Source organism: Ascaphus truei, chromosome 5, assembly GCF_040206685.1.
Source record: "Ascaphus truei isolate aAscTru1 chromosome 5, aAscTru1.hap1, whole genome shotgun sequence".
Lineage (NCBI taxonomy): Eukaryota > Metazoa > Chordata > Amphibia > Anura > Ascaphidae > Ascaphus > Ascaphus truei.
The window spans coordinates 139,092,002-139,227,106 of record NC_134487.1 but is presented as its reverse complement, the minus strand read 5'-3'; the positions used below and the strand labels follow the sequence as shown (position 1 = coordinate 139,227,106).

The window sequence follows — 135,105 nt, the reverse complement described above, 5'->3', positions numbered from 1 at the left end:
ATTTTACCCTTATAGTTAGTTTTATTAAGGGGCTTGAGTTAACCTTATATATTATGTGTTGAGCAACTTCTCCTTTTGTGTGTTCTATATATATATATATATATATATATATATATATATATATATATATATATATATATATATATATATATAAAAGCACCAATACATATAATATCAAATAAAATGAACGCTGAGAATTAAATGACATTCAATTATCAACCAATTACTGAATCAGTGTACACTAAATAACACTTGACAAATGACTAAGAATAATACATATAAATACATTTTAATCAACCATCTAAATTATATAAAAATGACAAATTAAAACTGAGGAAGGAGAAAAACAGAAGATAAGGAGCACACTACCCAAAGGAGAGCTTTCCAAAAATATATATGTCAAAATTAATAGTATAAAAAAAGAAGATTGGCTTAATTCCTAAATTATAGTTCATGAATGCCTCACATCCTTACATATAAAATTGTAATAAACCACTAAGTGGTGACTCAATGTATTCTTCATCTCTCCTAATTCAATATAAAAACGTTTATTTAACAATTAACTGAAAGAACATTCTGAGATCCACTAAAAAACTTGAATATAGCTAGCTCTTTCATAAAAAAAAAACTTAAGAAACTTTATGACCAATAGACTTAAATAGAGAATTTCTATCAAACGTAATACTTGATTCAAGTTTTAGATTAAACTATATATTTCAAATGCAACCTATAAAAAATGGGCAAGATATTTTTTCATTAAAAGTATATACGAACTTTCATTTTTGTCTTGAACCGCCAAACAAATGCTCGTTATTTTAACATACTAAACATTAAGCTAATCAACTTAAAAATAGCTGAGATCGATGTCAACATTTAGTCCAAAGGGATTCAAAGTTCCCAGCCTGTACATCCAGAATGTTTCCTTTTGAGATGTCCCTGATTCTGTTCCCATCGCTCCAATTTATAGGAACCCAATTGATCCCTCTATAAACTAATACTTAGGGTCCGAATTGAGTAATTTTTTAACATGTAATGAAACACTACAGTATGTGCTTCTAAACCGTTTACAATATTCATAATATGTTCTAATATTCGGGTTCTGAGGGGTCTTACTGTCCGGCCTACATATTGAAGGCTGATGCATGGGTATTCCAATAAGTAGATGACAAAATTAATTCTACAATTGATAAAAAATGGAATTTTAAAATGCTCTCCAGGTTTTTCTGGAAATGAAATGGTCAACTCTGTGAATTCCATAACTGCATGCCTTACAGTTAAGACACCCGAAAAAACCTTTTAGGCTATCAGGTAGCCAATTACATTGGTCTATTTGAACTGTTTGTTCTTTAATCTTTGATCTTTCCGTCTGAACATTCAACTCTGTCCCAGGTTCGGTTCAATAACTGTGGGTCATACTTTTGTTCTAAGACAGTAACTTGTCCGTGATAGATTTCGTCTGATGTGCAATTTCTTTTCAACGTCCTCAATTGGCCATAAGGAATATTATTGAGCCAGTTTCTGTGATGACAACTCCTTATGTGTACATAATTGTTACTATTTACCGGCTTAAAGTGGGTCTTGCATTGAATTATATTATCAAAATATAATACCAAATCTAAAAACTGAATCTCTAGCTTATTAAAACTGATAGAAAAATGCAAAATGATATCATTATGATTAATATATTCAATAAAATTGTGCAAACTACTTTCTTCACCCTGCCAGATAAAAATAATTTCATCAATATATCTACGCCAGAGGATCAGGTTATTGTTAAATATAAACCCTCTTCCCACACACCCATGAAAAGATTTGTGTAATCTGGCCCCATGGCTGTACCACAAATTTGGAGAAATGAAACGTTCACTGAACCAGAAGCATTTGTGTTGGAGGATAGGCTAAGTCCCCGGTGGTCATGGCGGCGGGCGCTACGGCCTGCGCGCCGCACCACTGCACAGCCCTCCTATCGGCCAGGCCCCAGTGGCTGTGTGTGGGTGAGCAAAGCGCTGTGACGGGTACGCTGGCAGGGAAGACAAGAATGTTGTCTTCACGTGCCGTGATGAGGTTACGTGGCTGCGCGCAGCCAATGGCAGGTCAAATATGCCCCGTCATGGCCGTGCCCCATTATGGCCCCGCCCTTCCTCCCCCCCCCCACTCCTAGATCTCCCCTACAAGCCGCAGATTGCGACTGTAGTCTTTGCTCGCACCGCCAGGCGCGCGTGAAGCAGGGAGGACTGGAGCCAGAGCCATATACTTGATGCAGATAATTATAAAGTCTACTTTTTCTTGTTCCATTTACTTATACTCAGTCAAACCCCTTTCAATTGCTCTGCACCACTAGAAATGGCCTACAGTATACTGGTATACAGTGATGCAACATTACAGTAAGTGTTACACAAATAAAGATTTCCTTCTGTGTCATCTGATCCAATAGATTTATTATCTGTGTAGTTTCTTTGAGGTATGCTGGCAAATTTGTGACATATTGTTGTAAATAGTAATCTATATATTGTGGTACATTTGATGAAATGTAATTAATACCTGAAATTATAGGTCTCCCTGGTGGTGCTTCCAAATGTTTGTACATTTTAGGGATAAAATAGAAATCCTGTATTCTAGGATATCTGTTATATAAAAATGTTAACTGATTCATTAATAATACTTTGTGATTTAACCTCTAAAAACATAAATTCAAGATCTTTCAAAAAAACTCCTTTGTTGGATCTTTAGCCAACATTTTATATGTATTAATATACATATTGGGTGGGATGTTGTTTTTCTTCCTGCTTCATGGAGTATGTCTTATTCCCAGGACTGTTGGGTTATCTCAAGCAAACTGCTTCGTGGCTCCTGAAATGTTTTTCTAATACTGCTCCCTACAACTTTACTGGAACTCTCTTCTCCCTATCTTATAAGCTCCTTCTCGTCCCATCTGCAATTATCACCTGAGTTGAGTCACCTCCACAATGAAGCATTACATAGTCCTAAAGTGACTTCATGAACCACTGCATACACGCGTACCTTCTTGACCTTGCCCTATAAAATAGGCACTGCTATGTATTCCTTCCTTTTGTCTTTGTATGTCTCGAAACACACCACTTAGCCCCACATCGCCGGCAACATTATGAGCACAGATCGCTTGTACTAAAGCAGCGCTGCACGGATAGAGCTCGCACTCTCGCAAGCAAGTGGAGTGTATGAGTTTAGCCTTAGGCCGATCTCACGGTGGCACGCTTCCATGCGTGTCCCCACGTATACTCCTGCAGCCCCAGCGATGCGTGCGCTACCTGCAGGAGATGGGTCGCGGGATTGGGGGCGGGGCAGATGCGACAAAGAGCTGGTTCGCCCTCATTGGCTGAACCAGCTCACGTGACGCTGACGTCACGCGACTGCAGCCCGCAATTTTAATTTCTGTTCTGGTGGCAAAATGTAGCTGCGTCGGCACATGCAGCGCCGTGGGCAATTGAGGAACTACCTTAGGCCTTGACCCCGCTGCCTACTACAGCGTCCGCTGTGTCGGACACTGCACGGACGAGAGCCCTCCCCTAAATGGCGCCGGGCCCGCTGCGAGGGGGGGCCGCAGCGCTGGGCGAGAGCTGCTCCTGCTCTCAATAGAATTGAGAGCAGGACTTGCGTCGAGCGATACGGCACGCCCCCCGGCGGTTCAGCCAATGAGGGCGAACCTGCCGGGTGATGTCATGGCCGCGCCCTGTCACTCCCCCGCCACGCCCCCCCGGTCTCTCTTCCTGCAGTGAGCTGCAGACCAGGGAATCGGCTGCACGCACAGCCTATCTCGCGGGCACGCCTTGCAACGGAGATACCGGGGCCTTAGCCTTAGGCTTGTAATATAGTGCGCGTGCGTGCGCTTCAATGATAATTGCAGGGTGTGAGCCAGCAGTTGCTATACTTGACACACACGCGCGCACGGCTGTGAGTGTTCATGTGGCAGATCTGTGAAAATACAAGAATACAGCGAGCTAATCACAGCGCGGCCTAATGCTGTGATGTCAGAGCCACGCCCCCTAGCTGCGAGTGTCAACACTTGCGCTATAGCAACTAAATGCGCACGCCACGCACACACTGGGCGCGCCCGCACACGCACCAGTGCATACTATATAACAAGCCTTTTACAAACAAGTAAGAGTCCTTGAAGTGCGTGCGGATGCGTGCGCACGCACGCCGCAATGCCGTCACCTTGTAATTGTAAGGGGAAGGAACTCCTATACCCAATGTTTGCTTTTAAGTATTATGAACTTAATTGTAATTCTCTTCCCTTGATTATGTATTGTATAGTTTTGTCTGTAAAGTGCTGGGCGCATAGTTGTCACTATATAAATAAAAAAATACAAATGCTTTGTAATCTCTTTGCTTGTGGAGAGGCCAGCAGCTTATGACTGAGTGATTGTGGCAGGCTTTCCAGCAGTGAAGAGGTTAGGAAGCATTAGAATTGTAATGAGATTAGCTCTAGGCTGTTATGCTGCAAGTTGTACTGTAGGTTCCGTCACCTTATTTGACTCGCATTTAAGATTGCAGTGCTTTACAGGCATACCCCACATTAACGTACGCAATGGGACCGGAGCATGTATGTAAAGTGAAAATGTACTTAAAGTGAAGCAATACCTTTTCCCCACTTATCGATGCATGTACTGTACTGCAATCGTCATATACGTGCATAACTGATGTAAATAACACGTGTGTAACAGGCTCTATAGTCTCCCCGCTTGCGCACAGCTTCGGTACAGGTAGGGAGCAGGTATTGCTGTTCAGGACGTGCTGACAGGCGCATGCGTGAGCTGCCGTTTGCCTATTGGGCGATATGTACTTACTCGCGAGTGTACTTAAAGTGAGTGTACTTAAAGCGGGTATGCCTATATTGAAAAAGTGGGAGGAAGGGGTGTAATTTAATTATATTGCGTCCTGATACCAAATAAAGCTGCATTCACACTGTAGTTTAAATTAGGGCATGATAATTATGCAATGATGTGGGGAGAATCAGGGCAGGCTTTCAGGGTTCTTATTCTCTGTTGGCAGTGCCTCCAGTCAGCGAGGATCCTGTGTCTGCAAGATGGTCCATTAATAAAAATAAACTGGCGCCAAAAGAAATGATCTGACCAAATGTAGTCCAATTCAAAGGGTTGGGATGAGTTCCATGGAAGTGTCCTCAATGCAATCTCAAACAAACAAACATATAAGACCACAACATAAAAGAGAAGAAAAAAAGAGAAAAAAAATCATAGTGCAACTAAATACAAACAACAGATCACTGATATAGTGTACAAATATAAACAGTAATTGAATATATAATTAAAAAATACACATAAAAACAACAAACAATTGCTTGTTGGGCAGGGAACACACTAATAAAGTGATGGCATCCAGTAGGGCTAAAACTGAAACCCTACTTACAGCAATGCTGAATGGTATAAGCCTGTATAGCAATCACACGACCCTCCGTGGCCCGGGTAGAGAAAGGGGAATTCACCACACCGTCAAAGTGCTGCTGCACCGCAGGGAAGCGCCTCTCCCGTGATATCACACCGCCAGCTACCTCACTAGTCCTCCGACGTGCAGGCTCATAGATGGAGGAGCACCAGAGCTCAAAACCGCCGAGGCCTCACTGGGACAGTCACGCGGACCTCGGATCTCGCGATACCATGTGACGTCACCGCTGTGGGCCGGGACAAGGGAGGGAAGCTCGCAAGTGCCAGGCACTGAAACAGCCAAAGCTGCTGAGGGAGTGACTGACGAAGTGACTGACGTCACGAAACGCGTAGGGTGGACTATTACTTTTGGCAGGGACTATCTGGCTTCCATCTCCTGTCTAATTGCCTTCCCTCCCTCAGCAGCTTTGGCTGTTTCAGTGCCTGGCACTTGCGAGCTTCCCTCCCTTGTCCCGGCCCACAGCAGTGACGTCACGTGATATCGCGAGATCCGAGGTCAGCGTGACTGTCCCAGTGAGGCCTCGGCGGTTTTGAGCTCTGGTGCTCCTCCATCTATGAGCCTGCACGTCGGAGGACTAGTGAGGTAGCTGGCGGTGTGATATCACGGGAGAGGCGCTTCCCTGCGGTGCAGCAGCACTTTGACGGTGTGGTGAATTCCCCTTTCTCTACCCGGGCCACGGAGGGTCGTGTGATTGCTATACAGGCTTATACCATTCAGCATTGCTGTAAGTAGGGTTTCAGTTTTAGCCCTACTGGATGCCATCACTTTATTAGTGTGTTCCCTGCCCAACAAGCAATTGTTTGTTGTTTTTATGTGTATTTTTTAATTATATATTAAATTACTGTTTATATTTGAACACTATATCAGTGATCTGTTGTTTGTATTTAGTTGCACTATGATTTTTTTTCTCTTTTTTTCTTCTCTTTTATGTTGTGGTCTTATACTGTATGTTTGTTTGTTTGAGATTGCATTGAGGACACTTCCATGGAACTCATCCCAACCCTTTGAATTGGACTACATTTGGTCAGATCATTTCTTTTGGCGCCGGTTTATTTTTATTAATTTTTTTTTTTTTTTGGTTTGTGTCACCTAATGTTCCTGGCAGCCTTTGCCTAATATTTTAGGAGTATATACAGTATATATTTATTAGTTGTTTAATTGACACTAATTTTTGTAATTTTAGCAATAGCGCTGTTCCCACTGCCCTTTCCCTTTACCAAGATGGTCCATGCTGACACCTCTCTTATCACAAGGCAGTGAATCACACAAGCTTAGATGGTTCAAAGAATGTTTATTCATTGTCCCAGAACTCACAGCAGTCCTCATTCCCTGGAAGGTTACCTTAAGGCTTGAGGCCCATCTAGGTTCCGTTCTGGTGCGCCTCCTGTATCCCCTAGTGGGATACAGGGTAGATGTTATAACTCCACATGGGGAGGAAAGAGACACAGACTTCTGAGAGAGTGCCAGTGTATACCGTGGGGGTTGGGCTTGTAACCCTGCCCCATAACAAGGAAGGTCTGATACTGATAGGCATCATACATTTGCATATGACCCATCCAGTATCCTCCCCCAGGCTGACACTCTGAGGTTGCTGCTAGGCCCGCCCTTGGATACAGCCAGTGTATCCAGGCTGCAACAACAAGCTAGGCCTGCATGAGAGAATCTAACCCCTCACTCACATTGCCTGTACTTACCAGGGCTTACACTGTGGGGGCTCCAACAAAAGAGTAGCGGCCGGACGCTATGCTACATATGGATACTGTATTGTGTTGAGATTATGTGCTGTCCATGCATACTGTATGTTCAGTATACTGTATAATGTAAATAACTTGGCATATAGTACAGCAGCGGTGCGCAAACTGTGGGGTGCGACCCCCAGGGGGGGCGCGACACTGCCGACGGGGGGCGCGGGGTTTACAGAGGCCCCGCGCGCTTCCCGAAGGCACTTAAATTAAGTGCCGGGTGAGCTGCAGGGCCTCTGTAAACTTAACTTACCGTGGCTCCGGCGGCTTCCTCCCTGCGGCGCCATGGCAACGCGGCGTCAAAATGACGCTGCGAGGTCATGTGACGTCACGTTGCTATGGCAACGTGACGTCATTACGCCGGAGCGCGGGTAAGTTGGGGTTGGGGGGGCGCGGGAGTGAGGGGACAGCCGTCAGGGGGGCACAGGGAAAAAAGTTTGCGCCCCCCTGTAGTACAGTACAGTATGTTGTATTTAATTGCCAACTCTTAGTACAGGAAGAGGGAGAGGGATGAATACACACAGAGCTTTAGAAATTCCAGAATACTTTTACATAACACATTTCACAGCATTTCAGACCGATTTAGTGGTTTAAACCACAAGTAATTGATTTGTCATGTTTCTGTCTCTCCTCCTGCTTTTTCTACTTGTTACAGTTATTTTCTTCTATTACTATCTCCACTTACAAGTTCCTTTTCTGATACATGTGCGAAAAAACAAGCAGACAGAAGACAGAGAGAATTTCCAGATGTCTTTTTTCAAAGTTAGAAAGTAACTGGTGCTTCTGTTTTTTAGAGTGATTTTATGAGGCAAGTGGATAAAGGTTCAACCCACACTTAGGGGGAGATTCAATAAGGATCGTTAACACACAGGCCCAAATCCATAAAGCTCCCTCATTGACTTATTGAGGCGTTAACACATTAAAGAGCCGGCTTTAGGCAGGTGCTACCGGTGCGGCTGCACAGGGCCTCATGCCTTGGGGGCCCCCAGGCCCAGGGCCGGTGGTACCTGCCTGTGCTGCTTTGTTGCCCTCCCATTTTCAGTGGGAGGAAAACCACAGCCTTCTAGTTACGCCCCGCGGCCAATGATGGAAGTTGGGTTCAACTTCCACATCATGTCCGCGGGGTCTGCCCCCAGCTCCACTCTGTCTCCGGGCCTGTCCCAACGTAAGGGGGAGAGAGAGACTAGACAGAGATAGAGACAAGGGGTTGAGTGAGAAAAAGAAGGGGGAGAATGAGAGGGAGAATGAGAGGGAGAATGAGAGGGAGAATGAGAGGGAGAATGAGAATGAGAGGGAGAATGAGAGGGAGAATGAGAATGAGAGGGAGAATGAGAGGGAGAATGAGAGGGAGAATGAGAATGAGAGGGAGAATGAGAGGGAGAATGAGAGGGAGAATGAGAATGAGAGGGAGAATGAGAGGGAGAATGAGAATGAGAGGGAGAATGAGAGGGAGAATGAGAGGGAGAATGAGAATGAGAGGGAGAATGAGAGGGAGAATGAGAATGAGAGGGAGAATGAGAGGGAGAATGAGAGGGAGAATGAGAATGAGAGGGAGAATGAGAGGGAGAATGAGAGGGAGAATGAGAGGGAGAATGAGAGGGAGAATGAGAATGAGAGGGAGAATGAGAGGGAGAATGAGAATGAGAGGGAGAATGAGAGGGAGAATGAGAGGGAGAATGAGAATGAGAGGGAGAATGAGAGGGAGAATGAGAGGGAGAATGAGAATGAGAGGGAGAATGAGAGGGAGAATGAGAATGAGAGGGAGAATGAGAGGGAGAATGAGAGGGAGAATGAGAATGAGAGGGAGAATGAGAGGGAGAATGAGAGGGAGAATGAGAATGAGAGGGAGAATGAGAGGGAGAATGAGAGGGAGAATGAGAATGAGAGGGAGAATGAGAGGGAGAATGAGAATGAGAGGGAGAATGAGAGGGAGAATGAGAGGGAAAGAGAGAGAGATAGAGAGAGGGATAGAGAGAGGGATAGAGAGAGGATTGAGAGAGAGAATTGAGAGAGCGGGACAGAGAGAGGATGAAAGAGAGAGAGAGGGGGGATGAGCGAGACAAGGGGACAGAGTCACAGAGAGGGTTGAGAGAGAAAAGGGGATGAGAGAAGGAGGCTGAGTGACAGAGGGGGCTGAGAGAGAGGAGAGAGAAAGGAAGAGAGGGGAGAAAGAAAGGAAGAGAGGGGAGAGAGAAAGGAAGAGAGGGGAGAGAAGGAATCAGTTGCAGGGATCCCACTGTAAAAACAAAAATAATATTCATTTTCAAACAAAGAAGAAAAGTGGCATTTGCACATTAAGAGTAAATGCATGTGTTTGAGGAAGCTAATTCAAATGGTAACTTGTTTACAATTTTTGTACGCTAAGTGTGACTGCATATTTAACAAAAAGCTGAAAAAACAAGCATGGAAAAGAAAATCCCAGACAGTTGTATTGTGTGTTCTAGTGCACAGTTCTATAGTCCCCGCTGTACACATCAAAGAGTATTCAGAGATAATCTGATGTCTGTATAGTCTCAGACATTAAAGCCAGGCTGCATACTACAGTAGCACAACTTTTGTTGTGGCCTTCCTGAGCATACTGCTTCTTTATGACCAAGGAGGCGCGAGCTTCCTCCCCTCTCCCTTTAACACTATCGACATATAACGTTATGAATAACCAGAGGACACGGTCTGGAGGTATAAAGGCCGCGGCTTTATTAATAATAAATGGAGATAGCGTACCGCCAGTCCGTGACAGAATGCTCGGTGATGGGTAACATGAAGGGAGCACCTGGAAGTATGTCCCGGTGACTGCCCCCTCACTTCAACCCCCAGCTTTAGCAGCCCTGAGCCCCTTCTGGCAGGACAGGCACCTACCCCCCCCCCCCCCAACTGCCGCCGCAACAAAGCAAATTGGCCAAACATGACCCCTCCTTCAGGATCTTTCCGTCCTTGTTTGTTTTCACCCAATTATCTTGTGTGTCTGCAAAACTAAGTGATGTTAACAATTCCGTTCAAACTCCGTTACTACTCTAAAACCTAGGGGTGGGTGGGAAACCGCTGCTAGCCAGGACCAAGTGACCAATGCTTGTTCCTGCCTGCAGGTTCGGTCCATGAGGCCCCTCCCCCGGCTGCTTCTGCGGCCAAACAGGTTCGGGGAGGCCGCACCCCCTGGTCACCGGCTTTTGCCGCCCATTCAGGCTAGGCCAACTTCATTCTGATGGTTTTTGCACATGGTAAAACTAAAACAGGCTAAAATAATCTTACATCACCTGGAGAAAGGATTTGTGAGGTATCAAAAGATAACTTTCATCTTAGTCCATTCAAGAGTATCGCCTACTGCAAAAAACTGGAAAAAAATTGTATGTTAAAGCTATTATTTTATGCATATAGTCTGATTGAAACATTGACACATATGGTATCCATGGTAAGCAGTTTATAGAATGGTATGTCATTGAAAATTGAGTTATTAGCATGAAACATTGAGATGTTATCAACAGCATTGTGTTCTATGTTATGATTGAGAATATTGTGTAAGCATACGAGCCAGATTCAAAAAGCAAATCACGATAGAGGATGTAGGGGGTCAACTGCAAGACGTCTGTTTAATGACTTCAGGGTTAACAAGGAAACTGGGCACCCTCTTTTTATACAAGTACAGTGTCCAACAATTCTGGAATGGTTTAGCCGTGTCTTTCAAAATTCCTTCTGCCTCAATACATTAATTGTAGACAGATATGGCATAAACATGTGCATAACAGTTTGTTATTGAATGTCTTTACCTCTGTATCGAGCCCCAAGGCATGTTTGAAAATGGGTGTGTGCAGTTTAACTGTAAAAGATAGTGTGTATTGTGTTTGTGTTTTGTTTGCTTCTGTCGTCTCTCACACCAACCACAGGTTTAGAAGCCACATGGGTACCACTTGTGTACAGTACAAGTATCGCCTTGTGTTCTATCAGTATCTACCACAGGTGTCATACCCCTGCTATAAAGAGAAATGATTACCATTATGCCGTGTTGTATGTGCCTTTCAGGGTCCTAATATTCCAAGTATCATGAACTGCTCCATTAATGAGGCCCATGACATTGTAAGCTCTTTGGAGCAGGGATTTCCTCATCCTTTTAGTAACTAAGTTCATCAATAGTGCTCAAATGACTATAGAGAAAATGGTTATTATAATGTCCATATAGACTTTCTTGATTGAAGATAGAATAATGCAGGCATCTAATGTAAAGGTGAGTGATTGGTATATAGGTGAGCGTTATGTATAGGACATATATATTGAAGTCCTAGGGGTGCTGTGAATGGAGAATGATTAGCTCCACCACATCACTCCTAATGAGGACAATGTCACACACGCTTGCAACCACCTTGTGGAGTATACCTTCCAATATAAAATAAAGGATAAACCTCACATGAGAAAAGCCTGTCTTCTTCTTGTTGGTGGCGTGCATCCGAGATAGCAGTAGATAGATGAGAATTCTGCAGGAGGCAGTGTGTCAGGCCACAGCCATGAATGATCAGGATAACAGCTTGCAGTTAAAAAGTATTCTTTATTCGGACACCATGGTGCAGACAAAAAAATGGAGGGTAGCTCTTACGCGTTTCACGCCTAAATGGCGCTTCGTCAGAGAGTGATAATGTTATGCTGGGACCCCCTTAATATAGTGCTTCTGATTGCGTTTCAAATTAATCACAGCCGCGGCTCTAATAGCCGGAAATGACGAAACCGGAAGTTGAAAACCGGAAATGACGCGACGGACTCCATGCAGTGGGTAATTGTTTACAAGCCATACTTGTAGTCATGGAGACCGCAGCGTCATCCCTCGGTGTCAATGAGGGAAATCTGACTCACAAGCGGGACCCAGCATAATCACCCCACCATACAGAAAAAATACATAAACAACGGTGGTGGTTTTAAAAACAACAACTAAAGCATATCAAAATATGCATGAACTAAAGGACTCTGTAGCTAATAGATTAATATTGCCCATAATATGTGATTATGATGATGTTTTTAAAGCTTTTTAGAAGCTTTTTTAGCAATTATTGCAGATATATAAGGGAGTCATATGATAATGACAAAACCTTAAGTATTGTATTAAATTTGTATATGCAATGTTGCAATCATATATAATGGGTTCACATATTTGTAAAAAACATTATGCCAATTTTGCATGAATATGTACATTTAAAACAGTTGCACAGATCTATTTAATGTTTTACCAGTGGTGAGAAAAGACCTAATATTTAGTAATGGCAGTTAATTAAATCAATGGATTCTACATATTTTTACAGTTGCTTTCAATTATACTTAAGGACAAATAATCAATATCTAAGAGAGCACGCATGATAATCAATGTGCATTTTTTGATATTCTCAAATAATCTAATAGTATATTACAAATACGTATATTGGTTTTGTATACACAACAATGAGAGGAATAATATTGATTTTACTGTAAACGAGTGGATTATTGACTGAAGGTATAAAGAGAATACATTTCACAAAAAGTGCTTTAGCTCCCAGTCAGTATTTATACCCCCGGGTGCCAAGGACCCGAGGGTATAGATCCAGAACATTTCTCTCTGGTTCAGTATGTTCTCTCTATTACCTCCTCTTATGTGTCTAGGAATATGCTCTAAAGCACTGAATGTAAAGGTATCACTAGAGCCTTTTGGACAATTGGAAAAGTGTTTAGACACTGGTAAATTAAGATCTTTCTTTTTTATAGAGCGTAAGTGCTCTGAGATTCTCACTTTTAGAGGTCTGATTGTCCTCCCAATATAGGTAATACCACAGGCACAGTTGAGTTTATATACCACGTAATTTGTAGAACATGTCATAAAATGTTTTCGTTTATATTTTTGACTGGTATGTTTACTGGTAACTGAAGACAGTGGTGTTGCATATTTACGGTATGTACATTTGCCACATTTGTAAAAACCTTTTGGGAGTCTGTCTTGAGATGTGTTTTTGTCCTACAGAAAATAAACTTGGTGATAGATGATATCCTATGGTTTTTGCCTTTTTATATACAAATTTCGGTAAATTGTTTGTGACTGATTTCAGCCCTCTATCTAACTGCAGTACCCTCCAATGTTTTTCTATAATGTTTCTTATGTTGCTGGCTTGATTGCTAAAGGTGGTAATAAAGAGCGGGGTCTCAGATTCAGATTCGGCGGTCCTACTCTTCGTTGTTTTTTTCTTCTGTGTTGTATTTTTTAGTAAATCTAAGCGATTTGATTGCAATGCATGTATGAAAGCTGAGTGGATATCTTGTTCCAGATAGCCTCTGTTTCTGAACCTCTCATTCAATATCTCCGACTGTTGTATGAAGGCTTCTTCAGTAGAACAAAGTCTTCTCAGTCGGAGATATTGACCTTTGGGTATGCCACGTAGCAGGGGTCTCGGATGACTACTATTTGCTCTTAGCAGAGAGTTGCGGGCATTCGTTTTGCGAAATAAATTAGTTTGAATTGTACAGTTCACATCTATGAATAATTTTATATCCAAAAAGTCTATATGATTGATGTTAACTGATGAGGTGAATTTTAGATTAAAGGTATTATCGTTTAAATAGTTAATGAAGGCCCCCAGTGTGTCGTGGTCCCCCTCCCATATCAGAATAAGATCGTCTATGTAGCGACGGTAAAAAATAATGTTCTTACGAAAAGGATTGGTGTCACCGAAAATGTGTTTGTTTTCCCAGAAGCCCATAAAAAGATTTGCGTAAGAAGGAGTGAAAGAAGTACCCATAGCGGTGCCCTGTTTTTGGAGATAGAAGTGTTGGTCAAAGAGAAAATAGTTGTGCTATATGGAAGAAAGGACCAAGGCTACCCACCCTTCTTTTCTCATTCTTTAATTACTTTCATGTTATATGCTCTTACTCCTGTACTGTATATGCATGTATATTAAATATGTAGTTTTTTGTATTGTAAAGTATACTGTATGTAATGTAAGTATTTTAACTAGAGATGTGTGGATACATTGTACTGTATTGTATATGTAAGTATTTTAAGTAGAGATGTGTGGATACATTCTACTGTATTGTATATCTAAGTATTTTAGCTAGAGATGTGTGGATACATTGTACTGTATTGTATATCTAAGTATTTTAGCTAGAGATGTGTGGATACATTGTACTGTATGTAATGTAAATATTTTAACTAGAGATGTGTGGATACATTGTACTGTATTGTATATCTAAGTATTTTAAGTAGAGATGTGTGGATACATTGTACTGTATGTAATGTAAGTATTTTAACTAGCGATGTGTGGATACATTGTACTGTATGTAATGTAAGTATTTTAACTAGAGATGTGTGGACACATTGTACTGTATTGTATATCTAAGCATTTTAGCTAGAGATGTGTGGATACATTGTACTGTATTGTATATCTAAGTATTTTAGCTAGAGATGTGTGGATACATTGTACTGTATTGTGTATCTAAGTATTTTAACTAGAGATGTGTGGATGTCTTCAAAAGTGTTTCACAAATGCTATGGAAATGTGTTTTTCACAAAATTTCCATAAAGGAGCACATTGCTGGAAAATGAGCAAAATATCATACATTTTCCCATTTTTGTACAGCAATGTCACAATTTCATCACTTTTGCCAGAATGTCATCAAATTTCAAGAAAATGGCAGTAAATAAAGGACTAATGCATCCTGACTTTAAATACGTGGTGAATTTTGGTGAAGGTTGACAATTTATGGCAAACATTTTGCAAAAACAAAAGGGCGAATTTTACTTGGTTTTCAAACTTTTGCACATTTTTAATTGCAACCCTTTTGCTGGCCTCTGTGAGAGTGAAAGGGTTACATTCTCCATTCTACTAAAAAGTACTACCCCTGCATGGTTGGTGCTGTGTAAAAAAAGAATGATATATAATAATGTATAAATGAACCATAATAGAATATAGCAAGATATAATGCGGAAAAGCACTGTATGCTAAGATATAATGCGGAAAAGCATTTTATGCTAAGATATAATGCGGAAAAGCATTTTATGCTAAGATATAATGCGAAAAAGCATTTTATGCTAAGATATAAGCGGAAAAGCATTTTATGCTGAGATATAATGCGGAAAAGCATTTTATGCTAAGATATAATGCGGAAAAGCATTTTATGCTAAGATATAATGCGGAAAAGCATTGTATGCTAAGATATAATGCGGAAAAGCATTGTATGCTAAGAGATCATGGGAAAAGCATTGTATGCTAAGAGATCATGGGAAAAGCAGAGTTGCAGACCTGTTTGAGACATGTCAATCTGCTCACAAGTGGTATTTATATTTGCTGTACACTGTACGGTAGAGGGTCTGTGCCCCTTTTTTACCCACCATAACTTATATAATGTGTTATTGAGACAGAAAATTCTGCCATGTTCTTTTGTCATTACCTGTTGTATCCCAGGTTCCTTTAAAAACAGCTATTTCCCCTAAAATAATTTTGTTGCAATTCTATAACCCAAACATCCCTAGTTCAGGTCTAGATTGGCAAGGTGCTGGTATAAATGTATTTATTATTTATTTATTCACCCACAAATCCTCTGTTCACACCCTATCTCTATCTACTCCTTCCTGCTGCTGGGGATATCTCTCCTGATCCTGGACATAGCAATATACACCCCTGCTCTCACCCATGCCTCCTGCCACCTCTCTCCCTGCTAATGGCGTTAACCTATCTGATTTAATACCGACTAACCTTAAAACTCGCCTCACAAATCAAGCATCCCAATCGCCTGCACTCAAGGCTACTGTGCCACACCCACAGTTGCTCCTACCAACTATTGTGGCCAACCACTGCCATCTACTGCACTTATCCCCTCACCTGCTATCTCTGTAAGTCTCCCATCATACCACTTAGATTGTAAGCTCTCCAGGGCAGGGATTTCCTTTCCTGATTGTATTATTATCATTTCCTACACTGTATTCTTTGTGAAGCGCTGAGTACACTTTTGGCGCTATATAAATAAAGATATACATACATACGTACAAAAATTGGGAATGCCCATTTCTGCCAATCAGTAAGGGGAAAACTGCTCTACATAGTAACACTGCTCTTCATTGCTTGCAGCAAGTTTAATTTTGTCAGGGGTGCCCTATAATCTAACCTCTATTCCTGCTGAATCAGGAGGTAAGAGCAATAGGCAATAGGCTATATTTACTAAGCAGTGCTATGCCATAAGACACCTTTCCCCCGGAAGGCACCTTATGATGCAATCACTTGAGTGGGCTGAAAGGGTCTTGTGGAATAGCACCACTTAGTAAATATGGGCCAATGGGCCATGTTCTATGGGGGTCGCTTATTCAGAGGAGGGAGATAAAAGATGCATTGGAGCAAAGAGGACTGATGTTTCATACTTGGGGAAGGTAGAAAAAAAACTAAACAAACACATTGAAAAATGGTTGTCCTACAAGGTCATGCTGGGATACAGCAAGTGTCCAAAGTAGCACAGATGCCTTTTTCTACAGGTACGAATGGTGATAAATGATGGACATTGCCAGTCTGGAGTAACTGATTTTTAGGGGGGAAATGTATTTAATGTTAAAGCGGTTTTAAAGGCAGACTATACACCAGTTAAGAAAAACGTTACTTTATTGGGTCTATGTACCGATGCAGGGAAACGTGTGTTTTGACGCATTGCTCCATTTTTTGATTTGGATTGTGCTGGCTGCTCACGATAACGATAAGATATTTATCGTAATAATGATATTTATCGCAATAAAGATCTGTTCAATACAAAAAAAAAACGACTATTTTTTTTTTTTAAATTCATGTGAACAAAATTATTTGGAAGGTATTTTGTTCTAACATTTATTACAAGTTAAAGGTGTCTATAAATAAATGATATGTTAAAATATATCAAATATCCTTACTGCCCATCACTGAACGTCAGAGAGGGAAATAAAAGGCACACCGATGCTTCGGGGAAAGAGGGTGCTTTTGTTTGAGGGCAGGAGAGTGAAGGATAAATTCTGCGATCCCCTTAACATTAGCAGATCTCCCTTCTATGAGGCTGCCGTGTCTTCAATTGCATGTCACTAAGGCCCAGAACAAACCAGGTCTAATGTTGATTTAACGAGGTGCAAAAACCTAAGTGAAGCGTTAATGCGTATCTTCAAAGCTCACTGATTTCAGGTGCAGTCACATTTTCATCTGGGAAGGGTATTGCATTAATGCTTCTCTCCTCCTGTCTCTCTCTCACCAGTAAAACCAATATTTCACAGTCTTCATGGGGGTAGCGCCACCTTTAGGGAAGATACGCCATGTTATTTGAAGTTAGCGCAAGGCCTTTTCTAATGAGATGTACAACGGCCGTTGCTTTTGCAATTAATTAGCTTGGAGGACATCACTAAAAGATTTTGATACTACGCATGTGTTGGCAAGTTGTTTGTGAGTGCAGAAGTCGATACAGTACTTTGAGTTTCTGCAATGTTACTCGGAACAGCAGGTCACGGGTTTTCTCCTCCTTGCACCATTTGATGATTGTTCCAGAGAAAGGATATCTGAAGACGGATCTGGATTGTGCCTGAAATACGTGGGTTTGGGATTGGGGACATGTGTTGACCTCATTCCGTTACTGATTTTGATAACTGCTTGTTATTAGCCCATAGTTTCCGGACCTCTGTAGATCTGCCCCAAAGTGTCAGTAGAAAAGTCAATCACCCCCCCCGCCCCCCACACTATAATAGAAAAATGTTTTTTATCACAATGTTACTGTCAAATTTCTATATTAAAATACCATCAGTTAGTTAATTTTATTAGAAACTTCCATATCATTTACAAAAACCATATCATTTACAAAGCTGAAACATCAGGAGGAAACGCAAATTCTTTTTGAAATAAATAAAATATTGATATTTTAAAAGAATGGGTAACAACTGTGACAATGTTTTTTTTTTGGGGGGGGGGGTTTGTTTTAGTGTAGTCATTGCAAACTTTTAACTTGATTCAGATCAATTCTTATTTGCCTCATTTAATAAAATTATAATTTGGGATAATTTGAAAAACTGACCACTTTTTCCATTTATTGGGGGCTATATTTATTATCTAACAGCTGTATAACTTTGGCAGTACTAATGCAAAAAATAGTACCATATTTACCAAAGAAAAAATCCTAATACCTGTACTTTCTAATGGATTTTAACCTTTAATACATTTTATGCGGTCTTTGCACCTTTTGGAGATTTTGATGCATTGCTCCCATTCTGTGCACCGTTTTTAGTCTTCCTATTCATTCAGCACCCTAATCACTGTACAATACATTCTTTTTTAGATTACAGTAATTAGTCTGAGGAAATCCTCTTTTATATATATTTCATTAAATATAATCTGATTATGAAATGTGCTATTTTAGTTATACTGTAGGCACAAGCCACGAGGTTTTGGGCTGCCACCCAGCTTCATATACTGTAGCAAGAACAGAATCCAGATATTTCAAACAGGAGAGGTTTAAAAGTCTCAACTGCAGCATCTCCATAGGGTTCAAGATGGGTTGGACCCGTTCAGACAACCTAGCTCCCCTACCCTTTACTACCCATAGGGACAAACAGTAATTATAGTAGACCTGTAGGACATAAGACAGGAATGGGGGGTTTTCAGCTTTGTTTATTAAATAACGATATTGTAAAGTCAATCTTAGTGGACCAAATATCAATTTCTACATTTCAGTGCTTGTGAGGTCTTCAATGCACAACTGCTTTCAATTATAAATAAGTAATATGTATATAATGTATGTGTTTTATAAAAGTGCTTTGACGTTATTACATGTTACAAATACATTCCTTAAGAGACAAGCAGCTGTTTGCATTGCATGTATCCTGCCACAGTGCTTCTTTGCTGGCTGCCTCAGACAACTCATATGAGACGAGTGTAATCTGAAGGTTCTGAGCACAAAAGTAACATTGCCTGCACAATGTTTTGCAAACCTCTCTGGCACTTTGTGGGTTATTAACTTTAACTCCTTCATTCCTGAGACGCTATCAGACTGCAAGAGCCTTGTGCAATGACACTTCATCCTTCATGGAGCTGTCCTGTAGCTGTCCACTAGCTACACGCAGTAAAATGGGAATACTGTGGTTTCGAGATCCCACTTTGTCCTTGGCGGTTTTGCACCTTGAAAATGAGGTGCATTCTGCCCAGCTTCAAGTACACTCGTGGTTACTGCTAAGTTGTACAGTTTGCTGCATGAATACGTCAGCCTGCTCCTCGTCATTCAGAGATTTCCCATACACATTCGCCAGCTTGGTGCGGAGTTCCAGCTGATGTTCCTTGTTCCCAACTTCAATAGCAGCTGCCAGTGCCAGCAGGAGGTATGTGGCTGCATCGTCCGCATCCTATAAACAGGTACAAGATGGTTACTTCTTAATGGCTGGACTGGTGCCTACTCTTTGTTGTAGCATAACGTTTTCTTTGGCTATATTGCTCTGATCATATACATTTTTGGAAATCCTCCCGTTGTCATCATATGTGACGAAAAAGCAAAAATAACAACCCAGTTTATTTTATCGTGGTATTTTCTATATACTGTTGCATTGATTATTACATAGAATGCAAAACATGGCCATGCTGCATCGGTTTAGTGAATAAATCACCTTGATGGTATCTTCACCTGCTGTACAAATCAAAGTTTCTGAATGTCTCTCTGCTATATCATCCTGGATGGCCCTCCGCCGCCTTAAACTCCACATGGCTAAAACAGAGCTCCTCATACTTCCTCCCAAACCTGGCCCTACTACCTCCTTCCACATTACTGTTGGAACTACGATCATTCACCCAGTAGCCCAAGCACGCTGCCTAGGGGTCACACTCGACTCCTCTCTCACATTCGCCCCTCACATTCAAAACATTTCTAAAACCTGTCGCTTTTTCCTCCGCAATATAACAAAGATACGCCCTTTCCTCTGTTGCTCGACTGCTAAAACTCTGACTCAGGCCCTCATTCTCTCCAGTCTTGATTACTGCAACCTCCTGCTGTCCGGCCTTCCTGCCTCTCATCTGTCTCCCTACAATCTATCCTAAACGCTGCTGCCAGAGTCACGCTACTCTTTCCTAAATCTGTCTCAGCATCTCCCCTCATGAAATCCCTCTCCTGGCTTCCGATCAAATCCCGCATCTCACACTCCATTCTTCTCCTCACTTTTAAAGCTTTACACTCTTCTGCCCCTCCTTACATCTCAGCCCTAATTTCTCGCTATGCACCATCCCGACTCTTGCGTTCTGCTCAAGGATGTCTTCTTTCTACCCCCTTTTTATCTAAAGCCCTCTCCCGCCTTAAACCTTTTTCACTGACTGCCCCACACCTCTGGAATGCCCTTCCCCTCAGTACTCGACTAACACCCTCTCTATCCACCTTTAAGACCCAACTTAAGACACACTTGCTTAATGAAGCATATGAATAGCACTGTGGATATTCTGAACACATGGCACATAAAGCTTGGCCCCCTGCAGATGCACTTACCAGAACTCCCTCCTACTGTCTCTGTACGTTCTCCCTACCTACCAATTAGACTGTAAGCTCCTCGGTGCAGGGACTCCTCTTCCTTATTGTTACTTTTATGTCTAAAGCACTTATTCCCATGATCTGTTATTTATATTATCTGTTATTTATTTGATTACCATGTGTATTACTACTTTCCTTGAGAAAGTGCCACTGACGGCGTGAAACGCGTGGGAGGAGGAGCTAGGTTCTCCATGTGGATGTTCACATTTTTTATGTAGTCTAATAAAGTTTTTTTATTCAATTTTTGGCTGGTGAGTTCCATCGTTTGTTCAGGTCTGGATGTCATACCGATCCTCTTCCGTAGCTCTGCCCTACCAACATTCAAATCCTTCATGATCCTCTATTGTAAACCCCGATAGCACCAGAGGCAAAAACACACAGAACCGATTCATCGGGGGACAATGCGCAGATAGTTCTGACAGCAAGTACGTTACCTTCCTTTTCAGTAGGGCAATATCTCCCAGGCGCCAGTAAACCTTTAAGTAGTACCCAGCCTCCGCAACATGCTGCATGGGTGACGAACATAACGACAGTGCCTTCAGATAACAGTACTCAGCAACCTCATAGACCTGCAGGGAATGGTACACCCCGGCCAGCCGATGGAATGCAACCAGCTCATGCAGTGGATCCTCTGTATGAAAAAAACGAGACTGAGACATCAGTAAGGGAGGGTGGTGGGGGGAATTGTGTTCACTGTGGGCTATTATCACTCAAAGTTAAAACCCGTAATCAAAGTGCACTAAAAATCATTGGTACTGTACGTGATTGAAACAATAGACCAAAATTATTTACATACTACTTTTTACATGGAATATTTATGTTGGGTTTATGCAATATATATGTTAACAGAAGGGAAATTGATTATCTCAAAGACCAAAAAAGTAAATTGGAGGTTTACTTTAGTAAATAAGCAAAATATGTGGTCATCATTACCACAGCACTTTGTTATAATCAGACAATAGAAGGTATGCCAAAGGTATTTCCATGGTTTATGGAGCTGAATTTTAAAAATCCAATAGGTCTGGAGCATAAAGACAATTAGGTTAGAGACCGACACTGATGTATGATTAGTTGACGTGCAGTGTTTATTGTGTATTCGCACCATATCAATGTTTAAATCACCAGAGGGTGTAACATGTTTATGTGAAATAAATACACAGTAAACAAGCAATCAATTCATAAATCAGGACTGTAACCTTAACCCAAATTCTCTTTTTCCCTTTTCATATGTGTCCTGTACAAATGTAATTACTATCACATTTTGTCTTTGATTTGTTTTTTAACAAAGCCATAATTTATTATAAGCTAATGCAGTGTTTGACTTGCTTATGGAAAACCCTGATGATCACAATGGATTAGCATCGTTTCATACTGTACTTCTAGAAATGTTAGCTGTAATACTTGCTTAATGCACTCAAGATCCTGAAGTGAGAAGAAGCACAAAGTCACAGGAAGCATTAGCATTAAATAAAGTTAAAAAACATAAGGAAATACAAAGTAGATTATAGGCACCAGGGCACCCACCCACAAGTGTGCTGTGTCGGACGGCCATGGTAGCAAATTCCAGGGACTTCTTATAATTTCCCTGGCTAATTAGCAGCTGAGTGAGTTTGTGGAAAAGACGTAGCTCTGTTTGAATGTCGTGAATTTTCTTTGCTAGTGGGAGAGCTCCTTCCTGAAACCAGAGAGCGAGGAAAGGTAAATTAGTTACTATAGTTGGAAATGACCATCTCCCAAAGCCCTGACAAATCTCACCATGTGACGTGTCCTTACTCCCATTATCTCATTTTATATATACGGTTTGTTTATTTTGGGCCAAAAAAATGTAAACGAGTGTGAGAGGTAGGTACCAAAAGGAACAGAAGGTGAACAAACAAAACAGTATTCCTTAGTAAGTTGGCATCACTACACATAATTACAAGCATATAATATATCATATGGGGAAAATCACTGATGATTAACTCTGAGAAATTCCCCCCGCCCCACAAAGACAAGTTCATAGGGCCAGAAATACAAAAAGTTTCCACCTGGTTAAGGTAGGGCATAATTAGATTGTTGCCAGGGAATCGAGACACCCCAAAAGTTCTGAAGGAGTTAATAAAAATATATGTGAAATTTACATTCCCATGATAGGGTGCATTCTGCATAAAATACAAAAAAAAGAACTTTCACTGACCCTGGGTTAATAATTGTAACTGGTCCAGTACCTTCCCCACAGGTACAATACACATACATAGAAACATTTAGCTCAGACCAGCACTCATACAAATCAAAACTTGCTCACTCATTAGTTGAAAAAATTAATTACAAATAAGTACATTTACAAAAATCAATATAATCCAGGCAAATAACTTCACAAAAAGTCTAATAGCAAGTTTAAAAGTAACAGGTACATATTCACCACACAGATCTCCAAAGTAACACTAGTGTTTCAAGGCTTCCTTGCCCGTTCCTCCGGCTTCAGTGTGTATTCTGTGAACTACAAAGTCAAGTGGGGGTGGTTCCACCTGTCGGATATGAATACCTGGTTCTTAACAATAATTCATCAATTGCTTATTTGAATCCAATCCACTAGCTCCTATCCACACCACCTGCTCCTATCCACACCACCTGCTCCTATCCACACCACCTGCTCCTATCCACACCCCCTGCTCCTATCCACACCCCCTGCTCCTATCCACACCCCCTGCTCCTATCCACACCACCTGCTCCTATCCACACCACCTGCTCCTATCCACACCACCTGCTCCTATCCACACCACCTGCTCCTATCCACACCACTTGCTCCTATCCACACCACCTGCTCCTATCCACAGCACCTGCTCCTATCCACAGCACCTGCTCCTATCCACACCACCTGCTCCTATCCACACCACCTGCTCCTATCCACAGCACCTGCTCCTATCCACAGCACCTGCTCCTATCCACACCACCTGCTCCTATCCACACCACCTGCTCCTATCCACACCACCTGCTCCTATCCACAGCACCTGCTCCTATCCACAGCACCTGCTCCTATCCACAGCACCTGCTCCTATCCACACCACCAGCTCCTATCCACACCACCAGCTCCTATCCACACCACCTGCTCCTATCCACACCACCTGCTCCTATCCACACCAAATGCTCCTATCCACAGCACCTGCTCCTATCCACACCACCTGCTCCTATCCACACCACCTGCTCCTATCCACAGCACCTGCTCCTATCCACAGCACCTGCTCCTATCCACACCACCTGCTCCTATCCACAGCACCTGCTCCAATCCACACCACCTGCTCCTATCCACAGCACCTGCTCCTACCCACACCACCTGCTCCTATCCACAGCACCTGCTCCTATCCACACCACCTGCTCCTATCCACAGCACCTGCTCCTATCCACACCACCTGCTCCTATCCACAGCACCTGCTCCTACCCACACCACCTGCTCCTATCCACACCACCTGCTCCTATCCACAGCACCTGCTCCAATCCACACCACCTGCTCCTATCCACAGCACCTGCTCCTACCCACACCACCTGCTCCTATCCACAGCACCTGCTCCTACCCACACCACCTGCTCCTATCCACAGCACCTGCTCCTATCCGCACCACCTGCTCCTATCCACAGCACCTGCTCCTATCCACACCACCTGCTCCTATCCACAGCACCTGCTCCTATCCACAGCACCTGCTCCTATCCACACCACCTGCTCCTATCCACAGCACCTGCTCCAATCCACACCACCTGCTCCTATCCACAGCACCTGCTCCTACCCACACCACCTGCTCCTATCCACAGCACCTGCTCCTACCCACACCACCTACTCCTATCCACAGCACCTGCTCCTATCCGCACCACCTGCTCCTATCCACAGCACCTGTTCCTATCCACACCACCTGCTTCAAAAAGGTTGCTTTTGCAACTTGAATATGGGTGTCAAGACGCTACCTTTTTTAGGGATTCCTGGAATGGGTTTATTTAAGAGGGATCCCAGTTTATATTCATTTTAAGAAATTCCTGAATAAGAGAGAACATTTGAGTCCCTGTGCTAGTGATTCTAGTGCAGGATCACCAAACACAAATCATAGATCTCGGCTGACCACAGTTTCTCCAACACCACTTGTACCCTTAGGGGGACATTTTACGGAAATGTACTAAATACTAGCAAAATAGTCGTTTATACCATTTAACGTTAGTGCCTATTGATAGGTTGGTAACTTTCCAATTCACATAACAGCAATGTGACATCCATCTCCTTTTCCCAGGTACTGTAATTATATACAGTAACATAACATCCAGGTATGTATATAATGTATACCCTGCTCATTTATGTAACTGTATTTGTAACCATGTATTATTTGTCTTAACTCTGTGCCCAGGACATACTTGAAAACGAGAGGTAACTCTCAATGTATTACTTCCTGGTAAAATATTTTATAAATAAATAATATCACAAAGAGATTTATATAGACAGGACACTATCCCCTTTCTCTGTGACTATCTGCTACAAAAGGTTTCAGACTGCACATTCTTTTAACTTACTATCTGGGAAATGTAAAGAAGACGCAAAGGGGTAAATGCTATATACACCTGTAAGCCTCTTTATGTCTATCATTTTTAGACAAACATTCAATTAGAGATTGGCATTGAAGAGATGATGTGGTTCTCCAATCACTTGGAATTAGCTTGTGAATTCCAGTCTAGAATGTGATTAAGCGCAATATAGTAAAGATGCAGGTTATCTGAGGCAAAGTCATCCATCTGAATAGATATCTGAAGAATAGAATTGGAAATTCTAGGTCTTTTCCCCCATCCATACAAATATATTTATTTGTTTTTAAATGTTTTCAAGGATTGTTGGGGAATGGTAAGAGGTAGTGTCTGAAAAATGATCACAAACAGGAAACTCATTTTAATGGAGGCTACATGTCGCATCCAGGAAATATCAAAAGTATACAAGGATTCAAATCCTTTTGAAGAGCATTAAAGAGGGATGAATAGTTGTCCTTAAATAGGAACTACTAGAATTGTTCACTTGCAGATATCTAATGGCAGATTTCTTCCACCTGTAGTCAACACTGGCTCATTATCCTACAGTATATCCTACAGTATATTCAATGCCTCTGATTTTGCTGTGTTCATTTTAAAGTCTGAAGCCTCTCCACAGTTCATAACAGTTTTTCCAAAGTTGATAAAAAATACTATTGGATTAGTGACTGTTAGTCAGCAAAGGAACTTAATGTATCATTCTCCTTCCACACTTGATTCCCCAGTGATTATACTTCTTGCAAAGACTAAATGGAGATAAGGGGCACCCTTGGTGAGTACCATAATATCTCCTTTGTAACTATATAACTCGCAAAAGAGGGATTTCCCTCTTACAGGTACATTAAATTTAAAGGATTGGAGATTTGACATTGAATTTGGGATGTAAAGAACCCTTTTTATGGGAAGTAAAAAAAAAGTGACAAAAAAACCTCAATGTAGTGGTCATTTAGCAACACAATATACAGAATGCAAGTCAACAGCCCCTTGTAGCAATATGCTAACATTTGCAGAGCCGGAATAACGAGAATGCGCCCAAACGTTTGGCATAAAGCACATCAGGACTGAGATCAAATACTATATGGCTTGCAACTATTGTTTTAAGTGATTGTTAGGATTTTGTGTATGCTTGAGGTAACATTGGTTTGTGATTGCTGCACCTTGATACTGGAGTTCCTTGCTGGCTCTGAAGGAACAAGGTACAGAGACGGGTCCTGTACCACAATGAATGGACATTGGAAAAAACAAATAGGTAGCGCTATATCCCACAGTGAGCTGGCAGCCGGTGATATAACCCTGACCCCTAGTCAGGCTATAGAAGTGGAAAAGAAGTTATATCAGTGGCGCTCAACACTGTAATGATCAAAGCAATTCTAATAGATATTATAAAATATATATTATAAAATATACAACCAGAGCCACGGAAATCGCCCGTCCGATTGGATGCTCCACGTGGTAAGGGTAAACATGTAAATATACAAAGAAATCAAATCATAGCATAATACTGTAAAACATACACCTACATAAACAAACAACACTTAACAAACGCTGAGAACAACAGGTAACTACTCACAATGGCATTTAATATGGCATATCATTAATATCATAAAATACACTTATTACACATAAAATAGTACATAAAAACATATATTAGGTTCAGGCAAGATTCTCCAACTCGGGTGGGGGTACCTGCTTACCGAAAACAGGATGTAATCAGGCAATGGATAATTCAAAGAGTATCCCCTCTTATGGATAGCTGCTGCTGCTGCTGCTGTTAACACCTGGGCTCAGACGAGGAGTCTATTATGGGCAGGGACAGGTTTTTCCAGCTAGCTGCGTCTGCCTCAGTCCTCTCCCAGCACTGCAGAAGCTCCAGGACCACACACAGAGATACTTCCTGGTCTGCCCGCACCACGTGCACCAAACACAGCAATGCTGAAATGTTGGATATTCCTACGCCAGCATGTGCTTTCCCACAGCTCACAGCTCACAGCTCCCAGCTTCGGAAGGGTACAGCACTCACACCCGAGTAGTAGGGACCTCACAGAACCACCCTACGCGTTTCGAAAGTCTTGCTTTCTTCCTCAGGGGTTAAAAGTAAAACTATATATTGCCACTATATATTAAATGCCATTGTGAGTAGTTACCTGTTGTTCTCAGCGTTTGTTAAGTGTTGTTTGTTTATGTAGGTGTATGTTTTACAGTATTATGCTACGATTTGATTTCTTTGTATATTTACATGTTTACCCTTACCACGTGGAGCATCCAATCGGACGAGCGATTTCCGTGGCTCTGGTTGTATATTTTATAATATATATTTTATAATATCTATTAGAATTGCTTTGATCATTACAGTGTTGAGCGCCACTGATATAACTTCTTTTCCACAATGAATGGACATGCTGTATTAGTATTTACATTACTCCAGAGATGTGCTGTGAAAGGTTATAATTTAACATGTTTCTCACTTAATGGCCAGTTTAATGTAACTGGTCTAGTGCTAGGGTGCCCACAATGCATGGTGGAGAAGCACACTGGAGAATTAAAACACAACAGAATTCAAACAAAAAAGCCAATGGATTAAAGCAGCAGTCTGCGCTAATCATAACCTTTTTTAAATTATAATTTATTAACGATTATTCATTCAGGAGATAAGCATTTGAAATATGATGTGTCCAGGAGGTCAAAATTGATGTCTCACAGTGCAATCTAAAAGTTACCATGGTTACCTCAGATGCTAGAGATTAGGAGAATCATGATTTTTAACAGTAACAAAACATTAAAAACTTAGGGCATACGCAGGGGATAAATGACTAAAATTATATGTTAAACTTATATAGGCTGCTGGTGGGCATTGCTGCTTTAAAGGTTTAATTAACCTACTGGGAGCCTGGATCACACCTGCCATCCAAAAAGCTGTGCACTAAGCATTACAACATATTGATAACCATATTGTCAAATTTAAGCATTGATTACCTTGTAAAAAGGCAATGCCCTCTCTCTCTTCCTCAATCCGTGGAAAAACACATCCCCAGTTGCTTCATACAGATGCAATATTGTGGCGAGGTGCTCTGACTTCCGTGATGCCAAGATGGCAGCCTATGATGAAAAGAGCAAAGCTGTAAATTCCGTATAACAGATCCCATAAACAAGTGGTAAATACGGAAAATGTACAACTTAGCTGCAAATCCTGTCTTTCTGAACAAAAGTGCTGTATGGGAGCAGATAGGACCGGAACAACTGGGGAACACATGGGTGGAAGCCTGGAGTGTGTTCATCCCACCACATACGGCCTTACCTTCAGTACAGTTGCTCACATACTTTCACTGACTTCATTATGGGTTGTGCTTTCCTCAGCAATTATGGGGTGTAACAGGGGCAATCCTGTTTACAACAGCTATTGCTGTTGGGTGTCGGCCAGGCAGTGATTAATCCCTTTCTGGAAGAAGGCAGGACTACCAAGGGGCCTAGCTGAGTCTAGCAAGAGGTTCAAAAGGCAGGAAATACAGACAACACGTACTGTGCCATTGACCCCCAAGGGACACATGGGCATGCAGGCCATATTCCCGTGTCGTTGATGCCAAGGAACAACCAGATCTATATAGACATCTATAGACATATAGGGACTTTCATATGCTGGGGAAACTGAACTTTTGGCTAGGGAAACCCTATCCTTTATATCGCTGCTCTGTTTTTTGCTGCACCTTGGCTGAGCAAAAGCCTGTATTTTTTGTTCTATTGCATTTTGGTAAAACAAAAGCCTACATTTATTTTCCAAAAGGAAGTCCCCTGTTTTCACCTCTGCACACATCTCTTACATGGAGAAGTCATCTCACATATTGAGAAACAAACCTCCAGCACCATGTTGGTGCACAGTTCTCATAACTGGTCCTGGAGAAGTGCAAACTTGTTGCACGCTTGGATAGCTTACACGCCTGGTCCGAGGACAGCGTAAGGTGGAGTGTCCTGTTGCAGTACTTACATGGAAGTAAATCTCTACCAGCTCATCCTCTTGCAGCAGATAGTAAAGTCTCCCAGCCTGGAGCCAACTTTCGGCTGCTTTGTCATGCTGACCCAGATCAATGGAAATCCTTAGGCTTTGCTTGGTATAGTCAAGGGCTTTCCGGAAGCACCTGGAATTAATGCAGAAACTTAATTACACTTGAAAGATGTGCAAATGTCTTCAAATTAGCTTTACCATTTTGGAGGAATTCCCCCCCCCCCCGTAATGCTGTATTTTCATATTTGTTTTGCTAAAGTTCACACATGCTCAGGAATGGACAAACATGTCAACAAAAAAGTGTCATCCGACCCATTAGTGAGATTATCTTCAAATGTGCTTCATAAAAGTTATCACAAATGTTTTTTTGCAAATGTTCCCTTAGGCATATAATATAGTAAGCGCAGGCGCGTGCATGGCATTGCGCGTGCATGTGGCGCGTGCGTTTAGTGCCTATAGGCCAAACGGTGATACGCGCAGCTAGCAGGCGTGGCCATGACATCGCAACGGTAGGCCGCACTGTGATTGGCTCACAGTGTCACGTGGCACGGCAGCAGCTCGAAAATACAAATTTCTTTGTATTTCCACACAGCTGCTGCGCCAACGCTGTCTGCCGTGCGCGCGCACGTCGGCACTGGATAAACTATCGTAGGGAGACATGTATTTATCATTGTCTCGCACGCGCGCCAGCGCTTGGTAAAATACCAGCCTTATTCTCGATCTCCGGTTACAAACCTAGACATATCCTTGTGCTGTGGGATCTATCATGTTTAAAGGAGGACTTGTTTTTTTTTTTAGCTCCCATGTTTTTTACAGGGTGGGAACCTGAGCCAAACGCCACTTTTTTCAGCCCCGGGAACCCCTGGTTTCCAAAATGCTTGCTGGTGGAATGTACCAGGTTTAAATCTCCCTCAGTGATAACAAAATGGCTGCCAAATCTCAGGTAAATAGGAAGCTGCAACATCATCTCTTGTGGCTTCCTCTTGATGTATATTAAAATCCCTTTTAGAAAAGTAATTAGTACCAGTAACTTGACCAGTAAGTATCTCAGGAACCGGGTGATCCCCGAAGCTAAATATTATGGGGTTTCAGCTATGGGGTACCCGCTGCTAACAATCCTATTAAAAATGAATCTTTTTAGGGTGAATTGCTCCTTTAAAATGCTAGTTATTCCATACAGTACATAGTTTGTTGTGTTACTTTATTTGCAGATTATACATCAACACAATGTAACGTATGGCGGCTGGTGTTTCTTGTATGTTTTGCTCCCTTTGAAAGAGGAGTCGCCCTTTTTGTTCTTTTTGCAGTTTATTTTGGCACTCGTGTCTTGTTGTGATTCATGCTACATTCGTGTGTCCAGTCAAAGCTGATTTTTTTTCTTCAGCTCTTTCTTTCACAAATAATTACAGTTTACTAAACTTAATTTTGTTTAAAGAATCAAGGACAATTGGGAGATTTCAGCTGATAATGGAAGTGCTCTACTGAGGACAAGCAACATGAACGTTCTCTTGGCCTCCTGAAAAGCCTTTTAATGTTTATTCGTGGGTATCAAATAAAGTTGTTTCTTTGTATAATGGTATGGAATAAATAAATATTGTAAATATAAGAAAAACAGGGCACATATTTTGATGAAAAAACTGAAAGGTCCATGTATCAAGTTCTAAATTATTGCCTTTAATTTGTATTGTATTGTATGTCTTTATTTATATAGCGCCATTAATGTACATAGCGCTTCACAGTAGTAATACATGTGGTAATCGACTTTAATGTGACTTTAATGACTTTAATGTGACTAAGTGACTTATTCTATATCAGCCAGAATGTCCAATCAGGCTGTTTTGGGACAAAATTCTCTATTGAAGTCAGGGGGGGAATTTTGGTTGAAAATGCTGCTTTAGCCGATATACTGTACTATAAGACCCTGAGTATCTTCCCAGTGCTTGAGGAGTTCAGCTACAGTCAAATGAAAATATTCCCAACAACGGAAGCAGATTTAAAGTACATTGAGGAAGGGCATACAAAATACAGTGTTTGCCATGTGTCGATGTACTGTATATTGAAGTCTTGTGACTCGGGGAGTGTCAGTAGGCGGTGTTCAGAAGTTGACTGAAGTCTGTATGACTTCATCACTTTTTGATATTTGGTAGCGTAAAAAACTCTGGACTGTTGAGAATAATGTAAATATCTGAATACATTTTCCACTACATACCTGCAGCTAACCCTCACTGATTAAATAAGACATGTATAAGTTACTGATAAAAAAAGTTACTGAAAAAAAGAATATTTGCATGAGACCTGTACATGAAATTCACAGAATCTATTATTGATAAATATTGTGTTCTTAACTCCTTCACATCAGGAAAACCTTTCTTTAACGATATGTGCCTACTGTATAATGGCAGCCGTATATTTTTACGTTTTTAGCAAGTCACATGTAATTATAATTCGTACAATGCACATTCTGTATTTCAAGTTCGTAATGTGTACAAATACACAGGGACAATAAGGTAGAACCCCAATGACTAAAGGTTGTGAAAGTGCTTACTTGGCTGTGTTCAGGGTCTGATAAAGCTGGCTGAGGGTGTTCAGTAGTTCTCCTTCCTTTTGTCTGTCCTTCAGTAGCTGCACAAGGCGGACCCCGTGTTCACAATAGGTTATATGGGCTCCAGTGGCAGGGGACACTTTGCTGTAGAAATGGCACAATTCCTCAGTGATCTTGAGCTGACCTGCATGATAAACGCAGGGTGGGCACACAGCATAATAATTGGTTGTCTTTGGTATGACTGAGATTTCAGCCTAGTAATAGGACAACTACTGTACGGTGGGGCCATGTTTAGCCCTTGTTACAGGATGGACCTGCAAAAACATGGGGTTTACATTCTAAGCCAGTGGTCAAATGGGCTTCAATAAAGTAGTGGTCATGTGTCTAATTTAAAAGAGATCTGGCAAAAAACGACTTTGCAACTGTGAAATATTATATTATGCAAGTCATTGACCAATTATCTCAAGAATGTACGGTTTACAGCAACCGGGTCTCCATGAGGACTCCCTGGTTCCTGAGATGTTTAATTTTTACATTCTCTTACAAGAAACGATATGACCCTTAGGGTTCTCTGGTGCCCAATAGAAAGCCATGACATCATTGTGAGATGACAAGGAGGCTTCCAATTAAGTGACCCCGCATCCATCTTTGTGTATCTTTGCAAGAACTGGCAAATGTAAACATTTAAAAAAATAATCTCAGCAATAAAGGGGTCCCGCAAAAGAGATAATTGAAAAAATACCTGATTTGGGGGACTGCTGTTCTAAAGCTAACTGGAAGCAGATATGAGCCCTCTGGATGATAAGGCCCTATTAGTCCCTAAAGATTTGTCGATCAGTTCAAGGTATAGATTTACATAAAAATATGATTTACATAGAATTAACTTTGCCCCTACAAGCTTGCACCAGATGGGCCATAAGCGAGATGCACTTTCTGACACAGTAAATGCAGAATTCAAAAAAGGTACTTTCTTTAATACGGTGTGGCAGTGCCATAAAATACAAATATTCTGGAATGCAGAGCTATTGTTTCATGTCAGAAATTGTCTCTTAGCAAAGTGAAAGGGAGGATGATGCTCAGATTTAAGATTCTGGATTAACTCTGTTAATCAAGACTTGCCTCATCACTAATTGACATGTACAGTATTCACAGAGGTTGTCCCGATAAATTTGAAGATATATAGATAATATTGGTACAGAATCCTTTTAACAAGCTAACCCGGATATTAAGAATCTATGCTGCTATGCCTTTGTAAGGCTTATGGGTCTGTGTCTGTTTTCCATAGCTGACTATTTGGTTTATTTGTCCAACTCTTTTTTGCTTTGTACTTCAGTTTTTTTTTCTTTCTTTTCTTTAGATCATTACTATTATGTATTAACTAAATTATATTTCCAGCACTCAGTAATGACTAGTAGATACCGGAATAAGTCAAAAATGATTCCATATGTAAATTAGAACAACACAAGGTCAAAGACCCCAAGGGGGATAGTGAAAAATGATCATCCAATAAGTGTAGTGAATGACAAAGGGAGAAACAGGGGAAGGGGAAGGAAAGGGGAAGGAAAGAAAAGGAAAGGGATAACGCCGGGGAAAACCAGGGGAAACAAAAAGGGGAGGAGGGTGTGATGCAGGGGAAGGAGGGCAACGTTTCAGGGATGAGCCCCTTCTTCAAGCCCGTTCCCAAAGGTCAAGGATGACTGTGGTACTTTCCTTGTGCCTTGTTACAAAACTCCCTAAAACCAGTAAACTTAACAAGAGATACAGTGTTATAAAAACACACCTTAAGACTGTAGATAATTTAAATCCAAAATGGGAAATATAAGTAAATAGGTACAGCACCTAAAGTATTATACTGGAGGATAGTGGGCTCCTTAATCCATGTCCCATGAAGCCTATCGAGGCAAAATATGGAGCTGACCTATCCAAAGTGAAAAAGCACCCCACTGACAAGATAAATCTAGCAGGTGCAGAGATAGAGCGAGACCTGACAGAACACTGAATACAAGTCCCCAGAACAGTTCAATACAGACCAGGCTGAAGTGTGCAGCGTAGGGAGAAAAAGATAGCACTGGTGTGGGGAGACAGTTACTGGCGTCCCTCTGTCTAAATCTCATGTGTGGAGGTTGTTGGTATTTTTTTTTTTATAAGGAACACTTAATAAACTAAAAAATTTAATTATGAAGGATATGTTGGATTAATGGCAATCACAACTAACAGTTTGCCACTACATGGAAATTCATGCAATATTTACTCACTTTTCAAGTTGTTGGACTTCAAGGCAAACAGCAGGGCCAACTCATAACAAACTTTTCCATATTCATACTTGTTTTCTTCAACCATAATTTGCCCCAGCCACTGCAGAACCTGTACCAGTTCCCGCTCTGCTTCATCGCTGCCCTGCACTTCTATGTATAACTGGACAGACTTGAGGAAATATCTCTCTGCCATACTGAGTGCTTGGCAGAACACTGCCACTCTCCCAAAGTTGGCAAGGGCTATGGCTTGGTTTCTCCTGTTGCCAGTTTCAGTGGCCATTTTAAGTGCTTTGGAGTACCCTCTTGATGCCTGAAGTACCTTATTTCCCATCTTTTGAGCATTTGAGAGAAGGTTATGCACAACACCACACTGTGTGATGCTGTCAGTTTCCTGCATGGACTCTAGCAGAGACCTCAGGATCTGAGAAGCGTGTTCCAAGTGACCGTCTAAGATATACATCCATCCCAAAAACAGAGAAGACTCAAAGGTCTCCTCCTCACTAGTCCACCTACCCAATTCAACAGCCCTCTTTGAGTAGCAAATGGCACCTGGCAGAACGCCATACTGGAGGTATAATTTGGATAAAATAAGGCATAAAGTTCTTTGTGCTTTCACATCGCCACTCTCATAAGAGCAGGACAGTGCATGTTTGAGGTAAGGAGCAGCTTGGGCAGGGACTCGTCTACTTTTCAATGTACAACCTATTATTTTGTATATGTTTTCAATAACTACCCCGACTTTCCACAGAGGTGATGGCACCAGGCTCACACTAGAGGTATTGCACAGTCTGGCTGATGCCAAGGCAATGTGAGGGAGATATTTTTTATCATATAGGGAACTTAAAATCGGCATCACACCTATAGTGGAATATAATGTCCGAGAGCATGATGCATTGAGAAGAAACTGCAGGCGTTCCACAAAAGGCAAAGCCTCATCATATCTTCCCAGCTGATGAAGGAATCTGAACATGAGAAAGCAGATCCGGGCTTCAAAAGAGGTATTGTTAACAACGATGGCTTTCCTGAAAATATATTTTAGCACCTCAAGTTCATTCTCAGAACTAAAATGATGCTGTGGCAAGCAGGCTAGAAGCGTGGCTGCCTTATCCAGCAATATCTCTTGCTTGTCTTTCAGTTTCTGCTTCAAGTAAATAGCGGAGAGGTTCCCATACAGGGCAGCCAAAAGATGCAGATCAAGAAATCCCTGGCTCATGGCACTTAAGGCTTCTTCAAAATAAACCCTGGCCTGGGACAGCTTCATTCGTTTGGCACAAATCCGTCCTAGAAGAAAACAACACCGAATGTGAGCCCAGGACATGTGACTTCTCTTAGCCCAGTTTCGAGATGTTTCCAGATAAATCACCAGATTCTCCTCCTCTGAGAACCCATAGAATGTGGAGCTTAGAAAAGACATGGAGATGTCATACAAGGGCTGAAAGTGGGCTTCGAAACCTTCTTTATTGAGGAATGTCAAGATTGGATCAAAGACCTCTGAATCCTCCATATCCCCAGCGTTTAAATCAACAAAGAACTTTGGGTCATCAATATCGTCCTGATCTTGCACGAGGAAACCCTCTACCCCGCACTGCCAATCTGACTCTGGGCTTGACTTTTCAGAGGCGCTACATTTGGATGACCCACTGACCACTTCATACTCCTCCCAGCTTTCAGAAATGTGACTCAAACCAAAGTGTTCACTTATCCCTGGAAGAAGATGAAGAACAAACATAAAATCGTCAAATAAGCCTTTCAGCCTTCTGTGTTCCCATTCAAAAAAAGTTTTAAAATAATATTCAGGAAAAGCAGCATTTCCGCTTGGGGAGTTTAAAAATAATTGCTCTAAGTGTGAAGCCTGGGGGTCTCACAATAGCTAAACTGCGATAATTTCGCATGTGGGGACCCCTTGCTTCCCAACATACATACATCTGAAGGGGCTGCCAGTAGCAGCCCAAGCTGGGCATGCAATATGGCCATTTAAAGGTCCCATGGCCAGTGGGGATAAAGGAAGACACAGCATCCTCATCCTTTTGACTTCCTATTGGCCCTTGTGATGCAAAATGTCTAAACAGGATTGATATACTGGCAGCACCTTTAGAGGCATGTATTTCGGGACGAGCAGGGGGTCCCCAGAAATTAAATTAGCGCTTTTCAGCCCTGGAGACCTTCTGCTTCCCACTCGGGGGTTCATTGTTGCAGATTTTTAAATGAAATTGTTATGTAATATATCTGTACCTATGCTGAAAAGGTGGTCATTTAAAGTTCAATACACGCATACATCAGAAAAAAGCAGAAATTCACTAAAACACAAAGTGTGTGTGTGTATATATATGTGTACATGTGTGTGTATATATATATATATATATATATATATATATATATATATATATATATCATAATATTTGGCACATAGTGTGTCCATGCAGGGATCTTTATTGAAGTTACTATGTTATTTGTCCTATGGTGTTTAGATCATTAAGTATCTGTGCAGAGCTCTTGTCCTCTTGTCTTGATATATGAGCACACAAGGATGGGAGGAAAGAAATATGGATTTGTTATTGAACAACAAATTGTTGCTTTTTTTTTATACAGGTATTTCTTGTATACACATACCATAAAGGTTTAGCATTATAATGAGGATAACAGACATACACGTTTTGTTCAGTTAGCAAAGCAGCCCTACTGTGCTTTTTAAATTAAGAAACAGAAACAATCTGTATTGGAAAATATGTGAAAAGGAAAGCACATACTGTACACTGTATACCAAATTCCTACAATAACATTATAGCGAGGAGTCTTGGTATTGGCCTATAGGTGAGACATGGTTGTTGACTAGATGCAGCTGAATGAAAAGGCAATAAACAAGAAGTTTGTTCATGACTCACCGGTGGAGACTTTGAGAGACATTTCCATGGGTTCAAGGCCATCTGCAAAACATTCAGACAACACAAAGAATAAAAAAAATATGTCACCATCATCTGGTTTTGTGGAAACATACTGATCTTTTAGAGCAAGTCCCCCCCAAAACAATGTGAAAAAAAATAACCAAACGTTCTCGAACCAGAAAATAATGTATCCACTCGTAGCTGGCATTCGAGCCAATGGCAGTTACCACCAGACATAGGGTGTGAGAGTCCGCATCGTGCTTTTATGAGTCTTCGCCGTAGTCTCCTGAGCTATTACAGTTTTAAGAATTTAATATCCAAGGTCCTAAGTCCCTAAACTCTTTCCAGCACATTTACTGTGGTATACGCTCACCATTACATGTCATTATCATCTTAATCACGGAGAAGGTCACCTTCAAAACTACCAATATATTAAACTTACACACCGGTTCCCAACACTTTTAAACTGAGCTCCCTATTCTGTATTCGGTTAACAAAGATTTTCCAAGATTTGGGGAGTGGGACACAGTACTAAAGAGGTAGTCCAACGTAACTGGGGGAAAAACACAATAAACTACTGTACTTATCCATCTAACCAGCTGCCTTAAAACAAATATAATCAATAGGAAAGTAACTTTTACTTAAGTAATAATCCCCTCAGGGCAGGGCATTACTGGCCAATAATGCCCTGGCTGGAAGAGTTGAAGGCCCGAGGTGAAGCCGAGGAGAGATGTGGGGAGTATTACTATTATAGGCTAAATGTAGGCATATTTTTTTTAATTACATTTTTCATAGAAAATATACACTTTTGTAGTCATTGATTTTTATCAGCATGAGTGTCTACATTATTTTGCTTTTACTGCAAGTTTATTAAAAGGAAATTGTACATACACACAGCCCCCTCTTTATACACACACACACACACACACACTCTGCAGCCCCCCCCCCCCCCACCTGTACACACAAACACTCTGCAACACCTCCCCTCTATGTAAAACACACTCTGCAGCCCCCCTACACACTCTGCAGCCCCCCTCCTCTACACCCACAAAACACTCTGCAGCCCCTGTAAACCCACAAAACTGCAGACAAACACACTGCAGTCTGCAGCCCTCCTCCACCCTCTACACCCACACACACACACACACACACACACACACCAACACATTGCAGCCCCCTCTTCATCCACAAAACGCACACATCAACAAAACAGACAGCTGCCCCCCTCTACATCCAGCAAACCCACACCAGCAGCTCCCCTCTACTCCCACTGCAGCCCCCTGTAAACCCACACACTGCAGACACATACAAATGATCTGCAACCTCCACCCACAAAACACACACACTGCAGCCCCCCCTTTACACCCACAAAGCACAAACTGCAGACACACACACACAAAACAGACTCTTCAGCCTCTACATCCACAAAACACACACTGCAGCCCCCCCTCTGCACCCACAAAACACACACTGCAGACACTGCAGACACTGCAGACACTGCAGACACTGCAGACACACACAAACCAACAAAACAGACTCTTCCACCTCTACATCCACAAAACACACACCAGCAGCCCCCCTGTAAACCCACACACTGCAGACACAGACACCAACAAAACACTGCACCCCTCCTCCATCCACAAAACACACACAACAGACATACACCAACAAAACAGACTCTGCTGACCCTCTACACCCACAAAACACACACCAACAGAAGACACACACCAATAAAACACTCTGCTGGCCCCTTAACACCCACAAAACACACACACAGACCTTTCCCCTCACTTTCCTATGCGGAGCTCTCTGCAGGCAGGGTGGGGGAGGAGTCAGTGCCTTGCTGCTGCCTCCTGTCCAATCACCTCCCCTGTGTGAGAGCTGCTCTCACTCTTTGTGAATGAGAACTGAAAGCTGATTGGCTACAAAACTTGGCAGGGTGCAAAACTTCCGGGCCCTTACTGATTGGATAATGCCAGGAATTTTAACCAATCAGAGAGCAGGGATTTCAATAATGCCTGGAATTTTAACAGCGCTTTAGCCTATAATTAAAGTTATTAACCTATAATAGTTCTCTGAATTGATGTTAATAATTATTAGACTAAGAAAAGAGATTATTAAATATATAACTGTAGTTTCTGAGGCTCAAAAACGATCTCATCATAAGAGATTAGATGAAAATTGTAAAAACATTCCAAAGCATGGGGTTGCCATGAAGATACTAAAAGGTTAAGAAAACATTTAAACATACTTGTATGCGCATGATTCTGTCCGTCACCTAGTAAACATGTCACGGAAAGAAGTTCACTTTGGTCCTAGAAGTGACTGAACTTTTGACATGCCAAATCCAGGTGATAAAAGTGAGCCAACACCATTTGGATCCCCTTCAAGTGTAGGAAAGTAAACCCGCACTGATTTTCAGCCTGTATGGCAGGGTTTCCAGTTATTTTATTTCACATCTGTGATTTTATTTCATCGCACCCTCAGTTCAGAAATGGGAAAAATAGACAACAACCAAGATCCTCCGAGGAAGAGGATTGTTTCTTTACCATGTTGGTTTAGTTTTATGCTAAGCATTTACCTCATATATCCCTAACACTCACCCAGCCTGTACACTGAGCTGATATCTGTCTGGGAGAGGTTGCTTAGCAGCTCCACACAACCCCGCTGAGTGTCTTCATCTAGAGAGTTGAGGGATAATGTCTCCTCCTCACTTAGAAAGAGTAAGTGCGTGTCACTGCAAACAAAACAACAAGTTAAGTGACGCCCGTCACTCTTTTCCGTAAATTAGAACAGTCATGTGGACATTTTACTTTACATGTCACTCGGCACTGCGTGGGTTTACCAACAGTAAACAAGATATAAAGCGCGAAATTCACACCATAGTAATCAGTGTATGTAAACTCTATAGTAAACTGCATGGGTTTAGTTAGTACCAGGCTCAGTGATGCAGTTGGTACCCAAGAAATGCCAAGCATCAACCAGGAAATCTTTGGTACACTCGGAAGGACTGAGTTTCTTATTGCAGTCTGTCTGTAAGTGCAGCAGCAGGGAGTCATTCTGCTCTGTGTCTATCACTGTACGTATGTGTCCATCTGTTTCAGTTTGCTCTCGATCTATTAAATGTATATGTGTATGTACGGATACTGTAAGTATGAAACCTAGAGTGCATGCAAATATGAGTGTAATGTACAAGTAAATGCATATACAGCAGTTTCCACATATGTGTGCCCTACTTTTTCTCTGCTGTGGCCCTCCCCTGGAGCTTAGTAAATGTACCCTTCAGTTCACATAAAACTACCCAGGATTGTTATAAGTTGTGATACTTTTACTGGAACAAGAGAATAAGTCTTTATAGAAGAAATAGAGTGTGCAGATCTTCTGAAATCTCATAGGTCTCCTCTTCATGTAAACTATCAAATGTATCTTCTTCATGAGTACTGTCCCTACAGATGAAGAAGAGACCCGTGATGCTTTGAAAGCTTCTTGTGCCCTGTTGATTTAAAAAAAAAAAAAAAAAAACTTCCCTAGTTGATCTGTTCAGAGATCACAGCTGGGAATGACGCTACTATTCTTCAGGACCACACTGCTACTGGAACTTTGCTCTCTTTTATTTGACTGCTGTGTAGAGATATGCAAAAGAGTCCAAACGGTGAGCATTTTTGCTAAACATTTAACCAAGCCTCACAGGGCTTAAATCTGGAACAATTAGTGTTAGATACTGGAGGAATTGCAAACATTTCGCAAGACTAAGAAACACAGTCACGGAAGTATGGTTTTTACTGGAGGGTGAGTGTGGGGGGAGAGAGAAATAAGTGAATTTAAATATTCAAATAAGCCTATAAACATGCAAATAGGTTTATTTCTCAGGTGTGTTCACAGGTTTCTCTCAACATGGGTTATTAGTGACTATGGCCCAGATCCACAAAAGGGTGCTAAGGTTTAGCACGTCTTTACGCCCATTCATATGAAGCTTGGCACTCCTTTTGTGGATCTGTGCCTGTGTAGATATATAATCCAATGGTCTCTGTCTCTCACTCAGAGGAGGGGGGAGAATCAGCATGTGTGTGTGTGTGTGCGTGCGTGCGTGTGTTGCAAAGCAACAACCAGCACCCTGTAGCAATGAAAAATCCAGATGCTAATCCCATAGGTAAGAATAATGGAGTTATTACCAGATTGGAGTCCAGCAATGAGGAGACAGCACACCAGGAATGATATACAAAATGATTCTGTATTGTAGAAAAATACAGGAACCCCAGATTCTACAATACAGAATCATTTTCAATATCATTCCTGGTGTGTGTGTGTATATATATATATATATATATATATATATATATATATATATATATATATATATATATATATATAATATATATAATATATATATATATATATATATATATATATATATATATATATATATGATATATATATATATATAACACACACACACACACATAGTAATATTAGCAGAAACAAATGAACAGGGGAAAAAGTCTCTAAGAAGAGATGCAAAGCTTTTAGTATGAGCTAAATAAAAGAAGAAATGTTTGTTTTAAATCATGTATCACAGAGTGTACCACTGAATTGTGGGGTTTGGCAGATCGGTGTGAGAGACTCAGCAGGGGATATTGCTTTGTAATTAGCAAATATCGCATTAGCTTTCATTGTTTGTATATTTACAGTCAATGTTCTTTTTATACTTGGTTACAGCTAACTAAGAAAAAAAGTATACTAATCGCCAAGCTGATCCTTTCATCATTTATTCTTAGAATGTGGTCAGTATATCCCTGGGCATATATACAATAACTATTTAACCACTGTGCTGCCAGAGACAGTAGGAGGGAGCGCATTGCATAGAGAAGTTAATTATAACAACTGGAGATCACAGAGACTCATATTTACAAAGATCCCATATGGCATGGGACACTTTCTTGTGAATGGGCCATAAGATGTCTTCCATCACTGGACAGTGACATAGCGCCATTTACTAAATACGGGCCATAATAATCTTTCCTTGGATTACGAACAGTAGTGGCAGAGGCAGATCCTGAACCCATCTCAATAGCTCTATTTATCAGTCTCCCATATGCAAAAATTAAGCAAAAACAGAGCAAAAACAAAGTACACAAAATGTATCAAAGTCCCACTACTTTACTTTGTGCATTATTTGATAGGTGGTGCTTTTGTTTCAGATTCACAGCCAATAGACTTTTAGAAACAGCCCCAAATGTGTTATACTTATCTGTCCTCTAATAAATACTCCTATTGCATTATTAAAGCAATACAAATAAAATGTGTATTTCAGTCAACCTAATAATATACCAGATAACATAGAGGTATACATTCATTAAACGTCTTAAATTGTAGTGGTAACAGTCAGTCATGCCATTTTACAGGCTGTTTCATGATTTTTTAGGTAATGTTTAAAAGCTTTAGCAATTTAGGCACTGCAGTTGTGATCAAAAAAAGCATTTTACTGAAAAAATATTGATTTGCATTAGTGAGATCACACAGGCTAGAAATCTATTGGACTCACTAAAAATCTTGTCTTTATAACACCTTATGTGCAGTATAATACATCCAGCTTCTGTTAGGGGCTCATATCTAACAAACCAAAATTTTCAACAACTTCAAAAGTTGCAGGCATCGGGTAAATTATAAATTCGTTTTGAGAAAATCTGGTAGCAATTAGGTCAAATTGGTGACTTGATGGGTCAAATCTATGTTATCTGCGATCAACGGACACATGTCTTTGATAAAATGTAAATGGTGGCCAATTTTATCAGACCATAAAAAACAGTAAATAATATGCACAAAGATCTGAACAGCCAAGTGCGACTTCTACATTACAGGAAGTCTTTCTACAATGGCATCATTGGAACAACAGCGACACCCAGTGACCAAATCTAGAATTACAGAGGCTTAAAATTTGTCTCACTAACATTTTTGGGGTCCTTAACTCTTTGCATGCCAAAGGGCATAGAGACTACATTATGAGGTCTGGCACTCCAAAGGCCCAATGAGGTAATGGCTATGTCATTCATGCCTGTTTTCTAGGGGAGATCGCAACCTGTGCTCCTATGGAGTGAAGAACGTGATCAGAAGAGGACTCTTCCTCTTCTGTTTCCAAATTAAGTGACACCACAATCAGGTGCCCGCTTTGAGGAGCGGTCACATGATCTCTAATTGCTGGCGCCCAAAGGGTTACATTTTGCTTTATCTAAAAAATGTCAAAGTTTATATGGCTCCGGAATTTGCAAACATTGGCTAAAAGGCATCTTTTTAGCCAGACTGCCACACAATTTGGCAACAATTGCAGTATATAAAGGGCCGTGGGCCATTTGGTTGTATTTTGGAATTTGTGGAGATTCCGCACGAAGCAGTGTATCAGAGCACAGCCATGTAATGATCATGGATGACAGCTTTGAAGTAAAAAGTTTTTCTTTATTTGGACACCATGGTGCAGACAGAAATGGAGGGTAGCTCTTACGCGTTTCACGCCTATGTGGCGCTTCGTCAGAGAGTAAAAATGATATGCTGGGTCCCCCCTGATATAGCACATATGATTGCAATCGAAATTGTCCACAGCCGCGGCTCTAATAACCGGAAATGACGAAACCGGAAGTGGGAAACCGGAAGTGACGCAACGGGCTCCATGCGATGTGCAGATGTTTACATGCCCATCTAGTCGTCATGGATACCGCAGCGTCATGCCTCTAAGTTAATGGGAGAAGTTACACTCGCAGGCGGGACCCAGCACAACAACCCCACAATACAGGAAATATATAAATAACGGTGGTGGTTTAAAAACAACATATAGACATATCGAAATGTACATAAGCTGAGGAACTCTGTAGGTAATGGGTTAATATGGCCCATTGTGTATATGATTTTAATAATTCATAAGGACACTTAAGGCTTTTCTAGAGCAATTGTTACGGGTGTATAAAGGAATCGCTACAATAATAAAGAAACCTTTAACTCTATATTCTGGATTCAATTTTTTCTGTTCTTATGTTCTGATCATATACAAAAGGTTCACATTATTATAGAATACGTATAGCCAATCTTTGCATGAATATGCACATTAATAGCAACTGTACAGATACTGTATATATAATAATGATGAATAAGACCTAACATTAGTGATGACAATATTAGATGTATAGCATTAATACATTCGACCCGTTGTCCACAACAGCTGACGAAAATATATAATGCTAACTACATGAGAGAGCACACACATATAACAACATTCATTATTAATAATCTCGGATAATGTGATAATGTATTGGAAATACATATACTGGCTTTGTATGCATGACAATAAATGCAATAGTATTGTTCTTACTGCATGAAGGCATCTGAGGATATATTAGTGGACTAGTGACAGAAAGTGCATAAAAAGAATACATTATCACAAGAAATGTTTTAGCTCCCAATCAGTATTTATACCCCCGGGTGCCAGAGACCCGAGGGTATAGATCCAGAACATTTCTCTCTGGTTCAGCATGTTCTCTCTATTTCCTCCTCTTATGTCTAGGAATATGCTCTAAAGCACTGAATGTGAATGTGTCACTAGAGCCTTTTGGACAGTTGAAAAAATGTTTAGACAGGTAAGTTGAGATCTTTCTTTTTAATAGAGCGTAGATGCTCTGAGATTCTCACTTTCAGAGGTCTAATCGTCCTCCCAATATAAGTACTGCCACAGGCACAGTAAAGTTTGTTTACCACGTAGTTTGTTGAGCATGTCATAAAGTGTTTTAGTTTATATTTTTGCCCAGTATGTTTACTAGTAGCTGAGGACAATGGTGTTGCGTATCTACAGTAGGTACACTTGCCGCATTTATGAAAACCTATTGGGAGTCTGTCATGAGATGTATTTTGTCCTACAGAAAATAAACTTGGTGATAAATGATATCCTATGGTTTTTGCTTTTTTGTATACAAATTTTGGGAGATTACTTGTAACTGTTGTCAACCCTCTATCCAGCTGTAATATCCTCCAATGTTTCTCTATAATAGTTCTTATATGACTAGCTTGATTGCTAAAGGTGGTAATAAAGAGGGGGGTCTCTGATTCGGGTTCAGCAATCCTGCTATTTGTTGTTTTTTTCTTATGTGTTGTATTTTTCAGTAATTCTGAGCGGTTTGATTGCAATGCATGCATGAAAGCAGAGTGGATATCCTGTTCCAGATAACCTCTGTTTCTGAACCTCTCGTTCAATATTTCCGACTGTTGTATGAAGGCTTCTTCAGTGGAACAAAGTCTTCTCAGTCGGAGATATTGTCCTTTGGGTACCACGTAGCAGGGGTCTGGGATGACTGCTATTTGCTCTCAGCAGAGAGTTGCGGGCATTTGTTTTACGAAATATATTCGTCTGAATCGTGCAGTTCACATCTATAAATAAGTTTATGTCTAGAAAATCAATGATCTCTAATTGCTGGCGCCCAAAGGGTTACATTTTGCTTTATCTAAAAAATGTCAAAGTTTATATGGCTCCGGAATTTGCAAACATTGGCTAAAAGGCATCTTTTTAGCCAGACTGCCACACAATTTGGCAACAATTGCAGTATATAAAGGGCCGTGGGCCATTTGGTTGTATTTTGGAATTTGCCATGTGCATTGACTTTTAATGCTTTTGCAAAGTTTGCTATTTTTGCTAAGTTTTTAAAACAATACTGGCAAATTTCACCTGATTTGTGAGGTTCTGCAAAAAAAAATTAAATGCATGTTTCCACTCCCAAAAATATTTTTATGCCTAAATATGGTTCAAATTCAGACTTTCAATTTTTTTTTATGTTTTTTTTCAGATTTTGAATCCAATTTACATTTTCTAAGTGGGGATTTTAGTTTATTGACTTTGTGTCAAAAATAGACGGGTTTTTTTTCCGGTGCAATAAGTTTCCTATTCTTAGGCTGTGGTCCCAGTGACTGCCACAGCGCACGCCGGGCGTATAAGCACCGCCCCTCAATGGCCAATGAGGGCGAACCAGCACCGTGAGGTCATGGACACGCCCTCGCAAACTCTCGACCACGCCCCCTCCCGTCGCAATCTCCCTCTCTCCCCTCAGACCGCGGTTAGCGATGTGCACGCAAACCCCCCCCAAACCCCCTCGCCGGGCGCGCGTGTCACAGTGATCACTGGGACCGCAGCCTTATAGTGCATTTCTTGCAGTATGTTCTCAGTTCTGCATTCATCCACATATTGCTATGTAATACAGGAAAACCCTATATTTTGAGTTTAGTGGGAATATATACAGGGAAATTACAGTACGCAAGTATAGGGAGATGCTGGAAACCTATACATTGTTACAAGTCTCAAAATAGTCATAAGTTCTATCTCAATGAGTCGTATATTTCAACTCATTGAGCCATAAATAAGAAGCAGTTTCAAGATGCAATCCAAGCAGCTTAAAAATATATATATATTTTTTTTTAATATATGCAGCATTTGATTACCTTTATTGAAAACTAATTACCTAAACTGCCGATCGATTAATTCTCCAGTGATCGATCAATAAAAGTCCTGCTCCCCAGGGTTTACTAAATATGTATATATTTGTATTTTTATATGTATTGAGGAGGGGGGGGTGCGGTGTATGACCGAAACGCGTTGTGGTAGATGTGTACATTTCACCTGTTTCTTTTGCCCCTTGTTGTGCTTTACGTGTGGTGTAGGCGGTGTGTGTGGTGCCGGTCGGGATACCCTTAGAGATTGTCTAGTGTGGGTTGCCGGATTATTGAATACTATCTCCAGCCACTCCATACGGATACGCGGCCTTGCGCAAACCCGGAAGCGGCTGTGAGGGCTTGCAAATCATGCGACGTGAGGTCTCAGCTGTTCCCAGCGCGCGGGATCACAAACCTCTGTCAGCAGATCACCGCCAAGCCATACACCAACGGAGCGGGGCAACAGGGAGATTTAACCGCATCAGATGTCTTGGACAGCAGATTTCTAATGTGTACAGTAAGTCACTATATACATTTGTCTGACTGTTGATTATATATCTTTCTCCATCGGTGCGCCTTGTGTTTTCTTTTCTTTGCTATCGGTCCACCTTGGATTTTTCCTCCGGTGGACACATGTGGAGGAGGGGAAAACCTCCACGTACAAGTGCTGCAAGACGGTGAGAGCTGACCATCGTCAAGGTCTTTCCTGGAAGCAAGAGCGCGGATCAAAGATTGCACAGTTGGTATTTTTATATATATTGGGGAGGGAGTGTATTTTTATTATGTATTGGGGGGTTCGGTGTATTTTTTATTATGTATTGGGGGGTTCTGTGTATTTTTTATTATGTATTGGGGGGTTCGGTGTATCTTTTATTATGTATTGGGGGGTTCGGTGTATTTTTTATTATGTATTGGGGGGTTTGGTGTATTTTTTATTATGTATTTGGGAGTGGCTTGGGGTAATTTTTATTATGTATTGTATTTTATTTTTTATTATGTATTGGGGTGTGTATTTTTATATGTATTGGGGGAAATTATATGTATTTGGGTTTTTTTCTGGTAAGTATTTAGGGGGTGGAGTTTTTTGGTATGTATTTTGTGGGGGGGGATTGAGTGAGAGTGGAGTAATTGACGGAATCCGGTGGGGGTGAGTGAGAGGAGAGAGGGGGTGTAAGAGAGGGGGTGAGGAAAAGTGGGACGCAGGGGAGATACATGCGAGGCGTGGGGAATTAAGTGAGAGTTGGGTCATTGATGGGGGTTGGGAATGTGAGAGGGGGTGAGTGAGGAAGAAGGAGTAGGACGGAGGGAAGAGAAATACATGGGAAGAGAGGGGAAATAGAGGAGGCTCGTGAGGTGTGAAATGGAGGGGCTCGCAAGACCGCCAACATGGGGGAGGGGCGTGACGGGGAGGGGGCCCGGATGTAACTCTAGTCCTGGGCCCTGGGAAATCTGTCTGCTGCCCTGGCTGTAAGAGTTTAATTGTTGACATCAATGATAAATCACCTATTGTTTTGTTATTATTTCTAACATTAGAACTTGGGGGTGTCCTTATGCATGATCACTTTGTACTTCCTCTCTAGGAATACCCTGGTTCTAGAGACAATACAAAGTAATCTTTCCCCTTCACAGTAATCTCTTCCCTGCAAGTGAGACCATCAGTTGGAAGGCCTCGGTGGAACACACATACAGGCAGTCCTCGGTTATCCGACACAATGCGTTACTCAAAATGGCGTTGGATAGCGAAACATTGTAAAGTGAAACACGTTTTCCCATAGGAACACCGTTTAAATGAAAGGTTCCGTTCCTGAAGGCATTTTTAATGCTAAAATACACAAAATAATTTACGCAGACAATAAGATATGCAGCATACACATAAATTATATAGTGTATATACTGTATAACATAATATATAATATAATATAAAAATACAATATATTATATAGTATAATATAGTATAATATATATATTATATACACATAAACAACTTTGCAAAGCGTTGTAAGAGCATTGGATAAGCTGTTTTAGCGTTGTAAAAATGAACATAGGTATGCATTGCATAGCGTTGGATAAGCCATTCGTTGTAAAGCGAAGCGTTGTAAAACGAGGACTGCCAGTACTCAACATTACCACTGGTTACCTTGACAACTAATACTCATGATTTTGTTGGGGTTTGAATAAAACGTTAACCTTAAATATAGAGAAACAGGCAATTGGATCTCTAATCAGACGAATGTGGACGACCTGTTTACCAGATATGCAAAGAACGTTCATATTTTTGGTTGATTTCAGGTAGAGATACTTACAGGGCTTTCAAGCACTTTGGGTCCACATGCTTTGTTTGGACAAAACCAGTAGCTCCACTAGAAGGACATCTTCCCACAAACCACATCAGTCCAGGTACAAAGTAGCCAACCACTTCAATGGTGTCTCCTCTGCAGTAGCTGAGCTCATCCCATCCTGCAGCTGTGTGGTGTTCCCTGGCTGTGCACAGACCCTGCCCTGTAGCACAAGAAGAGGGAAGGGAGATTGACAAAAATCAAGTCCCATTTAGCCACAACTAAAGGCAAAGTTTTAAAGAGGTAATATAAAGATAGTATTCCTGTATTAGGCTTGCACGTACACTATTATAATGTATTTACTATGACTGTATTGTATTCATTGGTAGTGCATTCACAGGGAGGGGGGAGCCACACAAAAGGGTGTGGCCGACTGTGGAAGTCAGGGCCCAACATTCTTCAGACAGGCTCCTCCTCACGACTGTATAAATGGACCCAGCCAGGTGAGATCCATCAGCACCAGGCCACCCATCCTATCCCCCACACCATGATCGAGTCCTGGGCCCAAGGAAACCTAATCGCAGGCCTGGGTATTCATATATGTGACTTTCAAACAGATAAATGGTACAGTATACCAGTACCAATATTAGCAGTACTGTCGACCACATGCTGCCACTCTCTCCAGCTTTAAACTGTTGAGTATTAAACTGTGAAATTGGGAGCATTTTAATAACCCGACCACTGGAAGCACCATTCACCCCCATGCACCAATACCACCCATGCTGTGCACTTATTTCCTATAAAATGTACAGTTATTCCTATCATCAAAAAAAATCTCATAAAAGACTGAGAAAATGTCGATATATACAGAACCCATATGTTAAGAACGATCACAATTCATTACAAACTATATTAACATGAATACATGCTGTAATAAATTGTGATTTTTAACCTGCGAGTACCATCTATGTGAATACAAAAAAAATGTTTATTACCATGCAAAAACTATCCATACAGTATCAATACCCAAGTGGTTCACTATTAACTATGAGGCATCTTTGTGGGTACAGGGTGTCAACACCTTTAGTGAGAACTATAATTTATTTTCTAACAAAAATAGAAAGGCCAGCACAACATACAAAATGACACAACATATAGTACAATACTTCAGTGCTTATCTTATTTATTTTCTTTTTGCTATGTTTTCCTATTGTCTCTGCATTCCTTACATATTATCAGATACAATCTAACATTCTTTTCTCCCACTGTTAACTTATGCTCTTATCAAAGTTTTGTATCATACATTTTAGGACTTTAGATGTTAAAAGCATCAAATACTGCGGGTTATTTGATGGTATATTGGAGTAAAATAATTAATAGACAGTACCGTATAAAGAATCCCATATAGGGCATCTTGAGGCCCAGACTTGTCCACAGAACATGGAAAAAATAAAACATCTAATGATCTGTTCTATTGAAATAAATTATTGATTTGTCGTCTGCATACTTTTCGCATAATGGAAATTTGTTACTATTTTTATAATCAATAAGTCAGTCATTTATTTACATCAACTAGAATTCCAGGTATTCTCTCCTTAGACTTACTTCTATAGCACCAAGATGTTCTGCGGGCCATACAAAGGGAGATTGTGCTTCAGTAATTGTTGTACAGCAGATAATGGCAACTGTGCTTTACCTAAATCCTTTACATGTTTGTTTAACAATGCAGGTTTATGTCACACCGGAAAGAAACAAGTGAATAGCTGGAAAATGTTACATACCTATTGACTGAGATGTGACGTGTCGGCTGTTCTGCTCCGAGAGGGTACAGGACAATGGGTATGTTTTTAGAAACCATCTGAAACGTAGGTGTAACACAGCCAGCTTAGTAAGGATCGCTGCACTCTACTACCTGTTTGCTTGTATCCCCCCAGTTTCAATCTCATGCAATGTGTTTGTTATGTTGTAGAAGCTGTGTGTAATGCAGCACTACTAGTATGCATGAACTAGACAACAGTAATAGCAAATTAATAAGAAGTAATTTGACAGTCTTTTACAGTAAAGCAGGTTTTTTCGTGTAACCCATGTGCCTGTTTTATCTGCTCAGATTCCATCACAGGCTGACCTCTCATATGGGATTCAATAGTAATTCACTTGTGGTAATCCTGGGGGCATTATATAGCAAGCTGACAGATTTGTCATTTTGCAATATATTGACATTAAGCAGATTATGTATAACGGTGATTTGTCTTTGATAGGCAATTTCATCCAGCGTCTTTCAGCATCTCTATATCTAGAGACCGTATTTTCCACTTTGTGCCGGTTGCTTCGCGTAACGATTTGGAGAAAGTCTACAGCAGGCCTGCACAACATGCGGCCCGTCTGGCCTCTCTGTGCGGCCCGCGATGACTCTGGCCGGGCGCCAGTTAAATAAATTAAAAAAAAAAAAAGTTTTAAAAAATGGCGGTGATTCATCCCTCCTCCCTCCCTCTCCCTCCCAGCCCCCTCCCTCTCCCTCCCAGCCCCCTCCCTCTCCCTCCCAGCCCCCTCCCTCTCCCTCCCAGCCCCCTCCCTCCCAGCCCCCTCCCTCTCCCTCCCAGCCCCCGGGTTTTGCGGTGCGCGGGGGCAGCAGCAGCATGAGGATGCGTCAGCCGTGTTTTTTTTTCTTCAATAGCAGGATGCCGGGAGCGGGGCTTAGTACCGGGGAGAGAGGATGTGCTGAGCTGATCTAAGAGAGGTGTGGTGGTGTGTGTGGTGTGTGGTGTGTGTGAGAAAAACGGCCTGGTGGGGAGGGTGGGTGTGAAAAACGGGCTGGTGGGGGTGGGCTGCTGACATGTGAGGGGGGGGTCGGCTGCTGACATGTGAGGGGGGGGTGGGCTGCTGACATGTGAGGGGGTGGGCTGCTGACATGTGAGGGGGGGGCTGCTGACATGTGAGGGGGGAGCTGCTGACATGTGAGGGGGGGCTGGGCTGCTGACATGTGAGGGGCAGGGGGGTGGAAGTGATGTGAAGTGCAGGGGGGGGAGAGAGTGATGTGAGGTGCAGGGGGGGAGAGAGTGATGTGAGGTGCAGGGGGGGAGATACTGGTGTGAGTTGCAGGGGGAGGGTGAGAGTGATGTGAGTTGCAGGGTGAGGGTGTGGTGTGAGTTGCAGGGGGGGGAGAGAGTGTCATATTGAGGGGAGGGGGAAAGAGTGTCATATTGAGGGGAGGGGGAGAGTGTCATATTGAGGGGAGGGGGAAAGAGTGTCATATTGAGGGGAGGGGGAGAGTGTCATATTGAGGGGGGGGATAGTGTCATATTGAGGGGAGGGGGAGAGTGTCATATTGAGGGGAGGGGGAGAGTGTGTCATATTGAGGGGAGGGGGAGAGTGTCATATTGAGGGGAGGGGGAGAGAGTGTCATTAAGGGGATGGGGAGAGAGTGTCATATTGAGGGAAGAGAGACAGAGACATGGGGGGGATGCTGACTTGTGGGGGGGAATGCTGACATGGAATGGGCTGGGGGGGATGTGGAGGGGGGTATTGTATGTTTGATGTGGAGGGCGGTATTGTGTGTTTGATATGGAGGGGGGTATTGTGTGTTTGATGTGGAGGGGGGTATTGTGTGTTTGATGTGGAGGGGGGTAGTGTGTGGGTGAGGGGGAGAGATGGGGGTATGAGAGATAGATGGGGAGTATCGTAAAGATTGATAGTGAGGGGTTCTGGGGGAATTATGATGATGATGATGATGATGATGATGATGATGATGATGATGATGATGATGAGAGGTGCTGGAGGAGAGATGATGATGATGATGATTTAACCCGTGCGGCCCAATTTTTTTTTCCTTGGAGCAGTTCGGCCCTTCTCACTTTACGAGTTGGGCAGGCCTGATCTACAGTATAGTAGGAGTTAAGGAAAAGCTAGACAATGCACGTGTTATAATAGGATGTTTGGCCTTCTTTTGCCCCGTCTATCATGCTTTTCCCTTTCCTTGCCACCCAAACCCCGTGCCAAGTTTGAGGCGGCATAACGTTCAAGACTTACAATCTCTCCGAAAAATACAAAACATGATTAACAAGCTCCTTACTCTGTACATCGTCGTACGCAGATAATTAAAAAAAAACATTTGTGTCAAAGTGCACTTTTGTCTACTGTGACCTTTAGCCTTTTAGAGTCATTGGCGGTCAGGACTCCCTCACTTGTCTGCCCTTGAACAAGACAGACACAGTCACTGTATGGAGCGAGGAATAGGTCAAGTTGGAAACCAACTTCTGATCACTGATACATAGGAATGTCATCGTGATTTAGAGCTTAAATCGATGACTGTGGGTGCCCCTTAGCCTTGTGCAGCCTTCCTTTATAAATGTATAGTTTGTTCCAGTGACATCATAAGAAGTGCCGGATTACTCATCAAGTTATCTATTTTGACCTCTTGGATGCTTAAGATTTCAGCTGCTCATATTCATATCTCCCCAATGGAGAGGCGGATTACAAAAAACCTCCTTGGTATGGTCAAGAGGAGATTTTGTAAAGTAAATGTTAAAAAATATACATTCAAAAAATACGGTGAACAGAGCAGACTGCTTCCTTAATAGAGTAGTTTGAACCAATTGTGCTATGTTTTACTATAATCTCGTGACGGTCTTTTTTTACCTACGTTTTGTTTACTTGACAACAGTGTGGCTATTCCTCTGCAGAGAGTTACGTTGTTTTGCTACATGTTTAAAGTATATTCTTTAGCAGAGCTTGTCTGATTATTTGGAAAGTTTTGCACCAGATCTATAGTGAAATGCTCCCTAGAATATCACTGACATTAGGCTGTCCTAAAATATATCATTGTCCCTTTTATCCATATGCTATTTAAAACAGAGATTCATACCATGGATTATTCCTCACAATAACTACTTATATTAAGGGGGCAATTCATTATATTCCGAAGTGGCCTGTCGCAGAATAGGGGTACTCGGACGTTGGAGGTGCTTTTATGAAATAAGAGGTACATTTAGCTTGTTTTTAGAAGGTTGTGCAGATGCTAGATTAAGACATTTATACATGCATCTTTGTTTAGAAACAATGATAATGTCATCACACAATGTAACTAATATGCACAATTCTACTAAAATGAGAAAGGCATGCTAAATAAATTAGAAAGGTCTGCTAAATAAATTAAAGCATTTGTAATATTATGCAGATCTCATCACTTTAGTGAGTGTCACTCATGAAAACATGGGTTGCCATGTGCCTAATTTTACATCTGCATTGTCTCAAATTCTCCCTGCTGTTACAGTTTTTCAGTTTAGAAAGTTACCTATTTAAATCCAAGTGTTAAGATAACATACGCATTGTCCCCACCCAACATTAGCAAATATCCCCCCTGAGTGAGGTGCACCTTGGTAGGTACTTCCAATACTGCTTACTGGTAGAATGGATGTGGCAAAGGTTCCACTGCGATGATGGGCAACAAGCCACGTTCTCCTGTGCTTAACGACTGGCCTTCCCATGATGACTCATCACCAATGTCCTTTACTTGCACCACCTCATTGTAGGAGACCTTCAGGACCTCCGGTTTCCCATCCTCCACCTCTGAACCTCCACAGTCATGGACTACAACTCTGGCATAGAAGGTCCCTGCAGACCCGAGGTGAGTACAGACATTGACTTAGACTTAATACCCTCCATTAACATAAAGACAATTCCACATAGCTAACAAAATAATGTAGGTCATTCCTTTGCAGTCCATTATGTTTATTGCAATATGACACTTGGGGAGTTGGTTTACCATCGGTTAACGCACACTGAGGAGCCTCACATATTAGCTTACGGTACTATTTAGTGCCTCTGGCTACTGTAACAATGAATCCACTTAATTATGTGCTTCATTTCAACAGTGGCATCTGCTAATGTTATCATAAAGTTAAAGGGACAGTATTAAATATACACACATTCAATGGCAATACATTTCTATGATGGATTCATGACTTTATACTAAAGTGACAAGGAACTTAATAGGTTCAACCAAGTTGTTCGGGGGTCTGGCTAGTACAGTATTTTGCTCAGTTTCAAACATTTGTTACAGAGGTCGAGAGATCGAGAGGTAGAGAACTAGAATACATAGGCCCTTATTCTGTAAGGTGAGATAGAGCAGGTGATGCGCATTAAAAGTGTCATTGACTTTAATGGGGCTTTTTATGCAATAGTACGTCATCTGTGCTTATCACACTTTACAGAATAAGGGCCATAGAGGTTTCTTTTGGATTACATTATATTCAAATACTTAAAGCTGCAGTTCAAGCTCCCGTTTTTTTTTTTTTTAGTTTTTTTTTTACTTCAATAGTTTTATGTGGGCAATCTCTACTTACCTAAAGAACAGTATAGCTGCCGGTTAATTCGTTCTCAGTCTATTGATCGACAAAGTTTGGCGACATCTTTAGATATGGGGAATGTAGGAAAAATAGGCCAAAGCGCTCCAATGCCAGGAATAAAAGAATAATGCAAGCCAAACCACTAATCCAAGGTATAAGAAATGAGTAATGGTATTAGTACATAATAACCACTAGTATGGGTACTATCCTCCTGAAGACAGGTGGTTGATGGTACAAGTCCACCCACCATCAGTCTCATTGGCAGGTTCCCCTGAAATATAAACAATACTCACAAATCCTAGGAGTGGTAGGCAGGCTGTGTAGCTTCCAATATGTAGTAAACAGGAATAAATGGAGAACAAAGCGCACAAGCAAAAATGGAGCAGGAAGGACCCAGAATCAAAAATAAAATAAAAGGGCATTTTAATGTGACAAAAAACCCATCCAACGCGTTTCGAACATCACAGCGTTCTTTTTCAAGGATAAAACACAGTGTAATAACATCCATTAAATACCCTCTTACCTGCAAGCAGTTTCGCGCCAAAAACGGAAGCACGATGACGTCATGACGCAATGCGCGTCATCGAGCATGCGCAGAACAATCTGGCGCCGTCTAAGGGCAAAACTGTCCATACAGGCAGTGTGGTACATAATAGTATGGGCAATGCATAGGACAACATAGTGATTCAAATAGTACAACAAGCAGACAATGCATATCCAAAACGGATAACGATGACGTCATGACGCAATGCGTGTCATTGCGCATGCGCAGAACGTCACGGCACCGTCAAAGGGCAAAGTAATCACTATATAGGATTGAAGCAATACAAGTGAGGGCAATAGTACGGAACCCATAAAGGGACAAAAAGTACATATCAAAGGACAAAACAATGAGCAGACCACTACATCTCCTCAGCTAATCAAAAAGCAATCAGAAAAAATATATTTAAAAATGCATATAGCCACAAAATATATTAAAATACAAAAAAATAAAGTAATTAAAAACCAAAACAACCAATAATTGAAATAAAGAACGAAAGTAATATTGAATGGTAATGAAATAACAGGGAAATAATAATAATACTAATAGTAAAATAAATGATAATACCAATATGCATATATATGTGGAATGAACACAAAGAAATAAACTGTAAACAACATAAAGGGAAATCAAGTATATAATATAACCAAATAATAATAATTTGATAAACCAAATTTTTTATAACTATAAAAGAAAAATAATGATATTATCTTACAGAAAATGGGCTAATTGCCAATCAATATTCAAACCCATAGGGAAGAGTGTTTGGAGAATAAAAATCCAATACACTTCCCTACGGTTCAATAGATTGATTCGATCACCTCCTCTAGGTCTATTATTAACTAATTCAATGCCCAGGAAGGAGAAATTCCTGGTACCTCCCTGACCACATTCGGAGAAGTGTTTGAAAACAGGATGATTAGTGTCTTTCAATCTTATGAGTCTTAAATGCTCTAAGGTCTAAGGTCTAATATCCTGACCTTAGAGCATTTAAGACTCATAAGATTGAAAGACACTAATCATCCTGTTTTCAAACACTTCTCCGAATGTGGTCAGGGAGGTACCAGGAATTTCTCCTTCCTGGGCATTGAATTAGTTAATAATAGACCTAGAGGAGGTGATCGAATCAATCTATTGAACCGTAGGGAAGTGTATTGGATTTTTATTCTCCAAACACTCTTCCCTATGGGTTTGAATATTGATTGGCAATTAGCCCATTTTCTGTAAGATAATATCATTATTTTTCTTTTATAGTTATTAAAAATTTGGTTTATCAAATTATTATTATTTGGTTATATTATATACTTGATTTCCCTTTATGTTGTTTACAGTTTATTTCTTTGTGTTCATTCCACATATATATGCATATTGGTATTATCATTTATTTTACTATTAGTATTATTATTATTTCCCTGTTATTTCATTACCATTCAATATTACTTTCGTTCTTTATTTCAATTATTGGTTGTTTTGGTTTTTAATTACTTTATTTTTTTGTATTTTAATATATTTTGTGGCTATATGCATTTTTAAATATATTTTTTCTGATTGCTTTTTGATTAGCTGAGGAGATGTAGTGGTCTGCTCATTGTTTTGTCCTTTGATATGTACTTTTTGTCCCTTTATGGGTTCCGTACTATTGCCCTCACTTGTATTGCTTCAATCCTATATAGTGATTACTTTGCCCTTTGACGGTGCCGTGACGTTCTGCGCATGCGCAATGACACGCATTACGTCATGACGTCATCGTTATCCGTTTTGGATATGCATTGTCTGCTTGTTGTACTATTTGAATCACTACGTTGTCCTATGCATTGCCCATACTATTATGTACCATACTGAGTATATGGACAGTTTTGCCCTTAGACGGCGCCAGATTGTTCTGCGCATGCTCGATGACGCGCATTGCGTCATGACGTCATCGTGCTTCCGTTTTTGGCGCGAAACTGCTTGCAGGTAAGAGGGTATTTAATGGATGTTATTACACTGTGTTTTATCCTTGAAAAAGAACGCTGTGATGTTCGAAACGCGTTGGATGGGTCTTTTGTCACATTAAAGTGCCCTTTTATTTTATTTTTGATTCTGGGTCCTTCCTGCTCCGTTTTTGCTTGTGCGCTTTGTTCTCCATTTATTCCTGTTTACTAGATATGGGGAATGTAAATCGTTGCTATAGGAACAAGCATGCTTGTTAAAATAGAATACAAGAAAATTGGTCTTTCAAAGTTGTTGTTTTTAAAAACAGAAAATGCTAAAAGTATTTTTTCTGACTACAGAACTGATTTATTAAAAAAAAAAACACACATGCAGGATATTGACTGAACTGCAGCTTTAAACAGCAGAATTGCAACAACAAAGCATGCAGCAGGTGGAATGAAAACATACTGCTTTCAATAGTTTTATTTTAGATGTATTTATTGGAGGGGACCTGTAAAGCTCTTAATGTACATGTCGTCATTACCTTCTTGCAAGAGTAGACCCAGATAAAGTGTTGCCAGCTCATCTTGATTCACGGAGACTTGGATTTCTGTATCTTCCACCAAAGCTGAATTCAGCCAATGTCTCTCGTCAAAGAGCAGATGCTCAAGGCTGTAAGCCACAAAGCCTAAGGGAATCCATACACATGAATATCAAAATGACCGTACCATAATATGTATGGCAGGGACAATGCAAAGATGTGTCCTAAAGTAAATCTGATTTTTTTTGTTTTGCTGAGGAGACAGGAGGAACCCAGTTCTCCAACAGGAGATATACATCTGAGATATAGCATTTGAAATATTCCATAACTCCCAATGGGAAACCAAAATGTAAACCATTTCTGCACTGGAGCAAACTCCTGACATGTCACACTGAAGATGTCTTGCTGATAGTACGGGAGTAATTTGGAAGATTACCAACAGGCACTCAAAGTTTCATCCAAAGTAATCTGTTTTTATTGTGTTACATCAGGGAATATTAGGGCCTGCGGCCATGTGTCTAGCCGGGACCCAAACGCATTGCCACAGGCCCTAGTATTACTGTACATGATGTAAAACGGATTACTTTGGATGAAAGTTAAAGTACCCATGGTAATCCTTCATTTTGCTTATTCTGAAAATTTGGGCACTCGTTCCAGGATGTTCCCGTATTAGCAATGGTGCACCAAAAAGCTAAGGCAATGGCCGTATAAATGTTATCAAAGTTTATCTAGTTATATTTTTTAGTGCTGAATAGATCTTATTAGCTACAGTAACGCACTATTGATGCAGTAGCTCAGTGGTACCAGGCAGGATATTGTACCATTCTTATAGTGTATAGCTCATGAACTACTGTTGTCACACAGAGCCACGTTAATTAGAGAGCGCTGAGTTTTAGCACGCCTTAATTCCCATTCATTTCAATAGGATTTAGGGTGTGCTAGTGTGTTGCACCCTTTAGTGAATATGGGCCTCAGTGTTATAAACAGGGTGGTTACAAACCAGTGGTTTGTGAACGAAGACTGACACTACCACCCAATGTTAGTGATGTTCTGGACAAATAGATAATGATTTATTCAGTACAGTACTTAGTAATCCTTATGACACAGACTCTCAGAGGTCATCATTACCTAACGATAGATATGTTGTAAACTTCCAGATCTCCTCTACAGTCTTGAAGGTGATAACGAAAAGATCGCTCTGTGCCTGGATGGAGACTAACCTGGCGGACAGCTCCTAGAATGGAGTCAAGTGCATATAATGAGTAGGTGTTGTCACATGTCACATTTATTCTTTACAGGCATACCCCGCTTTAAGGACACTCACTTTAAGTACACTCGCGAGTAAGTACATGTCGCCCAATAGGCAAACGGCAGCTCACGCATGCGCCTGTCAGCACGTCCTGAACAGCAATACCGGCTCCCAACCTGTACCGAAGCTGTGCGCAAGCGAGGAGACTATAGAGCATGTTACAAATGTGTTATTTACATCAGTTATGCACGTATATGACGATTGCAGTACAGTACATGCATCAATAAGTGGAAAAAAGGTACTGCTTCACTTTAAGTACATTTTCACTTTACATACATGCTCCGGTCCCATTGCGTACGTTAATGCGGGGTATGCCTGTATTTACTATGTTAGTTCATGGGTATATAACTAGATTGATATGGATGAATGACAGAGTCCTAAAAAATGGCATTGCCTTACTTGCCCCTACCATGGAAACGTAAGCCCTGACTACTGTACCAAACCAAGTGGCTTTGTTGGGAGGTTTTAAACCATCAACATGATAGTTTTCCTAAAGTGGTTTGTACACATACTTTTAAAACCTCGTCTCTTCTTCAGATGTTTAGTTGGTCTAGTTCTAGCTGTTAAACTCACACTCATTACATTTTTGGGATATGAAGTCTTTTGGGTAAGAGAATCCAGAAACATAGTTATGAAGGGTAAAAAAAGAGACAAAACCTTCCACTGTGCAAGACTCAACAAATACGTGGCACCCATGAATGTACAGTATGCATGTAGATCTTTATTTATATAGCGCTTTACAATACACACATCATATTATAACACAATCGAAATAAGCACTTCAGACATAAAACCACAGGAAAAGGAGTCTGCCCCAAAGAGCTTACAATCTAAGTGCATATCTTCCACAAGTCCCCTAAGCTTACTTCATTTACCCTATCATCATATGTCATAGATTGGTTAAACTTCAAACAAGGATTCAGAACATGGAAATAAGTGTATAGGCTTTATTACATTTAGCTTGGTTCCTCTTTCATTTTCCCTGGCCTCCCTAGATTTGTACCTGCTGTGGGTCAGAGTAAGAACAGAGAAATGGAAAAATGTGTCCTAAAGATCTGGGATTCATTGAGAAGTATAAAAGCAGCAGTATGACGATCGGTAATTAATCGGCTACATCTGGTGGTATTTACTAATCAAGTGCTCTTTACATCATGTAGTGAAAATGTTATCACAATTCCCCCTCTCCCCCCCACTTCTTATAATTCCTCAATCAATCACATTGCACATTTTAATTAGTATATAATATGTATACAAAGTGAATCCTGCCCTGTAGTTTGTAACTCTGGATGGCCTGGACTTTGGATTCATGAGTCTGAAACCTATCATGATCTATGAACTGATATTTTCTATTTTTTTAATGTCCCATAATTAAGACAATTACTTTATAGAAGTGAATGTGTATACCAGCACATGACATAAAAATACTGGTATTACAGTTACTCGGGTATCTTCTTTATAAATCCTTTGTATTAGGTTGGTCCAAGCGAAGTTCTCAAGTTGAGAATGTCATGGCAATAAACATGTTAGTAAGTTAATTACAGCTAGGAAATTTGTTCATACATTTGTTAATTATAGACATGAAGAGCTGCCTTTTGGATGGCCTTGATGGCTGAGCTTAGACTAAGGTCTCGGACATAGTAGAGGTGCGCGCGTGCGACAGAGCGCATGACGTCTCCTGCGGTCCGTGGCCTGCAGGGTTGTGTGACGGGGGGGAGGGGGCATGGCGAGGGCATTAGCCCTCATTGGCTAAACATGAACCGCGCATGTGACTCGGCCGTCGCGCAGCAAAATCAAATAATTTTGTCTTGCCATGCATCGTCCGCCTCGGCACTCTCGTGCACATTACTTTCCTGGGTTTTGTTTTCGGCGCAAGCAACGTTGCTCGCGCAGTAACTTTTACTATGGCCGCGGTCTTAGTCTTCTATGTTTAAAGTCCCAGTTATAAAAAGGGGCTAAAATAAGTGTTCAGCAGTACTGAATTAGTTAAAACATATGTGGTGAAGTGCGTGTTGTGTACTAAAGACCATACACATTATAACCCCCCCAGCCTCCTTCAAAGAGCCTTCTAATGAAAGCACAAAGCTCCCATGGAACAATCCCATGGCCTCTTGCCAGACCCTCCGTGTCTCTCTGGCGTATTCCCCACCGCTGGAGCCCTTTTTAGCCCACACGAATATTTGAAACCAGAGTTTCCTGCTGCAGAAGCAGCTCTGTAATGGTCATTACAGGGCATGAGGGGCAGGAGAACCAGGAATTCATGGAGAGCTTAACCCTTAGAGAGGCAGAAGGTCGTGACTCCCCCGGCAACCTGTGGTGACACAAACAGAAGAAGATGGTCCACACGAGCGGTGTACATGATCTCCTCTAGAAAATTAGCCAAAAGAGCTACTATGTGTTTCCTAACCGGGCAGGGATTTCACCGATCTCCCAGAGAGGGCAGAGAGAGAGCAGAGCAGTGGCTAGGGGGCTGGGAAGTGTCCTCCGTCCTGATTGGCTGCATTTACCCAGCAACAGCCAATCAGAAGGAGGTCTCAGGAGCCTCCCAGTACAGGAGGAAGCAGCATGGACTGGAGATAGATGAGGCTGTGTGTGGGTGTGTGCTCTGTCCTGTTGTCTATGTGTGTGTTTCTTCTGTGGCTGTCTTGTGGGGGGTGATAGAGAGAGAAAAAGAGGGAGGGAGGGGGACAGTGAATGAGGAAGGGGGGGGTGAGAGGTGAGAGAGAGAGAATGAGAAAGGGAGGTGAGAGAATGAGAGGGAGCAGGGATGAGAGGGAGGTGCAGAGCTGACGGTTCACCTAGGGTGCCTAATACCTTTGTACTGGCCATGGGTGCCGGCACTAATGATGTAGGTTTAGTTACAGGCGTAAAGTAGACGTGGTGCCTATATTTAAAAAGGGAGCTCGATCACAACCTGAGAATTACAGACCTGTAAGACCAACATGTAGTGGGAAAGCTACAGATTCAGCCACAAGTATCCGATCACTAGCCTGGGTAAAAACTAAGGCATCTCACAGTAAATGTCTCAACATTTCTGTGAGATTCCTAATGGCCCATCGGATTAACCCAGCAGGGGTCCCTGCTGTCCCATTCAGTTTGAATCAGTTTGAATGGGACTGCAGGGACCCCCCGCTGTGTTAATACGATGGACCATTAGGAATCTCACAGAAATGTTGAGGCATTTACTGTGAAATTGCCCCAGATTTTCCAAGGCAAGTGATCTAATACTGGTGGCTGCATCTGTGCTTGAAGGTTTAGTACGGGAAAATATCCGGGAAAACCTAATGGATAACAAAATTATTACCATATTTCCTCGATTCTAAGACGCACATTTTTCCCCATTTACACGTGGGAAATTGGGATGCGTCTTAGGCCGCGCTTATAGTGCCGGCGACAGCGACGCGACATCGCGTCAAAACAAATGTATTGACGTCGTCGCGTGCGCTTATACTAGGCGCGACACGACGGCATGACGGCTTGGTCGCGATCGCTGGAAGTCACTTCAATTTGATTTTCCCAGCGACCGCAGCGTGACGTCAGCGTCGCCGGCACTATAAGCACGGCCTTAGAATCGATGTTTAAAAAAAAAAAACCCTTCTAGGGGGCGCTTACCAAAAGCTGGTCTCATTGGCAGCTGGTTGTAGTGCTAGTTGCATCTCCCAATGCCCGCCCAGCGTGACTGTCAGCTGCCCGACGGTGCGACTGGGCTGCCTCTCCCATTGCCGCTCCCCCCTGCGCGACTAACAGCTGGGCGGTGAGGCGGTAGAAGTGCCGGCTGCCTCTCCCATCCCCCACCTCGCTACTCTCCCCGGGAGACCGTCAGCTGGACGGTGTAGCTTCAGAAGTGCCGCCGGCTGTATCTCCCATTCCTCCTCGCCCCCGTGCGCAACTATCAGCTGTCCGGCAGGGCGGTAGAAGTGTGTGTGTGTCTCTGTGTGCGTGTGTGTCTCTGTGTGTGTGACCCTCCATTTTCTCCCTTCCCCATCCCTTCATTCTCTCCCCCCCATCCCTCCATTCTCTCCCTCCCCCCTCCCCCAATTCTCTCCCTCTCCCCCTCCCCCCATTCTCTCCTTCCTCCCATTCTCTCCTTCCCCCCCTACCCCCCATTCTCCCCTCCCCCTCCCTCCCCCCCATTCTCTCCTCCCCCCCCTCCCACATCCATCCGTTCTCTCTCCGCTCATCCGATACTGTCTCTCTCTTCCCATTCTGTGTCTGCCTCTCTCTAGTGTAGATAAATGTATGCAACTGTCTGCTAGTTTAAAAAAAAATTCTGCACATTTAATATAGTGGGGGGGTTTTCCCCAAATTTTTTTTTTATTAAATCAAGGGTGCGTCTTAGAATCGATGGCGTCTTAGAATCAAGGAAATAGGGTAGTAATACTGTAGTCAGCATGAATTTATTATACGACTCTAGTGTTATTTAATTGGAGTGGTACACTTGTACCTTATTCCACACAGTGCCTTCCCATTACAGGCATGAGCTGCCCCATGATATATTTAACATTTTGTGGTAGACCTAAGTTGCAGGTGTAGCAGATTTTTTGCACCATTTCAAAGTACAAATCTTGATAACTCCGTGATATTTATAAAATATACACTACTTGATTTTCTTATAATCCATCGTTTACTGTATTCATGGAGTGCTGGGATCCCACACATTTCTCCCCTTAATGACAATATTAATTGGACTAGAATTTTCTAATTATTAGTTATACGTTTAACATTTTCAATCTTTATATAAACGTCTTTAGTAACAAGTCTATGTGTAAATTATCGTAGTTACTGTACAAGTTAATTATTGTTTATTTCTTTCCTTGAAAGTAATTATAATGCCATCATTATTCAAACAGATACAGTAATTAGAAGTAGCAGATAATATTTGGGCTCAGTGGACCAATGGAAAAGGAGAACATACAGAGGAAACAAATAAGAAAATGTACTTTAAATAATAATAATAATAACTGCTTTTCTCCCAATGGGACTCAAAGCGCTGCATAATTACAGTGTATTGCGCAGTAAGCTGCACATATAATTTTTTTTACACAGTCCCTGCCCAGATGAGCTTACAATCTATGTTTTTGGTGCCTGAGGCACAGGGGGATAAAGTGACTTGTGCATGGTCACAAGGAGCTGACACTCGAGTATTAATAGAGTATGCAACATACATAATAAACAAAGAACTGGATAAGTCCCTACCTTAAAAAACAGTGAAACCTCCTTGTTGTCATTTTCCAGGGACCAGAGAGTCTTCCTTGCCACCTCCTGCAGAGCAACGTTAAGGCCCAGGGTGGAGCGTCGCAGGATGGAGAAGGACAGGGAGATTTCTGTAAAAACAGGAAGGGCAGAAGCAGAAGAGGAAATGTGCAATATTTACTTGGTAATTGTGCTCACTCTAACGAACAAAATATACGAGGAGAATATTAATACACATAGAAGAAAAATCCTGGCTTATTATTAATAATACAATGTTATGCAGCAATAACAGTGTACATTTCTGCTTAGTACCATCGCTATGATGATTCCACTGCCCCACAGAGCTTACAATATATCATTGACTATAGAGTAACTCACCAAAGATCATAGTGCACTGGTACTGGTTCTAAAAGGAAATTCTTCTACCTCTGAACCCAGTGTTTGGGCCACTTGATCTGATCAAGTTCTGAACATCTGCTACGGAGCATACTGTAGTAAAAGTGCTTTCCAAATGTTATATTTCACGTAACCCTCTTAACTGCCATTGTCACAGTCACCTAACAACTGCTTTAAGCTTCTTGCTCTATGTGCAATATGGTAACAATATTTATGTTTCAGTTTGTTAACAAAATCTGCAGCAATTAGTTATCAACAGTGGAAGACGGGAAAGTCTAAGGTTGATGTAACACTTTTTTAATGTAAAAGCAAACAAGTGCAGGGACAGTATATACTGTATATAATTTTAATTTGCACTCATTCACTATTACAAGTGATTATTATTATTATTATTATTATTATTATTATACAAGCCTATAGGCACACATTAGATATTATTGATTAGACACATTTGTATTCATTAGTGAGCACTGTAGCACTGATTGTTCTTTCACTATATATATATATATATCCATCCATGATTCATTTGTAAGACTAATTGAATTATATATACAGTATATATATATATATATATATGCAAATATAGCTGTATGCTCATCTGCATGTCTTAGGCAGGTCTGCAACCCCGCCTTTCCCCATTATCACCCAGCATACAGCACTTCCACTGCAGCAAGGGATTCTGGGAAATGACATGCAAATGAGCACACAGTGTCACTTTTTGCCTCAATAACCATTTTTAAAATGGTTCCCTATAGGCTTAAGCTTGCTGCATGGTCACACAAAGCTGTTTCGACCTTTGGGGTCTCATCAGTGTGAGGCTGGTTATACTGGCTTTGCAGTTTGAAGCGTGGATAGGTTTCCACCACACATTAAGTTATGGTGGGTAAAAAAAGTGACAAAAAACCCTCTACTGCAAAGCATATAGCAAATGGAAATATTACTGTATGCTCATTTGCATGTCACAATTACTGCCTTTCACCATTATCCCCCAGCACTTCCACTGCAGCAAGGGAATATATATATTATATATATAAAAATGAATCATGGATGGTAAAAAATGATGTTCACGAAACATTCATATGTATTTTTGCACAACAGAGCTGACAAAACTCTTTAAAGAAATGGCACCTTTAATTTCCATTGACTTCTCTCTTCAGATCTCAGAACATGAATAATAATCGATAATAACTGGACTCAGCTAATATCATGGGGGTCAGAATAATGAGACAGACATGCACCAAGCTTTGTGTATTATATTATTAAACTTCTACACCAACATTAACACAGTTATAATTCATCACCAGTTGTAACTTTCCCGTGCTGTAGTCACTTCCCTTATGACCCAAGTATTGTGTCGTTGACCGTTTGTAAAGTTTTTTTTTTTTTTTTAAACTGAAAACCTTAGTTTATAATATTTTGCTTTACACGACCTGTGTCTTATCTAATAAACAAGTGGCTCGTTTCTGTTTGCTCTGTTACAGAAGTGCCTGTGAAGTTCACTAGTGAAACGCAATCAGCAGTTTAAAAAAGCTACGCACCCTTTTTAGGGTGAATGCAGATACACAACATAAGTAAGGCTGTACAAAACGTCTAAACTAAAATGATTGAGTTACATGGATTTTCTACACACTACTCTGCCAGAAGCCACCTTTAATTGGTGATGTCATGTATGATACTAGTGGGAATCACAGGCTTCCACGTCATTAGTAACAGCACAAACTCTCCTACTTCCCATGTCTGTGGAGCAAAACTGGTGAAGACAAAAAGGGATAATAGACCGTTTTGAGCTATTTCAGAAGAAGTAGCATCCAGCAGGATTATAAATCAATCTCTATATACTTCAGCATTCAAGGGGCATAAATGGTATCACAAACCTACAGTAAGATGGGCGGCAAGGAGAATTTAAGCACATTTTGTTTCAATACCTGGTAACGGTAGCAGTTTAATTTTGTCATTAGAATTTGGCTAAAATCATGATGGTGTGGACTTATACCCCCATATATTACCAGTGATAAATCCTTCTCCCACTGCCAGAGAGACAGAGTCCTGCCCCAAGGGGATCTCCTCGGCCACAGAGACAAGCTCTGAATCTTCTGGGTCATCTATGGAGACAGAAAGCATGGAAACTCCTCATGCAATTGCAGATAAAGGTGCTCATGGCCCTTCTAGCAGGGTGGAAGGCTATGGAGGATTTGTATCAAGCTAAATTTAAATTGCAGTCCCTCAAAGAACATGGAAAAGCACCATTTTCATTTCTTACAGTTATTTTAAAACGGTAAAAGAAGCATTTAATCTCATGTGCCTCATTTGTATTACTTCCATAAAATGAATGGCAACAATTTTAAAAGCGGCTAGAGGCCTGTGCTGTTTGGGCTTTATTTATTAACGTCTCTCAGTTGCAAAACTGACACAAAATATGGTGCAGAAAACAGCACCCATGTTAGCAAAGAAAAGAAACGCCACTGAAACCAATGAGGGCTTTTTGTCTGTGATAAGTCTGGTGCCTTCCTTGTTATTGGTTTTGCAGGTGGGAGACGTCGATAAATGTATGTATATTTTTACAGCATCCACCAGGTACGCAGTGCTTTACAATTTGTACAGCTTTACTGTACAATACAGGGAATATTATATAGAGATGGGAAAAGTGCATCAAGACATAAATGTAACATTGGAAGAAAGCAGCCCCTGCCTCAAAGACCTTACAATCTAATCAGGATGTGGGGAGACTAACAGAAACAGCAGTACATTTGAGTGAATTGGTTAAAGTGTGCAGAGAGCATACTGTAGTAAGGGTGCGGTCCCAGTCGTCACTGTGACACGCGCGCCCAGCGGGGGGGAGGGGGCTTTGCGTGCACAGCGCTAACCGCGATCTGCAGTCTTTTTAGGAGAGAGGGAGCTTGTGACAGGAGGGGGTGTGGTCTGAGATTTGCGGGGGCGTGGCCATCACGTCACGCGGCTGGTTCGCCCCCTTATTGGGTGAACCGCCGGCGGGGGTGGGGCCACGCCTCCGTCGCAAGGTCTAAACTGAATTTCATTGAGTTGTAAAAAACCTTGCAGTAGGGCGCAGCTGCACATTCAGCGGGAAGGTGACTACTGGGCCCAGCCCCATTGAGGGGCGGTGCTTACACGCACAGCGCACGCCGAGCCGTGCGCTGTGGCAGTGACTGGGACCGCAGCCTTAGTGATTAGTGGCGGGAGGCCAGTGAGGAAAAGGTTGCAGTAGTCACGTTGGAAGAGAGTGAGGGCATGCATTAACATGTTAGTGGTAGAGAAACAGGGAAAAGGTAATATTTTAGCACTGTTGCTGAGAAATGAGCAGCACGATTTAGCAATGGCATTGAGAGAATAACAAAAGCGAAGAGTCAAATATGACACCTAAGCAACGGGATTGGGCCCTCTTTTAGGCCTAAGCCATATGTAACCCAAGCCAGTCTATTCCCAAAGTCTCATTCCTTCTCTGTCTGCAGTAGACCGCCCACATATTGAAACAAAGGCACACTTGCATACACATGCACATATGCACAGATAACCACATTTTCACACACAGACGCACAACCACAGAGGGTTCCTGACCTACACTAAACAGAGTCTGCAGTTTTGCAAAAAATAGCACCTTCCCCACAGCCAAGCCTGATGCTTGCAGTCCTAAAATCTACTGTTCAATATCCCCTACAATCCTTGAACTGAAACTTCACAGCACTGAGAACAGGCAGAGAGGGAGCAGGAAACACCAGCTTTTCTCTGCAGTGGTGGGGCACACACCACAGAAGTTGGAGGGGGCATTTGAGGCAAGGGTAGGGTGACCAGATTTTGAAAATGAAAAACCGGGACACATAAAAAAAAATATTAATACAACTAATGACATGACTAAAAAATGAATATTATAATGATATTTATCTAAGTGTCACCATTGATGCTGTATTATTCATTCTACCTCTTCCCATTCTCTCTCTACCTTCTCCCCCATTCCCTCTCTACCTTCCTCCCATTCTCTCTATCCCTCCCCTCCCCCATTATCTCTCACCCCCCAGTCTCTCTCCATTCCTTCCCCCCCATTCTCTCTCTCCCTTCCGTCCCCCATTCTCTCTCCCTTCCCACCCCCCATTCTCTCCTTTTCCTACCCCTTCCCACCCAATCTCTCCCTTCCCTCCCCCCATTCTCTCCCTTCCCTCCCTCCCCCCATTCTCTCCCTTCCCTCCCTCCCCCCATTCTCTCCCCCATTCTCTCCCTCACCCCCTCTCCACTCTCCACCATTCTCTCTACCCCCCCCCCCCCCCATTATCTCTGTGACCTGCACAGGCTCACAGCCACTGACCTGCACAGACACAGACACTCACACAGACAGACCAGCACACTGATGCACAGACTCAGCCACTGATGCACAGACTCAGCCACTGATGCACAGACTCACAGCCACTGACCTGCACACACAAAGACTAACCAACACACACACGCTCTGAGGAGGAGCGGGGGGGGGGCTGTCTGGTCACCCTATGTCTGCAGGGATTTCTGCACGGACCCAATAATCCTGTCAGTAGGGAATTCTGCACAGGGCCAATAGTCCCGTCTCCAGCGATTTCTGCACAAACCCAATAATCCTGTGTGCAGGGATTTCTGCACAGGGCCAATAGTCCTGTGTGCAGGTATTTCTGCACAGGGCCAATAGTCCTGTCTGTAGGGACACACACACACACGTTGTGTCCTAACTTTCACTCTGGAGCATGGGGGGGGGAAACCATCTTGACTGGCAGCAGGCACCTCACTTCCGGCTCTCACTGCTGAGGCTCCGCTGACACTAACCCCGCCCCCACCCTCTGCAGCTGCAGTCAGACCGGCCTCCACTCTCCTCTCTGCCTGCATTCTTTGCTCTCTGCTGCCCCCCCTGCTCTGGTGGCCAAAACCGGAACAGTCACAAAAAAAGGGACATTTTAAAGAATGCGGGGCAGCCATTAAAAAACCGGGACTGTCCCAGCTATACCGGGACAGCTGGTCACCCTAGTTAAGGGGAACTTCTGCCCTCAGACCCCCCCACCCCTTATTGGTAGCATATATTATTAAATGTGACAACCCTCTTTAAACTAGCTTCAGTTTGAGCTTTCTTTGTAAACCTATAGGCTTACTTGAGTATTACATTATTTCAAAAGGCTTGAAAAGTAAAGCACTGAATGTTATTAATGGTTATTTGCTCTCTGTTTCTGTCAAATGAGCTGCTGTTTTCCTGTATTGCAAGCTTGTTATTTAGGCAGCCAGGCCCTACTATTTAATTTAGTGAAAAGCTGGATAATATGCAGTTGATGACAGGAGGGAGAGCTGGGACACCTGCTGTCCCGCTGTGGGGCATCCCTCCCAACTTGTGTGTCTGGCTGCTGGGCCTGTTTGCTACACCCCCTCAAGTATGATAGCTCAAAATGACACATACTGATATGATACAATTGTATGACTTTCACATTATCTGTGTCAAATAAATCCCAAACTTACTCATCCTATTACAACACACCCACATGTTGGGGTATTTATCCCTTTGAAAGACTATATTAAAGAGTTCTCTTTGTTGGCTTAAGTAAGCTAAAGGAAAAGTTGACAGCAAGTACTTATGCAGTACAAAAGCAGAAGCAGCAGCAGCAACTCTCGCGAGGCTTGCCGGGCCAATAGGAGTGCCCGGTTAGCCTTTGTGTGGGATCCTGCTGCAGTCGTAGCAGCATGGAAGACAACACAAGCCCTCCCTCATGCTGCCCCACCCGGGCCCTGCTCCGGACTGAGCCCTCCTCATCCGGTCAGAGTGTGAATGAGAGGGGTATTAAGAGTGGGAGGGGGGGGACAGACATTAAGTGTGAGGGGGGGTATTGAGTGTGTGACGGGTTGGATATCGTATGTGTGTGTGTATATATATATATATATATATATATATATATATATATATATATATATTTATATATTTAAGCAAGTGAGGGTGGCATATTAAGTGTGGGAGGTGGGGAGAGGAATAATGAAGGCGGGGATGTGAGGTAGAATGGGGGAGTGAGGGGGGAAAGAGTGAGTTTAATGCTGACATCTATAATACAGCCGCACTACTATGTTTTATATGCGTATTTAGAAAGGTATGCTATGTATGACCCGAATGAAGTGCAATTAAATCTAAATCGGGACCCTCATGAAATTAGTTTGACACACCTGGCATAAAGCATTCAGAGAGGGTGCTAAATATGTGGCCCCATACGGTATATGCATACAATATTTCTACTTCTTAAATAACTTGTCCCATGTAATAGACAAACAAGTGGTGGCTTAAAAGAATAAGCAACATTAACCCCTTTACAGTCAGAGACCTGCATTGTATTGTAGGCCCCTTTGATCATTTGTCCACGAATATTGATTGATAGAGAGATAGATAGTAATAGATATTCTTATATATCTGAACCATGTTTCTCCCCGAGCTGAGATGCAGGACTCCAAGCTCCAGGGAACCACTTTCCCCCTTTCTAGTTCCTGAGATATTTGCAGTTTTCTTGTCGGTAAAATAATAACAAAAAAAGCAATATGGGAGGCAAAGTCACCAATAGGAAGCTGTGACGTCATCTTCCTGTGACGTTGTGGCCTTCTATTGGCCCCCAGACTCCGCTGGGCCGGCCTTAGGGCAAGGTGGCCGCCTTGTGCCCCGCACCTTCGGGACCTCGCGATCACTCTGGACTGGAGGGGTGAGCCGGAGGAGGGAGCGTGGGGCCCCCCTTCTCCAGGTCCCTCCTTCGGTCGAGAGGAAGTTGGATCCCTACGCCGACAGGAGGAGGGAGAGAAGAAAGCGCGGGGCCTCGGGATCGGCTAAGAGGTGTGGTTTTTTTTGTGAGAGGGGTCTTGTCTTTTCCGGAGTAGTCCGCCTCCTGTAGTGTCCAATGACGCCGCAATGTCATATGACAATGCGCTGCCATGGCAACGTGACATCACAAGCCGCTGTGACATCATGATGCCGCGACGCTGCTGGAGGAAGGCCGCTCGTTAAGGTAAGTCCCCTTAACCTTTTTACAAGTGGTCGTCCTGCTGCCTGCGTGCCGCCTTGGGTCCCGCAAAGCCTAAGGCCAACACTGCTTCTAGAGTGAGGCTGATCTTGGTGTTCTCCATGTATGAAGGAGAAGGAGCGGCTCAGCGAGTGAAGACACTGACTAGCACAGAGTTTGAAGCAGGGGAACCTGATTAAATTCCTGGTTTCGACTCTTTGTGACCTTGGGCAAGTCACTTTCTCCCTGTGCCTCAGGCACCAAAAACATAAAACTAAACTAAAACATACGTAAAACTAGCAGCGCTATACAAGAACAAACAATTATTATTATTAACAAGATTCCGGTCAGGACAATTGAACAGAGGGTCTCCAGAGCATGGGACGAACTGTGGATCAGCTGTACAAACTGTGTTTCAGCTAATGTGAAAAAAAATATATATTATAAAAAAATGTCCAACAAGAATTGCTGCCTTAATGTGAAAATGTAACTGTATTATTCTTGAATATGCTTTTCTCTTCATTTGTAACAGTGTAATTGTGTGTCTTGTCGGTCACTTATTGACCATCCTTGGCTGATAATAGCACCCCACAAGGGACAGAAAGGAAAGTGTGGGGGTGACACTTTGCAAGTGGGATTGAGGTTCTATTTCAATTTATCACAAAAATATAAAGATCATAAAAACACTCCAACACATCTGGCTGCCAGGGAAACCACATGTAAAAACAGATGAAAATGCTGATTCCTGTTAGTTGCCTATATTTAACCACTAGCTGATATACCCGGCGTTGCCGGGGATGTAATTTTCCCACTCCCCCTGTCTCTCTCCGCTCCCCTCTCTCGCTCTCTCCCCCCATTCACCTCTCTCCTCATTCCCCTCTCTGCCTCCCTCTCTCTTTCTTCCCTGTTCACGGCAATCCGGTCCCCCCCCCAGCGCATGAATGCGGCCCCCCCTCCCTTCATAGCTCCGGTCCCCCTTCCCTTCGTTCACAACTCCGTCCCCCCCCCCCCCCGTTCACAGCTCCATTCCCCTCCGTTCACAGCTCCGTTCTCCCCTACTGTATGTTCACAGCTGCGGCCCACCCCCCGTTCACACCTCCACCCCCCCCCCCCCTCAACAGCTCCATTCCCCCCCTGCACAGCTCCGATTTCCACCCCCCCTTCACAGCTCCGTCCCCCCACCACCCCCATTCACAGCGGGGTATCTCCCCTCTCTCTGTGAGTGTATATAATATATGTATCTCCCCTCTCTCTGTGTGTGTATATAATATATGTATCTCCCCTCTCTCTGTGTGTATATAATATACAGGCAGTCCTCGTTTTACAACGCTTCGTTTTACAACGAATGGCTTATCCAACGCTATGCAATGCATACCTATGTTCATTTTTACAACGCCAAAACGGCTTATCCAACGCTCTTACGACGCTTTGCAAAGTTGTTTGTGTATATAATATATATATTATACTATATAATATATTATATTTTTATATTATATATTATGTAAAATTATATATATATATATATATATATATATATATATATATATATATATATATATATATATATATATATATATATATATATATATATATATATATGCACTATATAATTTGTGTATGCACTATATAATTTATGTGTGTGCTGCATATCTTATTGCCTGCGTAAAATATTTGGTGTATTTTAGTGTTAAAAATGCCTTCAGGAACGGAACCTTTCATTTAAACAGTGTTTCTATGGGAAAACGTGTTTCGCTTTACAACGTTTCGATATCCAACGCCATTTTGAGTAACGCATTGTGTCGGATAACCGAGGACTGCTTGTATGTATCTCTGCTTTGTGTGTGTGTGTATGATATATGTATCTTCCCTCTCTGTGTGTGTATATAATATATGTATCTCTGGTGTGTGTGTGTGTGTGTGTGTGTGTGTGTGTGTGTGTGTGTGTGTGTGTGTGTGTGTGTGTGTGTGTGTGTGTGTGTGTGTGTGTGTGTGTGTGTGTGTGTGTGTGTGTGTGTGTGATATATGTATCTCCCCTCTCTCTGTGTGTGTAGCTGAGAGCCCCGGCGTTGCCCGGGATGCATTTGGGTGGGGAGTGGTCCACGCGGCCCATGGCGGTGTGCGGTGGTACTGCTGCTGTGGCTGTACTTATGGTGATTGTATCGGTGTGCTGATTTGGGAGGGTTTGTTGCTGATGTGGGGTGCGGATGTGGGTGTGCCGATGGAGGAGGTGCGAAGGTGCCAATGTGTGGGTGCTGATGGTGTTGATGGGGGCTGGGAATGGTGGGGAGCCGAGAATGCCAGTGTGCTGGGGGGGGGGGCATGGGATACCGGTGTGCTGATGTGGTGGAGCTGGGGATAGTGTGTGTGTGTGTATACACACGTGTGTGTGTGTATACATGTTTGTGTGTATACATTGTATGTGTGTGTGTGTGTGTATAAGTGTGTGTGTGTGTGTATACATGTGTGTGTGTATACATGTGTGTGTGTGTGTGTGTATACATGTGTGTGTGTATACATGTGTGTGTGTATACATGTGTGTGTGTATACATGATGTGTATGTATACATGATGTGTATGTATACGTGTGTGTGTGTGTACGTGTACATGTGTGTGTGTGTGTACGTGTACATGTGTGTGTGTATACGTGTACATGTGTGTGTGTGTGTGTGTGTACGTGTCTACGTGTACGTGTGTGTCTACGTGCGTGTGAGTGTGTCTACGTGCGTGTGTGTGTGTGTGCGTGTCTACGTGTGTGTGCGTGTCTACGTGTGTGTGCGTGTCTACGTGTGTGTGCGCGTGTCTACGTGTGTGTGCGTGTCTACGTGTGTGTGCGTGTCTATGTGTGTGTGCGTGTCTACGTGTGTGTGCGTGTCTACGTGTGTGTGTCTACGTGTGTGTGTCTACGTGTGTGTGCGTGTCTATGTGTGTGTGCGTGTCTACGTGTGTCTGCATGTCTACGTGTGTCTACGTGTGTGTGCGTGTGTATGTGTGTTTACGTGTGCTGCGTGTCTACGTGTGCCTGCGTGTCTACGTGTGCCTGCGTGTCTACGTGTGCCTGCGTGTATACGTGTGTCTGCGTGTATACGTGTGTCTGCGTGTATACGTGTGTCAACGTGTGCTGTGTGTATACGTGTGTCTACGTGTGTGTGTACACGTGTGTGTCTGTGTGTGTACACGTGTGTGTACACGTGTGTGTATGTGTGTGTACACGTGTGTGTACGTGTGTGTGTCTACACGTGTGTGTCTACATGTGTGTGTATACGTGTGTCTACGTGTGTGTGTGTGTATACGTGTGCCTACGTGTGTGTGTGTGTGTATACGTGTCTACATGTGTGTGTACGTGTGTATACGTGTGTGTGTACGTGTGTATACGTGTGTGTATACGTGTGTGTATATACGTGTGTGTGTATATACGTGTGTGTGTATACATGTGTCTACGTGTGCCTGCGTGTCTACGTGTGCCTGCGTGTATACGTGTGTCTGCGTGTATACGTGTGTCTGCGTTTATACGTGTGTCTGCGTGTATACGTGTGTCAACGTGTGCTGTGTGTATACGTGTGTATGTATACGTGTATACACGTGTGTACGTGTGTGTATACGTGTGTGTACGTGTGTGTGTCTATGCGTGTGTGTCTACATGTGTGTGTGTATACGTGTGTCTACGTGTGTGTGTGTGTGTGTATACGTGTGCCTACGTGTGTGTGTATACGTGTCTACATGTGTGTGTACGTGTGTATACGTGTGTGTGTACGTGTGTGTATATACGTGTGTGTGTATGCATGTGTATACGTGTGTCTGGGTGTATACGTGTGTCTGTGTGTATACGTGTGTCTGTGTGTATACGTGTGTCTATATAGGTGTCTGTATAGGTGTGTGTGTGTGTCTACGTGTGTGTGTGTGTGTCTACGTGTGTGTGTGTGTGTGTCTACATGTGTGTGTGTCTGTGTACGTGTGTCTGTCTGTGTACGTGTGTGTGTATGTCTACGTGTGTGTGTGTGTGTCTACGTGTGTGTGTGTGTCTACGTGTGTGTGTGTGTGTGTCTACGTGTGTGTGTGTCTGTGTACATGTGTGTGTGTCTGTGTACGTGTGTGTGTGTGTGTGCCTACATGTGTGTGTGTCTACATGTGTGTGTGTCTACATGTGTGTGTGTGTGTGTGTCTTATGTATAGAGATATATATAGTGTGTGTGTGTGTGTGTGTGTGTGTGTGTGTACAGAGGGATCAGGCTGGAGATGAAGGAATGTGTGGGGGGGGAGCTGCTTACCTTGCAGTCGGCAGCATCTTCCTCGTGCAGGTCGGGAGACGGACCCTGCAGTCATCTGGTACGGAGGGGCAGGATCGGACGGGAGCTGGACAAAGGGCATGTGGAGGGGGGGAAGCTGCAGGGAGAGCAGCACGGGGCATGTGGAGGGGGGAGGGGGGAGAGCAGCATGGGGCATGTGGAGGGGGGAGAGCAGCACAGGGCATGTGGAGGGGGGGTGAGCAGCACGGGGCATGTGGAGGATGGGTGAGCAGCATGGGGCATGTGGAGGGGGGGAGAGCAGCACGGGGCATGTGGAGGGGGGAGGGGGGAGAGCAGCACGGGGCATGTGGAGGGGGGAGAGCAGCACGGGGCATGTGGAGGGGGGGTGAACAGCACGGGGCATGTGGAGGGGGGGTGAGCAGCACGGGGCCTGTGGAGGGGGGGTGAGCAGCACGGGGCATGTGGAGGGGGGGTGAGCAGCACGGGGCATGTGGAGGGGGGGTGAGCAGCACGGGGCATGTGGAGGGGGGTGAGCAACACGGGGCATGTGGAGGGGGGGTGAGCAACACGGGGCATGTGGATGGGGGGTGAGCAGCACGGGGCATGTGGAGGGGGGGTGAGCAGCACGGGGCATGTGGAGGGGGGGTGAGCAGCACGGGGCATGTGGAGGGGGGGTGAGCAGCACGGGGCATGTGGAGGGGGGGTGAGCAGCACGGGGCATGTGGAGGGGGGGTGAGCAGCACGGGGCATGTGTGGGGTCCCTCCTGCAAGGCTGGCGGGAGCGTTGCAGGCGGCGCCGGGTAGGCTGGGCTTTGCTGTGAGGGGGGGTGGGAGAGGTGAGGCGGTGCCGAGGAGCGTGCGGCGAGGCCCGTGGGTATGCTGCCTCACCCATCCGGAAGCTGCCTCACCCATCCGGCCGCTGCCTCACCCATCCGGCCGCTCCCACGTGGATGTGAGGCGGGAGGCAGCGTGTTGTGGCCCCCCCGCTGACTGTAGCGGCGCCGGGGTGTGAGCTTGGGGGGAGGGTGAGGTGTGTGTGTGTGTGTGTGTGTGTGTGTGTGTGTGTGTGTGTGTGTGTGTGTGTGTGTGTGTGTGTGTGTGTGACACTGTGTGTCCTTTGGCCCGTCACTCCGCCTCAGGCCAATGAGAGGTGTGCGGGGGCGGCCCAAGGGACCAATGAGATTTCCCCTAGGGACACAGGCCATGCAGACAAACATACCGTGCTTTCACAAATATATAGTAGATGTATCTCTGCTCTCTCTGTGAGTGTATATAATATATGTATGTCCCCTCTCTCTGTGTGTGTATATAATATATGTATCTCCCCTCTCTCTGTGTGTATATAATGACGTCACCCTGCCTTGCACTCAGAGACCGCAAGAGCCAATGAGAGCCAAGGCCCGCCCGCAGTCAGCCAATGGGAGAGCTTGACAGTCAATGAAAGCCAACAAGAGCGCGCACAAACCCACAGAAACAGATTTTGAGTTTTACATATATAGATTAAACAAATCATTGTCATTCGTTCACTCTGATCCTATGTGAGATTTTTCGTGTAATTATTAGTCATCTTTTTATATAACAGGTAAGTATGCAATTGATACTACTCATTTCTTAAGTTTAATGATTATAATATTACATGGGTTTTGTTTGTTGCATTTAATGTTAAATGGCTTCCCTGTTGCTCATTAGTCAAATATAGGTCATTATTAATAACAAATGCCTTCATTATAAATCCCTATGTAAACAGGAACAATTATTTTAAAAATCCGGTATTTTTCATAGTGTGAAAAAGTACATTAATAACAGCCTTTACAAATAATAATTATATTCCATAAGTAAAATGTATTGAAAAAATGAATATATTAAAGTTGGTTGTTTGGCATGCTTTCCCTACTTAAAATGAACAGGATGTACTGTATAAATGTATTAAGTATCAGGCATCTCTATACTTTTAGCATCATCTAAGGTTAATCTACTGTAGCTTAATACAGCCCCAACCCACAGACTGCCATGGTGTATGTCAGGGGGGCTCAACTCCAGTCCTCAAGACTGCCCGTCAGGTTTTAAGGATATCCCAGCTTCAGCACAGGTGGCTCAGTCAAAGACTGCATCACCTGTGCTGAAGCTGGAATATCCTTAAAACCTGACCTGTTGGGTGGTATTGAGGACAGGAGTTGAGCACCACTTGTGTATGTAATGCTGATTTTGCATTCTGTTATCCTAGTAGCCCCTAGATCAGGGGTGCACGAAAGATTTTTCAGGGTGGGGGGGCAGTTGCAGAGACCTTGCACTCTTCCTCAAGGCATTTAAATTAAATGCCGGGGGATCGCGTGAGGCCTCTGCAACGTCCCTTACCTTGTCTTAAGTAACGCTGGTTTGCTCTATATGAGCAGGAGCAGTGACGTCCGCCATTCTTTCCAGGGCTGTTTATAGAGGAAGTAAGTACTCCCCCTGCCTCATGCATTACCATCTCCACAGCCAGCCCCCCCCCCCCTCCCTCCTTGTGTCCAACGGATGCTGTGTCTGTCTGTCTTTGTGTGTGTGCTATGCTGGGTCTGTGTGTGTGTGTGTGTGTGTGTGTCATGGTGTGTGTGTGTGACATGCTGGGTGTGTGTGTGTGTGTGTGTGTGTGACATGCTGGGTGTGTGTGTGTGTGTCTCATGCTGGGGGTGTGTGTGACATGCTGGGTGTTTGGGTGTGACATGCTGGGTGTGTGTGTGTGTGTGACATGCTGGGTCTATATGTCTCACCCACCCAGTGTCTCACCCGCCCGGTGTCGCCCAGTGTCTCACCTGCCCAGTGTCTCTCTCCTTCACCCTGTGTCTCCATCTCTCTCTCTCTCTGTGTGTCTCTTTGTCGCCCACTCTCTCTGTCGCCCACTCTCTCTGTCGCCCACTCTCTCTCTCTCTGTCGCTCACTCTCTCTCTCTCTGTCGCCCACTCTCTCTCTGTCGCCTACTCTCTCTCTCTCTGTCGCCCACTCTCTCTCTCTGTCGCCCACTCTCTCTCTCTGTCGCCCACTCTCTCTCTCTGTCACCCACTCTCTCTCTCTCTGTCGCCCACTCTCTCTCTCTGTCGCCCACTCTCTCTCTCTGTCGCCCACTCTCTCTCTCTCTGTCGCCCACGCTCTCTCTCTCTCTGTCGCCCACTCTCTCTCTCTGTCGCCCACTCTCACCCTCTCTCTCTCTCTCTCTCTGTCACCCACTCTCTCTCTCTCTCTCTCTCTGTCACCCACTCTCTCTCTCTCTCTGTCACCCACTCTCTCTGTCACCCACTCTCTCTGTCACCCACTCTCGCTCTCTCTGTCACCCACTCTCTCTCTCTCTCTCTCTGTCACCCACTCTCTCTCTCTCTCTGTCACACACTCTCTCTCTGTCACACACTCACTCTCTCTGTCACCCACTCACTCTCTCTGTCACCCACTCTCTCTCTCTGTCACCCACTCTCTCTCTCACCCACTCTCTCTCTGTCACCCACTCTCTCTCTCTCTGTCACCTACACTATCTCACACTCTGGATCTTGATATCTTATTTACCCTATATATCTTAATTGCCCTATACCTACACCGAAATAACCTATACTGCTTTCTTCCAGATCTGGCTCTCAAGCTTCACACGGGAGACATCGGAATCCCCCCTAACCCAGAAGACAGGTAGGGAACACCTCCCCTCCAATGTATAACATTGCGGGAATTATGTTACCTGGACATTGAGGGACTGCGGATCAGGTAAGATCCCAGGCGGGATTGCTGCTTTAGATATTGTGAAGCAGGGGCATCCAGACACTGGTTAACGGGTTCAGGAAACTAGTCACACACACACACGTAAAAAGGACTAATTGTAGTAAAGTATAAATGTAATACAATAAATAAACTTATGTCAAAAACGAATGTAGTTCTTACTAGGAATTTATTCAATTTCTTTTTTTTTTTTTTTTTTAGCGGGGCTAGGTGGCGAATAGATTTCTTGGTTCAGCGAGTAGATTTGTGGGTGATTTGTCAAGCACTGGTAATAACCAATTACAAATAGTGTCGTCATTGCACTATAATTGTGTTTGGAAATGTTCACAGAACTACAGTGGTAAGCAGCTGTACAGATGCAGTGTTATTTCGTTTTGCACGCAAGGAAACTGCAGCTGAACAGAGCCTGATTGCGGCTTCCCCACGCCCAAAACCCAGTACACAGGTTGCCCTGAAGGGATTAACACAGCTGGGGTCCCTCCTTCTGAATGGGACTCCCGGTGCATTAGTCCTACCGGGCCGCACCAGTCTGGAAGATCTGCGCAGTGAGAAGCTGTCCCTCTCTCTGTGTCCCTCTCTTACAGCCAATCTCGCTATTTGTATTATTGAACTGAAACTTCTTAGCTGATGTGGCTCTTTGGAAAATCTCATAAGGTAAAATGAATTGGAGTTGTGACTTACTATGAAATGGAAGTTGCATACTGCGCATGTGCAGACTGCGGCAGCAGAAGGGGGGCACAAGTTCTCTGCAGCTCTGTGTTGGCCGAACGAAACTGAGATCGAGAGCGTGCGCGCACCCTGCACGCGCTCCCCCCTACCACATCACACCTCCGGCTCTCACTCTCCTCTACACTGCGAGACCGAAAGTGCCCGGGACTTTGGGAGCGTTTGCGCGTCATGCACGCGCTCCCCCTACATAAATCAGACCTCAGATCACTCTCCTCTGCGACCCAGTACGTTGCAAGGATTTCGGGAGCGTGCACGCGTCACGCACGCACGCACTCCCCTTAAACTACTACACATGCCTTTCAGACTTGAATCGTGCGCATACATCCCAATAGATATTCATTGTACACATTCGGGCGGAATCATCACACAAAATTGACATGTGCCTTAGCCGTTTATATGCGCATGCGTAGAATTCACCAGCGCCGGCATGCACTTCAAAAAACAAAGAGCCAAATTCTCACAAATGCATTTCAGACACCACACACACAAATATACAAGCAACCATAAAGTATGTGTATGTATATATATATACATACACAAACACTGTATGTGACCCTGCTTTGCATTTTGTCACATTCATTATATTTTTATCATTTTGTGTGAATTAAAGACTTTTTTTAGTACATCAAATTTGAAGCAGGCGGTCCCCGGAACTGAACAACATTAATTTCAGGTCCTAGGACCCCCTGCTTCCCGAGGTACAGGCCTCTGTATCAGGTGCAGGTATCCCCTGCAAGTTTGAATGTCCCGCGTCACAGCCCACGTGACCGGGACATTTAAACTTGCAGGAGATTCTTGCACCCGATACGGAGGCCTGTACCTCGGGAAGCAGGGGGTCCCCGGACCTGAAAGTAATGCGTTGTTGGAGTGCTCCAATATTGATTTCTGGTACAGTACACTTCTCTGTAAATAGAGCAGGCTTCCTTGGCTGTAATAAGTATGTTCATTTTTAGGCAGGGCTCTAACCGGAGAAATGTTCAAAGCCGTCTCTCTTTTTTTTATTTTGGTTTTAAACAGAGAGTTACATCTAACCACTGTTGAACAATTACATAAAACTTACATGGTGAGTTTCCACTATAATTATTTCTGCTCCATTAATTCTGCAACAGCGATCACATCAGGAATGCTTCATTACACAAGGTACAAGTCTAGTTCATACAAATGAAAATACAAAAGAAAGCAGTACCTGTGTACAGCTGAAGAAGAATAAGCAAAGAGAATACCACAGGTGGAAAATATGAAGGTTCCTAAACGTTACAGTACTTTAACTTCTTATGTTGCAGCATTTCCTGTCCTCAGAAGACACTGAATTCTGGCTGCATTCATTTGCATTAAAGAATGCACAATGTAGACGGACTAGGGGATTATGAGGCAGCTCTTTATTTATTATTAAAGGCATCATATTGCTTGCTTTCATTTGCATATAGAACTGTTACAGTGCCTAGAAATGTCTTAGACTGAATTATGCTCAAAATCAAGGATGAACAACCTGCATCTCCATGGAAGATGTCTTACTGAAACATGACCAGGTGGCCCATATTTACTAAGCAGTGCTATGCCATCAGAAACCGGAAGATTCCTTACAGCTCATTCATGAGAAAGGGTGGTAAGGTGTCTTCCAGCACTGGACTGTCTCTTCTGGCATAGCACCACTTTGTAAATGTGGCTCAGTATCTCATTTGAAGGGCTAGCAAGTGGACCACTAAAGGCGCAATTGAAAGATAGCGAAGTTCTTGACTCAGAGGGAGAAAAAGTGCCTTGAGAGGGGTGACATGGACATCTTCTATATGGGTAAAATTCCTCTCTGCTATATATATTTAAACATGCATATTATCTCCACTCGCTGAAAATAGGGTTTTGTACATATCTTATGTACCAGTGATCCTCCATACAGATACTGTGACCTGTCAGACCTGTGATGGATCACTATATAAATGGGAAATGATTTAGGGTGGATGTCAGAACACGATATTGTCCACAACCTTATTTCTACAGTAATGTATTTACAGATGGCCCACTTAAACCGAGATATCCACTTGGTAACGGCCAAAGTACGTCCATGCAAACTATCCCAGATATTTACTTGCCTAATGCCATTGTTTTCACTTTGTGACATCTTTCTTGGCTGTTTGGACTGTAGTCTTGCCGATGTGACTTGCTGTCCAGGAACCCCAAATCTGTAGTGTTCACTGATCCTTTACCTGTGGAAGACACTGAGCAAAGAGAAATAAATACTCTGGGAAAAGTATGATGGTACATTTAGATTTGTTTAATAAACGCATGGTGGTACTTTTTCTATGTATGACCAAGGAACAGTGTAAAAATATTGTAGCGGCACCATAAGTGGTTTACCAGAATCCCCTTTGGGGTAACAATCCAGGTGCAAAGGGGTTAAAGTTTTCTAGATCTGCACTATCGGCTCGTTAGCATATTCCTTATCAGCAGTTCAAATTCTCCTCTATTTAACATTGGTATTTCAAGCATATAGTGGGGAGTTGTCTGTAACCATGGGGATCTTTGTGTTGAGAAAAGGTGAGCTTTATTTACTGGAAGAATACGTCAGTAGAAAAGAGATCTGTGGTTGGAAAAACATACAATCATATAGGGAAGAAATGTTCAGAGAGATGAACAGGAATCTTGGGAGCACAGGACAGGAGCAAAATTCCTGTGCACACCATAAAAAAAAATGCTTCTGCACTTGGGATTAGGACAGTTAAAAAAAATCTCATTACAATGCCTCTTTTTAGCACTATGTTCTAAATATATTGCGTGGAAAATCAGTATATTCATATATTTAGCAAGAGAACAATGCTACGGGAAATAATTTCCTCTTTGGAGTGTTGTCATTATGAGTGCTGCCTCTAAGGTTCCTGTTGCTTTAGGTCAGGGCTTCCCAAACTTTTTTTTCCATGACCCGGTTATTTTTTAACTTCTTTTTCGTGACCCACTAAAAATTTTATCGCCTATACTGGCCTATAGGGCCTGCACAGACACACACACAGCCACTGATATATACACACACACACACAGCCACTGATACAACCACAGACACACACACAGCCACTGATACACACACAGATACACACACAGCCGCTGATACACACACACACAGCCACTGATACACACACATACACAGCCACTGATACACACAAACACACACAGCCACTGACACACGCAGCCACTGACACACACACTGACACACACACAGAGCCACTGATACACACACACGCAACCACTGACACACACCCAGCCACTGACATACACGCAGCCGCACACACTGCTACACACACACACACACACACTGATACACACACACACTGATACACACACAGAGACACTGCAACACACACACACACACAAATACTGATACACACACAGACACTGATACACACACACTTACACTGATACTGATACAGAGACACGTGGGTTGGGAAGGAGGGGGCCAGGGACACTTGGGTGGGTGGGAGGGAGGGGGCCAGGGACACTTGGGTGGGTGGGAGGGAGGGGGCCAGGGACACTTGGGTGGGAGGCAGTGACTGGGTGGGGTAACTTACCTTGTCACCGGACGTTTTCCCCTGCTGCCCCCGATATCCCCTGCTGCCCGGGACGTGGGATTGGGGGCACGGGAGGTGGGCTCGGGAGGTGAGCTCAGGAAGCTGGCCGCGGGGGGAAGCAGGCCGCAGTAGGCGCTTGTACTTCCACCCTCCCCCATGTAACGTGTGGGCCGCAGAGGAGCTGGTACTTCCTCCTACGTCGCACGTTGGGAGCAGGGGGGGAGGAAGGGAGCGGGCCCTGCTTGCCCTGCGCAAGCGCGCGGGACCGCGGGGGGAATCGCCGCCATTGTTTTTTAACTTGGGCGGAGGTGACGGGAGACACCGCGCGGCCAGCCTCGCTGCGACCCGGCAATTTTGGTGCCGTGGCCCGGTGCCGAGTCGCGACTCACCATTTGGGAAACGCTGCTTTAGGTAATGTATTTAAGTCAGTGTATGAATTTCTGAAAATCAGATGGTGTGACACAAAGCTGAGTTCCTCAAACACTCCCCATATCATTTTTTTTAAACAACGGTGATCCTTTTTATGTTAAATGATTTTTAAAAATGCAAATCAGAAATCTACTTATAAAGAAATAATAACATGATGATGGCTCAGGTGTTAAACAAAGTGTTAGATCTATTATTCTGGATCAATAAGTAAGTATAGATGTGGGATAAGGTATCTGTTGTCTAGGTTTAGCATAGGTTGAACTTGATGGACCTATGTCTTTTTTCAGCCTCATCTACTATGTAACTATGTAACTATAAAGGGAATTTTTAGTCTGTACAATAAAGTAATGTCCCAAATTTTGTCTAATCTTATCCTACAGAATAGTTCAGTTGCCTGACTAGGCCAACAAACAGATTTTTTTTATTTTTTTTATTAAATATGAATGTATAAACATCACTGGAGGTTATTTATTTCTTGAAGAGGATAACTACATTGATGTTGGCTGTATGGAAAGGGGGCACTTTTACAGCAAGGTGAGCTGAGAGGCATGTCTCAAACAAGTATATACCTGGGCATATGGTTTGACTCCCACTTAAAATTCGGAATGCACATTGATACCCTGACAACAAAACCTACGCAAAACTAGGGGTACTTTACAGGAACAAATCCTCCCTAAGTCTCCTGGTCAGAAAGCGTATCGCACAGCAGATGCTAATGCCAATTATTGACTATGGAGACATAGTATATGGCTCGGCACCTCAAACCCACCTTAGCAAACTTGACACCCTCTCCAATTCAATTTGTCGTTTTGTTCTCCAATGCAACTATAACACACATCACTGCGAAATGATCAAAGAACTAGATTGGTCAACACTAGAGTCTAGGCGCAAAGTTCACCTTTCCTGTCTTGCCTTTAAATTCTTCATGGGCAAGCTACCCAGCTACCTGAACAAGCTCCTCACCCCTACCACATGCAGCACCTATCACCTGAGATCAGACTCCAAAAAACTGTTCATGGTCCCAAGGCTCAACAAAGTATCCGGCCGCTCCTCCTTCTCTTACCGTGCACCCCAAAACTGGAACAACCTACCAGAGACGCTCACATCCACCACCAGTCTAATTTCTTTCAAATCTAAGGCTGTCACACATTTTAATCTGGTCTGTAACTGTTTCATACGCCCATAACATAAATTATCTTTAACTGTGCATGCAATGTCTTGTATATAATGTATACCCTGCTCATTATGTAACTGTATTTGTAAACATGTATTATTTGTCTTAACTCTGTGCCCAGGACATACATGAAAACGAGAGGTAACTCAATGTATTACTTCCTGGTAAAATATTTTATAAATAAATAGATATGAAGTTTGGAACTTCAATTCTGAGCAGCATATAACTTGGTTTAAGACAATTTGGCAAAAACAGAGGCACAGATAAAACAAAGTAGGGACAAACATTAGATAAATTAAAGAACCAGGTCAAATAATAAGCTAATGCCAGGAAAACTGCACTTTCCCGTAGAAGCTGTTTAATTTTAACAACAACAAAAAAACATTAGGAATCGAAGACAATTGCTGGGCTAATCAGCCATTTGTAGATTTATCCCAGATTTCCATGCTAAATGGACAAGCTTCCTAGTGCTGGCTCACCAAATGTTCTAATATCCTGTTCAGCTAAGATTTAGTAAGAAGGAATAGAGCATGTCAGCACTTTGGAAGACTGAGGCTCTCTCCAAATAGACAGCACTTAAGAACATAAGCACTTAAAAGCCCAGAAGACCATTGTAAGGCTGGGAAGTGATTGACTTGTTTATCTTTGAGTTCTACACTGCTGAGTGCTAATTTACACCCCCAATATTTGCTGGAAACCAAAATACAGCAGAATCCAATACATTAAAACAGCTGTAAAAGTAACTAAAGAATCATTTGGACATGAATTACTTCACACTTCTTTGACCACTATCACCTATGACCTTTCTACTGAACTTGCTCAACTAACCTGGGCATCTGAAGAGTTTCCTCACCCAGGGGATCCCAAAACAGCAGCCCATTGGTCTGAGGGTCTGTCACAACAGGACAACATCTATTCCTAATGTACAGAGCTGTGCCATGCCGCCGCCGCTGCTGCCCCGGGAGTGCTTGGTTCCTTTGCACAATGCATCTTTTGACAGCATTGCACATCTGTGGGCTGGGGGAGGGGATAGAAGGGCAGAGGGGTTGAGGAAGGAGGGGGCAAGGAGCTCATAATGTGCATGATGGGTTCTTTGGCAACATGGCACTTTTTTTCATTTGTGCCCCCGCCGTCTGATCCTGAATTCCTGACATTTCTCCACCATCTCTATGATGCTGGACTATTCTATTTAAACACCCACCCAACAAAAACTGGTGTTTTTACTGTACAGTACTGTATATCAGGCATACCACAACTATCTTACTGTCATTATTATGCAACTTCATTTCCACAGATGATACCAGCTGATAATACATGAATACATACCCATTGGCTACATACAGCACATGCTCACTGCTAGTATACCTGTACAACACGTACCCGCCTTGAAGACACAGCCCATACTTACTGATACTATATCACGGTATACAGTACACCCTCTGCTGACACTTTGGGGATATCTCCTGGTTTTAAAACTGAGGCAAACCAGTGCAAAAGAATTACACAAGATTTAGTCAACACAAAAGCTAAAATTGCTTTCAATAAGATAACTTTTCTTTTTTTAACATGGTGCTGCTTTTGCATTAGTTTTGCCCCAGTTTTGCTGCCGGGAGACATTAGTAAATGGACCCAATAAATTGTATCCACTAATAATCCACAGCATCCACTGGTAAGACAAAGGGTACAGTATACATAGTATTAACACAGATATTACCACGGGTGACCGTACATATTTACAGCTAATGCACAGCATTTACCCACAGCAAACAACATTATATACATACAGCCAACACATAGTATATATAGAATCCACTATCAACACACAGAATATAACCATTTCTCAAGGTAACATTAGGCATCTATCCCCTGCTAACCTGAAGACTATGCACACTACCAGCACAATATATGTACACACAGCTTACACACTACTACTACTATAAATTACACAAAGTGCTAAAGAAAACAGGAGGAAAGTGGTTAACCTATTGAGCTGAAGTAAAATAATTAGAATGTCAAGACAGCCACGGAGTCACTTGTAGTTGTACCTTGACATCTCTCACTAATTTAGCAGCCCAGTTTATGTTTACCAGTAGTGGGAATTTTTATTGGAAGCAGTAAAGTGCAATAAATGTGTGGTCAAATCTGCATTTACCCGGCACGAGGAAAACACGTGTCACTCAAGGTGAAGAACAGAAAATTACACTGGGAAAAAAAATACTCTTTGACAGGTACTGATATATTTTAAAGCATCAACATGAGAGAGAACATGTGGGCCTACAGTACGTACCAAGATTTCATTTCACATTTTTTGTGTATCAAAATATCAGTAATACAATGTACAGTATAATAGTGCAAACCTTCATAAAACGTGCATTGTATATGTAGCGGTCATGTAAAATGCCTACAGTCATCTCTCCTGTTGGCAGTAAGGCCTGGTAAGTGTGGGCATGCCAGCAGTAATTATGGAGGTTTCCCCTCACACCCTGGTGGGGTGCTCTGTGTATGGCTGGGACTGGTCACATGCTCTGACTCCATGGTTAGTGATGTCAGAGATGTGTCAGCCTCAGAAGCTTACATAAGGCACAGCACTGTGTCTAAAAGTTGTGTTGCTGCTGTGTTGCTGGAAAGTTGCTGTCTAGTTAGTTGTTCTGCAGAGAAAGGAGTTCCAGCTCTTGTCAGAGCTGAGGAAGGAGTTCAAGTTCTATCAGAGTGTCAGTTATGTTATAGTAACTCCATGGGAGGCTGTGTCCAGGGACCTGGCACAGGACAGTGATTCCTGCGGGAATAGTGAATCCCTGATCTGGGTGACATACCTAACTAAAGGGAGCACTGGCGAGATGAGCGGCTGAAGATACTCCTTGTGGAGGGCAGTTGCCCTGCCGTGTCAATAAAGATGAGTTCAGCCAGAAACCCTCTCGTGTATCTATCAAGAATGAGTGTACAGAGAGGAGCACCACGGAGGAGTTCCTCGCCAGGATCATCCCCATGCGGACGCAGGGACCCTGGTGAGGTGGAGGCGCTGCACTGGAACTAGGTGAGACTCAGCACACTACCTCAGCTGCCTGTCTGACGGGTTCTCCCCACACACCACCATGCGGGAGACTCAGGAGTCCTGTAGCCAGCAGGTGCACCATCAGGCATATTCACACTGTAATGGGGTCCGGTTAGACCACAGGGGCCAATGTGAGATTGGGTGGGTCAGGCCGGGCCAGAAATACCGTTACATTTGGAGGCGAGCTGCTGAGATCAGATCCGTCAACAGGACAGGCTTTTAGCTAGGTCACTTGGAAACAGGGAGAGTGTCTGCTGCCACTTTGTGCTGAGTAGGGACGGACCTAGGGGTGGTAAGGGGGCTGACGGGATATTGTCAGTTCGCAGGGACAACCTAGGGGCCTGAAGGGAGTGAGGGGTCTGGAGCGGGCTATAGCTGACCGAGTCACTTTGAGGCAGTGCTAGTTGGTAGGATGCCAGAAGGGACAGCCTGTTAACTTGGTCAGGAGTCCTGGAGAGGGTCTGCGCTAGGCTGACCAAGACAGGTAGACGCCCCAAGTACTGCATGGCAGAGCCAGCCAGAGTACCTAGCCATTCCAGACACTCACCGTAGGGAGCACAGACTGGGAGGAAGGAGTCACAGCAGACACTGAGAGAGTGAGCCTAGCCTGAGGTAGTGCAACACTGGGTCACACCTAGATAAGGTACACATGTGGTGGTGCATCTGAGCTAATCTTTATTGTACCGGTGTGGTGGCTGCCCCGCAGAGTGGAGCCTCATGTACGACAACTGTTATGAGAGAGTGGAGGAGCCGCGTGGCGCGGAGAACGTAAAATGGCGGACAGAGGCTGATGGGGAGGGCACCCGTGGCGTGCAACCCACTGAAGAGCAGACTGTCGCCGAGTTGTCATTGACCAGGCTGCTCTGGAGCGGAGCGAAGGCTATGGCTGCCCCGTTTTTATCCTGTATGGGACAGCGAGGGGCCACCCTTGAAGAGTGTGAAGAAATTGTTATAATTGGGGGAGAACCCCGTGAGGAGAGCAAACAGATGGACTTTTTGGGCTCAAAAGTCAACCAAAATGGCGGTTCCCGCTTGCTAGGGAAACCGCATGGGACAGTTACAGAAAAAATGGCTGCTGCAGGACTTGCACAGAGCTGGCCGGGAATGGCGCGAACAGCAGAGCCCCGCCCTGAAGGGGGGCATGGCGCGAAAGCTATGGCTGCGCCGGAATGGACAGTGACTAATTCAGCCCCTGTGCTGAGTCAACCGTTGAGTTTATGGGACCCTCCCCTGATTTCTACCAGGGGGAGTGACTTTCAACTATGGCCTGTGGGAATGCACCCACTGGGCCCAGGGACTGATATCCAGACGGCGCCACTACAAAAAGTAGTTCCGGCCGTGGAGGTGATTTGCAAGCAAAGGTACCTTGTGCAAAAAGCTGCTGCAAGGAGAAGGCGGGAACTAGCCGCGGGAAAGGACTCCAGCTCTGGGGAGGAAATTGGCGCGAAAACGCAGACCGCGCCCACCAGGACTGAGAGAGGTGCGGCCTTAATTAAGGGGCATGATATTCCCCTGTGGGACCCGCCCATTATAGCAACCCCTGGGGGCGGGTTTCAACTCTGTCAGAGAAGGGAGGAGCCGAAGCAGGGAGTGGCGGATCCAGCAACTTCCACCAGTCAGTTGCGAGGAACCACAGAGAAGGAGAGACCTGTACAGGAAGTGACTCCTGTACAAAGAATGGCCTGCTCCTCCACTGTGGGCACTATGGTCTCCACCCAGCCCTACTCAGTGCCCGGCGGGGTGCTGGTGGTGAGGGTGGCCAATACTGAGACGGTGGTCGGGCTCTGCCTACAATGCGGGCTGCCCGGAGGTACTGTGAATACGATGGCACGTTGCCCTCATTGCGGGACTTTGTATCTGTGGCCTATGCCCACATTCGTCCCAATACAGCCTGCTGACCCCCCGGTGGATGTGACACGGCGCTCTGCTGAGTCCCCGGGCGCGCTGTGGATCAACCGCGCGAGTCCCGGAGACAGGGGACTGGAGCCGGTCAAGTCGGCTGGGTCACTGGCCATTGAGGCGGCTGGATTAAACCCTGCGACAGGGGCAAAGAGACTTTCACCCCGCCCCGCGACCCCTAGGTCGGGGCGAGGGGACTACTCTGATGAGGACCTTCGTGAGCTGGCGGTAGCAAAAACGGAGCGGAAAAGACAGACGGGAAGAACGACGCCCCGTGGGGTGAGTGACCGGACGTCCCCCGCAGATCGGCGATCTGACCGACGGAGTCCCGCCATCCCAGGACCTGGCGGAGATGGGAGAGAGACGCCTACACCCCTGCGGATGGGTAAGCCAAAAAGCCCTATCTCTTACCTGGTCACAACAGACGGCGAAGCGCTGGAAGGGCCGCGCCAGGCCCAACGCGCACGTGGAGGGACGGCATCACTTCCGGTGGCGACGGCGGAGCAACCGGATGTCGTGGAAGAAGAGATCCCGTATGGGGGTCCAACGCGAGATGGCGACGCTTCCGGTTCCGGGGAGGACGTCACTTCCGGTGGCGACGGCGGAACCCAGGAAGGGGAAGCAGCGACGCTTCGGCGATTGGGGGAAGGCCCCCGACCGCTCGTATTGCCCAGAAAATGGAGAGACGGTGTCAGGACTGAGGAGGGTGAGACATCATCCTTGGACCAGTCTACGGACAGCCAGGAGCGGGTCGTAACCCCGTGGGGTCCCGCCCCATGCCCCTATACCCAACCCCATGCCCTAGCTAATGCCCCTACCCCTATCACACGGTCACCGGGTTCACCGCCCAGCTTGGAACTTGTGGACATACCTTTGGGGGGGGAGGAAAAACGGACTGGGGAGAGGCAGCTCAGTGGAGCTACGGAAGGTGATTCACGGGGAGGAGGAGAATTGAGGGTGGCGGATACGGCACCCCAACCGGCAGTAAAGGCTCCGGGGTCCTCAAGGTGGTCCAAACCGCGATCCACAAGGTCGTCAGGGGTATTTTCGTTTGATGACGACCGGGAACCAGGGCCTAATCCCTTTAAGGAGACCAGGTGGTGGGCTCCACTATTTGAGGGGTACTCCGCATGGATGGACCGTACTCGGTTCCTCATCCGGCGGGAGGACGTGGTAGATTTCTGGTGGAGAGAGGGAGAGTTTACACCCGAGCAGAGGGACAGGGAATTACAGGAGAGGTGGTTCCAGCTGGAGCGTAGAGACATAGCGCCCATGGGTCCCGACACACTGTCAGATCCAGTAGATCCTGATGAGCCCCTATCATGGGTGTTACCTGGGAGGGCAGGTAATGCTGATCTGACCAGGGTCAGTAGGGCGGAGAGGGCTATAATAGCCAAATATAAAAAATCCCATGGGTTGGAGTATCCCTATGTTCCGGAGCCCCTGATGGATGAAATTGAGGACAATAGGGAAACGTGGCTCCAAGAAACTATAGAGCTGTATTTAGCCAATAGGGGGAGCGACATTGTAGGTAAGAAGGCGGAAGAAAGGATAGACACCCTGATGCGAGTGTGGAGCATAGGGAGAAATGTTCACAAACATAGGGTGACCTATGTGCCAGAGAGAGGATCACCTAGGCATTATTATGTTACGGTCCTGGATATGGGTAACCGGGAAGTGAGGAAACCTGACCCAGATCACTATTATTAAGGGGGTACTGAGACATTACGCGGGTTCGTGGCTGCTGGTCGGGGCGGGCTTGGCGGATGACTGTATTCATATGTACTGTATTATGAGGAAATTTGTGTGATGTTAATTATGTTTTCCGTTACAGTGCTTCCTGGAAAGAGGTATACAAATTTAGGTCCCAGCGAGGACGATGGGATTCACCAGGGGGAGAATGTAGCGGTCATGTAAAATGCCTACAGTCATCTCTCCTGTTGGCAGTAAGGCCTGGTAAGTGTGGGCATGCCAGCAGTAATTATGGAGGTTTCCCCTCACACCCTGGTGGGGTGCTCTGTGTATGGCTGGGACTGGTCACATGCTCTGACTCCATGGTTAGTGATGTCAGAGATGTGTCAGCCTCAGAAGCTTACATAAGGCACAGCACTGTGTCTAAAAGTTGTGTTGCTGCTGTGTTGCTGGAAAGTTGCTGTCTAGTTAGTTGTTCTGCAGAGAAAGGAGTTCCAGCTCTTGTCAGAGCTGAGGAAGGAGTTCAAGTTCTATCAGAGTGTCAGTTATGTTATAGTAACTCCATGGGAGGCTGTGTCCAGGGACCTGGCACAGGACAGTGATTCCTGCGGGAATAGTGAATCCCTGATCTGGGTGACATACCTAACTAAAGGGAGCACTGGCGAGATGAGCGGCTGAAGATACTCCTTGTGGAGGGCAGTTGCCCTGCCGTGTCAATAAAGATGAGTTCAGCCAGAAACCCTCTCGTGTATCTATCAAGAATGAGTGTACAGAGAGGAGCACCACGGAGGAGTTCCTCGCCAGGATCATCCCCATGCGGACGCAGGGACCCTGGTGAGGTGGAGGCGCTGCACTGGAACTAGGTGAGACTCAGCACACTACCTCAGCTGCCTGTCTGACGGGTTCTCCCCACACACCACCATGCGGGAGACTCAGGAGTCCTGTAGCCAGCAGGTGCACCATCAGGCATATTCACACTGTAATGGGGTCCGGTTAGACCACAGGGGCCAATGTGAGATTGGGTGGGTCAGGCCGGGCCAGAAATACCGTTACATATATATGAAGACTTCATTAAATATGATGCATAATTTGCTGTTTGAAATGTTCTTTAACGTGGTCCTCATGTTAGTACATAGGGGCACACAAGCCCTTTTAAAATTGAGTTTGACATGCACCAATTTTTTCGTCAAAAAGGCCATTTGTTAGACTTCGTACATTGTTGGGCTCATGGTTTATACCTGTGATTGAGGCCTTAGAAGGTGGTTCTTCTGGATCCAGCCCCTTTTCTTCCTACATTTCAGAAGCCAAAACTAGATTGAAAGTACCTTAATATTCTTCATATCTGTAGAATTCTACAGTACTTTATGACAAAATAAGAATTATTAAGACACCAGAAATTAGGTGTCATTTGTCATACAGACTTATATTTAGCAAAATCTCCCAGATACAGAATTGGAGCAGAAAACACAACCAGATTGATCAAAAATACATTATGTTTGACTTGGTTTTGCTCCAGTTATGCAGCCAGGAAACTGTGATAAAAAGACTGCAATGGAATAAGGTATACAAATCCTAGCAATGCCACTTTTGCATAAAATGAAGAATAAATTAGAAGGCATCCACAGGTCTCATATGGTAATAATGATATTCTCTAACAGTTTCTGCAGAACCTTTCCCTAGTTATACATCCGTTTCTTCACTTTATCAATAAATAACTACAGTACTGAAGTCACAAATCTGAGAAATGGGCATTGCATACTAAACTAGATTAGAAAGCTGATTCCATTCAAAGAAGCAAATTGTACCAAACTCCAGAAATCGGCTCCTTGATGCCCAATAAACTTGTACCATTCTATTTACTTACAGTACAGTATGTCACCATCATGTGTAAGAAATAGGTTACGCATGTTAGTGAAATATAGACGGTTATTTGCCTGCTATTGTCCAACATTCACCAGTTTCACATTTTGAACAATTTCACTTTCTCCCAAAACAGCCTCTGGTCTTCTCCTCCTTTAAATACCTCACCTGGTTTCCCGTCAAATTTCGGATCACCTACAAAGTTCTCCTCCTTACCTTTCAAGGCTCTCCATTCATCTGCTGCTCCCTATTTATCAGCTTTGATCTCTCGCTATGCTCCTGCTCGTCTCCTGCGTTCTACCCATAACTGTCTCTTTTCCACCACTTTTACCTATTATAATAATAATAATAATAATTACCTCTACATCACTCTTTCCTCTTATTCCCTCACCTACTGTCTCTGTAAATTTCCCAACATACCGCTTAGATTGTAAGCTCTCCAGGGCAGGGATAGCCTTTCCTATTTTCTGATTTTGTTTCGGTTTATTGTATTATAATTCCCTGTACTGTATTGCCTTTCTGAGGCTGCGGCCAGGCAGGGAACGTGCGCGCTGGAGCTCGTGCGCTGCGCCCTGCTCAGCTGGGCGATTCGTGATCGGCTAGGTGCGCGCTCGCCTGGTGGCGCGGCCACGAGGTCACGGAGCTGGTTCGCCCTCATTGGGCGAAACGCTCACGTGACGAGCTTGCGAGCGGCAAATTCAAATTTGCTTGCTCTAAGCGCCGAGCAGGCGCTTGCTCACGCTAGCCACACACATTGCCGCAATGTGTTTCATCGCGGCCAGCGTGAGCGCGCCCGGCCGCTCAGCACCACCCTGGACGAGGCCTATGGCCACGTCCATAGCAGGGGAAGCCGCGCTGAGCCGTGCGGACGCTCCGCGCTGAGCCCCGGCATCCTCAATGAGGATGTCTTTAGAGGGGGCTCACGCGAGCGTCCGCAGGTGTGCTGAGGAGTTGGATTTTTCAGCCGACAGCCAAGCTGTTTTTCAGCGCGCTGTCGGCTGAAAACATCCAATTAGCGCGAAGCAGCGTCAACGTCACGGCGCCGTGACGTCGGCGCCGTGACGTTGACGCCGGTGCGTCGCGGGCAATTGGCCCAGCGACGTCACTGCCCCGCCTCCCTCAGCCTCCCCCCGCCTCCCGATCGCGCCCGCTGGCTCGCCTGCATGTGCATGAAATCGCGAGCCTCAGCGCGGTTCAGCACTGCTCCCATCTCTATGGACGCAGCCTAAGGCCTCAGCCATGGTAAGCGCTTACTCGCTGAAGCGTGCTGACGCTCGCTCATGCTTGCCACTGAGCCCCTACAGCCGCAATTAGAGCAGCTTTAGTAGGGGCTCGCCTACGCTTCCGCAAGCGCGCGGAAGCGTAGGTCTTAGGTAATTTTACAAATCAAGCGCTTGCCGGAGCGCAGGGCCGGTCACGTGAGCGGTTCGCCCAATGAGGGCGAACCAGCTCCGTGACGTAACTGGCCCGCCCCCGGCCCGCCCCCTGACGGCGCGCAGGGAAAGCACCCGCAAGGCTAGGGAAAGCTTGGCCGAGGCCTAAGGCTGCCACTGAGCGTGCTCATGCTTGATAGCGGTGACATCACCAACTCTCCAAGCATGCGCGCAGGCTGTACTGCATAATTTTGCAAGCGCGAGCGGGGATGCGTGGAACAGGGCTATTTGTGTGTGGCTGTGTGTGTGTGGCTGTGTGCATTGACGCTGCTGAGCTAGCTTCAAAATCAATTTTGTTTGTCTCCCCAAGCGCCGAGCTTGGGATAGCGTATGTGCACTCACGAGTGTGCGCCGCATGAGCATGGCCGTACCAATTGATTTTAATTGCAGTGAGCGCGCCAAGCACGCTCAGCGGCTGCGTGGACGTAGCCAGCGTTGAGTACATTGTGTGTGATATATATATAACCCTTTGAGAAAGTCGCTGTCCAGTGACGAAGCGCGTCAGGGAGCGGAATTACGTCACCACGCATGCGCAGACGGGCCATATCGAGCGCGGACAAATATTGTGGCCAGGAACTACAGGATCCTTCGTTTGAACTCTAAAAGAACTGGATTCGCCTGCTGATTGAGCCTTTGGAGTCCTGCACCAGCTACCATCATCTAGCAGCTTCAAGTCAGAGTTGGACTGCGGAATCTGGATGCAGTTTGACCTGATTGGCAGTGATTTTATCACATACTGCTTGTTTTTTGCCTACCCTTGTGAGTGAATTTTCACCCCCCATCCCCTTTCCAATAAATGTACAATTTTACGCTATGGGGCATGCGCTTTCTCTTCTCTTTTTCCTATAGGTAATCCTTGGATGTGGTTCATCCTATATGAGAGCTGCCAGAGTTCCCCTCGTACCAGAAATTACTGTTTCACCATTGAGGACATTTACCCAAAGGACTGTTTTTTCATACACTTTTTTTTCTGCATTTATTGTATGTTTTTTGATGTATTGTTGAGTTTTATAGGTCACTTATAAAGCATATAATCACAACATATTTATATAATAATTTTTTAGGAATTATCAATTAATATTGCTTTAATATATTACAGTATTTGAATTGCACAATACTTCACTTTTTTGGCGCTACTTTATAATTTCTTTATATATATGTATATATATATATATATATATATATATATATATATATATATATATATATATATCATATATACATACATAGTAAACTTTGAAACAGTTGGAAAATCTATATTTTGTAAATTAGGCAGAAAATCTTATTCAAGGGTTCTTTTGCCCTTAGATTTGTGAATTTTGTGGGGTAAATTGTGCAACAATTGGCAATTTTCTTTTCCAGTTTGAAAATGTTGTACTGTTTTGACAATTTAGCGAAGTTAAAATGCAGCAAACATTTATGTTAAAAAGGGCAAAAAAATACAGGGAATTTTTGTGACAGGGGATTTAATTTTAAAAAATGTCTTACTGGCATTTTTCTATTGTGCACAATTCTCAATATATTCACAAAACAAATTGGGACAGAAATGCACATTGCACATGTCAAATATTATCCAGACAGGTGTTTTTTCTATATGCAGCAAAAAGGTTTAAAAACAAAATGGGACACAAAAATGAATATATTCCATTAAATAAGTGTTACCTAGCTCCTCCCTTAATCCTCCAATAGCTTCATATAACTACTCCCCGAATCACTCACTGATGCAAAATACATTAACCCCTAAGAAACACCAGTTTCAATTATTATTTTAGTTTAATGATGAATCTGCTGTATTAAAAGCTTGATGGCTGTCCCCTAAAATGTCAGTGTTACTGGGTATTCTCGCCAGAATGAAGCAGACACTAACACAAACAGTGAATGTGTTAAAAGGTGGGCATAGCATTCAAAGAGCTTGCCCCTAGAGCTGCCTCGCTATAAATACTGCAGGCAGGAGGTCAGCCAAATCACAGATATCCAAACACACAGAAGCCAGAGAGTCTCCTTACCAGATCATGGTGTTTCCTCTGGTTACCGCTTCTTGGGGCTCTGTATTTCTGAGCCTGTCATGCTGAGAGGAAGTCTTGTCAGGATTTAGGTGTGTGTGACTGTGTGACAAGCACTGAAACCGACTTTGTGACAGAGCTGAAAGTATGCAGGGCTCAGCCACTCCCTCCCAGATGGGGGAAGGAATGTCTTGGTTCCTTATCAAGCTGGTACCGGGGAGCTGCTGCTTCCGACTTATCATACTCTACCTCTCCATCTCCTTTCACTTCCGACCAATTCCCTATCATTTGCAATGTCCACTTGGTTCAGTCTCCGTACAATCCCTCTCTCCAAGGAATGATTTGCCTGCTTTTATTGAGATCCCTCAGCCTCTACACAGCATCCTGTAAGGAAGCATACAGGCAGCTATGGGGAATCAGGTGGCTAACAGCCAAAGACAAGGATTTAGTATTGTTTTGCACTAGCCAGATTTATGTGTGGTTGAAACCTATCCCAGCTTCATATTGCAGAGCCAGTATAACCAGCCTCACACCGATAAGACCCAAAAGGTTGAAATAGTTGTCCGTGGGGAGGTTTACTGACTATACAGTTCATTAACCCAGGCTGTGCTGAAAAGCTTTGAAATACGGCAGGCATAAGCTTATAAGGGTCCATGTTAAAATAGACAGGAAGTAAAAGGTGACACTTTGCCTGTCATTTCCCAGAATCCCTGGCTGCAGTGGAAACATTGTATACAAGAGAGAAGGGGGAAAGGATTGCAAAGTATAGTGCAACCAGAGGGGGGGGGCAATGGTGCATTTGCATTCCCCAAGAATTTCATATATTTGACTATATTTACTCGCTGTTCCCGAGGCCCCGCAGTGTGCCCCACCGCAATGAAACTGATTGCCTGGGGAGAGAGTGGGAATTCTGTAAAGCTGCGCTTATAGCGACGGCGACGTCACGCTGCGGTCGCTGGAAAAATGTAATTGACTTGCCTTCCAGCGATCGCGACCAAGCCAACACTCCGTCGCTTCTACTATAAGCGAACGCGACGGCAATACATTTGTTTTGCCTCAACCGCCGTCGCCTGCACTATAAACGCAGCCTTAGAGAGCAGCCCTCCATCAATTTTGCTGCGTCATGTGATAACGTCAGCAAGGCAATGTGACAACATGCCATCACATGACGCAGCAACATCATGATGCTGTGACATCGCAGGGACGAGGGTGGGCAGGTAAAAACTTTGTACCCACCAATATGAATTTCTGGTTGCGCCTCTGACTGCCTGAAACATGTGAATGTGCTCACTAGAGATATTTTTATTTAGAGTTATAAAGAAATACAAATGACAAACATGCACAAACAGATACCAAGAGGTAATGCCGGCCCCGTCGTTAGAGCTTCTGATCTATAATACGCGTACCCACAGCATTTCAAAGGCTGTTTTATAACTATGATAATATGGGGTGAGGACACAATGTCAGATGGCTGTGTTTGAATAATTATATTTCCTAACAAGTCCAGAGGAGGTTACAGCACTCTGCTCTTTATCAGGTTTACCCTGACCACCTCTGACTGCTCCCTCACTGTAGTAGTATAGAACTCTGTGTCTTTGTGTTCTGCCTGCTCTCTCTGGTCCTCTCACACCGGTCCTTGAATTTGGCAATTTATGATCTGGTTAAATATAAAAAGATAAATTGTGTCTGATTATGGGGTCCAGCTCATTTACTTTTAGCCAGGTCACCTGATGGCTACTATTCTGCCCTTGGGCTGGCAGTAAACCCATAGTATTTGCTATGGGGTTTTCCCCCTCCAAGGAGCTGCATTTGAGTGACAGCGGGAGGTGGTGACATCAGGCCTGGGCATGACCAATCATGAGCCAGACCGGGTGCCCTCTTCTTGGTGCCCTCTTAACCCCCCGTGAGCCGCGAGCACTTCGACCCCCACACCCCACCGTGAGCCGCCGAGCAACCACCCGTGAGCTGCCAAGCTATCCCCCCGTGAGCCGCCAAGCACCGCCCCCGTGAGCTTCTGAGCACCCCCCCATGAGCCGCCGAGTAATGCCCACGTTAGCCGCCGAGTACACCCTGCTGCTACACACACACACATTCTGCAGCTAAACACACTCTGCAGCTCCACATACACACTCTGCAGCTCAAAACACACACGCAAACTACTGCTACACACAAACTGTAGCTACAGCCAAAAGCTGCTGCTGCTACACACATACACAACAGCACAGCAACGCTACACACACGCTGCTGCTACACACACAAACTACAGCTCCACACACACACACCCTGCAGCTCCACACACACACACACTCTGCAGCTCCACACACACACAAATGCTGCAGCTACACACACAAACGCTGTAGCTACACACACACAAACTCTGCAGCACACAAAAACACTGCAGCACACACACAAACTGCAGCTACACACACACACACAAACTCTGCAGCTACACACACACAAACTCTGCAACTACACACACACAAACTCTGCAGCAGACACACACACACACTCTGCAGCTCCACACACACACAAACTCTGCAGCAGACACACACAAACAATGCAGCACACACACACAAACTTTGCAGCACACACAAACACTGCAGCACACACACAAACTCTGCAACTACACACACACAAACTGCAGCAGACACATTCACACACACAAATTCTGCAGCAGACACACACACACAAACTGCAGCAGACACACACATAAACACACACAAACTCTGCAGCAGACACACACACATTCAAACTGTGTCTGGTAGTGATGTATCGGGTACCAAAAAAATACCCGGTACCCGGCGCTTTTTCAGATACCCGGAAATTACCCGTATCCGGCAGCTGGGGGCTGGGACCGGCACTGGGTAATTTCAGGGTTGCTGAAAATAGTTAAACACTTACTTACCTGTAGCCGGCAACGGAAGACCGCAGCGACTTCTGAGACCTGCAGCAGAAGTCCTGGTGGCGGTGGCAGCAGCTGAAGGTCTTGTTCATCCAGAGGGAGCAGCAGGGACAGAGCACACAGCTGATGCCTGTGAGCTGGGGAAGCATGTGACCGGAGCAGGAGCATTCCTATTGGAAATCCTAACCTACTCCTCCCTGGCTGTCCAATAGGAACGCTCCTGCTCCAGTCACATGCTTCCCTAGCTCACACAGGCTTCAGCTGTGTGCTCTGTTCCTGCTGCTCCCTCCGGATGAACAAGACCTTCAGCTGCTGCCACCAGGACTTCTGCTGCTGGTCACAGATGTTGCCACGGTCTTCCTCACTGGTCTTTTGTCCCTGCAGGTAAGTGCCGTCCGGGTAACCGGGTACCGGGCCGGGTAAAATGTTTCATTTTGCCCTGGTACCCTTTACGCGTGTTTTTTTTTGTTTTTTTTAAACTGACCTGGTACAACACTAGTGTCCGGCGCTGAGCTCTGTGCACGAAGGGAGAGGGAGGAGTCACTGCCTGGCTGCTGCTTCCTGACCAATCCCCTGCCCTGCCTAACGGCTGTTCCTGCCTCCTGACCAATCCCCTGCCTTGTCTCAGAGCTGTTCTGACAAAGGAAAAGCTGATTGGCTAGAAATAAACACTTGGCAAGCTGCCAAATATTCCAGGCATTACTGAATGAATAATGCCCGGAATTTTAACCAGAGAGCAGGTATTTCAATAATGCCAGGAATTTTACAGCAATAGCCTATAATATTGGATAATAATAATTCAAGAACTACCATATATGCATAAGCTCTTACAGGTTACATAAAAATGTACTGTATTTGGTAGTGTTATGGATGATGAACACTAAAGTAAGTTTTAAGGAGTCTCAGTTATGCAGCTGTCTCCGTGCCCAACCTTTAACAAGCCACGTTTATCTCAATCATGTTGTCCTTTGTGCATCTACTGTACCTGTTTCTCAACAAGTACTCATGGGTCTGGTTTTTTACTAGGAATATATTAGAAGAACCACCAGCGTGGTACTTTACACAATGCTTAATATACAAGATACCGATTTTAAAAGACGCACATAAGTCACACTGATAGTACCTGCAATCCTATTAGCTAAAGGGGAGTCTCATGTTCTGTGACTGCAATAATTATTAGTGCAAGAGCCCTCTGTTTTTTTTCCTTGGTAGAAAAAAATGTCCACCAACAAATTCTTTACTGACGTTAATTCCAACATCAGTGGAACGCGTCAGCTTCTGGATCCCACTGGCACAGCTCATTGACTTTACAAGTACAGTACTGTCTGGCTCACTGGGAAAGGCATTAAGACAGACACTTTTCTATGTCCTACACTAGAAGTGGAGACTCTGAGGGTAATGACTAGAGAGGTCCTAGACTGAGAAGAGCTTCATTTCACATTTTGGCGTAAGAAAAGAGCGCTGTGTACTTTTTAACCTGTCATTGACAGTGCAAAGTATTGCAGGTGTCTCTGGCAGTGAAGGGGTCACAAAAGCATCCCTATAGAGTAGGTAAACAACTTATCAAGGTAATTGCCTTTCTTAGATAGTTTACAATCTCCCTTGAAGTAAACATTTGTATTAGTTTGTTTACTGTGAAAAGGTTTTATTTAATCTGTGTCATTCCAATCTTATCTAATACTTCTTGCCCTTCCACTTTTTCTGATAGCAGCATAATTACTTTACACAAAACAACAAAGACGATCAGAATGAATTAACAATCTATTGGCATGTACTGTACAAGAATTTACAAACAGCCTGTTGTGAAAGAGATTAGGCAAAGGTTGTAAAAACCATCCAAAGCATTTGCATACTATAAAAAAATGTTTAAGGCTGTTTGATTAAAAAAATGTATGACAATAACCTACATTTAGACTATTAAACATGCCGCTGCCATTAATTCACTTTGGTCCTAGGGTGCACTACCCCTTAAAGGACTGTGTGTTCTAGCATAAACTGAGCTATTAGAAGCATTACAAGAGATTGTAAAATCATCAAAACACTTCTCATAATCATAAATGGGACTCACCACTAATTTCCAAACTAGATGATGAATCATGTTGAGCACTTTAGTCATTCTGCTGTTCTAAATCTCTGCTCATACTTCTTGTTTCCCAAATCCAACATGGTGATCCGAGCAGAGATTATGTCCTTTTTTTTTTATATATTTAAATAAAGATGTGTATAAGTACTGATACTATACGCCTAATAACCAATGGGACAACACTTGTCACGTTATTTAAAAAATGTCCATGCTGTATATAATTGATTTTCTTTAAAAAGGAAATATGTAGATGTGCACGTTTGTAAATACACTTTGTGGCAATGTTGTATTGCAGTACTGTATCCTATAGTATAATTATACTTTCAACACAATATGTAGAGGGTTTATTTATATCAAAATAACAAGTTCTGGCTCTTGCTGCAGCCCACAGGAGAACTGACTCAGAGTGCTTCAAGCCGGCACTTACTGCTATTAAAAAATTATAACAATTTTTAACTTGAAAGAGCTAAACATATGTCTAGATTTGTGCACAAACCAGTCCTGAAATTACATATCCCCTTCTCCATTTTAGGCTACAAAAAGGTAGCGCTACTGTGCTGCACATCAGATGGGTACAATCCTTGCTATTAGTAATAACATTCATATATATTCTTAGGTAAAAGCTTTTTAAAGGCACAATAACTTCCTACAGTACCTTCAGGAATATGGTACACAAGGCACACATAGATGAAGGGATGTGTCCAGGATTACAAGGAGCTGATCTTGGCATCTGAACCAGGATCATCCACCTCAAAGACAATGACCTTTCCACTAGGCCACTCCTATGAAAATGTAGGAGCACCCCGTAGTGTCATAAATTATTGCACTTACCTATTTCTGAGGCTTGCTTATGCAGACTTTTCCAACATGAGTATTTTGGATATGCTCTTGTTTTCTGGATTTTCTCCCTTTGTGCATAGTAAATACAATGCCAAGATGGTGGGATGTTAGCATGATGGTGATGTCTACATGCGCTGTAGATGCTTTTGGCACCCTGATCTTCCATTGCTCCTACTGGGTATTACATACCCACCATCCAAACTTCTGTTAGGTCACAAGTTACCCACCCTCTTTGCTCTATCAGTTAACACTGGGAAAGCATCCAGTGCCGGAGCTTCCTTTCCATTTCTAGAGCTCATCAATTATTGAAGAAAAATCATTAGGTTCACTCCCAGGCAGGTACACCAAGAGACAGCAGGAGGGGGTATCAAGGCTGACCATGCTCCATTCTCAGAAAGGTCCTTACGGACATACTGTAGTGTAGATCAAGAGATATGAAAGCAGAAAATGTTAACAAACCGGCCCTAAAAACAAAAGAGGCATAGACGGGAGAGCAAGCACAATGGGAAAACATACAAACAGGTTTAACACACGTTCTGCTCTCTGGCAGGAGATCTCCAGCTAACAGTAAGCTTCCTAGGCCCCCCTTGGCACAAAGTAACAAACAGATTGGAATGTAGAAAGAAACTAAAACAAGTGCTCTGTTTATAAGCAGGGTAACCAGCAAATGTTTAGTCTTTGGTGAGGGTTATGGGGGAATGGGTATCAAAGCAAAAGGAATCAATGTGCTTCCCCTAAACAGGCAGCAGAATAGATATTGCTGTGCAAGGCTGCAAGTGTTTGGATGTAGATTCAGCTCCCTCGGCCAGTCTGACTAGTTCCGTACTTTAGATATACAAGTACACTAGGTTAGCTGCCAATATACAGCGGATGCCAGAAAAGAGGAGAAAATATGCCAAAAATGTATTCTAACTAATCACATAGACAAATCCTACAAAGCAGGTTAAGAAACTGGCTCCTGTGAAAATAGGAAAATCCATTGAAACACTGATAGAATGTCTGTCTGAACTTTGCAATGTCAGGTCAAGGGTAAAAGAAAATATACTGAATTCATTTTGATTTCCCATCTTATGCTGCGGTCTTCATCCCAATAAAAACAGGTGTCAAGCATTATTTTCCTGGTTAACTTGGGCCTCACTGAGTACAGATTGCTTAGCAGTTTTTTTGCCTTTGCCAAACTCAGGAGTGTGGTTTAAAGGGTCAACAATACAGTCTCAGTTGAGGACCTGGGATTGTCAATACTGGGGTTATAAAAAGCACAGAAAGGAAAGAAGACAAACGAGGGGGGTATACAGGTGCAAGAGAGGCAGTGTAAAAGAGTGCAAAGCAGAACGACAAAGCAAATCCACAGATATTACCTAAAATAGAGCGAGCGAGATCACAGGCAGAGAGGCGCCTATTCCGGTAGCTTCGATAAGATCACTGCCATATCGATCGGTTTGACATGTTGTTACCTCACACTATGACATTTGTGTAAAAACAGTAATCAGTAAGAAACAAATATTAGCCAAAAAATGCATTGATTGCCACTGTGGTTATCTATATCCTCAACAGTCACAGATAACCACATTGGCGATTAATGATCAACATAAAAAAAAATTGCAATTAAATAAAATACAATCAATGTGTTTCTTACCCTTGCTGGGATGAAGGCTTTCATCCTCATCAACTGTGGCACCAACAACTCTTGACCCATGAAGCAATGATCCTCAGCTTGAAGTACAGCACAGCATGATAAAAGTGAAGTCCACAATTTTCAGTTTCTTGGAAAGGAGTCACCAGTAGATCTTCTTTCTTTTATTGTTTTATTTTATCTTCTTTCTTTTCTTCTTTCTCTTTTTGAACAGGTCCAGGAGATGTTGACTCGCCATCTTGTTGTAACGGGTGCTCACCATAAACAGGACGGGACTGCGAGACTGAGGTGGGGATGTTAGAATACACCAACCTGTAACCACGAAACCGCGTCCGGATTGCAGAGTCGTAGTCATGTAGCCGGGTCAGGGTAGGAGAGGTTAGAATGGTCATAATACTCTCCGTGGTCTGGGGTTGGAGAAGTCGGATGGTCGTTGTGCGTAACTGGGTCCAGTCGAATAGAAGGTGGGAGTCCAAATACAAGCCGAGGTCAAGGGTCAGAGAAGGAAGAGGTCCAGGTACAAGCAGAGGTTTGGTTCCAGGAGAAGATCACAGACAGAATGTGCAAGGTAAACAGCAGGAAGTTGAGGCAAGCACATCGTCACAAAGCTATGGTTATGCTCAGCCAACTTGGAAGAGGAATGGCTGAGAATATAAGGGAGTGACAGCCAATGGCAGGGCTGCACCAGGCGGTGAGCAATGAGTGAATAAACCCATTCTGTGCATTGATAGGCAGGGGCATAGGGTACCGCAGGTGTGGGGTAATAGGTGATGGTGTTAACCCTATGCGTGTCTCTGGTAGAGCGACGCCGGTGCATAGGTGCTTCAGCGTGAGGGAGGTTTTGCATGGCATCACAGGACGCGTAACTGGGGTGGAGCCTAAGGCCGATCCTGGTAGGGGTAGCGCAGCGCTTGCGCGTAGCTTGCATGTGAGGCGTGTCACCCGAGATGTCACGGGATGTGTCACGAGGGCGGAGCCTAAACCCAATCCGTGCGGTGTCCTCACACCTGGCCGCACGGCGCCTGTGCACAACCTCAGTGTGAGGCGCGTCATCCGTCTCTTCACGGGATGCATCACGGGGGCGGGACCGAAGCCCAATCCTTACACTTGTATAATGCCTGTGACATCACATTTGACGGACAAATGATAGATCCACCAATCCGATTGGTGGATGTACCATGTGATGTCTTTCTTTTTTTTGAATAATATGACGTCCCCTTATAGGTAGTGAAGCCATCAAATCAGGTCCCATATGCTTCATTCCCTTTAAGGTGACATTACATCACCCAAAAAAGGGAAGGCATCACATGGTACATCCATCAATCGTAATGTGCGGGTTTAAGCCGTGATGTGCATATTGAAGCTACATGAATAGCAGTTACTGTCAAAATAAGCGAGTTTGGGCATTTTTCGAGCTACTGTATGGCTTGTCTGAATCAGAGTGCTCCTTAAAAAGCCTTTTTCAAGCGATATTGCCATGTTATCGAAGCTTTCTGAATAGCTATATATGCAATATAGCTTGGAAAGTGCACATGACACGCGTTAAGTCACTTATCGAAGCTACCTGATTAGGCCCCAGAGAGATAAAGTAAAGAGACTGCAGGGGAAGATCTGAGAGCACAGGGGAAGCAGATATACAGTTAGGTCCGGAAATAATTGGACACTGACAAAATTTTAAGAATTTTGGCTCTGTACGCCACCACAATGGATTTTAAATGAAACAACCGAGATGCAATAGAAGTGCAGACTTTCAGCTTTAATTCAAGGGGTTGAACAAAAATATTGCATGCAACGTTTAGGAATTGCAACCATTTTCATACACAGTCCCCTAATTTCAGGGGCTCAAATGTAATTGGACAAATTAACACAATCATAAATAAAATGTTCATTTTTAATACTTTGTCGAGAATCCTTTGCAGGCAATGACTGCTTGAAAGAGGACAACTATGGCGCTCCCTAGCAATATGATAGACACTGTCTACACCCCAAAGGAATAATGAGGCACATATACCAAGGGGAAAAAACACTTAAAATAGTGCAAATACAATAAAATATATAATACTAGCCCTTGGTGGAACCGGCTGCTCAACCTTGAAGAGGATAATCCCTTGATTCTCAGAGATAGATGTAAGTGTGGAGATGGTGAGTGCACATACAAAATAGGTAGAAAGGACAAAAAATTCAGTCTGTCACAATGCAGGGCAAAAACAACCAATGCATGCAAGTGGGAAGGGAGGGGGGGAGAGAAGGGGAAGGCGAAAAATATATTAAAGTGGATATATTGTACTCACACGGCCGTGTGTGAGCCTGATCTTCATAAATGGTATCTTTACACCGTCCAGTGAGCCCCAGGCTCTATAACATCAACAGCATGGGACATCCACAGTCCCACCAGTCGTCCCACGCAATCCCAATTAAGGAGACTACAGGCAGGCAATTAGAAATATAAACTTTATTCCAACTTAAAAAAGTAAATGTGCACTTACAAAGTGTATAGACGCTCTGGTGTCTCAGCCGTCCGGTGATCCCTGCGCGTTGTCTTCCTACTGTCGGATCCAACAACAGGACCGCAACTGGACAGCAGGGGGCAGCTACGGAAGCCTTTTGCGCACAGATCACAGCACACAACCGACCAGGAAGCTACGCGTTTTCGGAAAATAACTTTCCTTCGTCAGACTCCTCAGGATGGCTGTCGACACCAGAGCGTCTATACACTTTGTAAGTATACATTTACTTTTTTACGTTGGAATAAAGTTTATATTTCTAATTGCCTGCCTGTAGTCTCCTTAATTGGGATTGTGTGGAACGACTGGTGGGACTGTGGATGTCCCATGCTGTTGATGTAATAGAGCCTGGGGCTCACTGAATGGTGTAAAGATACCATTTATGAAGATCAGGCTCACACACGGCCGTGTGAGTACAATATATCCACTTTAATATATTTTTCACCTTCCCCTTCTCTCCCCCACCCCCCCCCTTCCCAATTGCATACATTAGTTGTTTTTGCCCTGCATTGTGATAGACTGAATTTTTTTGTCCTTTCTTCCTATTTTCTATGTGCGCTCACCATCTCCACACTTACAATGACTGCTTGAAGTCTGGAACGCATGGACATCACCAAACGCTGGGTTTCCTCCTTTGTGATGCTTTGCCAGGCCTTTACTGCAGCTGTCTTCAGTTGTTGTTTGTTCGTGGGTCTTTCTGCCTTAAGTTTTGTCTTCAGCAAATGAAATGCATGCTCGATCAGGTTGAGATCAGGTGATTGACTCGGCCATTACAGAATATTCCACTTCTTTGCCTTAAAAAACTCTTGGGTTGCTTTCGCAGTATGTTTTGGGTCATTGTCCATCTGTAAAGTGAAGCGCTGAATTTGGCTGAATCTGAGCAGACAATATATCCCTATACACGTCAGAATTCATCCGGCTGCTTCTGTCTTCTGTCACATCATCAATAAACACTAGTGACCCAGTGCCATTGTAAACCATGCATGCCCATGCCATCACACTGCCTCCACCATGTTTTACAGATGATGTGGTATGCTTCGGATAATGAGCCGTTCCAAGCCTTCTCCATACTTTTTTCTTCACATCATACTGGTACAGGTTGATCTTAGTTTCATCTGTCCAAAGAATGCTGTTCCAGAACTGGGCTGGCTTTTTTAGATATTGTTTGGCAAAGTCTAATCTGGCCTTTCTATTCTTGAGGCTTATGAATGGTTTGCACCTTGTGGTGAACCCTCTGTATTTGCTCTCGTGAAGTCTTCTCTTTATGGTAGACTTGGATAATGATATGCCTACCTCCTGGAGAGTGTTCTTCACTTGGTTGGATGTTGTGAAGGGGTTTTTCTTTACCATGGAGAGGATCCTACAATCATCCACCACTGTTCCATGGACATTTTCCGTGGACATCCAGGCCTTTTTGTGTTACAGAGCTCACCAGTGCGTTCTTTTTTTCTCAGAATGTACCAAACTGTTGATTTGGCCACTCCTAATGTTCCTGCTATCTCTCTTATGGATTATTTTTTTTTGCAGCCTAAGGATGCAGCGTTTCACTTGTATTGAGAGCTCCTTTGACCGCATGTTGTGCGTTCACATCAACAACTTCCAAATGCGAATGCCACACCTGGAATCATCTCCAGACCTTTTACCTGCTTAATGTAACATACGTGCTTGCCACAAACTGGTACCGGACCGCGGGGCTGAGGTGGGGATGTATAAGCATCGACCTTAAGCCATGGAGTCAGGTCTGGAGTGCGGATTCCATAATCAGACGTAGCCAGGTCAGGATTGGAGAAAGTAGGGTTAACGTTATCCAGGCAGGGGTCAAGGCAGGCGGCACAGGAGCGGTGGTCGAGGAACCAAGGTAATAAACAGGAAATCTTGGGTGAAGGTACTTCAGCACAGGAGGCTAGAACCTTGGGAGAAGCCACTGCAGCGGAGATGCTTCAGCGAAGGTGCTGCATTGCGTCAGGAAAAGGCCAGGAGTAAATTCCACTTGGAGAAAGCAGGAACCAGAGGTGCAGACACGCCACAGGAAACGCTGGGGAAACCAGCGTAGCCGCTACAGCGCGGCGAAGGCGAAGTCTGCCAGGGACAAGGAAAGCAGCGTGGGGGCTGCTATGCAAGAAGGCCTTGGGATGCAGGCGACTGGAAGCAGGATACAAGGCACAAGGAGGCCTAGCAGGCCAAACAGGGAGTCTGACAAGCACAGTTACTTGCAACTTGGATTGCAAAGTCTATGTCCAGCAACTTCCTGAGGGCGGGGCAGGCACAAAATAGCACAGGAGGCCAATCAGGCCAGAGCTGCACAGGAGGCAGCAGGAGGCAGGTGATTGCAGAAGCAGGGAATAGTTTGTCTGGAACCTGCAAAGCTCCGGATGGATGGGCTCCAGCCAAAGCCAGGAGTGGATTCTTGACACTTAATTGATGATGAAATAATGAAGGAATTGCCCACACCTGTCCATGAAACAGCTTTTGAGTCAATTGTCCAATTACTTTTGGTCCCTTGAAAAAGAGGGGGCTACATATTAAAGAGATGTAATTCCTAAACCCTTCCTCCAATTTGGATGTGAATCCCCTCAAATTAAAGCTGATAGACTGTACTTTAAGCCGATATTCATTATTTAACTGTAACTTGAATTTATTTTGGTACACAGCCGAAATAACAAAACTTGTATCAGTGTCCAATTATTTCCGGACCTAATGTATAACAGAGGGGGGGGGGCTTACATAGACTTGGGTAAAAAGAGATGTACAAGTAAAGAAAAAAATAAATGAAGAAAGACATAGTACAGAACAAAGAAATAGCACAGGAACATGTTTTATTGAAATAGCTGTAAGATAGTCGAAAAGTGCATATCGGCATGTACAGTAGCTCTCCTAGAGGCTGCTGTAACAGTGTGTGGTAATTGTTTTAATTTAAGTCTTTATTTCTCTTCAGGTAACAACTGGATAACCTTACGTGATTTGTTGAAGATGGATCTCAATTTAGAGTGTAAAAGGCAGTAATAAGAAATAAAAAAAATGATGATAAGTACAGTCCAACAAAGAGTGATGCACAAGTTTATTCAAGATGTTACATAGTTTTATACGTAACCCCAATACTACAGATCACAGTTTCAGGTTATGAATCACCAACCTAGAGCTGATGAACTTAAAAGTCATGCCCAGATGTTAACTCCCATCGCATTCCTTTGATAACCTTGTTTTTCCTCCCTGGATGGTTCTCTGCCTAATCAAGTCCTCCAATGTAACTCTTGGCTCTAAGCATACAAATTGAGACCCTGCAAACTACAGATGTAGCATGTAACCAGGTTTCTACATACCACAACATATCTCACTATAACTCTGAATATCATACATTTTCTTTGGATTCAATGGAAATGCTGGCCCCGTATATTACAATATGTATTCCAACATATTACACCAGAGAGAAAGAAGACATTTGTACCTGTATATGGAAAAAGCCTTCTGACTCTAAGGTTGTGTTTCCTCTTAACCATGAAGGCAGCTCTTAACTTTTGACTTGCCATGGTCAGAACTTCCCCTCCCAATTCCTGCTTCCTGCATCATTTCTGTTTTTGCACAGATACAAAGCTTCCTCTTTAAAACAAAAGCGAAACAGAATAGGGAAGCACATGCACTGCTCCAGTTTAAGTTCTAGCACAGTGGTTTTCAACCTTTTTTTGGTTAATGAACCCTAGAATTAGATCTTGAAATTCTGGGGAACCCCAAACCTTTCTTCCCCCTGTCTCTCACTCCTTCCCGTCTCTCCCCTGTCTCTCCCCCCCACCCATCTTTCTTTTCCCCGCCTCTCTCTTCCTCCATCTGTCTCTTCCCCCTTCCTCCCTCTCTCTTCCCCATCTGTCTCTTCCCCCTTCCTCCCTCTCTTCCCTATCCCCATCTCTTTCCCCCTCTGTTCCTCCTGTCTATCTCTTGCCCCGTCTCTTTCCCTCCCCATCTCTCTCTTTCTCTCCCCCACACCCTCTCTTCCCCCTCCGCGTCCCTCTTCCCCACTTCCCTTCACTTCCCTTCACTTCCCCTCCCTCTCTCTACTTTTCCCCCACTCTCTCTTACCCTCTCCCCACTCTCGTCCCATCTCCCGACTCTCTTGTCCCCTCTCCCCACTCTCTCGTCCCCTCTCCCCACTCTCTCGTTCCATATCCCCACTCTCTTTCTCTCACCTACAATTTCCATCTCCCCCCCCCGATCTCTCACTCCCCTGTCTCTCTCACCCTCCCCCCTCTTTCTTTCTCCTCTCTCTTTCTCTCAATCCCGCTTCTCCCACCCCCTCCCTTCTTCCCCTCCCCCTCTTTCTCCTGTCTTTCTCCTCTTACCCCTCAACCTCTCTCTCCCCTCTTAATTTCTTTCATCCCCTTCCCCCTGTCTCTCACACTCCCCCTTTCTTTCTCTTTCCCCTCCCCCTATCTCACCCCTCTCTCCCCTACCTCTCTCCCCCTCTCTTTCTCTCTTCCCTCTTTCTTTCGTCGCCCTCTCTATATCCCCTCTCTCCCCTTTATACCCCTCCCCTCTCTCCTCTCTCTTTTCCTCCCTCTCTTTCCCTCCCCATCTCTCTCTTCCCCTCCCCATCTCACTCTTCCTCTCCCCCTCTCTTTCTTTCCTTCCCCCTCTCCTCTCTACGCCCTCTCTCTCACCCCTTTTTCTCTCTTCCCCTAACCCCTCTCTCCCTCCTCCTCACCTCCCTCTTTCCTTCACCCCTTCCCCCCCTATCCCCCACACCCTCTCATCCCCTTCGCGTCTCTCTTCCCCTCTTCCCTTATCTTTCCCTCCCCCACTCTCTTCCCCTCTCCCCACTCTCTCGTTCCCCCCTTTTCTCTTTCTCTCCCTCTCTCCCCAGTCTCTCTCCCCTCCCCCTCTTTCTTTCTCCTCCCCTCTCTCTCCCCTCCCCTTTTAATTTCTCTCATCCCCTTCCCCCTCTCTCGCTCACACTCCCCTTCTTTTTCTTTTTCTCCCCCTATCTTACACCTCTCTCCCCCCTCTTTCTCTCTTTCCTCCCCCCTCTCTCGCTCTCTCCCTTCCCTCCCTCTTTCTCTCTCCTCTCACCTTTTTCTCTCTCCCCCTTTCTCTCTCTATCCCCGTGCCTCTGCACCTCCCCTTCCCTCCGTTCTCTCACTCCTTCCCGTCTCTCACTCCCATCTCTTTCCCAGCTGTGGAGCTGCCAGCCCGCTGCCACTTCAGCTGCAGGGCCTGGGACAGTTGGAACACCCTCATATACTGTCCAACCCTGGAGCCTGGATATCATTGCAAGAGAGGGGCTCTTGTAGGACCAAGGCACTATGTTTTCTGTAACTTTATAGAACGTTCGTCTGCGCCCACAGAGACTTGCATTAAAGCAGCAATCTCACTCAGAAGCATACTGTGTATAAGTTGAACTCCTACAATGTTATTATCTCCCCATCCCCCCCCCCCCCCCCGAGCATGTCCTGCTTTTATTTTTTTTTGTTTTGAAATGATGATCATGATTTAAATTCGAAAAAAAAATATTGCTATGCATTTCCGTGTATGTCTATTTTTTAGTTAAGTTGTCCTGGAACTAGATTCCATATTCCTCTGTCTCCCTTTGCAGTTTATGGGATTCATTTCTCCCTAGTTAGCTGCCTGTTATTTTCCCTGTCCCAGCAGCTTGCTGCATGTGTAAAAGGCAACATTTTGATACACATGTTGTTTACATAGTCATAGTCAGTGAGTTGCTATAGCAACCTCAGTCTTTCTTGCAGAATGGGCTAGTCTGCTCTCCCCCTCTGCCTTGCTCACAGATGGTCTGTCCCCAGACTATACTGCTACCCAGATTCCCTCTCACTTCCTTTTACCTTCTACATTGGCTGAGTGAGTACCTTCTGTTATTCTCTCTACTGGCAAGGCCTCATCTTTTTCACCTTTTCCCACTATCTAGCACAGGGGTGAGCAAACTTTTTATGCCGAGCCCCCCTTTTTATCCATGAAATTTCTCGGGCCCCCCTGCCTGATGTAATCAAAATCCCATGAAAAAAAAACCTTTATTAAACGGTATACAATGTAAATACAAATATGTCTGAGGCCGCGCGTATAGTGCCCGCGACGTCACCCGTCGCCGCTAGCGAAAGTTGTATTTCGCTTTGCGGCGGCGGCGTGGGCGACCAGGCCATTGATTGGTTCAGGGGCTGTCACATGAGGCGACAGCCCCTTAGAAATCAAATATTGCCGGCTTCAAAAAATCACGTTGCCACGGCACGCTTACTAAAAGCGCACGAGGCGGCGGCGACAATGCATTTGTTTTCGGGCGACGTCGCGTCGCCGGCACTATAAGCGCAGCCTAAATACTTACATAGTTCAACAGCTCGCTCTTGCAAAATTAGGCTGCGTCCACGCTGCCGCTGAGAGCAGTGACATCACCAACTCTCCAAGCATGAGCACAGGGCGTCCTGCATAATTTTGCAAGCACGAGCGGGGAAGTGTTTACACTTTTTTTTATTATTTCTGTACATTCATAGTATGATTGATATAGTGGCAGCCTACCCTCTCACATGAAGAGGATCGCAGCTAGGCAGGTTGCCAGCGGAGGAGAGCAGGACCACAGCGCTATTGTAGGCAGACACCGGAGGGAGGGGCGTTTGACATCACAGCGCTGGGGCGTGCTCCTCCGCGTACCTCCGAATCACGTGGCCCCACCTGCACTATTCTATTTGACCGCCCGCGCGCGCACATCTTTTTCGCCTGCACAACCAGGTTTTTTTTCTGCACGCGCCCCGCCTAAATAATCTTGCGCCTGGGGCGTCCCCCCCTCAGTTTGTGCAACGCTGCATTCAATCACAACACCCACAACCAACACACACACTCAATCACAACACACAACACACACTCAAATCACAACCAACACAGCACACACTCAATCACTACACACACACAGTCACAACCAACACTCACATAATCACCACCAACACACACAACACTCAATCCCAACACCCACACCCACAGACAACCAACAGGCACAGCGCACACACACACACACACATCCACACATATATACACACAAACACACACACACACACATCAATCCATATATATATACACACAAACACACACACACACACACATATATATATATATAGATATACACACACACACACACACACACACACACACACACACACACACACACATTCACATACTTTATATATACACACACACATACATATATAGATACACACACACACACATATATACACACACACACACACATACATATACACACACACATATACATACAAAACACATACACACACATACATATACACACACATTTCTACATATACACACACATTTCTACATACACACACACACACACACACACACACACACACACACACGTTGGGTGGAGGGAGTAACTAAACCTGCTCCGGTCCCCCCATGTGCTGCTGAAAACGGGCGGGTAAAAGACAGGAGGAGGAGAAGGGCTTGTCTGTGTGCAGGGAAGGCCCCGCCCCCTCTGCAAGGCCCCGCCCCCTCTGCAAGACACAGCAGAGAACTGGAAGCAGCCTCTGCACGGAGCTTCTGGCACAGCTCTGCCCGCCCCCAGGTTTCCCCGCACGCAGCCTGCGCCCCCCCTACATAATCTTGCGCCCCCCCAAGGGGGCGCGCCCCCCAGTTTGCGCACCACTGATCTAGCACACTCACCATAGAGACATTCTCCCACAACACCATCATCCACAAGTGCCTTTGTGAATCTATGCTTTCCCCAATAAAGTGAAGAAAAGACAAAGTACTTGTTGTGCTTGTAACAGGTATGAGTTGAAGCTATCTGGGCTATTCATACTACACATGACTCTGGCCTCAAAATAGTGAAAAGGAGGACCGTGTGCCTTACAGACACATACAGGAGCTGCTACTCAAAGACTTTATGCTTACACAGAGCAGTCTCTGCAGACTGACAAGCAGCAGCCTTACTATCAACAATCAGCTTGCACTGCATACAGCCTGCAGCAGTACAGCTATCAGCTTACACTGCACACAGCCAGCAAACAACTTTGCACACAAGGCAGCAGCTTTGCAGACAGACAGTTCATAGCATACAGAACTTTGTTTGCCTTTTTCTGTTTGAGTTCACCCACTGCCCAGCTCCGTAGTGAGGAGCTACCATCTCACCTACCCCTGCGCGCATCCCCCGGTTAGCGCCACCAAGGGCCACGCCACCGGACACCCGCCAGGACACGGGTCAGAGCCACCGGACACCTGTGAGTACAGCTACCCCTACGCTGAATGCTGCAGGACACCGCTCAGCATCATCTGAGACAGTCGCCCATCGCTGACGCAGATAAAAGACCGCACGCCACACGCACTGGTTAAAGGCCTAAAAAACACCTAATGCATTGCAGAACTCAGAGCCTCACCAGACATCACGCAGGAGAGTGACCACTCAGACACAGAGACCGCTGCGCAACTGCAACAGGCGCAGGCAGACGCAAGGCCTAAACGGACAGTCACACTGACACAAAAGGCCCGCGAAAAGTACGAAACTGACATTGACGCACACCGCGAAAAGTTAGAGAAGGCCTGGGAGGACACTGGTCGTGAAATATGTAACGTTGCAAGTACTAGCGATCAGAAGAGACAGATTAGACAAGCGATAGCACAATTAAGGTCAAGTCACAAACGCTACAAAATGCTGTCACAAACATATCTCGCCTACCTGAAAAGAATCAACACGGAAGAAAGCCTCAGCGAACGTGACCAGCAGGAGGGAACCGACCTTGAGCGCGACGGCTTCGTGCAGACCAACATCACGGATGCCCAAAGCGAGAGAAAAGAGCTTCTCCTGGAGACCGCATCGCAGCGCTCCAGCACATCCAGACACTCGTCAAGGTCAGCAAGATCAGTGCAATCTCATGTGTCTAGCGCAAGCGCAAACGCCACCAAGGAGCGAGCCACCGCAGAGGCCGCACATGTCAGGGCCGCATACGCTCAGAAAGAGGAAAGGGCCCACATAGAAGAGGAGAAGCAGACAGCCGCTGCCACCGCCGCTGCAGCCACTGCCACCGCTGCTGCCACCGCCGCTGCAGCCACTGCCATCGCTGCACGGAAAAAGACAGAGGTGGACGTTAACCTAGAGGCCCTAAATCAAGAAAGGGAAACTGCTGCCGCCATAGCCCAAGCCGAAGTCTTAGAAGCAGCCGCGCAACAGGAAGGCGGGGAGCAACCGTACAGATGGATAGCCTCAGAGGATCCAGCCCAACGCACTGAAGACTACGTAAGGAGCCTCTTCAGTGTAAACACCAGCGCACCATCTCAACACGACGGGAGCGATACCACAAACACTTGCTAGGTCCACGTGGAGAAGATGCTGTTCCTTTAAGGGTACACGCTACATGGGACAACCACAGCCGCAACACTGATCCACACGCCAGCGCGCACACGGATGCACAACAAAACAGGCTCGCAATCCAGGTACACCCACACAGGAAAACACAGCCCCTCACACTGACCAGCAGTCATCACGCGACCACGCCAAGAAGGAGGCGACCGCATGGACCCTCCCAGCAACTACTTCAGAACGTGACCAACACGCCGATGCCTCAGGCCTGACAGACAGTACATGATCCAGCGTGACCTGGTGCAAACAGAACTTACCAACTTTGACGACCGTCCTGAGAACTACCGTATGTGGAAGTTCGCGTTCAAGGACGCAATCAAGAGCCTAGGCGTCTCAGCTAGGGAAGAACTCAGACTGCTAGCCAAATGGCTGGGAAAAGAATCCATGGTACACGCGAAGAGACTCGGGGCAGCAAATGCGACACACCCCCAAGTAGGTCTTGACCTAGTATGGGAAAGGCTAGAAGAGTGCTACGGTAGCCCCGAAGCAGTCAAGGATTCGCTCCTCAAAAGAGTCAACAGCTTTCCCAAGATCACAGCTAGAGACTACTCGAAGTTACGAGAACTCGGGGACCTGCTGCAAGAGCTGGAGTTTGCAAGAAAAGACCATTCCTTAACAGGTCTCAACGTCCTAGACAGCTCGTGGAGTGAGACCCATCTTGGAGAAGCTACCCTTCAACCTCCAAGAAAGGTGGATTTCACAAGGCTCCAAATACAAAAGGGAGAAGCAAGTCGCCTACCCCCCATTTTCAGTCTTCTTAAGCTTAATTCGCGAAGCAGCAAGGACGAGAAACTACCCCAGCTTCATCTTAGGTGCGCAGACCACATCAAGTGCCAGCCACCCGAGGAATGAAAGGTCAGCAGCGAGATACAAGGATGCAAGAACACCCATCTTGGTCTACAGGACGGACGTGTTCCCTACGACCCACGCGAGTCCCGACCAGGCAGCCGTCAGGAACAAGAAACCAAGGAACCTTAACAAAGAATGTCCTATACACAAAAGGCCGCATCCGCTTAACAAGTGTATCGATTCAGAATGAAGCCCATAGAGGAGCGAAAGAACTTACTCGGGGAATGGGGAGCTTGTTTCAAATGTTGTGCTTCCACAGCTCATATATTCAAGGACTGCAAAGAAGCTATGAAATGCACAGAGTGCAATAGCGACAGGCACATAGCCGCTTTACACCCAGAGACTATGAAGCCCAGATCTACAGTAGCAAGGCCCCTAATCCTACAACAAAGCAGGGCGGGGAGGAAGAAGAAGGAGATACACCCCCCACAACGTCGGTAGCGTCCAAATGCACAGAGGTATGTGGGGAAAGAAGCGACGGTAGATCTTGCTCTAAAATATGTCTTGTAGCAGTGCACCCAGAGGGACAACCCCAAAGAGCTAAAAGGATGTATGCTATCATCGACGACCAGAGCAACCGGTCACTGGTCAGGTCAGAATTCTTCGACATGTTCAACATACAAGACAGCGCTTCTCCTTACACTCTCAGAACGTGCGCAGGGCGAATGGAAACTACAGGGAGGAGAGTGAATGGCTACACCATATGCTCAATAGACGGCAAAGTGAAAATGCCCCTTCCCACACTCATCGAGTGCAATCACATGGCGGAAGATAGGAGCGAAATCCCCACACCAGACTTGGCGCGACCCCGCCCCCATCTCAAAGCTATTGCCGATCGTATCCCACCACTAGACGAAGGCGCCCAGATCATGCTGCTACTTGGCAGGGACATCATGAGAGCACACAAGATCCGTGAACAGCGAAACGGGGACCACAACGCCCCAAGTGCTCAAAGGCTTGATCTAGGATGGGTGATAGTGGGAGAAGTATGCATAGACAGGATACGCGGACCCGACAACGTAGACGCCCTACGAACAAACTTGTTGGAGAACGGTCGTGCATCCCACTTCAAACCCTGTCCGAACCACTTCCAGGTCCATGAGAAGCTCGAGACCAAAAAGAAATATGGAGACGCGCTTGTGACAAACAAATACACTGATGCCCTAGGGTGTACAGCGTTCCAGACAACAAAGGACGATGACAAACAGGCGCCATCAATGGAAGATAAAGAATTCATGAGGTTAATGGATAAGGAGCTCTTCAAGGGCGAATTAGGCAGTTGGGTGGCCCCATTACCATTCCGCTCACCAAGAAGACGCCTCCCAAACAACAGAGACCACGCCATGTCTAGGCTCACTTCGCTTCGCCGTAACCTACAAAGGAAACCGGAGACCAAGAAACACTTTGTGGCCTTCATGCAGAAGATCTTCCTCAGTGCTCATGCAGAATCGGCGCTCCCACTGAGAGAAGACGAAGAATGCTGGTACCTCCCATCATTTGGCGTCTACCACCTTCAGAAACCTGGCCAAATTCGAGTGGTATTCGATTCCAGTGCTCAGCACCAGGGAGTCTCCCTAAACGATGTTCTCCTCACCGGGCCGGACCTGACAAACAGTCTTCTGGGAGTGTTGATCCGCTTCCGCAAGGGGGCAATTGCCATAACAGCAGACATTCAACAGATGTAGGGGTAGGTTTAAATGCTCATCTGCTTTACATAGCAGTTACTGAGCCCCTACCAATTTTCCAATTAGTGCAGGTATATTACACTCCAGTGTCAGTCTGGACATCACCCTCCATTGAATGGTAGGTGAATGTGTAAGGCTGACAGAGAGATGTATATGTGTAAGTTGTATTATATTTACACCAGGGAATTTGTGCACCCTGATTACCTTTATAGCAAAGGTAAGTATGATACTGGCTTTAGCCCGATTTTAATTGCACTACTCACATAAGCTCATGCTTTATTTAACCCCTTCAGGGATTTAACACTTTTTTCACTAGTCCATGGGACAATTATTACATATATATACAGTATAGTGTAGGTACCTGCATTAAACGGGTTGCCTTAACGTGGAATGCAGGCTTACAAATGCTTTGGCCAAAGGATTTAACCAAATACCGATTTTCATGAGAATATTATTTTATCTTAGCCTAATTGGTAGGAGCGCAGGAATCATTCTTTTTGTTTTTGTTATTCAACAGATGTTCCACTGCTTCCTTGTGCGAGAAGACAACCGTGACTACCTAAGATTCCTGTGGTACCAAAATGACGACATAGAAGATGAAATCATGGAGTACCGCATGAAAGTACATGTCTTCGGTAACAGCCCATCACCTGCGGTGGCTGCCTATGGCCTCAGAAGAACGGCTCAAGATGGAGAAGCAAAGTTCGGGAAAGACGCGAGGAACTTTGTCGAAAGAGACTTCTATGTGCACGACGGATTGAAATCAGTCCCCACCGAAGAAGAAGCCATAGACCTACTCAAAAGGACACAAAAGATGTTAGCAAACACCAACCTAAGATTGCACAAAATAGCTTCCAATAGTGCCATAGTGATGTAGGCGTTCCACGCGGATGATCACGCAAACGATCTCAAGAATTTGGATCTGGGGACCGACACGCCTCCCATACAGTGGAGCCTGGGGATAAGCTGGAATCTTAATACAGACACATTTACGTTCCAGGTAGCCATCGAGGAAAAACCCTACACACGACGCGGAGTCCTGTCCACTGTTAACAGTCTTTACGATCCGCTAGGATTCGTAGCTCCTGTCACTATACAAGGGAAGTCTCTTCTCAGAGAAATGTCCTTCGAGAAGCAGGACTGGGACACCCCACAACATCCAGAAAAACGGAAAGAGTGTTTAACGTGGAAGTATTCCTTGAAGACCCTTGAGCAACTTCAGATCTCACGCCCATATCTCTCACCGCTGCACAAAGCAAAGAGCTTTGCGTGTTCTCAGATGCCTCCACAAAGACCATAGCAGCGGTGGCCTACCTAAAAACCACGGACGTGGGTGGAAGTTACCATATCAGGTTCATCCTTGGCAAGGCTAAGCTGGCGCCACAACCCGACCACACCATACCCAGACTCGAGCTATGTGGCGCAGTGTTAGCGGTAGAACTGGCAGAACTCATCGAAAATGAGATGGACTGCAAACCAGATGCTGTCAAATTCTACACAGATAGCAAGGTGGTACTAGGTTACATATGTAACAAGAAAGGAAGATTCTACGTATACGTGGCCAACCGCATAGAAAGAATCAGGAAGTCAACCCGATCAGAACAATGGCACCATGTGCCCACAGACCAAAATCCTGCAGACCATGCCACAAGATCAGTACCCGCAGCGCAACTGCAGAATACGTCGTGACTCACAGGACCCACGTTTCTTATGCAGCCTGCGGAAACGCCATCAACCCCAGTTGGCGACTTTGAACTCGTGGATCCTGAAGAGGATACGGAGATAAGGCCTCAAGTATCCGTGTTACTCACAAATGTACTGTACAGAAACGCATTTGGATCACGTCAATTCCATCGCTTCTCAAGGTGGACAGCCCTCCTGCGAGCAGTAGCCCATCTCAGGCATATAACCTTCTCCTTCCGCCAGACACCAGATAGTAAAACAACCGGCTGCCACGGCTGGCACATCTGCAAAGAGTTGCGCACCGTGGAGGAAGTTACAAGGGCAAAGGAAACTGTTCTCCGTTATGTTCAGAGAGAAACGTATGCGGAAGAAATCAGTTGCATTCATGGAGAGAAGTGTCCCCAAAAACAGCCCACTTTGGAAGTTAAATCTCTTCATTGACGATGACAGTCTCATGAGAGTAGGAGGCCGCCTCAACAAGTCCCAACTGAGCAGGGAGGAGAGCAATCCTCTTATCATGCCTGGTCGGCATCACATCGCTACTTTGTTGGTGCGCTACTACCATGAACAAGTCATGCATCAGGGACGACACTTCACTGAAGGAGCTATTAGGGCGACGGGCTTTTGGGTCGTTGGCATGAAAAGGTGCGTGGCCAGTAATCTCCACAAATGTGTTAGGTGCCGAATGTTGCGAGGCAGAAGCCAAGACCAAAGGATGGCAGACTTACCTATCAACAGACTTAATACAGAACCCCCCTTTACCTGTGTAGGACTCAATGTATTTGGACACTGGATGGTCATCTCACGTAGAACGAGGGGCGGACTAGCAAACAGTAAACGATGGGCGGTACTCTTCACCTGCATAAGTACGCGAGCTATACACATCGAGATCATAGAATCTATGGACGCTTCAAGCTTCATAAATGCGTTCAGAAGATTCTTTGCAGTCAGAGGACCAGTAAACAAATACGCTCCGATTGCGGTACCAATTTTGTTGGAGCATGTAAGGAATTACAAATAAACACTAAAGATAATAGAGGCAACAGTATCCAGAGATACCTGCGTGACCAAGAGTGTACGTGGACAGTCAACTCTCCTCACTCCTCTCACATGGGTGGAGCATGGGAACGCATGATCGGGGTGGTCCGGCGTATTTTGGACTCTATGATGCTGAAAACTGATTTGACTCGACTCACTCACGAAGTGTTCATCACATTTATGGCTGAAATATCAGCGATAATTAATGCTAGGCCTTTGATTCCAGTGTCAACGGATCCAGAATCGCCAAATATTTTGACACCAGCAATGCTCCTAACCCAGAAAGTGACTAAATGACTAAATCGGACTATAACAAGGAAGAACTGACTACCAGTTCCGTGGACTCTGAGAGACATTGTGGTACATCAAGCTAACCTGGAGCTGTGCATCCATTTGGCCTCCCTTACCGAAATGGCCAAAGGACTTTAAGCTGGTGGTACCGGCCGGTATCACATCGGTATGTGGACATGAACTTTGCATTGTTATGTTGTTGCATTGCACATATGTTCCACATATTCCAGGAATATAGTGGTATCTCCAGATACCAGACGGGGAGTGTCCTGGAACTAGATTCCATATTCCTCTGTCTCCCTTTGCAGCTTATGGGATTCATTTCTCCCTAGTTAGCTGCCTGTTATTTTCCCTGTCCCAGCAGCTTGCTGCATGTGTAAAAGGCAACATTTTGATACACATGTTTACATAGCCATAGTCAGTGAGTTGCTATAGCAACCTCGGCCTTTCTTTCAGAATGGGCTAATCTGCTCTCCCCTCTGCCTTGCTCTCAGATGGTCTGTCCCCAGACTATCCTGCTACCCAGATTCCCTCTCACTTCCTTTTACCTTCTACATTGGCTGAGTGAGTACCTTCTGTTATTCTCTCTACTGGCAAGGCCTCATCCTTTTCACCTTTCCCCACTATCAAGCACACTCACCATAGAGACATTCTCCCACAACATCATCATCCACAAGTGCCTTTGTGAATCTATGCTTTCCCCAATAAAGTGAAGAAAAGACAAAGTACTTGTTGTGCTTATAACAGGAACGAGTTGAAGCTATCTGGGCTATTCATACTACACATGACTCTGACCTCAGAATATAAGTGTTGTATTATAATGTAAGGTCATGTATGCATGATATCTTAATGTAAGATCTATAAAGATTGTCTACGTATAATTTTTTTAATGTAAAAATATAATGTATGACGTCTTGAAAAACAAAAAACATCATGATTTTCTTCACCTTTAGTATCTGCGATAACCCTCAGACAGCCCTGATTTCCAGAGAGAGCTCTATTTTGATCTCCTGGACACTTAAGATTTCAGAAGCTTATATTTCCTGAGCAAAGCAGCAGATTTTTAAAAATAATTAAAACAACATAGGAAAGAGCTTATAAAGTTATCAGCGAGGACTGCTGCCCTAAATGGGAAAAGGTGGAAATTTATAAAGGGCAGAAAACAGTCTTGATAGCATTCACATGTCTTGCATATCCCCAAGCCTCCTTCAAAATCAAAAACAATGAATAATGTCCTGGAACAGGATTGTTCATTTCTGTTCCCCCCTTTGCAGCTCTGCCTGCCCTTTATACTTCAGTTGCATGTTTTCCCTGCTCTGAAAACTGACAGTGCCTGTGTAATCGATACATTATTGTTACACATTCCCTTCTTACACTGCCAGTAGCTGGTTACCTTGTCAACCTCTTTAATCCCCCTGGCTAAGTGGACTTTTCCATACTCCCCTGTCTGTATTCACAGGTAGTACAGTCCTGTCACTATTCCTGTGTGACAAAGATTACTCACTTCTTTTTCCATCCTAAGCAGGCTGAGTGAGTACCTCTTATGCTATCTACCCCCTGGCAAGGCCATTCCGTTTTTACCTTCCCTTGATACAAAGCATTCCACATAGAGAAGCACTCTCGTGCCACTCCACAACATCTACAAGTACCCTTTATTTGCTGTGACTTTCCCAATAAAGTTAAGAAAATACAAAGGACTTGTTGTGCTTTCAAAGGGGAATGAGTTAAGCTATCTGGCCCCATTCACATCCTACACATGACCCTGGTTCCAGAATAAATAATGTTCCAATGCTTCAACATGGTCCTGACAACCAAGACCTATGCCAAACTAGGGGTACTTTACAGGAACAAATCCTCCCTAAGTCTCCTGGTCAGAAAGCATATTGCACAGCAGATGCTAATGCCAATTATTGACTATGTAGACATAGTATATGGCTCGGCTCCTCAAACCCACCTTAACAAACTTGACACCCTCTACAATTCAATTTGTCGTTTTGTTCTCCAATGCAACTACAACACACATCACTGCGAAATGCTCAAAGAACTAGATTGGTCATCACTAGAGTCTAGGCGCAAAGTTCACCTTTCCTGTCTCACCCTCAAATACTTTCTGGGCAAGCTACCCAGCTACCTGAACAAGCTCCTCACCCCTACCACATGCAGTACCTATCACCTGAGATCAGACTCCAAAAGACTATTCATGGTCCCAAGACTCAACAAAGTATCCGGATGTTCCTCCTTCTCCTTCCGTGCACCCCAAAACTGGAACAACCTACCAGAGACTCTCATATCCACCACCAGCTTAAGTTCTTTCAAATCTAAGGCTGTCTCACACTTTAATCTGGTCTGTAACTGTTTCATACGCTCATAATATATATTTTCTTTAACTGTGCACGCAATGTCTTGTATATAATGTATACCCTGCTCATTTATGTAACTGTATTTGTAACCATGTATTATTTTGTTTTACTCTGTGCCCAGGACATACTTGAAAACGAGAGGTAACTCTCAATGTATTACTTCCTGGTAAAATACTTTATAAATAAATAATAAATAAACATAAAGAGTAAGGTTGTCAGCTTTGTGGGTTAAAAATGAACTTCAAAATCCATTAATATCTTTTAAAAAATCCAAAACCAATCATGTCCAATCAAAACCAAAAACAGCAGTGACAGTGCCCACATTTGGTAAAGAATACAATCTATTATTTTGTTTTTAACAACGTTACATTTCTTCTTGATGTTACCCCTCTTTACACGGCTCAAAAAGAGTGCTACATCGAGGTGTCTCTGTTTACCTTCTCAGGCTGCTGGCATCCAGGTTGGCTGGGTGTGTATGCTAAGACGGTAGTAATGAAGGGTGCAAGGACATTTATTGGTACAAGAGCTTTATTCATTCCACGATTGGGATACACATGCTAGGAAATCTTTCTTTAAGTAATAAGGTTTTATCCCCCACCCCCGGATTGATGTCTGCATACCACGGAACTCTGCATAGTTGTTAATAAATAGCTTTTCATTATTTTATATTTTCTTTGAAGAAGTAGTTAATTCTACGAAACGCGTTGGATGTAACTCTATTGCCTTATATCTGCCTATATTGGCCTTTGTCTATACACTGGCCTGTCCTGTTTTTATTTCATCCTGTGTGCTGTTTTGGACACTTGTGAGAGACTTTGTAAGACTGTTCAAACTTCCCTATTGAATCCACCACTGCTGTGGAGACAGTGACGTCACTACACAGCGTCCCGCGACGGAGCGGCATCGTGGCACGCTGAGGGCACCCCAGTGAGCTGCGGTCTTACCTCTGTGCAGAGGATATACCTGCTGAGGTATAGGAGCAGCTCCATATCGGCCAGGAAGCCGGAGTGATTTCACCGAGCCCCAATACCAGCTGCTGAACCTGGCTGCATGAAGGGAAATCCCCTTGGGAGTGAAAGACTGACGTCCTGCCCCAGAATAAACCGAGCTGCATCAGCAGAGGGAAACAAGCACCTGAATCTACAGCTAACAGCTGCCGAGTGGTAAACAGTGTGATACACACTACATGCCTTTTACCAATCTTTTTCATGTACGCAGATATATTACCCCCTTTTTAATTTGATAATATATTGTTGAATTTGCTTCACAATTTGGCGTTGTGCGCTGTTTTCTTTTGTTTCAATTCTCTTAGTGTGTGTGGGGTGCTTGAGCCACCTCTGCGTTTACAGCTGCAGACGCCCTTATCCCCAACACGGTTATGTGGCATTTATTATTTAATGCATAATTATCTCACTGTGGGATTTGTGGTTTAATTTTTTATTAATTTTTCATCACTTATTTGATGGTATAGTCACTGCACTGTGTATATTTCTACATTTATACTTAATAGGTAGTTAGGTAGTAGCGCACAGTTTTGTTTTTTGTTTATACCAGTTGAAGATGCAGCATCACTCAAAGATGTAATGGATAAGAAGATGGATAGTGTTTTGAAAAAAAGCATATGTGACAGCAGGTACATCATGCAAACCGGCGATATCAACGACATCAGTATCAAGAGCAATGCGGATATGGATTGTTAATATAGAAGAAGCATTGTAAAAAAGATTTATGAGAACTTCTATTCTAAAAGCTTTGTCAGAAATCAAATGGGCAGCCGACTACGTAGCTGAAGCATCGACTGGCAGCCAAGTCAATGGCTGAAAGGGTGTGGCAGAATCTCCATTTTGTCATAACAATTCTGCTTGATATATGTAAGCAGAAAAACGACCTCCAGCTTCTGCTTGTTGTTTTCAGTGAAAGTAAAGTAGTTTTGCTGGTTGCATGCCAGTACTGTGTTCTCTCAGAATCGGCTTAACCACAAGTTTTATTTACAGAAACCAAGGCTAAATGGAAAGCCCTCAGAAAAGCTGTTATTTAGAATATGCTAATATTGTTACGCCTCTAATTACGCCTCCAATTAACACCTTATTTATCTGTATAAATAGTATTGCTTTTCATTAATAAAGCTGAGACGAGGAATCAGAATTACCCTGTGTTTTGTCTGCTTCTTCGTGTCCCGGGTACCGTACGTCATCAGATCAAGATCCAACAGCCCAGGGCGTGGTTTGAAGTCTCCCTGGGTAGAGCCGCACTGCTTCCAGTCACGGCCGGCTGACCTGAGGTCCTCGGCCCGTATTGAGTTTAAGAACCTTACAGGTGCCTGGGACAACCTGAGGTCCCTGGCCCATTTTAACTGGCAAGAACCTTACAATGGCCTATACAATAACAGCAAGAATAGCGCTATGGCTCAGACACTGGATGGCAGGCACAGCATTCAAAAACAGTTTATGTAATTTGCCCTTTGAAGGAGAATTTCTATTTGGGAATAAATTAGATGCAATTATAACAAAAGCGTGAGGAGGTAAAAGCACATTTTTACCACAAGAAAGTAGAAATAGAAGATATGGTCCTACATTCCATCAGACGGAAAGACAGCAGTATAGGGAAGCAAGAACATATCGTCCTGGAAGACCGTTGTCAAGACAGACATCATAGCGAGGCGGACAAAAGCTTTTTGGTGGCGCCAGAGGGAGAGCGTCATTTTCCAGAGGAAAATTCTCATGAAGGTCAAAGGGTCCAGCGGCTTCCAGTTGGGGGAAGACTGAGCCAATTCAAAGCAGCATGCACTCAATCAATAAAGGACAGGTGGGTACTAAAGATCCTTTCTTTTGGGTACCACCTGGAGTTCAAGAACATTCCAAGGAGGGATACATTATTAAAGGACAAGATATACACAGACAAAAGAGAAAATAAAACAAATTAGTTTTATCCTGAAGGAGTTATTACAGGCCAACGTAATAACAAAAGTTCCTCAAAGACAGAGGAGAAAAGGGATTTATTCCAAGATATTTTTTAGTAGAAAAAGCATCAGGAGGTTGCAGATCGGTTTTGGATCCAAGAACCGTAAATACCTACTTACTGGTAAGAAAGTTCAAAATGATTTCACTAAACATCATCCAAGAAGTAAAACTAAACGATTGGATAATATCAATAGATCTTAAAGAAGCCTATTTACACATCCCTATTGCAAACAGACTTCAAAAATTCCACAGATTTGTAATAAATCAGGAACACTACCAATATACGGCGCTGCAATTTGGATTAGCAACATCTCCCAGAACGTTTACAAAGGTATTAGCACCATTGATAGCAGAATTAAGAAAAAGGGGCGCGGAAATGTATCCATATCTAGACAATATTCTGATAAAATCACAAAAACAAGAAAAACTGCTACAAGACAAACATAGTATTGTCTTTTTTCTAGAACAGCATGGCTGGATCATAAACTTCGACAAAAGCCAACTACCGTAGTACCAACACAGTCTTTAAATTCTTGGGACTAGAATTTCACACGGCGGAAGGAGAAGTGCTATTGCCATATTCAAGGATCCAAGATATTGGATGAATATTGTTATCATGGAAGGATGCATTCCTGATCGCTATTACATCAGCAAGGAGAGTGGGAGAATTACAAGGCATGTCTTGTAAAGAGCCGTTTCTGGTCATCCACCAAGATAAAGCAGTGATGCGACCAGTGTACCATTTCTTACCGAAAGTAGTTTCTCAATTTCATATAAACCAAAAAATTGTAATTCCTTCATTTTGCCCAAAACCAGGTAATAAGATGGAAGAAAGATTGCATAATCTTGACGTAGTGAGGGGCTTAAAAGCCTATATTGAGAGGGTGCAAGACATAAGAAAATCAGATAGACTGTGAAGGACCAAGCACGGGGCAAGCAGCATCCAAAGCGTCTATGAAAACAAAGGACAAAATCCACCTTTGAATTTAAAGGCACACTCTACAAGCGCCATGGCCACTTTATGGGCATTTAAGGCACAGATATCACCAGGACAAATCTGCAAAGCGGCAGTGTGGTCTTCATTTAACACATTTATGAAGTATTACAGATTGGACATTCAGGCTTCAGCTGACGCAAGCTTTGGCCGAAAAGTACTACATTACTGTAGATAAACAAAAGAGAAACCGGCGCCTAATGAGTCCAAAAATAATGGAATCCTGGATATCCAGTAGAAATAGTTCCAGTTCCAAGGAAATCAACAGTCTCTGTATCTTGGGGTATTCAGATATGACTTGATGCAGTGGAAGTAGAACATGCAATGAAAAAAGAAATATTTAGTGCAACACAGTTAAACAATTTATACAGACATAATTGCAACTGGCTGACATAAACAGACAAAACAAACAGACACAACTAGACAAACAACACTTAAGCAAAGCTAATGATAAAAGTTATTTATTAAACTAGATGATAAAAAGGACAAATGGCTAACAGACCGCTCCGGTGGGTTAAAACCTAGATAACACTCACAGGACGGCTGCTGGTAATTCGCATAGTACCAATGGGGGCTGGTGACCGCGTGTGGGGGATCCGCTGGGTGCCTCAGACGCCTTGTATTCCTTCTGCGTCTCTCTACTGGCAAAAACCGGAAGTGACGCCGTCCTCGTGGCGGACCGGAAATGACATTGCCGGATGTGACGTCAGAACCTGGCAATCTCCAGTGGAAGATACAGGAAACGGCGATCTGCACCTCCTTGCCCCACAGTCGTTGGAAGAATGCACTCAGCACTTGTACTGCTTGTAAATATAAGCCACCAAATGTCCTATATATAGATAAAAAATGCCCTACGCGTTTCGTGCGTCTAAACACACTTCCTCAGGGATATGAAGTGATGGCAGTGATGCTGGTTTATATACCCTCAAACTTTGCTCCGATTGGTCTGTCAATCAGTGCAATCATGGGTGTAGTCCGTTTAGCATATTAAATCACTGCCATTTGATTCAGCTTTGCATACATGAAAATAACCTAACACAACATTTAACATAACATAAAAACAAAAATAGTGACTATTTGGCAATGTATATTATACCAATGATATTTGTAAGTACACAGTAAAAAATATAAAAAAAAAAACCATAGTGGGAACATAAAAAGATAAAGTGCTGAATAAAAAACTTTCACCTGATGTTTATAGGAACACTCCTAGCTCAAAGTCAATATTTAACCCTCTAGGGGATAAAGTTTTTAACTCATATATCCAGTATGCCTCACGCATACTGCATTTTTGTAATCTATCACCACCTCTTGTGCTAGCAGGGATTGTCTCAATGGCCTGACACTTGAGACCGCTAGGATTTTTGTTGTGATGTGTGAGGAAGTGGTGGGATACGTTATGGGTGATCAATCCTCTTTTAATGTTGTATATGTGTTCATACACTCTCCTTTGATACGTTCTTCTTGTCCTTCCCACATACTGCAGGCCACAAGGACACTGGAGTAGATATATGACATAACACATGACAGTCAATATGTGACTTGATGGGATATTCCTTTTTAGTGACGTTTGATTTAAAACTTTTTACATTATCACTGTACATACATGCCGTACACTTGGAACACTTAAAAAAACCTTTGTCTATCATAGCTCTATTCTCTTTTTGTTGGATTAGTGGACAGCTTGGGGCGATTCTAGTTTTTAAATTTGATGCCCTAGTGAAAATAATTTGTGGTTTTGGAGGTAAAATTCTTGCTAGAACAGTGTCCCTCATTAGAATCGGCCAATATTTATTAATTATTTTTTTAATCTTAGGTGCCATGCCATTATATTGCGTAATAAACGGTACCTTCTCTGAAAAACAATTTTTCAAATCTTTTTTCTTATATACAAGAAGATCTTCTCTTCTCAAATTAGTAACCTGATTTATAGCCTCATCCAAAAGATGCTCAGGGTAATTCCTATTAAGAAATTTACACTTCAGGTCCTCAGCCTGAGACTCAAAATCCCTGATATCAGAGCAATTGCGTCTCAGGCGGAGGAACTGACCCCTAGGTATATTCCTGATCCATGATGGATCGTGCGAACTGTCAGCTCTAAGGTAAGTATTTGCCTGCACTGGCTTGAAAAATGTTCTAGTATGAAGAGTGTGATTAGTGACATAAATGTGTAAGTCTAAAAAATCAATGTGCTCTGTGCTGTGATTAAAAGTGAACTGATGATTTTTATCATTATTGTTTAAATAAGTGAAGAAGTGTTGTAATTTTGTGTCACCGCCGGACCAGTAACTCCTCCTCAGTAATAGCTTTATTTTCCAAGCCAGTGCTAAGCAGAGCTTCTAGGTCTTTTTTGTATTGGTCAAGGGGATCGTTACAGAGGGGGAGGTTACTGTAGAGTAATAAAATAAAATGGAAGACTGTAATAAATAAAATGGTTGAAACTTATATTGGCATTTGGGTTTTGATTTCCCTCCCTAAATAATACCCCAGCAGTATGTCCCTATAATGCCCATTGCCATGGTTAACAGGAAAAGAGAACATTACCGAAGTAGAACCAATTTACCGTAATTTTCCATTCCTGGAATCATGTGATTAGGCACATGGTTACACTCCCTAATTAATTTCTGACTGGAATCAGTTGTATGAAGGTTGTGGCACCTCCCCCAGAGCTCACGTCACCTCCCCCTTTTTAATGGTGGATCTTCTCATCTTGCTGCAGGTAATGAATCTATTATGGTTCTTCCCCCTCATTCAGAGGTATAGGGAACAAATGCAGTCTAGTGTAGGACTTGCACTTATTATGGTTTACCTTGACGATTTGGTGTGCAAGCTTATGATGTTTTGGCCAAAATTTCTAACTAAAAAAACATATTTTATTATTATTAGCATTAGCATCATTATTATTATTAATACTGAAGCATCATTTCTTGTAATTATTACCATGTATGTTTTGCCATTTGGACGTAGCACTGGGCACCCCCTGTCGTTTGCTATATTCATGTGCCACAGCCCAGTGGCACTCTATGTGACATTACATATAGTCAAGATTAGGTGGGTGTGCGCGTTTGAGCTTGCTGGGTTTGTGTGTTAATTAATTTCTGACTGGAATCAGTTGTATGGAGGTTGTGGCACCTCCCCCAGAGCTCACGTCACCTCCCCCTTTTTAATGGTGGATCTTCTCATCTTGCTGCAGGTAATGAATCTTTTATGGTTCTTCCCCCTCATACAGAGGTATAGAGAACAAATGCAGTGTAGTGTAGGACTTGCACTTATTATGGTTTACCTTGACGATTTGGTGTGCAAGCTTATGAATATCACTAAGGGGGATATTACTCTGACAAACCCCACTGACATTGCAAATGCATTCAATGATTACTTTGTGGGGTGTGCCACTAACTTATTAGCGAAACGCAGCCCAAACCACAAACCTGAATTTCATCCTGGGAGTACCCCTACAGTCCCACCCCCTCCCAACGCTGCCCACAATTTTCAATTTGGCCCAGTATCTGAAGAGGAGATTATACAAGCGCTCCTCAAACTAAAACTAAGCAGCCAATGTGGACCCGACTTACTACAATCTAGGTTCCTACGACTTGGTGCCCCAGCCATTGCCAAACCAATTGCGGCCATAGTCAACTTTATCCTGTCTGCAGGCCATATCCCTAAGACCTGGACACTGCCAGAGTTGTCCCAATCTTCAAAAGTGGGGACAAAAACACTGTCTCAAACTACAGGCCAATCTCACTTCTCCCAATTCTATCCAAAGTCATGGAAAAATGTGTCCACTCCCAATTAAGCGATTTCTATACCAAGACAAATTTCCCTAGCCAATTCCAATCTGGGTTTCGTCCGAAACACTCCACCGTAACTACCCTGCTAAAAGTTTGCAATGAAATCCAGTGTGGAATGGAACGGGGACAACTCACTTGTGCAGTATTCCTAGATTTTGCAAAGGCTTTTGACACAGTTGATCATGCTATCCTGCTTAACAAACTCCAGAGCTCTGGAATAGGGAAACATGCTTTAAAATGGTTTCAGTCCTACCTTTCAGGAAGATCCCAACATGTGTCCATCTCAGGCTCTAACTCCAACCCCCTGGATATCACCTGTGGTGTCCCGCAAGGCTCTGTTCTGGGGCCCCTACTCTTCTCAGTGTTCATTAATGATCTTCCCACAGCTTGTAAGGAAGCCTCAATACACATGTATGTAGATGACACAATCCTATATGCACACAGCCATAGCCTCTCTGACCTTCAACACATACTTCAGTCTGACGTTTTGAGACTCGAAAACTGGATTTCCCAAAACAAACTGTTTTTAAACACTGACAAGACTGTGGTATTTGGGACCAAGACTAAATTTGTAAAGCTTCCAGTGACTGAGCTCCTGATTAGAACCAACGCTAACACCACCCTAACACCTGTCACTAGTTTTAAATACCTGGGCTTATGGTTTGACTCCCACTTAACATTCGGGGTGCACATTGATACCCTGACAACCAAGACCTATGCCAAACTAGGGGTACTTTACAGGAACAAATCCTCCCTAAGTCTCCTGGTCAGAAACCGTATCGCACAGCAGTTGCTAATGCCAATTATTGACTATGGAGACATAGTATATGGCTCGGCACCTCAAACCCACCTTAGCAAACTTGACACCCTCTACAATTCAATTTGTCGTTTTGTTCTCCAATGCAACTATAACACACATCACTGCGAAATGCTCAAAGAGCTAGATTGGTCAACACTAGAGTCTAGGCGCAAAGTTCACCTTTCCTGTCTTGCCTTTAAATTCTTCATGGGCAAGCTACCCAGCTACCTGAACAAGCTCCTCACCCCTACCACTTGCAGCACTTATCACCTGAGATCAGACTCCAAAAGACTATTCATGGTCCCAAGGCTCAACAAAGTATCCGGACGTTCCTCCTTCTCCTTCCGTGCACCCCAAAACTGGAACAACCTACCAGAGAATCTCACATCCACCACAAGTTCTTTCAAATCTAAGGCTGTCTCACATTTTAACCTGGTCTGTATCTGTTTCATACGCTCATAATATATATTTTCTTTAACTGTGCAAGCAATGTCTTGTATATAATGTATACCCTGTTCATTTATGTAACTGTACTTGTAACCATGTATTATTTGTTTTACTCTGTGCCCAGGACATACTTGAAAACGAGAGGTAACTCTCAATGTATTACTTCCTGGTAAAATACTTTATAAATAAATAAATAAATATGATGTTTTGGCCAAAATTTCTAACTAAAAAAACATATTTTATTATTATTAGCATTAGCATTATTATTAATACTGAAGCATAATTTCTTGTAATTATTACCATGTATGTTTTGCCATTTGGACGTAGCACTGGGCACCCCCTGTCGTTTGCTATATTCATGTGCCACAGCCCTATGTGACATTACATATAGTCAAGATTAGGTGGGTGTGCGCGTTTGAGCTTGCTGGGTTTGTGTGTTAATTAATTTCTGACTGGTATCAGTTGTATGGAGGTTGTGGCACCTCCCCCAGAGCTCACGTCAACTCCCCCTTTTTAATGGTGGATTGTCTCATCTTGCTGCAGGTAATGAATCTATTATGGTTCTTCCCCCTCATACAGAGGTATAGGGAACAAATGCAGTGTAGTGTAGGACTTGCACTTATTATGGTTTACCTTGACGATTTGGTGTGCAAGCTTATGATGTTTTGGCCAAAATATATATATCAGTATGCCTAATATATATCAGTTGTATTTTTCAGCTATGGGAGAATACAAAGAATAATCTGCAGGTAGTAGGAGGGGCCTTTTATGACCTCCCTGCAAGAATTAAATTTCCTGTCCTACTCAGCTGAGGATAGTTAACCCTACGGTGCCCACTGCCATGGTTCCAGGAAAAGAAAATTACGGTAAATTGGTTACATTTTCTCCTTGGCTACATCGGATTGAAGCCGGGTGCAATAAAAATATGTAATAAAAATACATTTACGGACTGCTTCATAAACTTAGAGGCTATCCGCTAAGGTAATGAAGGGGTTAAATATCAGTGCCCGGTTTATTGGTGGTTGAGATGATGGTTACTACCGCTAAGGTAATGAAGTGGTTAACCCCACCTGCTAACCACCAGTAGGCCTATACACCCAACACGGCCCAAATACCCCATTCACCCACCCCCTCTACCCCCAACAAACCAGGTACTCTAGTTTAACCCCTTCATTACCTTAGCCGCTAGTCGCTACGGTAATGAAGCTGTTTTTATTTTATTTTAATAGCG

At 43.9% G+C, this 135,105-nt stretch overlaps 1 protein-coding gene across 5 annotated transcripts; it reads right to left on the bottom strand.

Annotated features, from left to right (window-relative positions):
* Positions 1-17,928: 17,928 nt before the first annotated feature.
* Positions 17,929-104,223, bottom strand: SH3TC2 (SH3 domain and tetratricopeptide repeats 2). Of its 5 annotated transcripts, XM_075600974.1 has the most exons (19): positions 97,658-98,201; positions 93,597-93,648; positions 82,646-82,771; positions 66,866-66,961; positions 64,467-64,594; positions 59,093-59,198; positions 57,968-58,111; positions 54,024-54,234; positions 50,406-50,482; positions 48,652-48,847; positions 39,493-39,626; positions 36,890-36,931; positions 34,008-35,711; positions 31,756-31,936; positions 29,193-29,343; positions 28,187-28,309; positions 22,203-22,353; positions 21,113-21,309; positions 17,930-19,512 (listed from the first exon to the last, which is right to left on the bottom strand). In XM_075600974.1, exons 3-19 carry the CDS (start codon positions 82,653-82,655, stop codon positions 19,321-19,323), a joined length of 3,843 nt encoding a protein of 1,280 aa, XP_075457089.1. In that variant the 5' UTR covers positions 82,656-82,771; positions 93,597-93,648; positions 97,658-98,201; the 3' UTR covers positions 17,930-19,320. The 5 variants fall into 5 exon arrangements, with proteins under 5 accessions (XP_075457086.1, XP_075457090.1, XP_075457087.1 ...); XM_075600971.1 differs by lacking the exons at positions 93,597-93,648; positions 97,658-98,201 and adding an exon at positions 103,471-104,223 and having other exon boundaries at positions 17,929-19,512; XM_075600975.1 differs by lacking the exons at positions 93,597-93,648; positions 97,658-98,201 and adding an exon at positions 103,471-104,223 and having other exon boundaries at positions 17,929-19,512; positions 34,008-35,288.
* Positions 104,224-135,105: the final 30,882 nt, after the last annotated feature.

Excerpts from the sequence above, each read along its gene's own strand:
- SH3TC2 (XM_075600971.1), bottom strand. The coding sequence starts at position 103,645 with ATGGAAGATCAGGGTGCCAAAAGCATCTACAGCGCATGTAGACATCAC. Across the intron at positions 66,962-82,645 it reads AGTGAAAACAATGGCATTAG|ATGACCCAGAAGATTCAGAG; the intron begins GCAAGTAAATAT and ends CTGTCTCCATAG. Across the intron at positions 19,513-21,112 it reads TTGCCCTACTGAAAAGGAAG|GATGCGGACGATGCAGCCAC; the intron begins GTAACGTACTTG and ends ACCTGTTTATAG.